Raw genomic sequence first — 109,098 nt, 5'->3', positions numbered from 1 at the left:
AGCCCTGCACTCAAATTCCTTTTAGAGTGTGAAAAGATTAAAATGCTCAGTATGTGGCATGCACTGACAGGATGCTTGAAAGCTTGAAGTAAATTATTTGGCAGGTAGTCACAGAGGAATTGTTGTCTGAGTCCAGGCAGTTCACAGGGAGATCAAACCCCATACTTTACAACAATGGAACAGCCGTTGAGAAGTTGCACAAACAGCTTGGTTTATGTGTGTGTGTGTGTGTGTGTGTGCGTGAATGTGTGTGTGTTACTTGTCAGGGTGCGAGCAACAGCCTGGAAATGATGATGTCATTTTAGTGTGCAGAGCTGACCTGCCTCCGCCCTGATGTCATCATCGCCACATCCCATCTGGATGTAAGACTCTGTCCTGAACCCTCTCCCTCCCAGTGAGATCATCTCCCTCATCTCCCCCTCTTTCCTTCTCCCTCTTTCTGGTCTCCCTGGTCTCTCTGGTGGATGTGGGAGGGAGGGAGGGAGGGAGGGAGGGAGGGAGGGAGGGAGGGAGCGAGAGAGAGAGAGAGAGAGAGAGAGAGAGAGAGAGAGAGAGAGAGAGAGAGAGAGAGACAGAGAGAGAGACAGAGAGAGACAGAGACAGAGACAGAGACAGAGAGGAACAATTAAAGGAAGAAAGAGAGAGGAAGAGAGAGAAAGAGATATATTGGCACACAGACAAGCATATTGTAAACAAGACTACATAACAATACAATCATAATAAGCTAATGACTAAAGCTAAGTCAGGCTTTCTGGTGGACAGCTCCACCCAAACATGTTATCTATACAGAATGTGCAGACAGCAGGTCCTAATTGCTTGTAGCACAGCAGAGGATGAAAGGCCAATCAAATATAACACAATAAGCCAGACAGGGCGAGATGAAAGGGAATCCATGCGAAAAATAAGTCAGACCACAGACTGACCAGAAACACATGCACAAACACATACACACAATTACATATACTTTTACATAGACCCACTGACAGGACTGCTAATAAAAGGCGAACCACACACTGAAGTGTGACTCTGAAAGCTCCAACACTGACAGTGACATTATATGTGGCATTGTGGACAGACTCCTGACTTCATATCAGCCTCCCAGGTCTCCACCATCAAATGAGCTGTTTATGTTCCCCTAAATCGTCTCAGATGGTGTTAAAGCATAGTGCTAGAGAAACAACACTTTCTTTGTGAAGCACTGCAAAAGTTATGTTAGAACTTTATGATGTTGTGAGCGGTTTACCGTTCTACTAAGTAGAGACTGCCATCTAGTGGTAGACTAGGATAACTGCTGGTCGTTCACAGACTGTCACTGCTGTGGAAGGTCTGCTTATCTGCTGGAAATGCTTTTGTATTTTGAAATTTGATGTATACATTTTATTTTTTACTCAACAGTGAGCCATCACATCTGCATGGAAGGGGTAGCTAAATGACATAATTCCCTTATAAATTCGACCCCAAGAAGATACTGACTTAGAGGCATGCATGAGTGTTAACAAACAACAGTTCTATAAAGTTTGGTAGGTTTAGGGACACTGTTAGACTAGAAGATTCCTCCAGTAGCAGGTTTGAAACAGGGCACCTTGTACTCACATCTCCCGAACCATATCTGCAGGGCCCTGGATTTGGCCAATCACAGTGCCCTTGTTTGTGTTCTTCACCCAACCACAAAGGCCCAGTCTAAGCCCCTCCTTCTCTGTGTACTGGTGGGGGGGGGGGGGGGGGGGGAAGAGAGAGGGATAAGAGACATCCACTTAGGGGGAGAGAAAAAGAGGGAGAGAGGGAGAGGTGATACAGCAATCCTCTAGCTATATGGATACAGTAAGCAACATAGGATCACAAGAGAAATACCTTACCATTCTGAAACAGACCCCTGAGGAAAGAAATGGCAAGAAAAACATTAAAACTAATCATAATGTCATGTTTAGCCGACATTGGGTTCTAACCGTGGCAACTATTCACTATACTAATCCAGTAGAGGCTCAGACTCTTGGAGGATCCCAAAAGAGTCTGAAATATGCACTGATTTTATTGGATGAACGGACAGGAAAAAGTTAATTTGCACCAAAAGTTTCATTATGGTTAAAAAGGCCAAATTACATACAAATAACTAGAGAGGATACAATTTCTGGGGAAATTGTAGGGTGTGCTTGCTTGCGTCGGTTGCACAGGGGTCTGTAAATTTTACATTTACATTTACATTTAGTCATTTAGCAGACGCTCTTATCCAGAGCGACTTACAGTAAGTACAGGGACATTCCCCCGAGGCAAGTAGGGTGAAGTGCCTTGCCCAAGGACACAACGTCAGTTGGCATGACCGGGAATCGAACTGGCAACCTTCGGATTACTAGTCCGACTCCCTCACCACTCAGCCACCTGACTTTTATATAAAAATGCATCGGGCCTACTTATTATTTATAAAGATTACATAGATTTAAAAGCATATTTTTGTTGCTGCTCATTTACAACTCAAAATACGAGTGAAGTGTAGAATGAAATATGATGTCTTCTCATTTCCCCTGCAAGAGGCAGCTGACAGGCTGAATCAAAACGAATACATTTGGCAGACCAGTGTTAAAATGGACCTAATCTCTATGACTTAAACGTCCTTTTAAGTTGTCCCTTCTCGTGATATTTTCAGGCATTTAGCCTACTCATATTGCATTCATTCATTAATAAAGAACCCCCTTTGAAGATTATTCTACGACTTTACCGGCAGAAGATAGAATCGCGATTCAAACAGTACCATCTGCTAACTGAAAATATGCCCCCAAAAACGTAAATAAGCTTGACATTTATTTAGTAGAAAATCGCTCATTCATAAAAAGCTCACTGGTAGCGATCATTGTCAGTAACAACGCAAAATGCGATACAGCCCTGTGTGGAGAAGCTGCCCAGGTAAATTCTACTACTACAGTACCATACAGCTGATATTTCTGTATATTTTATATAAAAATGCATACTTATTATTTATAAAGATTACATAGATTTAAAAGCATTTTTTTTTTGCTGCTCATTTACAACTGAAAATACGAGTTAAGTGTAGAATGAAATAGGTGTGTTCTCATTTCCCCTGCAAGAGGCTGCCTCATCGTTGAATCAAAACGAATAAATTTGGCAGACCGGTGTAAAAATTGACCTAATCTCTATGATTTAAACGTCATTTTAAGTTTTTCCCTTCTTGTGATATTTTCAGGCATTTAGCCTACTCATTGCATTCATTCATTAATAAAGAACCCCCTTTGAAGATTATTCTACGACTTTACCGGCAGAAGATAGAATCGCGATTCAAACAGTCCCATCTGCTAACTGAAAATATGCCCCCCAAAACGTAAATAAGCTTGACATTTATTTAGTGGAAAATCGCTTATTCATAAAAAGCTCACTGGTAGCGATCATTGTCAGTAACAACGCAAAATGCGATATAGCCCTGTGTGGAAAAGCTGCCCCGGTAAATTGTACTACTACGGTACAGTACTAGACTACTGCTGTGTTCGTCTTGGCAGCGATTGCGTTGGTTGAATTCGATTTAATGTTCCGTTGTACGGTTTAGGCTGAAATTAATTATTTTCATGAACAGATTGGCAATGTTTAGGCTGTGGCAATGAAGTTCAGGTTAGTAGTTAGATAGACTTTTGATTAAGTAAGGGGAGTGCCGAACATGTTCTGTCGCCGTTTGACTTCCTACAGCTGTGTAGATGTTTTTGTAGTGTCTCGCGTAGGCTACAGAATTGCAGTGAGCAACACTGGTTTGAAACCACAGGTAATGATAATTTCACCCACAAATCGTTTACTTGTAATGTAATGTCATAATAAATCCTACAACGAAAATGTATTTGTGAGGAATGTTTATTTTAAAGATTGAAAACAGATGCATCATAGACCACTGTAGTATGTGTTGCCCGGGCAACAGAGGCTAATGTCATGATGCTAATGCTTCAGTGAAATAGTAGACTACCGTTTCCAAAAGTAGATGTGGGCCTACTTCCTTAATAATATCAGCTAATATTGTACATTACATTTCATAATTGTGTTTCACATCACAAAGTAAAATGAGTAAATAGTTATCACCCTGGCCTCTTTGCTTGTGGCGTTCCTGCAGCTGCCTTGCAGTAAGCTATAGTTAGCCTAGCTATCCCCCAAGTTAAGAGATGTGAAACGAATGTTCTGCTACAGGTAGTCACGCGTGTTTTCGTGACGTTAGTGACGTAGTGACGTTAGTAACGTCAGTGACTGTGGCTAGCAAATTAGCCACCATTAGCTTCACTTTTCACCACAAAAACGCAATTTCTACTTAAACCATGCAACTGAACGTAAATAAAAATACAACCAACGCAATCGCTACCAAGACGAACCTTTTGACACCGCCGTTGTGTATGTAGTCCAAATATTGACTGATCCTTAGGGGGGCGAAAATAAATAATAAATAAATAAATATATATGTGAGAGAACAAAGGTTGTGCTCTCGCCGAAGGCTTGAGCGCACCCAATTAGGCACCCAAACACAGGGAACTGTGAGTTTACTAGCCATACAGACTTCCTCACAGTCTCACATACACAGATTGAACTGACTGCTTCTTCCTAAATTAAGAAACGCAGATCACTTTACAGCCATGGCCACCGCTGCAGCCTGGACAGTGGAGAACAGACGTGACTTCAGCAAGAGGAAAACACACAAACCTTGGACGTGTCCAGATATCTCAAAATCGACGGAGCATAACTTGTCTCCAGCTGTGTCGTTAGACATTCTTGCAGAATCAGCAGTTGTTTGGAACAGTGAGGAACTGGCATTGACAGCCTAACACACAAGCAGTCACAGAGAGGACACCCTGCCATGTGTCTCACCGCTCACCGCTCTGTATCAGATTACTACCCATCCAAATTTGGTCTGTAGGGGTTTAGATGCTTTGAATATGGTGCAGTGTATTTCGCGATACGTTTATTCCAGCAGTCCTGAGATGAAAACGTTAGACCTGCAGTACCCAAAATAGTCCCCTAGAAGGCAGACAAAGCCTTTGAAGGTAAAGGTGGTCGGCTCTGCTGATGTTGTCCTAGAGACACAGTGAGCAATACAGATTCACTCAGGCTCTGATGAGTCAAGTTGTTATGTTACCATAACGCACTCACACACACAAACACACACACTCACACACACACACTCTTAACCATGTATAAAAGAACGCAAAGACACCGTCTGTCTCACACGCATGCACAAACATAACCCACACACACACAGATACACTCCACTTCCATTCTTATAAATATATTTGGGCTTGTTGTGATGTTTGCTAGACCAAATATTTAAATGAAGTAGGATTTGATTGAGTGGACTTAATTAATTGAGAGTGACAGGAGCTAACATTTATTGAGTAAGGCGGCGTTTGCAGAAAATCTAGGAAAATACCCTGCGCTCGGTCAGTGATGTCGCCTCTAAGCTGCTAATGCCCATGCAGGACACAATAATCTCCAGAGTAAATATCCACACAGAAAAACCCTCCTGGTGCACACACACACACGCACACGCACACATAGACACAAACAAATAAATAATCACTCACAAAGACTATGCTGGCAGGTCACCAATTTCCCCTGACCTATTGCTTTATAATATACACACATCATAAATGTTTACAGATAGAATCTGTATATGGATAAACCACTATACATGACTAGCAGATACTATACACAATGAAAATCACTACCCTAATACTAATGTTTTCCCACCTACTCTCACAAACACACACACAAACAAACACACACACACACAGACACACACACAGTTTTGGCAATCAGGCCCACAGGCAAAACACCAAAAGCACATGTGACCCTAATGATTTCTGGCTTCAATACACACACATGATCTAAACTGTTTTTGTGGAATTAGCTGGACAGTTCAGTCAATAATGGAAAAGCCTCAAGTCAATAAAGATTTCTGTTCATTTTCATCTAAAAACAAAAACACATTGAAAAAGAATAGATGGTTTAATTAAAAAGTCCTCAGCTGATGTCCTATATTTCCATAGTTTTTTCTTCCTTTAGACAAGTCAACCGAGTCAACCTCCAGTGGAGGTTCAATAAGGTTAGACTAGAGAATGAATAGACGTACGCAGAATTACTGTACCTTTTTGGACATGAGATGTGTCTTATTGGTTACTGCTCTCGTATATTTGAGCTGTGTGAACTGACAGCAGGAGGGTATGCTGTTGATGCTACAGGCAAGGACCAATCAGCAAAGCCCAGTTTAGCTCAATGATCTAAGTGAGCAAGGAGGTCAGAAACACACACACAGGCAGGCAGGCAGGCTAGCACAACCATGCACACACACACACACACCAACACACCAGGCAAACAGGAAGGCAGGCAGGGAGGCTGGCAAAACCACACACACACACTCACACACCAGGCAGGCAGGCAGAAACACACACACACACATTTGGCATTCAGGCCCCCAGGTGAGAGCCAGCAGGTGCTTCAGGTAGTCAGGTTGGGTAGCAGAGCTCGTTCAGCTGCAGGTGAGGATGGAGCTCAAGGTTACGTTGAGTAAAGTCCCACGGGGAGGAACTATGAACATCAAACACATTACTAATACGACATTAACCTCATTTGCTTGTTCAAACAACAATTTTCTGTGAGCACAAACAGCTATTTTTGTACAAACAGCGATTGTTGTGTGTGTGTTTTGTCTCAATGTCCAGACAAAGCCTCCCTGATCAACAAGGGCACAAAATGAATGAGAGTGGAATGTCCTGTGTGGATGCCAGAGGCACATACGTGCACATGCACATATGTAGACGCACACACACGCACGCACGCATGCATGCACACATGCAGTCACACACTTGTAAACGTGCACACACACACACGCACGTATGCACAAATGCAGACATACACAAACAGGCATGCGCTCACACACACGTGCGCACACACACACACAAAGGACACTAAAGGGCAGAGGAGTTGACAGTTGTGTGCCCTGACATGAAGCGATGGTGATTTGTCCTATGGAAATATTTACCCAAGTGTACCGTAACAACTCCCCCTCCCCCTCTCCCATCGCCGCTCTCCCCTCCCCCTCCCCAGCTCCCCCCCTCCCCCTCCTGCTGCTCTCCATTCCCCTGCGGCACCCTCATTATCTAATTTCACCAACTATGTTAGCAACTTGCTACGTTAGGAATGAATCAAAATAGCCAAAAAGGAAAAAGAGAGAAAAGAAGAGAAAAAAAGGGCAAAATAAATCGTAAAAGGTCTTTCTGTGTTTTTGTGTGTGTGTTTGTGTGTGTGTTTGTGTGTGTGTGTGTGTGTGTGTGGGTGATATAATCTAATTTCCAACAGTTTGTTCACACATGGCTGGCTCTTCTGTTTGGAATGCAGGCTTCTCTGTGAGCCGGGTTTTTAGGTCGCCGTGTTCTTTTGCGGCGGGCAGCAACAGCGTCTGTGAAAGATGTCGAGGGCTGTCGGGCGCTCCCCGCCCCACGCTGCAGTTCACACGGGTGCAGACTGGCGGCTCTCCCTGAGGTCTTGTCAGATACAGGGGCGCAGAGCCGAATGGAGAGGAGAGGAAAGGGGGGGGGGACAAGGAGAGAGAGAGAGAGAGAGAGAGAGAGAGAGAGAGAGAGAGAGAGAGAGAGAGAGAGAGAGAGGAGAAAGAAGGAGAGGGGAGAGGGTGAAAGAGGGGGAAGGGTTACAAAACATGTCTGCTGTGTAACATGTCAGCTCCTTTTAGTTGTATCGTCCAACACACCCCTGGTCTGTGTCCACACATACACAACAAACATATAAATGAACACATAAATATGCCCTGCTGGACAGCCCCCCCCACCCCCCACCTCCACACACACACAAACACAGTGGACTGTAACAAAAGGGTCTGCAGTTGGTTCTCCATTAGACATATTACAATTTCCCCAGGTCGACTCCAAGCCTGCCAGCCTGTCTGAATCCATATCTCTAACCAGAACCCGCTTTTGAACCCTAATCCTGTTCTCGCCCATTGGAAGGCTGGGACTGGGAGTGAGGAATTAGGCTGGTTTCGTTAGGGAAACAGACTGAGAGTGACCAAGCAGACTATCAGATTGACCTTTGTAAAGGACGCAAGAGCAGTGCTTGAACTGTTATCGTACACAGAGACCCCAGGGCCAGGAGAAAATGAGGACACTCGCACACACATGCACATACCCACACACACACACGCACACACACACACACGCACACACACACACACACACAATACTCAGACTTGTCAGACAACACCTGCAGCAGTTCAGTTGTCCTGTGCTCCTCTGAAACCCCCCTCCAGACACCACACATATTCCCATATAAACAAACAGTGTGGGTAAACTCTTTAAAATGATTGCTGTAGCAAAATCTGCAATTTTCGTTATTTCTTGGCAGTCTCATCTGTAATTCTAGATTTTTCTTACATTCAACTCTACATAAGCCTCCAGCTGAGTGGCATGTGTGAGTGATGTTTTATTCAAAACTGTAACCTAATCTATATTTTAGAAGTCTGCTTCTACGAATGTGTTTAAGTTAGAAAGGGGACTGATTGCTTTTCCATGCATTGTGTGCTTGAATGAATAAAACTGGACACAGACTCAAACCGTGTGTTTCTACACATGATGAAATATACATTACGCAAGCCAGGATGTCACCATGACAGACTTTGGCATGTTGGTTGTAGGCATGTAAGCGTTCTATTATTAGACTCTTCAGTTGTCATTTACCAATGTTCTATTTTGATCTGGGTCGATCGGCTATGGAGCTGAGTGGTGTGTAATGTGTCTAATGTGCTACATCAGACAACAAGAGGGCATTACAGTTCAGAGCTTGACACACACAGAAACACACAGAGACACACAGAGACACACAGAGACGTACAGACACACAGTTTAAATCAAACAAATCATAGAGGATTTCCAAAGAGTTTTTACCCTTCGTCACCCTTGAATCAGAAGCTCAAAGGCATTCTGCAATGCATCACCACGTAGAGAGTAGCATAACAGTGGTGAAGTACAGCTTTGAACTTCTGTCAGGCCACATCTGTCTGGCAACATTTCTTTTTTGACTCTTGAACTTACACATTGACAGAGCAATACAGGAAGGTCGAGAGAAATAGACATCATCTATGATTAGATATGTGTATTTTACATGTCATTAAATTAGCAGATTATTTTATACAATCCGACATTCAAATGCATCTAATACGCACAGTAGATGATAAAGGAAGTGCAGAGTTCAAACAGTATTTCAGTGGTTCATGTCAAAGAACAGTCTGTATTTGTACAAAAATAACATCTACAATTTTACATAATTTTGTTATGAGTAGTTAGTTAGTTCATCAGTTACACAGTTGGTTAATTTGTTAGTTAACCCGTCAATGGTTAGTTGAATAATTTCTCTTCCTAACCTCACCATCATGTAGTGCTATCCTTAGTTGCCTGTACTGTTGAACTTATTTTGAACTTTTGGAAAACTGCCACATTTTTCTAATCTGCCCCTTTAATCCACTTCAGGTGTGGTTTCAGCCCACCCATGACACTGCTATGGGGACACAAGCTAATCAGTGACACAAACACGGACATGACAACAAACTCATACGCTAGATGCAAGAATTATAGACTAAGTACTGCAACACTAATAATAAGAAGAAAAAAAGGTAATCCATCAAATCAGATTAATGGTCCATATGTTGTTGTGGCACTGTGTCAGCACCAAAGCTATCTCTAATGATTTGACATTTGTCTCTGAACAGGAATGGCAGATGTGAACACTGTAGCCCACTGTGGACCCTCCTCAGACCATTAACCCAGGAACTAAGCCTCCCTCCAGGCAATGATCACATTACCCAATACAGCATGGTCAGCCTAGCTCTGTTTGGGTTTGTTTGGTTCCAAATTGATGTACACAGACACACACACAGATATGCACACCAAATCCCACACCCTAGTGTTTCCACACAAGTGCAATTCAGGCCCTGCTCTCTCCTCTCTCTCTCTCTCTCTCTCTCTCTCTCTCTCTCTCTCTCTCTCTCTCTCTCACACACACACACACACACACACACACACACTCAAGAGATTAAACGCTGCCCCTTATTTCCTGTATTTATATTTGTATGGTGTTACACCCCAGCCCTACACACATACAAACACACACAGGATTTAGACAAGCAGGAACGCTTCTCATTTGTGTGCTTTACAACCCCTGTGAGAACATTTCATGTAGTTACTGAAATTTTCAGTCTCCCACCTGACAGCTAGGTTAATCAGCTCTGTTTCTACAGCAACAGTGGTAACGGGGCAGTGTATGTGTGTGTGTGTGCCCTAGAAATGAAGGGGGAGGTCTGTATTTCAGTGCTATAAATAGTTCAACTCAGAATGACCCTAAAGCTGCTGCATAACGATTCAGATTTAGAGTTTCCAGGTTCAACCACACTTTCTTGTAGTTTCTGCTATTAGTCCCTAGGGGGAGCTCTGGTATATGAATGCTCTGTTCAACCTTCGAACTTCTGCAATAGCCTTATGTTTTGACATTTTCTCATGTTTTTCTGGTTGTATTGTCAATCAAGACTTTCTTTGTACTCTGGTGGAACTGAGTGGTTAAACTTTGAACTTCCTCAGACAGTCTGTGTCAACCTCTATCTGTCTCTTGGTGCCGAATGTGACATTGTTTGCCAGGCCACTGTCATATTCACTTCATAGTTTGATGGGTGACAGGTTTGTGAAGTCACCTGAAAAGGTGGAGTTTGGCTTTTCACAAGCGTTTGCTTAAAACTAGGGAATCAAAACGCCTTTTTAAAACTACAATAGTAGAACAATTGTAAAATGCATGAGTTGTGAAATGCAGAGTTTATATTTTTTGCACCAAAAATTCCTTCACGCAACTTTCCTCCTGTGAACGCATGACAGAAGTAGACTGAAGGATGTCAGCCAAGTTCATGTTTAGTGAAACCAAGATAATCATAATCTTGCACTTAAAACTAGCTCATAAATAGTTAAGGGTATGTATTTTGGCAACATGGTTTTAATCTGTGCAGCTGTGAGTTGCTGGTAAATCACTAGGCTGAATGACATTCTATCATGTGATAATTTTACCCTAAGTATAACACACACCAAGCCATGTAAGGTTTGGTCAATTTCATCAGGCAAAATACATTGTGCATTTGTACCCACAACTGATTTCCCCCTGAGCGATATAAATAAAGATGGAGTCAGAATATAGAAATGTCCTCATGTCTATTTAATGCCATTGGAGATGAGCTAAATGGAAATGTTGGCCCATACGTCTCCATGTTGTGAGTGCTGCGTTCCTGTCTCCAGAGCTGCTCTGTCAGTTATTGGCTGGGAAGGAGGGGGCAGTCACCGAACAGTGCTCGGACCCAGGAGGCCTAGCCTCCAGTTGGCCTGGAGCCTGCAGGGGAAACAAACCATTACCATGTTTCTATCTGTATATCTACTGTGTTTATATATAACACACAGTATTTACGCGCACAGCAGGACTGTGGTGCACTGTTTCCCTCAAGTAAAGATTGTTTTAACCTGGGTCGGACCAAGAAATCGGTATCTCTCTGTTTCCCTATACATTTTAGTTGGCACACAAAACATTCAGGGAAGCATATGCAGTAACCTTCACCAGCTGCTGTTATGGCTAGCAAACCAGCACATGGGGGGTTAATACTGCATTTCATCCTCAACCTATCACCCCAGATTGGATGGACAATGTGTGTGTGTGTTGGCAATTGTATAATGCCTGGATCTTATCTTAGATATCATACAAACAAGTCTGTAAAGAAGAAAAACAAACAGGTATCATAATTCCTAGTTTAAATGGGACTGCTGCCATTTCTCTTGCATAAAGTAGACTTCTAGGAATAAAATAGGCCTGCACATATTATAATTGAATTCACTACATGCAGCCATCAACAGGACTACATAATCCATTCAATGCATGCATTATACTGTAGTCTAGTTTATGTTACTGAGTACTGTGTTGTTTTTGATGATTGACAATTTATAAAATTTTTATAATTTAACATTGGTATTTTCTTTTTTACATTGTGAAGAATGTTTTATTCCTCCTTGTTTATATTTCATAGACGTTAATTTATGTTACAAATGTTTGTATAATTATTGTATAAGTATTGTTATATAGGCATCCCATTGTGTACATAGAAAAATAAAAATAATAATTGGGCTGCATTTCTTTCATTCATTTGTGTCAGTGACACTTCTGTTTGATTTAATTTAAACTATTGCCATCACTCTGCTGATCAATCAAACTAGTTGTCCATGGTGTTATTTACCTTTTATACTTGCAAAATAATTATTAATGGCTTGATGTGAATATCTTAATATAATAAAATGGTATGTTGTTTTATAGTTAAATGTTACTAACTTATTTTCAGTTCATGTCATATATATATATTTTCAGTTCATGTCATATATATATATATATATATATATATATATATATATATATATATATATATGAACTGAAAATAAATATATTTGACATGAACTGAAAATAAGTTCATGTCAGAATAATAAATAAATAATAAATATATATATTCTGACATGAACTTATTTTCAGTTCATGTCATATATATATATATATATATGACATGAACTGAAAATAATATAGTTACATTAAATTATAAAATAACACAATTTGATTGTATATATATATACATAGATATAGATATATAGATACAGATAATATAATATCTGTATGTGTGTGTGTGTGTGTGGGGGGGGGGGGGGGGGGGGGGGGCATTTTTCTTTTAGATTATTGGGATAGGTTAAATGTTGCAGGCATAAATCCCTCACATTTTAGGTCTTAAAATAACTGCTAACCATAATACAACATTTCGTTTACAGCCATAGCCAACATGAATCACACAACAGGCCGCAAGTCTACTCACACGTAACACATCATAAAACAAATAAAACAAAATAAAAACATATGAATTGTTTCATTAAAATGTCTATAATAATGTTGATAAATATTATCATCAAAAGCCATTAATATTAGTCTACTACTATTATAACACATCATGAACACTGTTTTGACCACCTCTTAACATGAATGTGCGCAAACTGCAATATCGCGCTTAAGTTAGTAAGTAAAAGTATTATTTAGTCTTGCCTATAACCTAAATAAACCTATATACTAAATAATATTTTATTTAGGCCTATATGCCAACAATTTGCAATCAATGGTCAAATCACACGTAGTCAGGAGTCTTCGTTTCTTTGTTGCAGCACTGCGTACCACACAGTGGAGGCGCTCAAGTAACGGTGTTCGACTGGTTAGGTACAGCTAGGCTACCGTTTTGTGTTCTGTAGGCTACACAAAGGTTATTAGACAATAAAAGCGCTTTATATGCTAGTGTCCGTTTGTGAACATTGTTTGCTTACATACATTCAATTTGAAATGTTCCCCAATAAACGCAGTAGGCTACTTTCTGCAGCTGTCGCCTAATAGTTTTACGCACATATACCCTATCCACATACGCACGCACATGCCAGTGGCCACAAACTGCGCATTCGCGCGCGCACTAACAAATACGGGTCTGCATTTCTATGTTCACTCAACTTCAAGAATTGCGAAGGAAAGGTTACAAAAAAGAAAATTACAAAATCACGTTGTAACAATCACGTTTTGTTAACAGAAAAAAACAGTAAGTTGAGCTACAGGCTCCTCCCCTTTGGTGATGCAGTGATAAGACTGAACCTCCTTAATTACTAATTTCTCCATCCCAGACCCGTCCCGCTCTCTGTCCTACGAGTTCCTTCATGCATGCAATGTCCTGATTCCAACGGTGTCTGATCTATTCGTTTGAAAACGGCCAACCTACGTTCATCGCTAGATTACGGCATGGAGAATCTGAAAGAGCCGCCGATGGTGCACAGGTCTACGTCGTTCAGCATTAAGAGTCTATTGCTTCCGTCGAAATGTGACAAACAGGACTCCGCGATCTCCGAAAAGAACACTCCATCACCGGGTTCTGATTCCGAAAAATCCTTGGACCCTACTGAGATGGAACCAGCACATTTGGATCCAGACAAAACGAAAGAAGAGGAGGAGAGCAGCACCGAAAAGGCGACAGAGCCGGGGAAAAACGGGAAATATGATAAACCACCTTTCAGCTACAATGCCTTGATTATGATGGCTATCAGGCAGAGTCCTGAAAAGAGGCTGACGCTCAACGGTATCTACGAGTTCATCATGAAGAACTTTCCTTATTATAGGGAGCACAAGCAAGGTTGGCAAAACTCCATCCGACACAATCTCAGCCTCAATAAATGTTTTGTAAAAGTCCCGAGGCATTACGACGACCCAGGAAAGGGAAACTACTGGATGCTAGACCCATCGAGTGACGACGTGTTTATTGGTGGAACTACAGGGAAACTTCGGAGACGCTCGGCCACCTCGAGAGGGAAGCTAGCGATGAAACGAGGTCTGCGCTTTGCTCCTCTCGGTTTGGGAATAAACGACAGGGCAAACAACCCTTTATACTGGCAGATCTCGCCGTTTTTATCTTTGCATCACCCCCATTACAATGGCTCATCGCCGGGATTTCTAAACCAAGGTCACGCGTATGGGTCCTTACTCCCCGGGGTGGAGCAGCTCAGTAACGGGGACCTTACGCGTCCTATTCTCGGTGGATCAGCCGGGGCTCTGGGCTTAAACAGTTACGGCATGAGCACGTCTCCTGTAGGGCTGCTCTCTGGACAGAGCGGCTACTTTGTCTCAGGGAGTCAGCACCCTCCGTCGCACCTCCAGCAGAGCGCGCCAGGCTTTGGTGTGCAGGCCAGCTCAGCACAGACTCTCCTCTCAGACACACTCAGAACATCCTTACCGCCTTTCTCCCCGGGAGTGTCGAGTGGGTTTCCTGGAGTTTTGTCCCACCAAAAGAGGGTTGCTCCGAATGCATTTTTAAACTGATATTATCACTGCAGAAATTAAGGATGCACACAATAAAAGGGCAGATAAATATAATTGATCGTCAAGTAAATCGACTATTCCTTAAAGAAATGGCCATATGTACCCCTGAAGTGCAATGGTTTATTATGTTGCGCTATTTGAAAGGGACATACCCATGTTACTCGCGGGTTGTAAACTTACTAGACTTGCCAAAGGCAACGATATATTTCGAGCTATTTATATCTTGTACAAAGACTTCAATACTTTCTTTAAGTCGTTTATTTATGTTTTATATTTATTGTACAATGTATTTAATTTTTGTTGTCAATGAACTCATCAGTATTGAGGATAAAACGTAGCATTATAAATTATTTATGTGTGTATTCATTTTGAATTAATTTAGGGGACAGCGCCTTAAATGAATCAGGGTAAAAGTCACACAAGAGACAATGAAAGCCTACAACTCTTCTCTTCTCAGGTTTCAGGTCTATAGACTCAAATGTATAGGCTACTGATGTATCTTATAGGCAAATGTTATGCAACACGTTAATAGAGAAGGGTAGAGTTGAGCATATAATTTTTTATAATAGCCTAATATCGTCCTTGTTTTGTCAGATGGGCCGTTTATTGGCGCATGTAGACTAGCCTATATGACACTACGTGCATGACAGTAGGGGCAGTAGGCCTCCATCTTGATGCTAGAGCATGCCCAGTGACTGACCCTATTTACCGTATATTTCCATCTTTCATATAAAGCACTTGAGGTATTCAACTTCCTGGAAAAATCCTGTTGTCATGACCCTTTGACCTTCTATCTTTTCATAATTGCCCCACCTAACAGACCACAAAACAATATCCTTTTAAAGATAGATAAATTAATGAAAATTAGATTGACAAGGCTGGCTAACCAGTCAATGCAATGTGGACGGCATCTAGCTTACTTCATTGTTTTATATATATATATATTTGTCAAATGGCGCTGAATTAGGGCATACACTACCTATACTTTAATACAAGAATTCCTCATAGAATCACACCATAGAGGGGATATGTATTCAAAAATAGGAACAGGTTGATTCCTCAAACATTATGCAACCAGAGTTTCCGTGTTCACCAGGCTACTATATACAGAGAGGAACCGAGCTACAAAGGCATAGGCCTAACAATTGACTAATTTTCATTTATTTAGGCTATAGGTGGGCCAGGTTTATTTATTTCAAGGCATTTCATTTTCGATGTTGAATATTTTTTTGTACAATTTATTTTGAACGTTTGCACTTTTGTTGTAGACTTGTACGAAGTATGTATTGTCTGTTTTTGTTATTGTATATTTTCGAAAAACTAACTTGATTAAAGTATAAAACATTTGTGCAATACGTAGCCTATGTGTAGCATATATTAACACATTACTTCACTCTTTGAATTATCTTTCTATTTTGCTTGATTGTTTCCATCAGTGTGGCAGAGTCCAAATGATGTGTTGAAACAACAACGTGCAATGTAGTCCATCCTGTGTACAAGGAGTATCAGACCCATAGCCTATAGACCTATGATTACAAAATGCAAGTATAGGCTATTAAAAGTAACAGCTATGTAACATAGTCTTAAGATTTACAAACTAAAACACCTCTGTGGACTATCTATTTAAGATATGCAAAGGGTTCAAGTTAGACGTAAGTAGAATATGACTACTTAAATAACCGAGCTCTTAGAGTGCACCATGGTTTAAATTAATTTAAACCCCTATTTCAGGTCGAATAGGCTTGTGTAAAATTATAGGCTATTGTAGCCTTTTACAAAATATACGATTGCAATAAGAATAATGAGATCTACCCACTTCTTTTTCAACGCCATTAAAAAAAAAAAAAGCGAACAACTACATCGTTTCATTTTACGTTCAAAACACGCCATATTGAAATAAAGATAACACTGCAGCGGCCAATTTTTGTTTGGACCTAAACGCCTCGATTTATTTGTTAGTTCTAAATAGCCAGCGTAGCCTATGCAAGCTTGGTCAAACACAACACGTGTTAGGCTACAAATTTCAATAGTTTAAGAAACATTTGCTGTAAGGCTACCTGCTCCCCAATTTTGTTGCTTCTCTTTGGTTTGCTGGTAAGAGATTGACGTTGGCTATCCCAGTTTGCTGGAAGACATCGATCAGTCCGTGCAGGTTTGGGGCATGGGAAAGGGATATATAGTCTAGGTTCATTCATTTTCTGTTAATTATTGTGTGTCGCTAATTAGCCTACTACAAGCGAGTGTTTCTTGACAGATCTCAATAAACAAGGTACAGCAGTTAGACCAATGTAGTGCGTAACGAGAGCAGAGCGTGCTCTGAAAAAACAGAAACCGCTGGAAAAATTACAAACAGACAGAAAGTAAATACAATACAAATACACACAATCAATTCCGATCAAAATTATTGAGGGAAAAAACTTTGTACATTCAGTGAGCTTTATTGTGTGATAGCTTAATGCTCATAAAACTATAGCTATATTCATATTTACGAACCATCACTTTCTGATAGGCCAGTAGCTCTTGTGCACGTGCCTGAACCATAAACTGTCTGAGGAAAATAATGCCTGACCTAATGCATAACCTTCTAATTTCAATTAACCTTAACTTCACTGTAGGCCCTATCCGAAATCTATCTGGGGAAGCAATCCTACCCCGAAGAAAATCGCGTTTATAAAAAAAATGTATGTACAACACAGTGTAGCTGCCTGTTGCCAAGTGCCTGGTCGACCTATATTTCCCATGGAGGTTGGATAGGAAAATACTACTAGTCACATGTGTTTCGTCATGAAAGCTTGGAATGTATTTCTTTAACTTGGTGGCCTCCTATACACTGAGCTAACGTTGCGGTCGTCGAGGGCCGATTAATTTGTCGATAAAACGAATACCGGTTGACCATATAGGTCAAGGTATTAGCCTTCAGACTGTTATAAAAAAAAGTTGAATATGCCATTGCCATTCTATAAAGTAGGTTTGTATGAGCCTAATTAGACAAAGGCTTAATCGTCATGTTTCGTCTCAGTTAGGCTACTTCTTAGGCCAACATTTAAAAGTGAGTGAAGTTTTCCTTTCACTGCTGTTTTTAATGTCACTCAACACTATTCATGTAAATTCTCCAGTGATCCGATAGGAGAGGGGTGGCAACTCGATAGGCTGAGGAACAGAAGAACACCGGCATAATAGGCCTACTCCTTCCTTTTAGAATGGGCTCAACAATCGCGTTAAAATTCGCAGAACATTGTTTACAGAGGACACGTCCACTGATGTTGAGCTTAAACAGAAATGTGAAATAAAATAATTAAGCATACGGAATTACACATTGAACAGACGTGATGAAGAAATCCACATTTAAGGTAGGCTACGCTGAAAAATTAATTAAATTACAGGATAACTATTATATTAAAATACTTAATTTGACATTTCTGTTATAAGTCAATATTACCAACTCACCTTAATATGCCTGTTTTGACAGTGGACGTATAGGCCTAGTTGCTTAGAATCTAAGCCTTAGATGACACAAAGGAACACATTTCAGCCTATATGTACGTATGTGAATATAAGATACAAACCATTTTGATGAGTCATTGCATAGCCTGTTGACAGATGGGACAGTCGTTCTATAAGTTATTACATAGTTTTATTATTTATTTATCTGTTTATTCCCATCATGGAAAACACTTAAGTCATCGATCAAGGCTTTAGATTATTGTCAAAGAAACATTTTTGTTTCTTATCCAACAAATAGCCACATTTATTTAATTTGCCTAGTTCTAATAAATATGCTTTACATCAGCATTATAAAGAGCAATATCAGTTTACCTTATTGATTTCGTTATCTTCCTTTTGAAATAAATGATATGTAGGCTATCTGCAACAATATCTTTTTCTACCTAACCTACAGAATAGACAGAAAATGCAATAGGCTATTAGACGTCCCGCCTGGGCATCTAAAGTTACCGGTGGGACCAGGTGGAATTTAAAAAAATAAGGGCACGTCGACACTAGTTTCCTGTCATGAAGCATTGAAGGAGTGATAAGGCTTCTAATGTACCTATTACACCTGAATGCATGAAAAGGCTCCTTAGACATTTGGGGTGATGCTAGGCCTTTTGTAATGGGGGGGGAAATCAAAAAAAATCTAGAAACATGAGGTAGGCCTAAACTTGTAATGTTACAAGCTACTTGTCGTCTCCACAATATAAAAAGTACAATATAATAGACTAGAGCATTGATGCTTGGTGGTAATACGCTATCAGTGGATCATTATAATTACCCATTTATCAATCCATCTTGCTTTATGCTGTGGGTATCGTGACATCGTTTGACCTTGCGAGTTATGGCGCGTAGGCTATTGCTTGTTTGAGCTCTGTTGACCTAAAGTTGTGAAAATCTTTGGACCGAATGCATTAAACCGCTCTATATCCTCTTAGACGCCAGAACGAATAAGTAGCCTATATGCAATCTGAGGAAACGAATAGGCTACCAATCACGTGAAACAAAATATTGATAATTTGGAAGTAGAGCTTGAAGTAATAAAAATTATTTATTTATTATGATTTATTGAGAGCTACAGCACTAATCTAGAGTTGGATACAAAGTGATTTCAATCCCACGCTCATCTGTCCTCCCTCACTTCAAATTTTCCCTGTCTTCTCTCAGGTTGCCTCGTTCTTCAAACCACATTAACGGTGGCATCAAATATACTCAACTTAACCTGAAAACTATTAAATGGAAGGTGGCAGAACACAGTGGGATTCAAAACGAAATATTTATAACAGCCTACTGTGTCCACAGATCCTCCGAGTGGATCACTTTCAAAAAGTTTGACGGTGTATAATTATAATGCTCCTACTCCTCTTTCAAATCAGGTCACCATAAAAACAGCTGGAACCACAAAAAATAAGGATTGCAGGGCCTACTACAATGAGTAGCCTCCATCCTACATTTCCAGAACAATATATTGTTTTCACAAATCATAAGGCATTATATTCATTACAATCTTATTTAATCTCCAGACAGAATAAACTATAAAACAGCATTTTACCAAGATTGCTTAGCACCCCTTAATCAATTTCATTCGGCTTTGTCTATCATCATGTGCTTACATTCCCACTCAAAATCAGTTTGATAGAGATTGTTTTAAATATCAAAACATAGGCTATGTCTTCAGGCCTATGTTGGAAGCTTCCATAGCACTCAATAATTTTCACTTGACAGATCAGGATGCCTAAGGAGACATTTTAGATCAATGGAACACCACAAAAAGATAATAAAAATTATATAAAATATGAAATACATTTGATAAAAGTATAAAATCCTACAACACCCATTTTTTTGGGAGGGGATGTGTATCAAATTGTGCAGCAGTAGCACTTAGGTGCTCTAAACCTCTCTAAAACATGTGGACAAGGAACTTGCTATATTCTTATTCCATGCCATATTCTCCATTCATTCTGTACGATGACATTCTGTTCTCGTACATTGGGGAAAATATTAGTGGCACGCGAACAATAAGTTAACTTCAAAAGTATACCTTGTTTTTCTGTTATATCCTGACAGTTTTAAACATTCACAGCCTTAAATGCATTGAAGCCTGGCAACGAGCACAGCCAATGGGTGTTCAAATGCCCTAATACAATGCATGTTCTTCCTCGCTCTCTTATACACATACAGGTGTGAGAGGGTCAAGACAGACTGGGATGTCTGGTTATGTTAAAGATCATTCTGGTCAGTGGACACTAAAGATACCTCTAAGTGGCACCTAATCTCCTATAGACTGTTTAAAGGGTAATTGGAAGTGTCCTGACCCCTACGCAACACAGCTTCCTGTGCTCACTATTAGCGAAGAACAGTTTCACTAATCCTAAAATTCAAAGGTTGACTCTAAAGACATTTCTAAAATAAGAAACACCATGACAGTTGCATGTGTGGCCATGTACTTTCAGGACAGGGCTTGGTTTATGGCTTTACAAAGTTAGTTAGATACAAAGTCAGACATTTACGATGTATCTCGTAGAAATTATTGGAAGCTGCCGAAAGGCAATCTCTGCTGTCTTTACACTGAGACACTGATTTAAAAAGAAGATTGCTGATTAACTGTATACATATCAATAAAATATACAGTTACTTTACAGTTAGGGCTTCACAATGGTGTTGGGCAAGGATTGGGACTAGAAGTAGGTCAAAGAAAAATAATGGCTGAGCTTTTTGTTTACATACAGTTTGCCACAACAATAAATTGACAGTAAATGAAGGAAGATTGTTTTAAGAAATATATTTTAACACATATTTAAGAAAACAAGAGACAAGTTTATCATTTTAAATGGCAGAAACTACACCAAACAACTCTGTGGTAATAAAATGTTGAAAAAAACATTGTAACATGCTTCAAATACAATCAAACACTTTTGTCCTTCAAAATGCATTGTATTTGAAGCGTGTCACTGAAATGTCTGATTGAGTAACAACAAAAACAATGCAGACATTTGTGACCGTTATTTTTGGGATGGAAAATCCTTAGATTAGATTAGTTACTTATATAAGTAACTAAATGTCTTATGATCCTTACTGTGCAATCTTTACACCACAACGAAACAAGTGTTGGGATGTCAGAATTAAGAAGAAAAAAACACCCCGCAGTTGGTTAAAGGGTGCTAACAACTTGTCCTCATGGTCATAATTCGGACTACCGTAGAAAAAATACAACTGAGAATTCTAAACTACAAATCAGAGATAATCATTTGACAAACGTACACATCAGCGTGTACTTACACACCAGCTCTCACACATTCGAGATGCTTTTTATCGCCTATATACCACCACCATTTACCACACTATTCACAAAATAATAATGTAGTAAGTGTATCGACATTGTGTCAGGCAAATTGTTCATGCTAATTACGTGAATATTTTCCATTCTAGTCTGATTTGATCCCATTGCAGTGGTTTATTATTGTGTTAAAGCTCAGATGTGATTGAAACACAGTTGGGAGGCTATGGTGCAATACAAAAAGTCTGAGATTCACACATGAACTTCACATGAAGTTGACTTTGGACCTAAGTTTGCAGTTCTGAAAAGAGTTGGAGCCACATAATGGTAGGGGTCTTATTCAATCTTAATTTTACTATATGTGTTACGTCCATTTTCAAAAATCTACCAACTGTGGAGGTTGGATAGACCAAAAGTTATCCAGCATATTTGGTTGTAAACGTTATGACGAATACTTTGTTTACATAATGTCATCACAGTAAATTGTTTTTCATTTGTGATCAGTGTTCAAAACATTGCACAGATACAAAGTTGTATGATTTACAGAACTATTAAAATACAGATTTAACATTGAAGCAATGCTTACACTTTACATCAAGCATAACCCTAAATCAAAGAGTATTTAGTTAAACTGTCAAAATGGTTGACCACCTCTTCAGGAATAAACTTGCTTATCATTTGTCTATCAGTATTTATTATAGGTAGATATCTCTTGAGTTGTTTGTTATTTTTATCAGACAAAAAAACAATTTAAAAACATGCATTTTTATTTTCAGAATTGTACATGATCTTACCTCTTTATCAATGAGTACTGTACATCGTTTGTAATATCATTCAAGCCATCAGTAGAAATTGTAATGGTTTAGGTCTTTATTCAAGATTTTCATTAACTTTTATCTACTCAAGAAAATACTGATATGGTCAAAACAGTTCTTATTACAACGCAATAATAAATCTGAAAATAGTGCTGGTAAAAAATAATGTAAAACACTGATTAAACACTTTAATATTTCTTTTATTATAGAATTCTGCAAACTATCATACTGTTTTTGCATCTTCAACTTTCAGCACACCAAAATATAAAACATTTCAAATTCCATAAAAAGATACTTAATTTGATTAAGTGACAGATTAAAGTAAGGATCAGCGTAATTTATTTTTGTAATTACTAAACAGTTAATAGCTAAAGCTACTAAATCCGTAGATTTACATAAAAATAATTAAGACATATACCACAGTTTTTTTTCATATGTAAAATAATAGGTTATTACCAGAACTTGCCAGGAATGCAAGGGGAATCCGATGATTTTTTCAAAATGTATTCTAAGAATAAGAAGTAGTAAACATACAGCCTAAATCTGAATGTCATCAAGTTATTTTTTTGAAAATAAATCCAACAATTCCTTTACTTTGAGCGGCATCGACTTTGTTGCCCAAAAATCTCATAATAAATACAACCAATAATGTTTCAAGAACATTTTCAGAAAAGTGTGATGTCAGAAGTCTTCATAATGAGGACGGTGATCCGCCATATTAGAAAAACCTCAATGCACCTTGGCTAAAGACAACATTTTGAACCCGCACTCTGCACAAACAACTTCCCGTGCAAACAACTTCAATGACCCAGCAACATTGGGTTTCGATTTTGTGGGGCATTTCTGCCTTATTTTCAAACAAACACACAGAAATCGAAGGGGCCTAAACCTCTACAAACAAATCTCCCCCGCCCCCCTGTTAGAATTGCGTGCAGAATTACAAAGTAGGGTTTGCTGTGGGAGCGTGTACACCCAGGCGAGATGACCTTCCCCAAACTGGCAGTGATGCAAGGGTAGAAAGGACCAGTGCGCATGCCCAGTAGCATCCGCAGCGTTTCGTGACAACACTAATAGTCGGCATGGATCACTGGCACGCAGAGTCACTTCTAATTAGAATTATCTACATCTTCTACAGGCTCTATTTTCAGAGCTCCATCTGAATGGTTTTCAGGGATGTCTACAATCCTTTGGCTCCACCCCTTCCCAACCTCCTTCTATCTCAATCCCTCCCCTGATGCGAAATGTCTTGGTTTAAGTTTTGACGTTTTCCCAGCACCAACAAAGGCAATGGCCGTGGACTCACAAGATGTCCGATTCTTTAAATAATTTCAAAGTTTATCATGTACACGTGCTTGAGATTGGCCTTTTTCTACAAATGTGCCATCTGCTTTGAAGTTGTTACGCAGTGATTAACACCAGATGTTCTGGAGATGTGCATTACAGCATCTTTTCAGTGTCCGCCATCTTCAGCTTCCAAGCTCTGCTCCATACTAAGAAGCAATGAAGTCTAGCTTTTATCAATGAATTACATGTTCTACCATTGAATCACAAACAATTTCAAAAAAGTCCCCCAAAACGAAGGTCTCTGTGTCGAATTCAGATTGCATGACAATGGCTTAGTCCAAATTGGGACCACAACATTTCATATTTTTAAGGCAACGAATATGTATTTTATCGTTGGTTTGATACCATTAAATAAAGTTGTAATATTTCAAATGTATAGAGTGGTAATAAGATCATTTAAGTAGCGAGCAGACATTATGGGATGAAAGAAGGCAGGGTGAGGGGAGGGTAGGGCAGAAGGATAGTACAGGTGGGGGATGGGAAGAAGGGATGGAGGTGGGGCGTGGGTAAGAAGACGGGTTACTGGGGATAGATGACGGTTGGTGGAGTTTGGGTTCTCACGAAGGCCATGTCCTGAGGAGTGCTGGGTCTCAGCATAGGGGTGAGTGGCAGCTGAAACCCCAGCCACCACATGGCATCATGTGACCCCTGACGCCTCAGGAACAACAGCGATGAGAGCCCAGTAGAAAAAGTGCTGATACACTTCTGCCGTTGAAATGATACTAACACCACATTAAAAGTGATTGTTTAGCTCTTTTTTTGTGCACATTTATCAAATATTTGCTCTGTTTGCAACTCGGCGTATTTGCTGAACGTTTTATGAAACGTTCAAAGTGCTGCTGTTAATGAAGCAGGCATCAGATAACTGTCCAGCCTCAATTGCTGTAAGTTGTCTACACTTACCTAATTATTACATTTAGCAACTTTAACTAAACAAATAAATGTATGTTCTTGTGCCTCATTCTACAGAGATTTCTATAAATTAACATAACTGTATTTTTAAAAGAAAATAAATATCACGCCGTATATTACTTTTGAATCATTCAAATTGTATTTTTTTTATTATGATTGTTGATACTGCTACCATAGTTATCATCATCTTACCTGTCCATATTACTATTGTGATGACTATTGCAATTCTTTAATAAGACCAGCAATACTTTAACTTAAAACTACTTATTTTTAAGACAGACTATATATTTCCTGCATACATTGACAACAAATGTCCAGTGTAATTAGACAATACGGCCAGCAGATCAACAAACATCCTTTGTAATGATTCAAACAGGAATCTTTTTTATTAGATCTGCAAAAGCGTATTTTCTATTTAATGAATTCAATTGTTCACAGTTACAGCTATTTTTTTCTATGAATGATGGCTAGTTCACTGCACATTCATTTGGTAATAATAAAATACATGCTACACTTTTATGGGAACCAATTGCATTTTTTTTATTATTAACGGGGCTAAGTAACAATATGCTACTTTTTAGTTAATTTCATAATGAAAAACATAACATTTAAATTAAATTATACAAAGCACTGACGGCACTGTATAAAATGCAGCAGCAGTAGAACTTTATATGTCCCCAGAGGGCAATTGGATGTGCATCAGTAAAAAAAACTAACAAAACAATAACACACAAAATCATACAATATAAAAAGAGAAGTCAAAATGAAATAGGAATACACAAGTATTCTATGTTTTAAAACTACCAAAACTGAAACAATAGTTACCAAGCGTGGTTGGGTGGTTGTGCTGATATAAACTTTTACTATTGGAGTTTACAAGTAAAATGGCTGAGCGTATAAAGAAGTGTTTGTATCTGTGTTGGCTAGTTAGTATTTGAAGCGGGAACCCAATGAAAATGTCTGCAACTCTAGGTGCGGTGGGTGGGTGCTGTCAGACAGGGTGGATTCTGATACCTTGTATAATAACTGTTTGTTATTAAATTCAGATAGAGTTTTCAGTTGAATACTTCTGATACAACTGTACTAGGGGCCTTGGTTGATGCATTTTTCAGTGAAGATTGAGAGAAGAATACCAACAGAAAATAAGATGGACTCAATAAAAGATCTGAACCAAGTCATCGACAATAAGTCGTTTCTGTTTGATGCTGAAAGAAAACATGATTATTAAAAACGTTGAAAAGATTTCCCAGCATGCATGTAAAGAATCTTGACAATGTTTTGTGTGTGTCTTGTGCAAATTGTGGTAAACCAACTATTTTCTTTGGACTGCCACTGATATGGACCACGGTACATGCACATAACAGAAAATTAGATACCAACTATACATTATTTTATAGAAACCTTTTAGTAGGCCGACTTGATCTGTTAGCTTTGCTCCTACAGCCTTGATTGCTGTTAAACAGTCTTGTGATAGTGGCCGGGAAGTCCCTCTGTTGAAAGAGCTCCAGACTTTACTGCTCTAGAAACCAAAGCAGCCTAGCAGGGTTGGGTACCAAAGTATTACATGTGTTTTTCACCCACTAATTCCTAAATACTCCAAATTCCTAGTTGTTCTGTCCTGCAATTGATTCAAATTCAAAAGAGAGGGCATAAATACAATTGTTAATATGGAGGTGTGAATAAAAAACAAGTTTGTATGATTTTTTCCAGTATATATGTCCTAGTTACAGTAAAAACGATCCCTTTAGAATTAAATAAAGCGAATGTTGACTCAAAATTTGAGGCATCAAGTAAAATGTGTTAAAACAGTAGAAGTTAATGGTAAATTTATTTTCTATTAATATCATGCGTCTCATCACATTTTAACCACCTAAATAAAAACTTTTGAAGAGTTCTCAACTTGGATTTTTGTTCATTAAATTACATCAACCTCACAAAATATTTTCTCCACATTTCATTTGACCATTAACGTTCAGCTATGTTAATACTTTATTTTAGGGACATTGTCATTGTATTAATCATTTTAAAATAAACTTGTATCTTAATGTATACAGTGTATCATTATATTCTTGTGACCACTTTCTCCTGAAAAAATCAATCATTCAATAGACAGATCAAAGATTTCAGATTTTCTTGCCCCATTAAGCCATATCCACATCGGGACAATTTAATAATAGCTCATATCTTGATGTAAATATGGCTCACTCAAGTAATAACTCAGTATGGTTTTGCTCAAAAAATATAAAAGGACTACCATATTTACAGGATCTTCTTACTGCCGTTTCGACCAAAATGTATAACTTCATTGAAGCTGTGAATTTAGAGAAACACTAGCTAAAACTGTGTTTTAATGTTTCTCTGCATCAGAAATCTTTCCTTCTAAAAAAAGTTCTTCAACCTAGAAAAACAGTTTGGTATTTCTCATAGCCCTTGGCTCTTTTTGGTTGAGCTTTATCCATGTAATACGAAAATGTTTAAGGCTGTCGTAGTTATTCAATTGACTGTTTACAGTACACTCTGTTGAGCAAATCATTAACCTCCAATGATACCTTGTGCCAATCCAGGGATTTACAGGTCACTAATGTTAGGGCCTTGCCAGGGGATAATGCTTGGAGATAACAGGACGCTTTAATTCTGGGGGGATAATCCAGAGTGCCAACACTAAAGACTGCCCCTGGACACATACCATAGTCCACATACCAGCAGCAGAAAGCCAATACAGGCTTATGGGAAGGACATGGTTCGGACCAAATCTGGTACTGGATGATATAGATGGTTAAAGCGGTAAACACAATGAATAACTGTGAAATGTAAAGCTACCGTGACATGTTTGATGTCATTTGCATAAACAGTTATTCAGACAGGATGAGTATTTGCATAAATTGAACAAGTAGACATATCTTTTCTAAACATCACCAATCAACCCACTGTACATGCAAGTTTTGTCTCTCACAAAGCTTGTGGCCCTGACAGATGAACTGGCAATTACAAAACTCCTTTAGCTGATATACTCAAGCATGTTGCATAGGTACAAATCGTAACCCATTGACACGCTTTCCTGTAAACACATTCTCACTGACACTCAAAACATGTTCCTAGGGTGCATATCTTTCACAGGGTCCATCCCTCCCACACTCTCTCAATCCTGGGGGAGCAAGAAATAGACAAAACTCCCAGACAAGATCCCTGGTGTGCTTGACGACTTGTGTTCTAATTGTGGTAACGACAGGGGCGGGTGTGCAGTGTGGGCTACCTTGACCTCCAACAATGGGGTAGGCGAGCAGGTTAAGCAAACAACCCCGGGCTACAACAATAATCCTGCTGCTTTGCAAGAGCTGTGGGTGTCAGGGTATATCCAGGATGCTATTCATCAGCACTTAGGGAACCACCATTCACGGTAGCCCATCTAAAATTCATCAGTGAATAACTGTTGGTTTAAAAAAGCGGAACTTCCATTTGCCCTTCTTAGTATATAGGTCGATTGAACTGGCCTTTAGTTGCATCTTAAACCAAGATCAGACAAGTTTGAATATACCTTTGTAAGTAAATAGTCGCTTCCATATGGCTTTAATCCATACAACTTTTACATTTACTGTGGTTGCAAGTAAAGGAGCAGTCAGTGACATTTTAGACTTTTTCAAGGTCTAAAATGTTCTGAATAGGCTGAAAAGTATTCAAATTATGGTTAGTTTAACTAGTGGCAGATATTTATTTATCATTTATAAAAACACACCTTAAGAGGAGGACCAGACAAAACAAATCAAATTAGCAGTGAATGAGGGGAATGATGTAAACTCTTGAAATGTTTGTTTATACCTCAACTGGAGAATGATTGCACTGTAAAGCGTTACAGATGATTTATGACTACAGACACATTTGTTTGGCGTAAACACCACTTTAAAATGTATATTCGTACAACTTGCACATGTTTTGACATGTAGCAAAGCCGCCTTAAAGTTAGTGATGGAACCTCAGACGAAACAGCTTTGCAATCTTACAGGATCCGATTAGATGCCCCGTGCTTTTAGACTCTTCCAGGACAAACCCAATGCTCATAAAAAGGTCGACCAGTGCCTGGGTCGAAACCATGCATGTTTTCAATAGAAACTTCAAATTTATAAAAACAAAACTAGCCACAGACCATCACATCAGTATTATACACATAAACAGCCGGAGGCCTGTTATTGGTTTGCAATTTTTTTTTCTTTCTTTTGATTTGAATGGGGACATTACCCTCTCTGCCTCAAACTACCCCATGCATTCAAAGAGATTTCCATAAAAGTGACCTCACATTTAACAGTTGGTTGATGGTCTGTTAGAGAGAGATTGTTTAAGACTATCAGGATCTTCAGTTGTTTTGTTTGGAACTGTGGAAGATCCTGAGATCAATGTAACATTGCTGGTTTGTCCGGTTTTCCCATTTGCCTGCAATGATGATAATCAGCGTGATACATATTCAGTTTAACAATCATAACCATACAAAAAAGTAACCCAACCAGAACAGTAGATCTTTTACAAAGAAAAACCTTTTTACCAACATCAATTGGCTTTTTACCAATCAATCTGTTTCCTCAAATCAGCAATGCTCAACAAGCTATGAGGTCAAAATTCAAAGAGACAAAAAATCTAAAACCCATCTTAATTGCTTTATCTTTCTTAAACATCCTTGCTACCATTGTCAACTGACCTATTAAAACAATCAACTTTTATGATTATTTGTGTCATGTTGGATAAATTGCCAAACGTAATAATAATAATAATATTTAAAAAACGATCAACTTTTCTCAATTCAAATACACTTTGAAACAAACTCATATACTCAACTACACACTATACCTATACCTAGGCTGTTTATTTTCAGGCACACAAAAAAAAATCTGATTAACAATTTGGTTTTAACTCAGTAATTATTTAAGGTGATTTAAATGCATCATGAAACATACTATAATAATAGAACAAAGCAGATTTAAGTGGAAAAAATGACATTAATGCAAAGTGAGGACACTGACACTGCAGTTTTTTTAGGGACACAATATTATGACCAGAGACACTCTTTTACAACCCTCTGTGGCCAAAGAACACAATGCTCTGGCATCAAGCCAGTGAACCCAGAGGTTCCAGTATCTATAATCCACATGCAGTTTTCATGGGGGCAGCTTGCCTATGCTTCTTACTTCTTCTTCACTACCTCTAACACATACATTATATGATCAGTTGACCCTAAGGTTCAATCTCACAGCATATCGCACAAGGCTTATCTGTGGAAGTAAGAAAAACAATTCACTCTGTGTATGTTAGCTCTGACGCAAACCCTGCAAGCATGGAGATTGATCTCTGCAATGCTGGTGTATCCATACAAATACATAGGTATGATTCCCATTAGAAATGAATGATGTCCTGTCCAGTGTCTTAAAGTGGGTCTCTAAATATATCTCAAGATATCTTGACAATGCAATCCAAAACATTTTTCTGGTTCATGTATGGTCTTTTTAGACTGAAGTGATATAGAATCCCTTGAGAGAAACACAACCTTCAAATTGCACAATTACCATGAAATCACATGACCTGGGGCTTGTGGTTCACCGGATAGTGTGAGTACCACATAACCCAAGGCCTTACAGCAGGGATCTGGGTTCAATTCTTGCCTGGGCCATTTCCTGCATGTCCTCCCTTCTTTCTCCCTCTGCTTTACTTTTTCTCTGTAACTGTCTATATAAAAAAAAAGAAGAAGAACAAAAACAAAAACATAAAAAATATCTTAGGAATACAAGGATAAGACCTCATCAGACTTCAGTATACGGGGACATCTGCAACCTATGACAATCAGAGGATAGAAATACCTCAATCAATGTAGGGGAACACAGAACCTAAACAGAGGCAACTTCATATCCTAATCAGTGGCCTGTACTGTGTGCGATCAGTCAAACCTGCATCACAGTTTGGAAGCAGCAGATCATTTGCCAGTTGTGAAATAGACCTTTGAGGACTAGGAAAAACTGCCAATGCTTAAAGGTAGACTTTTCATAGATAAAACATATCTATAGAGGTATGTTGTACAACCAAATTCTGGCGCACCAAAATCTTTTGGCCAATTTCCTATAATAAACATCAGACCAAAGGTTACAAGTTAACATTTGCACACTGGGTGACTATGACACACACACACAGTGTGTTACAATGGGATACCTTTAAAAACATCCACAGTATGCATACATGACTATACTGCATTATCAGTATAGAGTATAGATTATTAGAGTTTTTATATTTGCTGTACCTGCTACCTTAGCTGAGGCTCCTCGATTGCAATGTCGTGTTGGATTTCTGAGATGGTGGTCATTCTGTAGAGCCGAATTCAACAGACATATTGTGGTTGGTTTAATGTTGTCACAAATACACATAACTCTTGGCGCTACCACTGTGTCTCATCACCTGCACCAAGCAGGCTGGCACTGCCACCCTCCTGTTCTGCCAGCGTGGTAGCACATTAATGATCAGGCTTGGCTACCGCCAACGGTCAAGTAACTAAATCCCACCAGGCCGTGACAAAAGCTCCAGAAGCCCCCTGTGTCTATCACTTAACGGTCTGATGCCTAATGAGCATAACGCTGCTTGTTGTGACATACTGTGCAAGGGTGACAGTGCATTTTTCAAGAGGGAGAGAGGAGGAGGGCGTATACAAGAATGTGTAAAACATGTTAACTAACGGCACAAACTCCAACGACAACTGGAGGAGAAATGGACACCTTCCTTGTAAAAATGTTTTTAAAAATTCTGTCACCATAAAACATTGTTGATAATAACATGTAATGTGTTTTATGCCACTCATCTGGCTACGAAAAAGATAATTGGTCACTGCAGGAAATACTATGGTTTAGTTTAAATGCCTCCAATCCACTAACATGTATTAGTAGTCTAGATCTTTTCACTTTTCGTCAGCATGCATTATCTCTCATTTGCTCAGTTTACAGATCAAATTTGATTGTTTTGTAATGTAGCACATTTCTGGATTCAGTTCTGTCCAATGAACAGCAGACACATGGCCATGCACATACTAACACTGTACTGTACACACACAACACTTACAATGTACTAAGGCTATAATCCCAATGACAAAACCAAAAAGCAGGATTTCATCTGCCCTATTGACATCATGAAACACAAGCAGCTGGAACAATGTAAAAGGGAACATTACATCAATTCGGGGCATCGATTACACGATTCTCAACATATATTTGGAAGATAACAGAATTGGGTGAAAGTGGGACAGTTCCATGCAAGATGTAATGACCACAGACATGATTTGGATGATCGGATCCTGTTGTTATCAGTACAATGGAGTGGATTCAGGTCTGCTAAGACTACGTCTCAATCATCTCGTGGACACAGTGAGGCAGGGCGGGACAATCCTCAGTGCATGTTTCTCATCAGACCAACACAACACACATCCTTTAATCACGTAGAAACGAAGCTCAGGACAATAATGGAACAAACAAGTGTCCTGCTAAATATTATTCCTAAAAAGATGTAACTTGCATTGTCATTTGTGTACAGTCCTCTATTTTCACTCAAATTACATTTTCACTCAGCGGTCACAGTATTCCAAGCAAACGCCAAACCTACAGAACCTACATGCCCAGGAAGAGGTAGAGCTACTCATTTGGCCATAAAAGGGAGAAGGGCACCACTAGAGGAGGCATAGGGGACTGCAAGGTAGAACAAGGCAGCATCCTCATCCCATCCCTCATCCCAGGATCATGAGGCAGCTCACAGTAGGTGCTGTGAGGCAACTCAGCCATGAATAATTCCATCTATAAGAAGGTCACCTATTGGCTACTCGTGGGATTGGATTATGCCAGCCTATCAGAAAGGCTTATAAGGGCAGGTGATCACTTTTGGGAGAGGTTGTAATATGGTTGCAAAGCTTTACAACAGTTTGCGATGAGACTTATAACAGTAATAAGATAAGTAGAAGAGAAATGTTAGACAGTGGTGTTGCTATCGTGCTCTGACACCCACCCAAGCAAACCACCTCCGTCTGAGTCTAGCAGACATGTTTATCCTCATAGAGCGGGTGTAGGTCTGTTAAGCAGACATTCTTAAAGGCTCATATCTTGTTGGAACACTTAACCAGCGTGAAATACAATATCTAACAGAAGTCTTAAACTCAGTCCGTTTCTGTGAGTGTCAGTTGAGAACAGGGACAACATGGGTTGTCTGAGTGGAGCTTTGTGGCAGAGATGCACATCACACCTTCACACTCTTAGGGTCCCCTTGCTCAAGAGGTTAATCCATCCTGTGTCCTAGTAATCGTCACCTAGAGTGGCTTACGCACACACACACACACACACACACACGTTTCCCAACACACTTTTAAATCCCAACTAAGGTGTTAACTGACAGCACAGCAAACAGGGAGGCATTCCCCTGGTTGTTATTTAGGGGATATGATTTAAGTCTTATATCTACAGTGTTTGCACTTACAGATTTGCTGACTAATCCCTAAAGATATGTGCACAGCCGCACCTCTGACAGCCATTCTGTGGAAGCAGTCTGTTATCTACCAACAGGAGGACTAAGGGGCCCTTCAGAGCATTAAACTGACAAGACCTGAAAGATGACAACATTCATAGCCATGCATGGCATGCAGTGAAGAGAACAATCCATGAGATACATATATCTGCATTACATACCAGTCATCATGGCACGATCTTAGCCAAACAGGTGAGGCTCTCCATTTGATTCCTTTCCATGATCAGGCCTGCACCAGCCCCATGGGGGGTAGAGCCCCATCCTTTCCCCAGTGCTAGTCTAGAACAAGTGAACCCCTGTGGGGAAGCTTTAGGTTTTCATGTCATCATCAGAGATTCCCCACTATAGACTACGGAAGCGGCTTTGCACAATGCTAGATTGTAATTGGGAGGGTCTCCATCCGAGAGGACAAGATCTGGAGTGGGTGGGTGGGTGGGTGGGTGGCTGCTTGATGAAAGGGGGCACATCCACAGCCTCAGCCTGGTGAGGAAGCTGTTTGGCAGGAAGCCAGAGATGACTTGGGTCCTCTGACGTCCAAGAGTTTGACCTGGTGGCCCAGGGGCTCCAATGTGACGCTTAGCATCAGTGTTGCATGGTCAACCGAGCAGAAAAACACAGGACACAAGGAGGCAATGTTGAGGCCCAGCTTCAATACTTAAAACCTGTTTCCTTGTTTCTTTCCTCCCCCCTATGGTTAAGGTTTCATGTTTCCTACAGCACATTATGTGCTAAGCAGAGCCACCATGGATTTCAACTCAGATGATCTATTACTACAAGTATGTCACATGGTGTCAAGATCAAACTTTGCCTTTACCCAACCAGCTCATCAATGACAGAGCAGATGAACATGTTCTCTTTTTCATTGAATCGTAATCTGAGTTAAGTAAAGTGTCAGGTTGTACCTAAGCTAATCTCTCCCGCAACAGACACACTGATCTAAATGTTCGTATGCAGAGTACACTTATATTTTTAGCTTGCCAACCGGGCTAATCCCTGTGATGCAATTTCTACAACTCGGAGGGAAGTAGACATGGGAAATAGCTGCGCTCCGCTAGCCTTATATGACCATGTAACCTTACAGATGAGCATTACAACCACCTGACGTTCTAGAACCCCCAGAGATGATCAATGTACTGTACCATCAAGCTGCTGGCGTACCATTACATAAGAAGGATACATTTTTTTCGCTTTTAAGATTCCTATGGAGATATGTTTTGGATCTATACTTTGAGATATATAAAATTGCTTTGGATTTTCTCCTGGCAGAAAAGTTCTTAAATGTTCAAAAACAAATGCAGCACTATAAATATAAGTTCACCAGGGAGGATGCAATGAAGTACAGTAGAAGGGAGCTATTTTGAGGTTAAGATGGTGGGGAACCGTGGCTCCTCTGTGACTAAGTTAATGGATGTGGGGTTGTACAAACTTAGGGATGGAACACCGGCATTCCAGACAGCCAGGGTTCTGCTCCAGTGGGCAGCTGCATGGCGGCAGGCACCCTGACCTGAGCACATCCCAAAGGTCATTAGAGGCAAAAGGGGAACAGACACTCTGTCTCTGGCTCACCATGGGGAGGAGGGCAGCTTGCATTGTCTGGGAGAGAAACAAAGCACGGATTGAAAAAGACAGTATGTTCAGCATCTCAGCGACTGGGGTGCTGAATAGAGAACATAGGGATAAGAGTGGCACAGGGGAGAGAGCTGCTCAAGTAGAGGTTACGGCCGAGGCTGGTGAATGGCAGGGAGAGGGGGACTGGGGTAAAGGGAGGCTTGGTTTAGGGATGGGGGTTGAGATTATAGTGGAGCCAGTGAACTGGGGGCTTGACTCAGGGTCTCGGTTATAGATGTGGGCTTTTAGTGCCCTGCGCTGGTTCAGGGTGAGAGGATGTTCCCCTGGCAGAAAGCTGAGTCTTTAGGCTCCATCGACAACTTACAGAGACACTCCCCTCCTGTCACATTCCAGAACCATGGCTGGGCTCCATTCTAGACTGCTACAACCTTCAGAAATCTGAGGTGAGTGAACAAGGATGGATACTTATTATTTTGTAGGTCAGGAAATCCCTTTTCAGTCTTTCAACTGTCTGCTGAAGCAGAAAAACTAGTGAACAGAAGAGAACAGATACTATTTCATGTGTTTCACTGTCAGGCCCACACACTGGTGATCAGTCTTCCAGAACGGTTTCTAACCAACCTCCCACACACCCCTCCTCTTCCATGTTGTAATACCTACAGGTCCCGGGGTAAACAGCAGGTCCATTGAGAACCATGAGAGCATACAATGTGGGCTTAGCTACTAAGAACAGGTGATGCCCTAAGAACCACCTTAGCAGTGACAGTGTGTGCTCGCACCATGGACAAATCTACTATTAAGCCACGTTTCATGTTTCTTGTACTGGCCAGAACCACTTTCCAAGGAACTTGAAGGTTCCTTAAGCCCATTGTTAAGCTGTACTTCCACGGCAGGAACTTTCCCAGACGATTAGGCATAAAAGTCAGCTGACATATACACTATAGGCCATGCAAAAGCGACGGACAGGCAACAGGTCACATAATTAAATAACAATTTATGGGGTATTCTGGCATAAAGATGAAACATTTAAGAATGTTTCGTGGATGTGCATTTCTGCAATGTCCAACCACATTTGGGTGAATAAGTGGAAAAAATTGCCCAACTCCCCTGGAATGTTTTTTAGGGCTCCGTTTTCCTTCATGCGATGTGACAGGTTTTCATTGGATCTCTGAGGGTAAAGGGTGCGTGGAGGGTTAGCACCAGTTTTATTACCAGCTGTGCCCCTTTTAACACCCTACCAAGAGCCTCTTTCACCACTTGTTATTGCTCCTCTGCTATGGACACATGAACGGAAGCCTTGTTTCAACAATACTTGGTTGAAAAAATAAACAATAGATATTAATTTAGGTCACCCTAAAATCTGAATTGAGTAGGCTGACAGATCTAGTCAAAACAAAAATAGACACTGATCATATATAATTAGAGGCATTTTATGAGAGAAAAATACTTGCAAATGTCCATCGTTCAAGCCATGTTTCAGCTATGAATTATATTAACGTTGACCTATTGTTAGATAAACGAATTATTTTAATTCACACACAAACATTGGTCTCTGCCAAAATAACCACAGGCTAAATTTAGGGATAAGCTAATTATAAGTAATTATTTCTTCGAAAGAAAAGTTACATTATGTAAAAGAAATTCAGTCTGTTCCCTTGATTAAAAGGTGTCCTGTGTAAAACAAATTAAATAAAAAGATCCATAATGATCTAGAAGGACAATTTCTTATTACGTTCAAATTAATTCCCATAGTGCATCGTCTAGTCCTAAACGAATAATGGATTTAGACAAATTGGCTTTTGGGTACCCGAAATCGGAACAGTAAATTCTGGCACATTAATTAGCCAATGTGGTTGCAAGCTTAACTTGATCCAACAAAAGGAAAGAAATCACATTCTCTCCACACCCATCAATATTCCCCAAAACCCTGAAGATATCTGAACCATTGTATAAACAAATATGCTTTACACAGAACTTTTCATTTGAATTTTTACAAAATAAACTTAAAATAACCTTTAACGCAATCATAAAATAGTTCGCCGAGAACAAATGTGAATTAAAATCGCTCAACTAGGCGGGTAGGTCTATTTGATGTAGGCTGTTGTAATGGTAAACCAATTAAAGGCCAAATTACGATGATGATAAAAGCCGACAATAAATTAGCCTACGTATAAACGTTAACGGCAAAATGTGACAAGCAGAAATGGTTAAATAGGCCATACTTCTCACCAGGGCGAGTGTCTTCGTACTTCGGCAACACAAACATGCTGTAAGGACATCCTGGTCACTATGGTTACAAAGTTACTGCCAAAACCAACGTCCAAATCAATTGCTGGGTGTCAGAAGAAAAACGGGTTGCTTCTATACCTCAAAAAAATGGTGTCCTCTTTAAATAGGCTAAAGGATAAATGAATTAACATAAAACACACCAGCTATGGCCATTTGCAGTGTAATTTGAGGCGCAATTGTGATATTCTCTTTTAACCGGGGTGTACAGACCAACGTGTTTCTAGGTCTAATGCCTATCCTGAACCACATGTAGCCTACAGTAGTCGTAGGAAATGGTGTGAATGTTCAAATGGACCTAGACAACGCACAATATTGCAGTACGCCTAACTTGAGATTGAAACCAGATAATTGGACGTCTGTCGATCATCAGGCACAAAAGGATAAAAATATACAAAAACACATATAAGCTGTAGCCTACCACATAACCATTAACACGGTTAGAATGGACCATTGGTACAGGCTAGGGCTACCATTATTTAATAAATGACGAATCATTTTTTGTGTTGATGATTTGACAGTAAAAACTTATCGTTATTGGACTAATACGCTTGGGGCTAATTAAACAAAGCTAGGGTTTATAAATGCCATATAAGTGCACATACAGCAAATAATGGTAGCCTATAAATAGACTCCCTTAAAAAACTTCAAATGCAGTCGCCTTCTTTTAATAACATTGATGTTTTCCAAAGCCCACAGCTGGTGAGCAAAACAACGTTAGAATACAGGTCATGTTATTTGTGTATCGATAATGTCCGTTTTTGTAGGGCGCCAAAACAAAGCCGAAAGATACAACTGGTAACATTGTCTTACGGACAATTAAAGAAATGTGCACGATGATGTTAACCCTTTAATGCTTAAAAGGCAAATAGTAGAAATAATGCTCAACAGGAATCATTGGAGTATCCATAAAACATGGTTGTTTGCTTCATTATTATTGTTATGATGCTGGTCAAATAGCAGTATTCAGCAGGACTGTGCTGCCAGTGGTAACCGTTGACCAAGAGAAGAACAGTGAGTCTGGGGCTTTCCAGTCCAGGAGCACACATCAACTGAAATTAATTAGTATTGGTTGAAAGCAAACGTTTAGAATATCAGAGCCATACATATCCTACATGATCATCAAACAGCAACATTTCAATGGTATACAGCCTACTGGACATAGTCAATTGCCAACATGTCAGCCTTTCAATGAACAGTACCAAAAATATACAAAGATAGAAAATCCATCAAAGTTAGGAATGGACGTCTAGAATGGTCCCATTAAAATAAATACGATAATATATTCCTTTTCAAGCTCACCCTGAGTCCCCAGTGCAGTATATATTTATTATCATCAGGGTTTGTATTGGCTGTACTGTGAGGGGAGCAGGTTGGGGTTGGTTCCATAGCTGTGTGGTGCTGAACTTAAGGCAGTTCTGAAACTCTGCGATGAAGGCATCCCTGTTCCCATCCCCATCCCAAGGCCCATCCCAGTCCCTACACCCAGGCCCAGCCCCCCGCCCGGCCGGGTCAGGCCAGGGTTAAGCATGCTGGTGTAGGGGGAGGCTCCGTAATTGATGCCCAGGTTGTACCCGGGCCTAAGGTGCTGCTGTGCACCGGGGAGCACCACAGGCTGCACGTGCCTGCCAGGGGTGTCGAAGGAGAACTCAGGGGGGGGGCTGCTGGGTTTCGATGGAGTGGAGGTCAGGGGGTCCAATTCATCCTGGGGCCTGGTGGAGGAGGGGTGAGGAGGGGCGTAGCCAGCGGGGCCCCCGTACTCAGAGGGACCCAGTGCCGAGGTGGTGGGGAGAGCCCCGGTCACCAGGGAGGGGCGAATCCAGTCATCCTTAAAGATCTGAACCGTCAGCGTGGAGACCAGGGGGAGAAGGCGGTTCGTCACGTGGGCCAGCACCATCTGCTCGTTGGCATCGCGGCGGATTCGGACGTGAACCGAGCCGGCCTGCCAAAACACAAAAAAAGGAGGGAAGTTGCAGGGCTTTGCATTGTCATTCAAGCTCATCTTTTCGTCTTCCTTTTGTTTCCCCTGCCGCTCTCCGTTTCCATGTCTCTCTCCCTCCCTCTCTCTCCCCCACCCGAGTCTTTCTCTCCCCCATTCTCCATGTCTCTCTCCCTTCCTCTATCCACATTCTCTCTCCGATTCTCTTTCCATCTCTCACCCTCCCTCTCTCTCTCTGTCTGTCTCTCTCTCTCCCCCATTCTCTCTAAGTCTCTCTCACACCCTCTCTCCTGTCTGTCTGTCTGTCTCTCTCTCTCTCTCCTCTCTGCTGCCCTAACCCTAACCCCAGGCGATCTGAGGGAGTGTGTGACAACAGCCACAACTGTGTGACAACCACCACAACAGATGAACCTCAAATCTACACAGGAATTACCACGCCGCGCTAATAGGAGCTCAGACAGACAGAAACACAAGCCTTGATCCCCACATGACAACTCATATAGCTAGGCCTCCATGGTGACAGACAATATATTTATCTACGAAAAGCTCAAATAATGTAATTTCAATGGGAAATAATTCTGCAAAATTGTGAAATTCAACCATCTACGTTCCTAAACGTTTTACTTTAACATATTTTATAATGTACAGATAATCTCTCTAACCCCCCCTTCCACATCCCGCTGTGAGTACATCAGGTGTGAACTTGACATCTCCATCTGCTCTGTGGGACTCGTACTACATGGCATTGCTCCACCTAGAGGCAGAACAGGGGGACTGCACTGGCCCGGGGGAGCACGGAGGAATGGCGAAATCTGACAGGCGTCTCGGTTTACATACAATGAATAACACATATTATATTCACAGTCTCTTCCGAGGTCTGCTTGCAAACATATCACAGATGAAACAAGGGCAGGAGGGAATCTAAAATGTTGCGTGTGCCAGCTGCTCCAAGGAATAGCGTTCACATCCAAAGTCGCAGGCAGCAACGACTCTGAAGTTTTGAGGATAAAGCCTCAAATTCAAACAATGGGAGGGGACAGAGAGATTGGACGCATGAGCTGTTTGTTCCTCTTCTCATTTGAGTGAGCAAATCCGGCCAGATTGTCTACGAGGAGGCAGCCAGTAGATTCCGAGTGTAAATGGTACTCTCTTTGTTTCCCTGACATCTCATTTGAAGGGGGTGGGGGTAGCGGGGACAAACAGAGCGTGACGCAGGGGGTGGGGGTGCATGCAGCCGACTATGCTAGGTAGTAGCATAATTGAAGCTACTACAATGAAAATGTGACTTGGTGAGCCAGGAGCCAATGATGTAACTGGTGACACACACTAGTTTAGATAGGCCGCCAGAAAACTGCCACGGGAGCCGGACCAAAGAATTTAGAAACAAGAAAGTACCTCTACTTGTTAAAAATGTCAATAAACTTGAAATTTAAACTAGCCTTAGACACACTACTAAGCTACAGCCATGTGTGGAAGCATCAGATATACGGTCTGATGACAGAATAACATCAGAATAACAGATTCCCGAGACATTTGTTCTCTTCTGTCTGGTCTTTGATGTTTGTGACTGGGTGTTAGTGCAGCGTGAATACCGCACTGGGTGTTTGTGACTGTGGGTGTCAGTGCAGCGTGAATACCGCACTGGGTGTTTGTGACTGTGGGTGTCAGCGCAGCGTGAATACCGCACTGGGTGTTTGTGACTGTTGGTGTCAGTGCAGCGTGAATACTGCACTGGGTGTTTGTGACTGTTGGTGTCAGTGCAGCGTGAATACTGCACTGGGTGTTTGTGACTGTTGGTGTCAGTGCAGCGTGAATACTGCACTGGGTGTTTGTGACTGTGGGTGTCAGTGCAGCGTGAATACCGCACTGGGTGTTTGTGACTGTGGGTGTCAGTGCAGCGTGAATACTGCACTGGGTGTTTGTGACTGTGGGTGTCAGTGCAGCGTGAATACTGCACTGGGTGTTTGTGACTGTGGGTGTCAGTGCAGCGTGAATACTGAACTGGGTGTTTGAGTGAGAGGGGATGAGGCGTACCAGTGAGCCAAATCCCACGGTCCAGAAGTGCTCGTTCCTGACCTCCAGAACCCCATCCAGGGTGGACACCTGACACAACCCAAACAAGCACAGCGTTAACTTCCAACTTCCATACCTGGAATCATAGTATATATTTTATATATATATATTTATATACACGTTTCATATCTACCTGGGAAGCTCTCCATTAAGCCAGAATATTGAAAGTACATAACGATACGATAAAAAAAAGGCTTAATGTAGACTTAAATGATTTTAACGTACTTCTCTGAGAAGTTTGTCCAGCTGACCAATGACATGGGAGGGCGTGGTCTAGAGGGAGAAGAAACAGATCACAGAAACACATCCAAAAGAAAAGATTAGAAGAATATATACGTTCAATACATCTATGAATACACATATACATACATAGACACAAACAAAACAGTCGGTCTATCCTGTCTATTGAATGAATAGGTGCACGAAGACTCGGTCGAACAAAGACAGGGAGTCTACCTGCGGGAGTCCACCGAGGATGGCCGACGAGGCGGATCACCTCTTCTGATAAGCATCACCCTATTTGTATTCTAATCCACCTAGAACATATTCATAGCTAGCATGTGTTTCTTCAGCATTCCCGTTCATTACACTACTCGTAGACGTAGATATATCACAAAGTATATACGGTCAACTTCTAACCTTCACTACCTATCCAGATCTTCTCCACCTGCCCTCCACCGGGCATCACTGGCACCGCACTCCAGTGGATCTCATCCTACCTGTCGGGAAGATCCTACCAGGTTTCCTGGGGAGGCAAACTGTCAGGCCCTCGCCAGCTCTCCACTGGTGTCCCACAGGGCTCCGTCCTTGGACCCCTCCTCTTCTCTCTGTACACCACCTCACTTTCACCAATCATCACTCATGGCTTCTCCTACCACTGCTACGCTGACGACAGCTGTACCTGTCGTTCCCCCCGACCGATCCGGGGATCTCAGCTAGGATTGAGGCCTGCCTCACAGACATCTCCGCCTGGATGAACGAGCACCACCTCCAGCTGAACCTCGCCAAAACAGAACTTCTCATCATCCCGGCTAAACCCTCCATCTCCCACGATCTCTCAATCACCCTGGGATCTGCGACGGTGACCCCTTCATCCTCTGCCAGGAACCTTGGGGTTACCATGGACGACGAGCTCTCCCTCACAGCCCACATTGCTGCGGTCTCCCGGTCGTGTAGATTCACCCTCTACAACATCCGGAAGATCAGGAGATACCTGTCTGAGCACTCCACCCAGCTGCTAGTCCAAGCACTTGTCCTCTCCAAGTTGGACTATTGCAACTCGCTGCTCGCTGGTCTCCCAGCATGTGCAACCCGCCCTCTTCAGAGGATTCAGAACGCAGCGGCCCGCCTGGTCTACAATCTACCCAGACGCTCTCATGTTACCCCGCTCCTCATCTCTCTCCACTGGCTACCTATCATGGCCCGTATCAGATTCAAGACCCTGGTATTGACCTTCCCAGCAGTGAACGGGACTGCACCCGTCTACATCAAGTCTCTCCTGCAGCCTTACACACCCACCCGTCACCTACGGTCTTCTTCAGACAACCGCCTGGTGGTCCCACCGCTCAACACCGCCCGGTCCCAACACAAGCTCTTCTCCTGTCTGGCCCCCCAGTAGTGGAATCAACTCCCCACCTCCATCAGAGACACTGACTGTCTCTCCACCTTCAAGAAAAGGCTCAAGACGCACTTGTTCCAGGAGTACAACGGTACTTAGGAATGGTTCGCTTGACCCGATGTTAGTTTCCTCAAGGATCACAATGACTCTTGCTCAGAGACTTGTTGCTCTTGTGGTTAGTGGTAACTGTTTAAATTTTTTTGTACTTGCTGTGATATATTGTTTTTATTATTGTTGCTTGTTTTTTTTTCCACAGGTACACTTGCACTTATAGCGGTTCATGTTGTTTAATTGTAACTTGTTTAACTACATGCTCTTATGGTTCTTCCCTTTGGCACTTACTTTGGTTGTTCACAATGTGTGCTTCATGTTTTGGCTACTCGCAATGTTTTGTGGCTATCTTGTTGTTATGATCAGTGACCTATGCACTTTGTAAAGCTCTCTCTTGGAAGTCGCTTTGGATAAAAGCGTCTGCTAAATGAATAAATGTAAATGAATGGTAGCTGAGATATAGAAGGGTTATCATGGCTGATGTCTCACCTGCAGCAAAACCTTCCCACTGTAGACACTCATGGGGTACATGGTGCCAAAGGTCATGAGGGCGATGGCCACGGCTGACGCCGTGTCAACGGCATTGTAGTTACTATGGTAACAGAGAGACACGACCACAGTCAGAACGAGAGACGTAGTCCTTGCATTACAAATCCTCTCTAAACGACAGTACAGTTTATTTGTCACAGTGTTTCTTTTAAGAACAGATGACAGGCGATAATGAACTCATTATTTATAAATGATGTATGACTGTCTATATGTTGACATTTGTGTGTGTGTGTGTGTGTGTGTGTTAGCGAAACTTACTTAATCTCGATGAGCATGTAGGTGATGCAGAGGGACAGGGCTCCGGCCACATTGATCAGGACAAACGGGTTCATACGAGGCAAGAGGATACTGCTTAGACCTGGGATGACTCCACACAGGCTGAGAATCCCCACACACACACACACACACACACACACAACAAAATTAGCTGTTATGACAGCTGTTCCGTGTCCGACTTTTTCCCTGTTCTCCTAAGAATGATCTGTAGCCTGTTTGTATATCAGCAGTTTACTAAAACATTTAATTAAACATTCTATTTTCAGAACCCTCCTCCTCACAGTGATGTGAAAAACTCATAGATGTTGTTCGGTAGAGACAAAAAAAGAATCATCTTTACTAGAGAAGAATTGCAGATTGTGACAGGGATGACAAGAGACAATATGCTATCACCATCATCGCCTGCCTATTCATTTCTGACGGACTGAATGTGCAATTCAATCAGAAATGACACGGCAAGCCTATATCCTATAGCATATATCCTAGAGCATATCCTATATCCCAGGTTAAGGTTTAACCAGGAGAGTAGGGTAAACAGCAGACATTCTGTATATAATAGAAGAAACGACACTATCAACCCAAACAAGCAGGAGCTCTCTCATCACTCTTTCATTCAGGACTAGCAGAGACATTTGGAGTTGGAGGGAGGGGGGGGAGGGGAAACAGGATTTCAAATCCCGATAATCTCATAATCTCTCTGGTGCATTGATATAATTTGAGGACGGACACAATGGTGTGATTTAGTGAGCGTGTGTGTGTGTAATATGTAGAGAGAGAGGCAGACAGAGAAAATGTGTATTTGCGTAGTTTAAACGGTGTTTGTGTGTGTGTGTGTGTGTGTGTGTGCGCGCATCAATCCAGCTAGTGTTTAATCCCAGACTGTTGGGGACAGAATATGCAGGATTACGGAGAAACAAATAAACATTTGACCCAATGGCTGTCTCCAAGCAGCCTGGCCGAGTTTCCCCAACAGCAGTGTGGGCCAGAAGAAACACAAACCCAGGTGAGGACATAGATGTACTGAGAGGACGGCACTATGATATAATTAGAACCAGGGAGCAGAGAGAGAGAGCAGGGAGAGACCTAGGACATTGTGTTCACTGTGGCTCCTGACCAATCACAGCTTCGTTCCCTCACAGAATTTTAAGTGTCATAGCCTTGGATAACCTGCACACACAAGGCAATACGAAACATCCCTCACATTCACATTTTAAATACTTACAATGACATTTTACTTAAGATTGTCGTTTATGATGTTGATCACAATGCTGCATAAGGGTAAGGATCACAACCAGCACACGTGACACTACACTTGTCTGCTGGCGGCTAAGTAAAATGACTCTGGGATAGAGGCCTATCTTCCTTTGTCAGGTTCCTCTTTCGGAGTTACCAGGGTCTAGACCTGCAGGGGATGAAGTAGAAGCTGGAAGATGATCTCAGCCCTTCTGGCTGAAACTAAACCCCTCAAACATCTATTATTCACACCATACCAGTTAGCCTATTCATCATTCTGAAGATGTATTAGAGAGGCGAGGTGTGTGAGTATGCATGCGCCTACATGGGGATTAATCACACAAGCCCACTTAGGGTTTCCTGGGGAAAGGGGGTCAAGGGGCAGGGTGTGCCTGACCCACAACCTGGTCCTTTATCCACCAAAGACCCATTAGATGGTCTTAACCTGAGGGCGAGGGCAATACAGAACCCTTATGCTGGAGGTGAGACGAGATAACAGAAAGAGGATGAGCTTTAACCTCTGACCACCAAACCCAGGGTCGGCCCGAGGGGGGGAGGGGCACTGGACTCTGGGAATCGAAAACAGCCATGTTTTCCCATATTCATTTACGCTCGTTCTGAGAATCCCAAATCAATTCCCCCATCCCTTTGGTTGCGACGAGGGCCACTCCTAACAGGCATAGGCACACGCACGCACAGGCACACACACACAGGCACACACACACACACAGGCACGGTGTCCACCTCAGGGGCTGAGGGCAGAGGATCGATACAGCTGGATGACTCAGTGAAACAGAATCTTACCTTCGACTCAGGTCAGCAACATGCTCCTGGAGCCAACTGCTGCTGGCCGCTGTTGACAGAGGGACCAGGGAGGAAGAGGGGGAGGTAAGGAGAGGAAGGAGGAACATCGACATGAACAGTATGCGCCAGTCAAATGTACTGTTAAGTTGACTTAATAAGGCAGCAATTTGTTTTCAAAGTCTCAAGGTCAACCTCTCTTTGTCCTCGTTCCTCCTTGTGGGTGCCCCTCAGGCAGAGAGGATGGGGTTTAGGGAGTGAGGAGAGACTGTTTGAGGACATTAGAGCAGAGGGCCTTATTCATGATCTCCCTGTCTGGATCATCTCTGCGGGCAACTGTACCATCTGAAACTTGGGTTGCAAAAGTCTATTTGGACCTTATGCACTGACTGCTCATGTGTGTGTGTGTGTGTGTGTGAGTGTGTGTGTGTCTGTGTGTGGGGGGGGGGGGACTGGCTTACCTAGTACAGTCTAGTGCTCAAATGTTAAAGGATGTCAACTCATCCAAGTTCGAGGAAATAAGAGATGAGGGCCGGCGGGGGATCTTCCCATCCCCGGGCACACCCACACAGGAAGGAAGTGACAGAGCTCCAGGGTGCTGCCCGAGCCAATCAGAGCCCCCCTCTGTCTGTCACAGATTGTTGAGACGTACAGACAGACAGGGTAAGTCAATGATCCCTTCTTGAGGAGACCAGGCCTCCTTTGGCAGACTAAGCCCCTCTGAGGGCCAGGGTGGAAAGAACAGAAGCAGAGAATTCCTAATCTTACGTTGAACTCAACTAAGTCCTTAATGACATCAGACAGTAAAGCGCAGGGGAATCTCTTTGTCAAAGGTCAGAGGTCGGACAGGCTATCCAATAAGACCGCAGGGTTTAATGCGAAGGGCAGTGGTGGCTGCATTCCAGTAGGGACACATTGGGAGAAATTCTACAAACATACCCTTAGGGTGCTGAAAACATGGTTAACGTGCTGTAAAAATAAAACACACAAACAAACGGCCAACACAAACAAACAGAAAACGCCTGAGACGAGCTCTTAGAGGACGGCTAATCTCTCCCTGCGCTGGTTCCTCCTGCTCTGCTCGCCAGCTATACAAAGACGGACCAGAAATGGATCGTAATATATGAGATCAAGAATTTTCCCTCGTGACACATCTGATCATTACTTTCAGTTGCACAACAAGGAGACTAAAGACTTGGGGCAGCCTGCGGGGAGTTCGTTCACACTTGCTGTAAGGTCTGTGTGTGTGTGTGTCGTCTTTCATTAGAGGCAGCAGGAGGTTTAGTGACTTAATGAGTCTGGGCTCTGGATTTTCCCCATCCCGAGAGCAGAACTGTGTCAGTTAGGTTTTAGAGCCACAGGATCCCTTTCTGCAGCACACACAGCCTACTGGAACTTTCTAGCAGTGTGTCCACGCATTTTATCAACATAACGTACACCGTTAGGGAAAACGGCCGCATGTTGTTCATGAAAGACATTGCGCTGTGGCAGAGTCTCAGAGCTGAGCAACGTCAAGACGTTATTTTAGTCTTTATATATATATATATATTTAAAAAAAATATATATATATATATACACACACACAGTACAAGTAAAAAGTTTGGACACATTTTCCCATGCGTCCAAAGTTTTGACTGGTACTGTATATATATGTTTTCTGCTTTAATTCTTGGTAGGACAGTTGGAGAGACAGGAATGCAGGGAGAAAGAAGGCGGAAGACATACAGGAAATGGCCTGAGCAGGATTCGAACCCAGACCGCTGTGCATTAGCCTTGAGCCTTGAGTATATTTGACTCAAGGAACACATTGTGCTGCGGACCCAGTCGTTGTGAGACTGTAGTACCTTCAGAGACGTAGACAAAGGGCTTGTTCCTGACAGACAGCAGAGTCAGCAGGTTGAAGAAGAGAGCCACAAAAGTGCCCACCAACAGTCGGCCACTAGACAAAGAGAGAGAGAGAGATGGTTAAAGCAAATACTGCACACACGTGTAACACGCATGCCCATACTACATACACCATTCCTGTATAACATCTTTAAGAAATGACCATTTGCAAATTCTTTCGGTGTGAAATGTTTTTTCTCTTACTAAAAAAGGGCTTCTGTACAAACACACTGGCAGCTTCACAACACGTCAACAACCAAATCCAAACTTCCAGAAAATCCATCAACTGTTTTTTTACAAAATGATATTAATACCCGTCTAAACAATCAGTGGAGGTTTCTAAAGCCCACGGAGCGCTCCTCCAGTGATTGGGTGTGAGTGGATGTTCTCAGCCTAGGTCCAGATGTGTTGTAGTACCTGGGATCTTGTTGCGTCTCAGACACCTGCCGCGGCAGAGCGGCAGATAATCTGCGCATGGACTGTCTACATCCTAAACATTCAATTGTGATGTCCTGGCAGGGTTCAGGGTGTAATCTTGTCACAGTTCACAGGTTTAGGCCAGTAATGTTTTGGTATTAAAAAATGGACTAATCTGTGTTTTATGATTGAGAGTAAAGTGTGTGTCTGTGTGTGTGTGTGGGGGGGGGGGGGGGCGTGATTAGCTGACAATCCAGTTAGGTGGAGTTTAGAGGGATGGGGGGTAGACAATGGAGTTGGTCTGTGTGTGTCTGTCTATGTCTGTCTGGCCCCAAAACAAACCCAGATGTTTGGGCTGCTGTGTGGTTCGTCCCTGGAGCTTGGAGGTGTGTGTGTGTGTGTGTTTAGGGAGGCAGACGGGATAGGGGAATACTTACGTGTGCACCTCCGGCTGCTCCACAAAGCGCTCCACACTGGGACCCCACGAAAACAAGAGGAAACGTTGTTGATAAAACAAACACAACACACAAAGCCAACAAGAAGTGAGTGTTGGGGGAAAGCCGAGAGCAGGGCCGCCCGTTGTGAGGACCGAGGTTGGGATACATTTGACAAATATCGCAAACCAACGAGGTGAAACATCTCATTTACGAGATGAACAAGCTGAAGGATGTATGTGTGCCAATGCCGCGCCAACATCTCTCCTCTCCCCGGGCTGCAGGAAGCGAGGTGTCGCAGAACGAGCCTCGAGGACGAGACGTATGACGACGCGCAGTGCTGTCAGCCTAACCCTTTCCAGCGCATTCTAGCCCACAGATGATGAGTTTGAAAGAAAGAGTGTGTTGGGGGGAGATGACCTGCATGTACAGTAACAACACATGCAAACATGCAGGGCTCATTAGCTCATAGACCACTAAGCCTATTCTTCCCTTCCCTCATTAGCTCCTTAGTGGCCTAGCCCTGCTTAAACAGTCACGTGCTGGCCAGGGCTTTGGGTGCTGCACAGGACTGGTTGGCAGGACGGTGATGTGTGTGTGAAAACATGCTTATAACTTAGAACTCGATTAGCTGATTGAGCGTACAGTCAAGAGCACTAACCTTTGGACAAACCGCTTCAGGAAAAAGGTGGATACACACACACACACACTGCAGGGTAGAACACCCAACATGCAGCATAGGCTACGATTAAACATATACAGACGGCATTTCACCGTAATCCCTCTCCTTTAAGATTCTCCTTTTTCTTAGCTCATCTCCTCCCCTTTCTTTCTCGTTTTAGCTTTTGTTAAAGACCACAGGGAGAAAACACACACACACTGAGCTCGGTGACTGTACACAGCATACATTGGACAAACGGTACCGTGTACAAGCTGCCCACAGAAACACTACACACACACACACACACACACACCACGGGGCTTAGTTCTTTGTTGGCAGCCAGGCCAGTTGGAGAGACACTGTGTTGTCACCACTCCACCCCCTCTCCCTCTTCCCCCCTCCCCTCTTTGAGAATGACCGTTAAATCAACCCTGCTCAATGTGCCTTGAGCCAACATGGGAGCAGAGTGTGGTTGCAGGACAGCAGAGGTAGGCACTGCAGATCAACACACGTGTGTGTGTGTGTGTGTGTGTGTGTGTGTGTGTGCGTGCGATTGTGTTTCCAGCGGAAAACAGTACCTACCTCTCCTTTAGGATGAACAGAGCTCCCAGCTGCACCAGCACGGTCGAGGCAAACACTGCCACTACCTCCAAACGCTCAAATCTACACACACACACACACACAGGGCATAAAAGTCAACACCTACAGACATGTACACAAACAAACAGATGCTACTCAAACTGCTAATTAGGGACATTTCAGATTTGTGGTCCTGCAGGCCTGTGCCATAAACAACACAGCAAGATCCATTATCATCTGGAAAAGACAGATGTCAGAGAAACTGGCTCCAGGCTCCGACACACTCCATGATCTCATTCATCTTGAAGCATTATGTACGAATAGTGTTGGAACTCAAAACAGAGAGATCCTATAAACATGTCATATTGGTCAAACAAATACTGCGTCAGGAAAAGGTGTCACCAGGTTTGGAGAAGTCTAGGTGACCACCTAAGTAAAGGAATTTTGAGAATATCAAAGAAAAGGTTAGTATAACGTCCCGCGGTTCGCTGGAGGAAAAAACACAGAAACAAAAGAAATACAGTATCCATCCCCCAGCTGCCCATTCTTTGGAAACCTAGTCCATGTTTAATCACATACATCAGAGGCCCCTGTGCCAACACATCAGGGCTGTAGCAGTGCTGTACATTAGTTTATACTGTGTTGGGCAACTCTGGGCTGTCCTCAGTTGATGAAGCTGAAGCTACATGCGGTTGCCGTCTCATTCTCCCCTCTTTACCCCCCCCCCCCCCCCGTCCTGGTGCTGCCGCGGGCTGAATGGCTCTGTTGTTGGAACCAGGAGGGCTGTTTGGCCAACAGGGAGCTTCGTCCTTTTCAATTTGTCCGTTAAGCTCACACCCTGTGGTCAAAAGGTTGCATAGTGTTTAGCAGCACCGCCCACCGCAAAGCTGGGTCCTGGACTAGCCCGGGTCTGTCGGTCGGTCAGACACACACACACACACACCTATTCATCCAGACAGACGCGCACTCACGCCCACACAGCGGCTTAACAATGCCTCCCATCCACTTAAAGTATTACAATCTAAAAGACGTTGATTGTACTAGGTAATCCTCAGATGCCAATGACAAATTGGTGCATTACAAATCTTTAATTTGGTGCACTGCAAAGATTTTGTCGACATAACTCATCCTCTCAGCAGTTTATCATGTAACTACTGCTCATTTTTGGAGGACAGGTTTCTATTGGTCAGACAACCATCGAACGTGTCCGTAACACTTTGAATAAGAGGACTGGACCTTAAAACGAAAAGTTGGAAAAGCGGGCAGGGGTGTGCCTGACACAGGGGTCTGTGTTGGGGTTTGAGGTGGAGCCGGGCATGATGGTTGGAGACGGGGGGACGGAGGGGGAGGCTGTGCTGTGGCTAACCCATTGTGCTAGCCCAGTGGGCACATTAAGGCCAAGTGGAGCTGAAAAGCAGCTTTCCGTACAATCACCACTACTTCACACCACAAGGTCAAAGGTCTGGCGAAAACAGAGGCCCCTATAGCCTCAACGAGACAACTATGCCATCAACACACACTCGCTGTGGGACAACAAAGGTTGTGTGTGTGTTTGTGTATTGGTGACAGGGGAGGTTCATCAAATAAACAAATATAGTAGGATAGGATTGTATAGCAGATGCCAGCATGCATATTGACCTCAATGACAAACTGAGTGTGTGTTTGTGTGCCCACCATGTAGCTCTTATAATAACTTTACATAAGCACCCAAACTATTTCACAAGCAGATCCCTTGCTACTACAGCCTCTACCATTAAGCAGATGGTGTCCTACTTACTTAACCATTATGCTCACCGCCACTGGTGTAAATAAGATAAATAACATAAGACCAGTTTTTTTTATAAAAGAGCAAGCTATAGACCTGTTTTATAGAAAAGGTAACCTTAAATTACTTATTTTGTGATCGGGCGCTATATGTATATATATATATATATATAATTTTATTTTTATTTTCTTTACTTGACCTTCCAGGTGGGGGTCGGGGGTTGCCGTTGGGAGGGCGGGGCGCCCCCCTAATATAATGGTAGGGGAAACACTGCTATTCGCTGCTGAGGTTGCTGTACTCACCCAAACGAATACAGCTGGCTGGGCTTCTTCATGCTCACCCAGGAGCTGGTTAAACATGTGATCAGACTGGTGGTTTCAGAGAGAGATGGAGGGAAGACAGGTGAGATGGGGGGGGGGGGGGGGGGGGGGGGGGGGGGGGGGCAGAGGGTAGGTGGATGAAGGGATGGGGTAAAAGAAGTCTGATAAGTTAGTCACAACTGATACTGTACTCGCGCGCGCGCTCACACACACCGGATAAGGTTTCAATACAATTGTACTACTTCTACACGTCAACAGTAGTATCAGGACTGGAACTGTACTCACCTGAACAGGTCAAAGATGGTGAGATATGTGTATGCAGTTAAGGCTGGAATGAAAGAAAGGGAATCTGTCAAATGGGCCTCCATTAAAACAAGCTGAAATTGACAGACACACAATCATCCTTAGTTTATTTGTTCGGAAATATAAACAAAACACTAGAGTTAATTCCTTTGTAGAAAGACAATGCATTTTCTCACACACACACACCTAAACGTCTGTGATATATTGTTTTTATTACTGTTGCTTGCTTTTTTCCACAGGTACACTTGCACTTATAGCGGTTCATGTTGTGTAATTGTAACTTGTTTAACTACATGCTCCTATGGTTCTTCCCTTTGGCACTTACTTTGGTTGTTCACAATGTGTGCTTCATGTTTTGGCTACTCGCGATGTTTTTTTGGCTATCTTGTTGTTATGATCAGTGACCTATGCACTTTGTAAAGCTCTCTCTTGGAAGTCGCTTTGGATAAAAGCGTCTGCTAAATGAATAAATGTAAATGTAAATGAATGTAAACCCAGCACTGCCTCATGTCATACTCCCCCACAACCCCAGGGGGCGCTGACGAACAGGCCAGAGAGAGGAAGAAGAAAGGAAGACTCAATCAGTGGGATCGGCTCGCCCTGTGAACCGGCTTTATGTAAGCTGGATATGATGGAAGTCAGATTAGGGGAGATTTGTATGGAGAGGAACATTTTGTTTCCACACTTGCCGGCACCGTGTTGGCCAAACTACTGTGATGTAATCCTGCGAGGCCAGCTGAATGAGCCGAGGGGATTGGACAGCTCAGAGCGGACGGACAGACATGATGGTTCAACGCTGCCGACTCAAAAGGAACACAGTGTCTCTGGACGAGAACGCTCAACTGTGGGGAGAAATAGATATAGATATATCTATCTATATTTATATATCTATATATATATGGTTTCATTACGTTTCATCACATGCAGTGTGGTTCAACGCTCTCTTCAGCTTTTGTGTAGAATTATGGTAGCAGGGCTCATGTGAACATCCTTCTAGAGTAGGGTCCAGGGGTGTCGCACTACATCTCCAAAGCCTCTGCTTCTCTTAGCGGAACGATTAACAGAATGACCTGATTCGTGGAGAATTAACTAAGCCCTGTGTGCAGATAAGAACGTTTTGGATTTTCATATTTACGCTCTTCAGATTAAGTTACCGCGACGATGACTCCACTTCCTGTTCCTCAGATGAACACACTGACATTCATAGAGCAGAGGTCTGCTATCAGCCCAGACAAGCTGCATGTTAGTCAGAACCAGCCAGACAGAGCAGCTCTGCTTCCCAGAGGGCTCTGAACCCAATACTTGTAGCACACTGACAGGAGATTAAGGTCGCTTGTGTATGTTTGCAGACCTAATCGATGGAGAGAAGCGAGGGATGAAGGGAAGTGAAGGAATACAACCCGGGTACTGAATATTTAATGCCGTCTGCAAGACAGCAGCCCAAACACATCTGATTGGTTGTTCCTCCAACCCACCTTCGTGGCACCTCCTTCCCTCCCTCACACACACACACACACACACTTATTCAAATGCACACTCGCTCAAAAACACACTCATATTTTGTTCAAATACACACTAATTAGTTCAGATACACACAGACATTCGCACATGCACTCGCCAAGGGAATAAAGCCCATTAGTGGCATTAAGTGCTGCCTGGTTATTAGAAGAGGTAAGCAGAAGTTCAGGAGCCTGGGGAACAAGGGTGTGGATCACCTTTCACCAAGCAGGCAGTGCCCCCAACAGAACTGCTGTGGTTGGTTGGCACACACCAAGTAAACACACACACAGGCTAGGCCTATACAAGTACACACACACACACACACACACACAGACAAACACACACAATGCGGTATTAAATCACAAGCACACACTGCAGTATTAAGTCACACACAAAATGAAGTATTAGATCACGAGGACGGAAAGCAACGCTCACTTCAGTCCGTCTCAGAGGGGGCTGACTTGCGTGCTGCAGCCGTGCTGCGTGTCATTGCTGGGAGAAACAAGCATCGACCGGGGGGGCTCGGGTGTCTGTCCACGTGGCACATTAAAACAACAAACGATCGCTCCATATGTAAACTAAAAGCTTTATTGACTGGGGGTCCAGAAACACCTGGCGGGGGAAATGGGAGCCGGGTGCAGGAAGAGCCTGGGAAGGCTGCTCTGGGGCCCAGGGGAGGCTGCTCTGGGGCCCCGGGGAGGCTGCTCTGGGGCCCCGGGGAGGCTGCTCTGGGGCCCCGGGAAGGCTGCTCTGGGGCCCCGGGAAGGCTGCTCTGGGGCCCCGGGGAGGCTGCTCTGGGGCCCAGGGGAGGCTGCTCTGGGGCCCCGGGGAGGCTGCTCTGGGGCCCCGGGGAGGCTGCTCTGGGGCCCCGGGGAGGCTGCTCTGGGGCCCCGGGGAGGCTGCTCTGGGGCCCAGGGGAGGCTGCTCTGGGGCCCAGGGGAGGCTGCTCTGGGGCCCCCGGGGAGGCTGCTCTGGGGCCCCCGGGGAGGCTGCTCTGGGGCCCCCGGGGAGGCTGCTCTGGGGCCCCGGGGAGGCTGCTCTGGGGCCCCGGGGAGGCTGCTCTGGGGCCCCGGGGAGGCTGCTCTGGGGCCCCGGGGAGGCTGCTCTGGGGCCCCGGGGAGGCTGCTCTGGGGCCCCGGGGCCCCTGCTGACAGCGGCCACAAGGGAGGACGGGAGACCGCGACACACACAGGGGAAATGCACACTGAATATGCCCACGCAGAGAACGTGCGTGTACTTTGTGTACGCATGAACAGAATGCATACCTGGTATACACACGCAAAATATTTGACACACAAAAAGGCAGTATGCGTACACAAACTACACACACCCAGAATGAATACCTATAGTACACACAAAATATACAACACAAATATGAGGTGTGCATGTGTACACAAAGCAAAAACACACACACAAAAACACACACACACACACAATTAGGTGGCATACCATCCAAGTCAATACCATGTGTGTGTGTGAATGGAACCCCACACTCAGGTCACACTGAACGCAGTATCAGCAACCTTAGTGCCTGAGGTCCTTACTGACAACCATGTAGATACAGTGTCCTCAAGCAGCGCTCCCTGTCATCACACATAGAACCTCTCCTAAGCACCCTTTAACATGACCATCCATTCTCAGGTATTCAGAGTGCCTTGATATTTGCTTCAAAGGAAAGACAAGGGGGAAAAAAGTGAGGATTTCTTTTCAGCCAGAGGTGTAGCTTTCGTTTGTTCCTTCTGTGGCAGTGGTGACAGACTACACTGGATCCTGATGGATGAGGCTCGACACAGTGGTCTGGGTGTGGCAGCAAAGAGCGGCGAGGGCTTGGGTGTGGAAGCTAAAGGTTGAGAGGGCGAGGGGGAGGGGGGGTATGGAGGTTGAGGGAGTGGCTTCAGGGGGAGGGGGAGGGAGGGATAAGGGAGAAGGGGAGTAAGATGGGAGGTGGAGCGAGGGGATAGGTGAGGGCAAGCAGGGAGGCGAAGGGGAGGGGGGGGAGGTTCAGAGGGTGCTCATAATAATAAACAGGAGTGGTGTAACAGCGGAACACCAGGCCACAGATGGAGGCCGGGAACCGGAGACGTCAAGTACTTTGTCAGAAATGAATAGGAGGAGTTGGACAGGCCCCAGAGGAGAACCAGGGAGAGCGCATGCAAACACACACACACACACACATCTCAAAGTCACCCTGCCACCCCAAACTAGTTTGTCCTATCTTGGCTCCCTGACCTTACAACCAGCTCTGACCCAGTTTCAGCCTGTGCTTAATAACTTTGTTTCCCTACAGACCTCCTTTCCTGAACACCATGGTCAATCCCACAAGCCAACTACTGACTACTCTCAACTGAAGATAAAACACAAAATACCTTGATGTGGAGGAGCTACAGACAACACAAACATCTCTAAATCTCTCCAAGATCTTAAGTGCTTCGTGTGGCCTATATAGTCAAGAGGTTACACACCAAACCTAGAAATACCAATGTCCCTTATTGTCAAACAATAACATAACACTACATAAGAGCGTTCAAATATGTCTAGCCAGGACCATATTGAGCAGCAGGCAGATGTGGTGGCTGTCCTGGGAGTAAACAGAGACAAAAAGTCTGTCGCGAGGCTGAGGCTGGAGCAGACATCTGAGTAGATGAGCCCATTCCCCATCCTCCTCCTCCTCCTCCTCCTGCTCCTCTCCTCCTGTCCCAGAGGGCCGGACGGAGCCTCACCAGCTGGGCTCCCACACAGCCGAGCCCCAGAGGCCGGGGGTACACACCTAGTGTGTCTCAACACTCACACACACAGTTACAACACACTCATCCTGATAAACAAATATAGAAATGGACCTGGTTAAATAAAGACATGCCTGACACACACACACACACACACAAACACACACCCAAACACAACGGTTCCATGTAAATACGTTAAAGAAAGGGGGCGGAAAAGTTCCATTTGGGACTTTGGTTTCTTGGTTCGAATTTGGATTTGAAAACGAACCCCTTGATCGTTCCTGGGACAGGTCACGATGACACCAATAAGACAATATATGAGACCAGAACCATCACACTCACACTGTCTCTCTTTCTCACCATCTCCATCTCCCCTCTTTCACACACTATCAAGGGAAGGTGTGGAGCGAGCCAGAGCAGGTCCCCCCCTGCGTCTCCTGAGCCCTGCACAGACTCTGGGGTGGTCAGACAGGGTAAAGCCCTCCATTCAGGAGGAAGGATGGAAGGTTGGGGGGGAGGAGGAGGCAGAGGAAGAGGGGTGTTTGTAAGCCTGCAGAACAGGCACTTGACCTCCTTTCGCATGGCTGCCCCCAGCTGTAGATCGGCAGTGAGGAGGGAACACACTGTCTCTGGGACTAGTGTGGAGGAGAGAGGCCAGATGCTGCTGCTGCACGCGCGCGCGCACACACACACACTCACTCACGCACGCACGCACGCACACACACACGCCGCACAAACACAACACCAACAAACAGCTAGCTGCAACTGCGTCCATTAAATAAACGAGCACGGACAACATTGAATTGACTAATAGCTTTCAGAAACACAACGTGGAGATTGTCCATGTGCATCAAAGTCAGTTCCATAGGCTGAAGCTTCTTCTAGGAACACCAGAAAAACAACTAGTATGCAAACCCACCATGTTCCAAAAATACAATAGAACATAAAGCTTAGTTTAAGTCAGCAAGCCGATATGATAAATCACCCGTGTATCACCTAATCCTGGATTGGGCTAAACGACCGTCTGGTAAACAAACAGAATATGAGAAGTGCAGTTACAGACCCGAGAGGCTGACAGATGAAACAATGAGGGTTGACAAACTACAAAACATACACATGTATGATTTCCTCTGCTTAACAAAGAGCATAATGTACAAAAGGTGAAGGGGACCCGCCAACTCCAACTGGACAATTACTCTGCCTGAATTAGCGAGTGTTGGTCTGTTGTGACCTCCACTCACAAAGCGGACACAAGAGATCGATCCCGCTAAAAGAAGTGTTGACAAAAGAAGAATGTGCAGATCTAGTGAAAGCCGGGCCATTTCTCTCCAGCGCGCCTCTGAAACCCTGTCTAGTGTTTCGGTGGCAGAATTTGATCTGGACAAGCTGACAACACCAAACAGCGTCCTCGAGCATCATCCATTTTAGTCCAGAGAAGCGGCGCTTTAGGATCGGTTACCTTTACGCAAGGCCCACGCGCACACACGGACACACACAGACACAGACACACACACGGACACACAGACACACACACGGACACACACACGGACACACACAGACACACAGACACACACACGGACACACACACGGACACACACACAGACACACACACAGACACACAGACACACAGACACACACACGGACACACACAGACACACACACGGACACACACACGGACACACAGACACACACACGGACACACAGACACACACACGGACACACACGGACACACACACAGACACACACACGGACACACACACGGACACACACACGGACACACACACGGACACACACACGGACACACACACGCCCAAATGAGATCCTTGCCATTGTCATGTTAAGGTCATGTTCTCAATGAGCGGCAAATGCTTGAAGAGAGGAATCTAAGTGAGTCCGAGTAAACAGACCTCACAGTCAGAACAGAGGGGGGCCTGCAGAGCCCTAAGCCCCTGCTCCCTTAAGCGTTGCTGGATTGGAAAAGCACTATGACAATGAGATCAAAGTGGGTAATGTGGGAGTTCCTCTGCGACTCCCGAGCTCCGCACTCGAACTTTGCGGGTCAGTGACGGGGCGACTTCCCTCAACTGACTCGGTTTCTACATTGTTCCAGGCTGGGGGGTGGGGGTGGGGGGGGGGACCCTCCGCTAGAATGCAGGTTTGGAATACAAAGGAGGCAGTCAAAGGGAACCATCTACTGTGACATAAAACATTTATTTGTTTTATTTAGTGGCAGTTGGGGCTCACAGTAAACAAACAGTTTAACTGGGACACATTTAGACGCACTCACAAACATACACATATCTTTTACCTCTTACTAGTAACCCACACTCAAACACGAGTATCTTACCAGTCTCCAGTTTACTCAGCATGACAAGTGTTGCCAGCGACTGAGTAAACTGTGCTCTGATTAGTCTGGGCCCACAGTTCTGTGAGTGTGATGTCATCGTGTCTAGCCCTGAGGACATACTCAGATCAAACTCCATGACCACCAGTCTCTTCCTGGTCCAAGAGCACCTACTATAGAGCCCTGGCTATAAGTGTTGGTGCTATGTGGAAATCTTAGAATGGTTTATTATAGATGTGGAGGAAAGAGAGGGGAGAAGGGGGGGAGGGAGGGAGGGAACACGAGGGAAGAAAAACCTAATGAGGGTAGAAGAGGATGAGGTTTGAAAAGAGAGGGGGGAGGAGAACACTAAGGGATCAGGACTCTGGAGAAAAGGGGAGGGGTTTGAGTGTGCGTTGAGGGCCCCAGGCCTAATGAACCGGAAGACAAACGTGCAGCACTGTATTAAGGTCTTTACGCAATGACTGGAAAACACCCAGAGATGTGGAAGAGATCTAATTTGCCCTTCTGCCTCACAAGCTCACTACAATAACTGTCCCCCTGCCCACAAATGTGCACATACCACTTCCTTTACATCCACGCATCCGCATCAATCTCTTGCACACACACAAACGCATCACCCATGCCCCTCCACCCCCGCCACAAGACCGAGAATACACAGAAAAGCCTTCACGTGAATGCAAACACACACAAACAAACACACACACACAACCAGATGTAGCAAGACAGACAGATGTCAATCATTGCCACTAGATAGCCGTATCATTGCAGATGTTACCTTTGTGCTTTACCTAAAAATAATCAAAACACATCTGCACAGCAACTTGAGATCAGCTGTTGGATTGTGCGAGTGGATTCAAAAAATGAATCCATAGAATGGATAGATTGAAGGGAGGGAAAGGCAGCCTCTCTCCATTTCCCCCATGTTGCTCTCCACGGATCTTCAATATTAGCACAGCGCCACCGCCGTGTGGACAAACACCACCGCGCCAGTTTACCAACATGGCGTCCTGTCTTGGAGGGATATCTACTGCCATGTCTGTCTGTGGCCGAGTCTGGGGACGGCACTGGGGCCTGAGGCTCCGACTGCCACGCTCCTGGGGGGGAGGGGGGGGATATCGACGTTGGTGCTGCCTTGCGTTCGGACGCTCGATATCTGAGCGTCCTCCGTTTCCTGCCTCTGCTGTCTCTCTGACACCCAACACTGGTGGGGTGGGGTGGGGGGGAGGGGGGGGGGAGGGGGGGTCAAACCCAAGGAGGCTACAGTCGCCCGCTTGTTTCTTTCATGGCTTCTCAAAAGGATTAAGTCATCATAATGGGCTTTCACACCGAGCTTGTTGTGATGATTGCTGAAATAATACGTCCGCGCGCACACACACAAACGGCGACAGACAGACCGAGCTGTCGGCTCACTCCTGATCAAAATACAATGTCATGAAAAAAAGGACAAACACTACAGTTGTCCAGCTGTGTGTGTGTGTGCGCGCGCGCGTGTGCGGCGTATCAGCTATTTTTGTTTGTGTTCCCTTCTTCCTAAACTGGCAGCCATCCGTAACCAACATAACAAACAGAAGCGAGGATATTCTTGAGAATAATCAGTATAATGGCAACTACTGCTTCGATGTAAACTGCAACTTTCCTACTGGGAAAACTTTGCGAGGACAAGATAAGACAGTACATGCCTTTCTAATCAACCTCTCCTAAAGTTGTTTTGTATTTAATGGAGCAGAGGTGCTCTATTCTGCTGAAGGTCTTTAGAATAGTTTGGAGTGTGGTATGGAAGTATACTACTCTAATGTGTACAATTGTAGTATGCTAGGTGTAGTATTTGTGTACCGTGTGCACAACTTACCCATACTGTTTGTAGAGCTGCACCACACCAGAAGGCAGCCGGTACACAACACATTTAGGACCCCAAACAGCAGGATCCGCCAAGACTACAACAAACAAACAAATACAGTTAGAAACCCTGATAAGAACTGGAGATTTCCCAACTCCAACTTGGGTGCATCCGCTACCACAACAGAATCATTGGATGGGCTTCTCCTAAAAAAAAAAAACAGGTTAGTGTCCTAACTGCGGGCCTGTCACTTCATGTACCAGTCAGAGGCCATCCTTGGAGTGCTGTGAAATCTACAATTACTGTGGTGCGCAGTGTTATGACAGGGCTGGGGCGTCTTGTGACAGCCACGACCAAGGACAGAGATGGGAGCTGAAGTGAGTGTGTGTGGTAGGGAATGTTACTGCCACAGGGCTATGCTGTGCACTGCGCCCCGTGTGTGTGTGCAAACAGAACGACAGCGCGCTGGCCAACACGTCCCCCTCTCCCGACACACACACAAACAAACTTGGACACACTGGCCCCTGAGGGAGAGGAGAGGTGGGAGGGTAGGTGATGCACTGCCACCCTGTGGTGGATGACAGCATTGCGGGTACAAACCCAGCTCGATTCTTCTTCCTGAGGCTTCAGCTGACAACGCAAGGATTTTTGCAGCTAACATTGGGATGACACAGCCCTGAATGCCCTGATGCACCTCACCCTGTGTGGCACTCACTGTGGCACTTGTGGGAATCCTCAGGATACTGTCAACGTCAAGCCTTGTGACTGCTTTGTGTCATCGAACAGGGTCCAGCGATGACTCGGCTATATCCTCAGTCTGTGCCCCCCCCCCCCCTCCCACATCATAGGTGGGTCACGCATATCCTCTTTATCAAACAGTCCCCCCTGCCCCTTCACATGAACTAACCCCTTTTTTCCTTCTACCAACTCCAACCTTTTCCTCCCTTCACTCTCCACAGTCTACTGTCTTTCTTGAGCCCTTTCCCTGGTCTTCCCAGTGACATCTCTCTCCATCTCTATAGTCTCTCCCCGGTCTTCCCAGTGACATCTCTCTCCATCTCTATACTCTCTCCCTGGTCTTCCCAGTGACATCTCTCTCCATCTCTATACTCTCTACCTGGTCTTCCCAGTGACATCTCTCTCCATCTCTCTCCATCTCTATACTCTCTCCCCGGTCTTCCCAGTGACATCTCTCTCCATCTCTATACTCTCTCCCTCGCCAACCAGGGCCTTGTCCACTGGCAGATGGAACACTTTTGGTCCAAAGCAGCTTATCCCAGAGATCAGAGGTCAAACAAGCCAGCCCTTCCAGTGGCTTCTATGTGGCTCCTGGCTAGTACGTGAGGCAGACCGGGAGGCAGACCAGGGCAGGGCACATATCAGGCAAAAACCAGCAGATGGATACCATCCAGATAATTCCTAAAGATGGGATTGAACCCTGTATACACTCACTCCACAGTACAACTGTATCTCGCTGTCGCAAATCGTCACTGTGGACACAGGACATCCTAACCAGCAGCAAGGGACACTTTCCTATAAAGCACACAAAGACAGTGGGCAAGCTGTAATCTAAAGGTTTGCTTTTAAGTAAGCTTCTGATGCCTCGATACATGGCGTTAAATGATCTCATCCCCCGTATTTATAATGGCAGGACTGTTGGACGATGCGAGGTGATGTGCGGGGAACGTGTTGCCCGCAGACGGATTACACTACACGGCATGTCTGAATGTATAGGATGTCTCCTAGCTTTTGGACAAGCCTATTGTCAAAGGAATCAAGTAATGGACTTGACTCAAGAGAGATTGGCATGAAGTGTCTGGCTACTAAACTTCATGTGATGTCTAAACGTCTTAATCCCAATGGGATAACAAAGTCAGCACTTAAGATTATGCAATACAATACATATAATGTTTAAAAGGAATAATGCTGTCTTTAATGTTGCAAGTGCACACAAACTCACCCTTCTGTCTGAAGTCACCAATCGGAATTCTTGCAAGAGTTTACCAAACAAGGATCTGTGAGTCTTCCGGAATGGGTGAATAGTGCCCTTTGGTAGACCAAAAACAACATTGTTAATAAAACATAAGATTGTACTGCAAAATGAATGCAGCGTCCTCCATCTACTACTGTGGAAGGATGTTGTGGGGGAGGGACAATTAAATTATCCAACATCGCCACCTAGTGGCTTTCTACTGTAAAGAAGTGATGCTGAAGTACGTTCACGTGCCAGGAAATGGGGAGTAATATTTGGTGTATTCCATATGTCTATGTTGGAAATAATATGCGAGTGTACTTCCATGTTCAAGAACTTACCAAAACATAGGTGTCATGTTCTTGCTTTTTCCTGTGCAATGGAATATCTGCCAAAGACAAATCAAGTCGTTTTGAAAAGGCCACTGCATTGCGTTTACAAGCCACAGTTAGTTACAAATCGTTGCGAATTTGGCTGACTAGAAAGGGCTAAAAGCACCATTCTCACCAAACGCCTACTATTCAAACCTTATTTAAAAGGGACTGAGTCTGTTAAATAGGCCATCAAGCTTGCTAGCTAGCTAGCCATGTTATAATGGCTGGTGTTGTGGCTCGTTTATAGCAAGTAGTAGTAGCTTGTTAGTAGTGCATGGTGAGATGAGTAGCAGTAATTAAGTTATGTCACTGGAAATTCTAAAACGTCAAAAGTTTACAGTAATATAGTACTAGCTAATAGCCTAATGTTACTAAGTAGCTAGGCTAGCTAACTAACCTCCTGTGGTAGCAGCCGAGACATCACAAGCTACCTAGCTAGCTAATAGCGGCTGGACGCTGTCAACAAACCTGAATCCTTGATGTTAATGACGTCCACCGCAACCATGTCAGGTTTATCGAGTGGGCCAACTTTCCTCTCCGTAATACCGGACGGTACCACGTCCGGCTTGGTACCAAATTTTCTAGGGTAAAAATCCCCAGCATACGAAACTCCGGATTGAGACGTGGACAACCCGTCCATCGCCATTTTCAACTCCAGAGTAGGAATTTCCCCTCGATGAACTCAATGCGCAGCATGCAAAAATTCACAGATCTACAAATCATCAAGTTATTCGTATTTTACGTTCATCACCAAGCAGATGGTTTATTGTATTATAAGTCTGAGCATCCACAGCATCGTACAGAAAAGGCGAAGGGACAAATTTCATGAATGTAAAAGCAAACTTGTGATGCGTTAACCCTGTAAGACCCGACTTGAAATTTCAACATCACCTTTAGCTCTCCAAAAAATACATTTGCAAATAAGATTTTTTTGGAACGACTACATTTACATAACCAATGGGTCCTATTGTCTTGCCTTGCAATGCTATTGGATACAGTTGGTCTTTAAAAAAAAAGAAATTATCAATTAAAGAGCTAAAGGTGACGTTATTTTACAACAAGGGGTCTTACAGGGTTAAAACGTAACGTAGCCTACATAACTCAACTAAAATTGCATTTCTTTAAGTTGTTTTTCATTTTGCTCTTTTGAGAATATCACTTAAACAGAGAATTACCACATAAACAGAGAATCTTCAGCTGAAATCTAAAATTGAATTTATGTTTAAAGATTATTCATACCACCTTTATAAAGTTTCAAATGTAGTTTATGGCCAGTTGTACAGGTACAGATATATTGGAATTATTTGGTCCTGCTCTTCTTGCGGCTGATCTGAAGTCATGACCGAGTGGACTTATTGTCTATGTATTATTTTCTTAGAGAAAATGTAATAATACTGAATTCCACCTAACAACTCAGAATTACCTACAATTAACATAATTGACAGTTTCATTCTGCCAGATACACTCTCAAATCCTTTCTATGTACTACTTTAAAACACACAGCTCAATTTGATCTCAAATATGTAGAGAATTCCATGCTGCTTTCATCAAGTTAACAATCCAGCCTGTCAAGGAACGTTTGACAACCATCTGTTATCTGTTAAACATTCCTGCTTCCTCCATCCTTGTATTGCTGTTATTATACAAATGTGGCCAGCTGTCAAGTTGAGATACATTATAGAATATTGCAGCACGGTCAGAATTGCAATGTTACGGGTGAACCACATAATCTGTATCAGTGTGCATGTCAATAGTTTTTACGGTAACTGTCCATAGTATTTATTCCAACCACTGACTTGGCTCTCTTCACCCCCTATTGACCAAACAGATTGATCCTAAATGAAACAAGTCTGTTCACCATGAGGGAAAGGTGGGGCTCTTGCACTAAAATGAAACAGATTTGCTACAGGCCTAGTCTATCTTGAAAAACCATACTGAACCAGTCTGGGTAAGTTGATCCATGTCAGTCCATCTTGCTATTTTATAGAACGTTCATGTCCCATAACACACAGGACATGAATAAAAACAACTGCTCCTTTGACACCCTATTTTTTGTCTGTCCATAGTACTGTGGTTGTGGCTGTGGGTGGTGATTTGCCAAAATCCTCCACAAAAAGGCATCTGCCCTTTTAATGTGATTCAGGGATACAAAAGGTTTAGTCATAACACATCACATTATGTCTACATCTCCTCCAGTGCACACTTTCACAGTTAAGCCATGTTACATTTAGTCATTTAGCAGACGCTCTTATCCAGAGCGTTCCACATGAAGCTATGCCAACAAGCTGAAGGACTGTCCTGGAGAAGCTGTCACTCACAACAGCTTCTCTGCTCTGGACTTTCCCTTGTGATCTAACAAGCTTTTCCAAAAGGTTTGTTCAGAAACGATTAACTGCCATAAAGTGTGTGGGACTGGAAATGGATGGGAAGTGTAATGGTGAGCTTGGAAATTATATCGGTTGGTGGCTTCCTCCTTCCACTCCCTCCGGCTTCCATACTGGAAGCCGTAGAGGAGTTTTATTTATTTACCTATTTCTATGGTTGTGAATAGTCACATTGTTCAGAAACTGTTAATCAAGTGACACTGGGATGTGTATATGAATGAGGTGGTGTCCTGGGATTGGCTTCTTTACTGGTTGAAACTAGTCGCTGGAGTCCCCACTCCACTTGGTTGGACATTTCATCTGGGATATTTCAGAAACACTCCACATTCACAAAATGACTGACAGACGTCTAGCAGTTTACTGTGCGTACTAAATACATTCAGTAAGTTAGGTTGTGTGAGAAAGAAAAGAAACAAATGGCCAATCTACTTTCATGCATCATTGAAGAGGACACGGTTAGACATGGAATACTGTTTTGAGAGATTATGACCAGTCCTGTATTACCTCACCAAAAGAGAGCAATCCTCCCCCAACCCCCCGTCTTATTTTGGAAGAGGCTCCAGTGAGGGAAGGCATTGCAGCTACAAAGAAAAAAAGACAGAGTGGTCCCTCCCATCTGGTTAGCATTGCAGAAGCATCACCCAATCGATCACTGCCCACGATAGAAACTCCACAGGCTCCAACTGAAACCAGGAAACTCCCACTTCTCATGAAAGCATTATCTGAAGAGGCGGGCCCAGCTCCTCCTCTTCCTTCTCCTCCTCCTCTAGTATACTACTATACACTCACACCCACAACTATAAAGTCACACTCACAGAGCCCCACTCCCTCACACAGAGAGTAGAGTGCATGGACTTCCAGCTGCACAAATAGAGACTTGTCCATTGAATCTGAAAGTGAGATTTTCTGGAGAACTTTTCTATTTGACACTAGATTTGATCAATATGAGTTCCATGTTCCCAGCCAAAATTCAGTCCAAGATGGAGCTGGCAAAGGGCATGAAGGAGGAGGAAAAGTTGTACATGTATAATGGAGTGCTGTATCCTGTCATTATGTGCCCGGAGGAGAACCTGAAGGCTTTACAAGAACTGGAAGCCAGGGAAGATGATATCATGCTAGTTGCCTACCCCAAATGTGGTGAGTAAAAACTACTTGCCTACAGTAGTTCAGTAAAAAGTGAATGTGAAACATTTTTCTCTTGTTGGTTACAAAACATCCTTGTAATTAAAGACTGTACGTTTTCTATGATATAACCATCTTTGTATTTGTCTTCACCGTCAAGAAAATGTTTTCAGATTCTAGTGAAATTCCTTGTTCTAAAACAAGGGCCATAAAGTTTCTCCTACATTAGATTCTAATAAATGTTCTAAAAAAACCTGTGACTGGAGTATACCCTAAACTCAAAGGCTAGAGATAGTTATGGTACTTAACTAAACATTGTCTCCTTATTTGTAAGAGGCTATTTTAATGTTGTTATCGAAAAAAGCACAGTGGTTATGAACACTTTATGGGGGGATTTGTGTTTTGTATGTATCATGTGATTGATGAAGATAGGAGACTGCAACATCTCCAAAATAATCTGCCAGCTAATTTAAGTGGGCCAATTCACAGCAGCAGCTCTATACTTTTATTTCGCAGTGCTGGTAAACAGCAGTGTACTGTGTGAGCGTGGAGGTTACAAACAAAGACAAAACCCACAGTCTTTAGCAGCCAAACGTCTTTTCATGAGGGAAAGGCGGAGCATTGAACTGTGTACAGCGCAGTCAAGGGACACAGAAATGGTGTGTGTTTGGGAAATGTTATGTGTGTATTTTAGTACCGAGCCTCCGCTCACTGCAAAAAGTAGCATGAAAAAGGAGTCATCCCTGGGGAAAACATACATGCCTCGCCCCATGCCACAGACGGATGGGCCCCACAGTGTGGGGTTCTGTAAAGGGAGAGTGTCTGCTGCCTCCCCCACCATCTGTAGACTATTTGGAACGCAAACTCTCCATTTAATTTCCCTCCCTCCCCCTCCCTCCCTCCCTCCCTCCCTCCCTCCCTCCCTCCCTCCCTCCCTCCCTCCCTCCCTCCCTCCCTCCCTCCCTCCCTCTCCCTCCCTCCCTCCCTCCCTCCCTCCCTCCCTCTCCCTCCCTCCCTCCCTCCCTCCCTCTCCCTCTCCCTCTCCCTCCCTCCCTCCCTCCCTCCCTCTCTCTCCCTCCCTCCCTCCCTCCCTCCCTCCCTCCCTCCCTCCCTCCCTCCCTCCCTCCCTCCCTCCCTCCCCTCTCTCTCTCTCTCTATCTATATTTTGTAAAACAGGCAGTTACACATTAGTTTTCTGTCCTGGAATAAAAAGTTGATTTAGGCAATGTATCACATAGGACATTCAGCTAGTCTCTAACAAGCAAAATCCCAAGTGTGTGACTTTGGCAATGTATTTGGAATTTTCCAATATAGGTTCAGAGTCCGATACAGAGTCCTATCTTAATTAGCAAGTTTACAATCCTTAACATGCACAAAAAAGATCATTCTGTGCATGTTGAAAACTGAAAGTAGATAAAAGATACAGGCACACATTTACAACTAAATGCTCTCTGTGAGGAAAATGTACGGCTATCTACTGTAATGTTGTAATCTCCTTGTTTCCTGCAGGTTTCAACTGGGCAGTGGCAGTGCTTCGGAAAATCATAACTGCTTCTTCTGGAGAGAAAACTGAGAACAAGATCCCTCCACTCATGGAGTTCTTTGGGCCCGAAATGCTGCAGGTGTGTTCCTGTGTGTGTGTGTGTGTGTGAGTGTGTGTGTGTGTGTGTGTGTGTGTGTGTGTGTGTGTGTGTGAGTGTGTGCGTGCGTGCGTGCGTGTGTGTGTGTGTGTGTGTGATACTTATATATATCAACTGTCAATGTTGGAATGTTCCATCTGCCAGTTTCCCAAATTGGAATGTTTCACTAGTACTTGAAAATCCCTGTAACTGGACAAATACACTATGAAATTATGCTGGCACTGTCAGGCCAAATAGTGTCCTAGGGCCAAATAGTGTGCTACCTGACGTCACAATGCCGTTCCGATGCAAGGACGCGCCCGTCGCTATGCCGACCTTAAATTCCTGAGATATCTACGCGTGCTAGCAGGAAACTGTCATGGTTGCTATACTGGGTACTAGGTACGAAGTTTTGTATTTAGGCTTATTTAAACCAGTTTATTCTACTCTACGATTTAAAGTTTTCACTCCTAGCACGACAGTTTCCTGCTAGCATGCGTAGATATCTCAGGAATTTAAGGTCGGCATAGCGACGGACGCGTCCTTGCATCGGAACTGCATTGTGACGTCAGGTAGGACACTATTTGGCCCTAGGACACTATTTGGCCTGACAGCACCCCTAACTCAAGCCCCTAGACTTCATCTCAGGAGTGTAAACCTAAATGAGCAGTGTCAAACAAGGTCACTCATCACCCAAGTGAAGCCTGGTCTCTCACTCACTCTCTTGACTCCAACAAGTCGAGAAGGTCTCCTAGTGTGTTATAGTCAGAGTCAAGCTTGAACTCTCTAGACTAGTATTTTGTGCTCCCTATGTAAATAATAAAATAAGGCCTCTCATTATGTAAACATTCCAAGAATGAGAATCACCATACAGGCACTGTGCATGTAACATGATTCAGTGTACTTTCCTTTTAGGCCTCTTTTTGTGAATGTTCAATTAGGAACACACGTTTGGAATGTGACAGAGAACACCATATGTGTTCAGTAGTTATTTATGTGCTACCAGGCCACCCTGGCTTAACTGGAAACTCTAACACAAACTGCTCAAATGCAAAACCAGTAATGGACAAACCTTGAGGAATTCACTTCTATGAACCAGTGAAACCACATTTTCTTGAATGTATGCAACTCTGGGGCTGGAGAAGTTCTGTGGGTGGCAATACTACTCAAGCGGTCTCTGTATCAACAGCTGAGTCAGCAGGGAATGGTTTGTTCACTTTTCTTAACTGTGACTAAATCTATCTACTGTTTATATCATGCCATGATTCATGCTGTGTGCAAAGAGATGGTCTTATAGTATGTCTCAGACATCACAGACAATGTTTACGGTGACCATTAAAAAGTTAATTTACATTTATTTCCAAGATGAAAAGTCAGAAATGATTTTTCCTGACAGGTCATTGGTCAAGCACCATCTCCAAGGTTCTTGGGGACACACATGCATCCAGATAACATCCCTGCATCTTTCAACGCAAAGAAAACAAAGGTCAGCAAAATTATCAGAATTTGACTCTGCAATCTTTGTATTGCAGACTCACCGCTGTCTACAATATTGTGATTTCAAATGTTGCAAAATAACCAACTTGAATTTTTTTTGTTTTGTTTTTCTGATCACTAAATGGGGCCCACTCTTTAATGGGATGTATATAAAAAGTGGTGTGTGATTTTTGTACAGTACATACAGCGTTTCTTTCATTCTAAACTTTTAGTTCTGACTATGCATGTGGAGTCTAATGGTCTGCACTTCCTTTTTTGATTGCAGAAAATTCCATTGTAAAAGAAGCAATCATTCCAATGTTATGATGTAACCAGCGACCTCTAACATCCGGTTGCTGTAGGAGGATTGAGTGCTCTTCTATAGAAGCCATGCTAAAAAAAAAACCATACTGTATAGTCATGCAGTATAGTGCCTACAACACAAATCAGCACTGAGCACTATTAATTGAACAACAATGTTGTTCAATTAATTAATTAACAACAATGTTGCTCAATTAATGGAGAGGAGAGGGTTTCCACCTTCTCATCACACTTGATACTAGACCATTTGTCGAGCAGAGGACACACTGTGTCTTTAAATTCTTCCCAAAAAATTCCCTTGGGATCTAAAGCATGTCCAGAGAAACATGTCTGAGAATAGTCTGTCTCACACTGGCCTGTAATTCAGCTATGCATTGCCCTAAGGGGACTAGTACAGCCAAATTGAATTGAGATTAATCCATCTGTGTTGATTGCAAACAGATGCTGGTCATTTTCAGGAACCCTAAAGACACACTGGTCTCCTTCTACCACTTTTCAAACAAGAACCCTGTTCTCCCCACCGCCGAGTCCTGGGACAACTTCTACTCACAGTTCATGAGCGGGGAAGGTACTTTGCAGTGTTTCTCTTCGTGTGCACTCACACATGCTGTGGGCACAAGCACCAGAGCAACCTAAGAAGTCTCACAAATAAATACACTTTCATTTTCACTTTCAGCAAAAAAGGTATTGTTTATTGATTACCGATTAAATGCATTTAATATGGACGAAGAGGGTAGGGCAACTGTGTCAACTGCAACTCTGTTCTCTAGTCACTGTCTTGTACCACTTTGAGACACATCTGGACGTGATCATCTTCTCATATCATTCTGTAGGTTTTACTGCTGCATGTTTTGTCAAACTAAGTCTGTCTTGTCAGTGAGATCATAAAAAACAAATCCTAGCCTCTGATCCATATGTTTACCTGCTCCTAGTTCCATGGGGTTCGTACTTTGATCATGCACTGGCCTGGGAGAAAAAGATGGATGACCCCAATGTGATGATAGTGACTTTTGAAGAGCTAAAACAGGTCATGTTTACCTCCATCTGCTTCATATAGATATAAACAGACGTAGTATTATTAGTATTATATTACATATCACAGTATTTATTTTCATTGGTTAATGTTGCTGTATGCTACATGATATACCCTGAAGTTGATTTAGAGAGATTGATGTTGATGTTTCATTTTGTCTCCCCCAGGACCTCAATAAAGGTGTGCGTCAAGTGGCCGATTTCTTTGGCTTCAACCTGACTGATTCTCAAGTCCAGGCTATCACTCAGGAGAGCACCTTCAATGCAATGAAAGAGAGCTCCAAGGACTCCCATGGACAGATGGGCAACATCTTCTTCAGGAAAGGTGTGTGTGTGTGTGTGTGCGTGTGTGTGTGTGTGCGTGTGTGTGTGTGTGTGTGTGTGTGTGTGTGTGTGTGTGTGTGTGTGTGTGTGTGTGTGTGTGTGTGTGTGTGTGTGTGTGTGTGTGTGTGGGTGGGTTTTTGGGTGTTCTTGCAAATGAACATGCACTCCTGTATATATCGTGGAATGCGTGTCTGAGCATGCTGTATGTTCGTGAGAGCAGTATACCTATGTTTTGTTTGTTTAGAAACAGACAGTGTGTTTAGAATTCAATGCACAAGAATCAAGCCCAGTCCTGTGTGAGGGAACCTTGTTCTTAAGATGTCCTTAAATACAACCTCCTACGCCTTATCTCCGAGTTGAATGCATTACTTATTTGTTGCATAACTCTGTATTCAGCAAACCATTTTTGTTCCATGCATACTTTTTACTGCTCATAATGGGCTTTTCATGTCATGGTTGTATGAAACTGTAAGTTTCATTAGCTCAATTTTTTCTTCTTTCATATTTTAAACCTAAATTTGTTCAATTCTCTTCCTAAAACCCACTAGAGGAAACTATTTAAAAGGATATTTTCAAACATTTCTTCTGGGGGAACATGCCCCCAGACCCCCCTAGTTTTGCTGGGTCACAGGAAAAATAATAGGTTTTATCTGGGGGCTTAGCCCCCCCCAAAAATGGGAACCTAGATTCGCCCCTGTTCCATAACCTTAGAAAACCTCTCATAAACACAGACTAATGTACTCTACTGGATTGTATGTGTTGCCTTGGCAGTTTAATATAGGGTGTATCTTTTAACAGGACTACATTGTGGCAACATAAGTCATGCTGCCACCTCAAAAGTCACATGCATGCTATATGCATGGCTTATAGGTGAAACATACAGCATAGTGTATTTAAACAAACCACGTGGACATGTACAAGAGGTGGGACAGATGATTTTCTGTTATGTTTTCCTTATCTCTGATTTGAAGTGAAAATCATTCTATCAGCTAATGTATCACTCTGCCCTGCAAACAACAGATGGAAGGAGTCATGAACACAGTTCAATGGTTTCAACAGTTTTTATCACATCATTTTTTCTTCAAATTGGTTTATCATCCCTGTCCCCAGGGGAGGTAGGGGACTGGAAGAATCACTTCAGCCCAGCCCAGAGTCAAGAGATGGATGCTGCCTTCCAGAAGCACCTAGCAGGCACCAAACTAGGAGCCAAATTGAACTACGACCTGCACTGCAAGTAGGCCGTGTTTTCAACGGGAAAAGCACAAGCAGACACCCTACCTGCACATGAATGACAAGTGTCAAACAGCAAGTGAATAGAACAAGTGTCGTTCTATCACGCAATCTGAGCTTTTGCTCAAACCAAGCTACAGTGCCAGAAAGATGCCATTTGTTTTAATTGTTTTAATTGTTCCAGGCAGATTCAACCACGCAGATAACGTACTTAAGATGATTGATATCGTGTTTATCATAGGACTGATCTCCGTCAGAACAACAGAGGTCAGGACAAGGGATACCAAGGCAGGGAGGGGGGATCGTGCACAATAGGACACAAAAGAGAAGAACTTGCCAATTATACATCACTGGACAAAACATCCATACAATACTACACTGTAGCCACTCAAGGATATATACTCTTCGTGAAACTGTGACTTTGGAAAATACATAGTAAAAGATAAACCTCTAGATTTTATATACAACTTGTACAATTTGTTTTTATATCACTGAACTTGAATAAAAAGTGTTTTCACAGACTGATATTCTTGCGTGTTTATTACTTACACACAGTAGATTTTGCTCGATTCAGCATCAAATTACTTTCTCCCAGTCAATATGGAGTTTAGTCCTAAATTTTTTTCATTTAATATAATAAGATGCTGGGCAATAGCTTTGGGCTAGGGCGTATTCTTGCTATTTCGTCTGTAGCCTGTGACAGTTCTCAATTGAAAACTCTTCTTTTGGAATCACCTTATAAAAGCCGCACACACTAGTATATATGTAATATAGCCGCTATATAGCGGCTATATTACAAAGTAGATATGATTGTGTTCTATTCTTTTACCTACGCGCTTCAATTTGACAGATTAAAGGGAACTGAATGTACCGTGCGAATTCTTTCCGCACAATGTGTCCAACACAGATGCACAACATCAATGAGTGACATCATCCAGACATACGGAAGTTGAATGGGTAGAGTACATTTGTTCTGATATCAAGCAGCAATCCATTGAGCAAAATGGATATTTCACCGCAAACTGGAATGTATGAAACTCCGATTCCCATCAAAACCCCTCCAAGCAGCCTTGCAAGATATCTTGATGGGGAATTTTGGGAAACCAAAGATTCCATAAGGAATGCAATATCTCAATGCGAACTGTTTAAAACGAGCAGGTTTGTTTTCGCTGGATGCAACCTAATGTCAATGTTGTAGTCCACTATACAACTTCTAGCATCAAGATGCATATCTTAGGGTAGAATATATTTACTCACTTATATTCATTCCACAGTTATGATCTAAATTTGGATCAGAACCGAGAACTCACCGTTGATAGACTGCAATTCATTTTACAGCTGCCAGCTGTGCAACGCCAACTCAAAGATCAGGTACGATTATCAAATTAAATATCTAATACGATGTAGGTAACGTTGTGTAACACGTGCATTCTCCGCATTTCTAGGTAAAGGACAAACAGAAAGAATTTTTAGCTAAGAGCTTGGTTATAACCGAACTGGTCTGCTCTGCAGATATGTCCACAGGAGTTAAGGTAAAACTTGTGTAACACAATATTCTACGTGGCTTACCACCCTACATCATTTTTTATTGCAGGGCACACATGCTGTATATTATTCAGAATTATATTGCATTTGAGCTTAAGAACAAGTCCGAAGATAGATTCTCAATTGTTGTCCATAGTTAGGGGTGGTATGTGGACTGTTTGGAGGTGCTGTCACCAACCTGGGTTGTCTTGAGCAGAAGACCAAGTGGTACCTCCCTGTTACGGTGCGTATAGATACCCCTCCCAGTCTCTCTAAGTGGTTCTTTCTCTGCTCCTAGTGATACAAAAGTCAGTGTACCCAACTATGTTCTTTGGTGGTGTGTGTATGTTTTGCAGGAACTGGAGTTCACAGGGATGTTTGCCATGACAGAGAGAGGACATGGGAGTAATGTGAGAGGAATCCTGACGGAGGCTCGCTATGACCCTTCTACACAGGTCAGCCCAGTCATTTGGATAAATAGCTGTAAAATACATTATGGAAAACCATATTTACATACACTCACAGTTGTATCTACAGTATTTTCCATTTGCCATCTATCATCATCATCATCATCATGTCACATCAAACAACTTAGCTTCCCTTTCTCTCTCTCTCTCTCTCTCTCTCTCTCTCTCTCTCTCTCTCTCTCTCTCTCTCTCTCTCTCTCTCTCTCTCTTTCTCTCTCTTTCTCTCTCTCTCCAGGAGTTTATCATCCACACCCCCTGTGAAGATGCCCAGAAGATGTACATAGGGAACTCAATGAAGGGACACTACGCTTCTGTCTTCGCCCAGCTCATCATCCACGGAGAAGTCCAAGGTGGGCTTCCACCCTGTCTGTTGCTTCTATTCCTTTCTGTCTTTTGTTTCTGTGATATGTCCCATTTCTGTGGTGGTGGTGGTCAGCAGAGAGAGAGAGAGACCTGAGCTGTGGTGGTCAGCAGAGAGAGAGAGAGACCTGAGCTGTGGTGGTCAGCAGAGAGAGAGAGACCTGAGCTGTGGTGGTCAGCAGAGAGAGAGAGAGACCTGAGCTGTGGTGGTCAGCAGAGAGAGAGAGACCTGAGCTGTGGTGGTCAGCAGAGAGAGAGAGACCTGAGCTGTGGTGGTCAGCAGAGAGTGTGAGAGAGAGAGAGACCTGAGCTGTGGTGGTCAGCAGAGAGAGAGAGAGAGACCTGAGCTGTGGTGGTCAGCAGAGAGAGAGAGAGAGAGAGAGAGAGAGAGAGAGAGAGAGAGAGAGAGAGAGAGAGAGAGAGAGAGAGAGAGAGAGAGAGAGAGAGAGACCTGAGCTGTGCATCTCTCCCGTCTGTGCAGGTCCTCACTGTTTCATCGTGCCGATCCGAGACAAGCACAATGTTATGTACACGGGAGTAACCGCCATCGACATGAAGCACAAAGAAGGTAGGCAGCATGGCCAGCTCTCCATGATGATGAACACCGCAATCTGAGTGTTTTGTATTTATTTTTCGCATTGTTCTCTGTGTACTTCTTTCTCAGGGCTGCATGGGGTTGACAACGGGATCCTGATCTTTGACAATGTGAGGATTCCCAGAGAGAATCTGCTCAGCAAGTAAGTCAACTGGCTTGCTGACACTGATCTGTTTCAAGAAACATACAAACAAATATGCAAAATTAGTTTAACGTCTGTAACTGGAATCCTGACAAAAGTATAAAGATATGATTTATTAGACAGTGATAGTTACATATGACAGGAAAGGCAATGGAGAGAGGGGAAGACATGCAGCTTAGGGCCCAGGACAGATTTGAACACTGCGGTAAGGCCCAAGGGCCACCAACCTTTGCATATATGCGTGTGTGTGTCTAGGTTTGGCAGTGTGTCAGCAGACGGCCAGTACTCCTCTCCCATTCAGAACAAGAGTCGGCGTTTTAACGCCATGTTGGCTGCCCTGACCCCTACCAGGCTGGGGCTCACGGTCCAGGCCATGACTGCCATGAAGGTGAGACCAAACTGCAAGAAAACAGCAGAAGTACTTATGTCTGTGCGGATGTGATAAGAGTTTGAGTAAGACTATTTGTCTCCGACCCGTGCGGTCTGTGACAAATGAAACCACGTTCTGTAAGTCTCAAGGGACAGGAGAGGAGGGCGAAAGGAAAGGAGGTTTCATCAAGATGCAAGAAAGGGAGGAGGCCCGCGAGAGAAGCACAGACATGTTAGACAACAAGCCAAACAGGTTCGCAACTGCAGGTTCTGAGCAAATATTCTTAAGGTTTTATATATACCATAAGTACAGCATCTGATGAACCGTGTTATGATCATAGTATACAGTTATTTATCTTTAACCTTAGGCAATGCATCAAATAAGAAGACGTTTATTTTTAGAGGTATATTGCAGGGTCAATCTGGTCATTCTTCAAAAGATTTTAATGTTTTTCTATTTCTAGGTAGCAGCTAGGGGGCAGTCCTGTCTCATTCTCTATATCCCCCATCATCAACAATACATAGTTATACTGCACATTAATCACTGCACTGGGATCTCCTAGGTACAGTGTACCAGTGTAGGATTGACTAGGTTTGTCCATTCAGTATTGGAAACTCACTGCTGACAGTCAGGGCTATGGTATGTTAGTTTGCCAGTCTAAGGGGGGGTCAGATGCTTGAGCGGTTAGGGAATCGGGCTAGTAATCAGAAGGTTGCCGGTTCGCTGAAAATTACTTTGTGTCCTTTGGCAAGGCACTTCACCCTACTTGCCTCGGGGAATGTCCCTGTACTTACTGTAAGTCGCTCTGGATAAAAGCATCTTCTAAATGACAAAAAAAAATGTAATTGTGTAGTAAGTGACTGACCTGGATCCAAGCAGGACTTAGTCATTGAGTAGTCTGCTGTCCGACTGAAGAAACAAAAAAAGAGTGTCATAATCTTCGGGGATGAATGTAGTTGAGTCATGATGAGCTGTCACCAAGGAAAGACCCATGAAAACATGACTGGATTGAGGATATGGTTAATGTTTGCTGTACATGCACCTGGTTTGGTTTATCTGTGTTGCCTCTCAGTTCAAGCGTGTTATCTTGTTATACCCTGCACACAGTGGTGCAACATAGCCTTTGGACGAGGGTAAAGATCCAGTAGCACTAGTTCTACCATCTGTAGCGGAGCCAAGGGAAATCAGGGAAGGGCAACCTTACAGCAGTTGATGTCCCCTGTTGACTTAATCGCTGTGAACCCTCCCTCTGTTTTTCTTTGTACCCACATACCCTCTCTGCCCACTCCCTTCCTTCCTTCCACAGCTGGGTCTCGTCATAGCAGTCCGATACAGCCACAGGTACATTGCAGCCTCACCTCTTCCACACAAAGACATGTACTCCACAATGTGCCTCCATGTCCATGCGCTGGTATCTACATAGATCACATAATCTTTTAAGGATCCCCGTCCTACAGTGTTCGGGCGACATCCCTTAGAAATCTTTATGAGGGTTTCTAGAGAGATTCGGTCTTTCCACCCAGACGTGACATGTGTTGTTTGACTTGACAACACCCCCCCCCCTCCCTCCATTTCTCCCTCTCCCCCACACTCGCTCAGAGGGAGTTTCTTGTTGTTCGACCGCATCTGCTCTGTTCCTGTGTACATCCTTTCGTGTGTGTTTGTGTGTTCCGCTGAAGTTTCCATTGCGGGGGCGAGAGCGTAGGAGGGGGGAGAGCCAGAGGGGGAGGAAGGATGGGTTCTCTCTGTGGTTGGCATCCCCGAGCAGAATCACCCCAGAGAGAGATGCAAAGATGGAGGGAGAGATCATACCTTCTGCTCAGTGGCCTGATTCCTGTCCTCTGTAAAGAATGAGCCCTGTCTACAGGGGTCATTCTGTACATCACACTTGAGCAAACTTTCACTGAGTAGTGGGCAATATTTTCCAACCCATCTACCCCTGACACACACACATCTACCCCTGACACACACACACACACACACTGATACACACACACACACCAGGCACCTGTGTTTCTGGTTAGATCCACTCACAGATAGCGTTTGTAGTGCTTCCACAGCAGCAGGTGCACTGCGCACATGTTTGTGACCACATCAGCGCAGAGATGCTGAAGTACAATACACACCCGAACATACTGTACACACACACACACACGTGTTCCCGCTCTCGTGCTTACACAAACACATGTCTTCTCTTCTACCATGTTTGCTCTTTTATACCCCCGCAGTCGTCGTCAGTTTGGGCCTAAGGACAAGGACGAGGTGAAGATCATTGAACATCAGACCCAGTACGTTCGTCTGATGCCTCACCTGGCAGCTGCTCTGGCACTCACCTTCACCACCAGGTAACTCAGCCTGTACAGGGGAATTCAGCCTCTACAGGGGAATACAGCCTCCACAGGGGAATACAGCCTCTACAGGGTAATACAGCCTCTACAGGGTAATACAGCCTCTACAGGGTAATACAGCCTCTACAGGGGAATACAGCCTCCACAGGGGAATACAGCCCACAGGGGAATACAGCCTCCACAGGGTAACTCAGCCTCTACAGGGGAATACAGCCTCTACAGGGTAACACAGCCTCTACTGGGGAATACAGCCTCCACGGGGTAACACAGCTTCTACAGCCTCCACAGGGCGACACAGTCTCTACAGGGTAACACAGTCTCCACCAGGTATTACAGCCTCTACAGGGTAATACAGCCACTACAGCCTCCACATGGTAACACAGTCTCTACAGGGTAACACAGTCTCCACATGGTAACACAGTCTCTACAGGGTAACACAGTCTCCACATGGTAACACAGTCTCTACAGGGTAACACAGTCTCCACATGGTAACACAGTCTCTACAGGGTAACACAGTCTCTACATGGTAACACAGTCTCTACAGGGTAACACTTGGTCTCGACGTGGTAACACATACAGCTGTAGCAGGGGACATCTTTTCTGCACAAGAAAAGCAAACCCTGTAACAGCCCCCTGTGTCTCATCACCAGGGTGGGCCATGTCACGCGTCTTGCTCTCCACTAGAGGGTGGTGTCTCCTTAATGCACCTGTTCAAGAGAATGTGCGCGTGTGTCTTTCTCAGGTATGCCGCGAGGATGATGGACCAGGCGCTGTGTGAGGGAGAGGATCTGGAGAGCAGACGCTCCCTTCAGGCCCTGGTAGCTGGACTCAAGGCCTACAGCACCTGGGGGAACCTGGCCTGCCTGCAGGAGTGCCGCGAGTGTACCGGGGGCATGGTGTGTGTGTGTGTGTGTGTGTGTGTGTGTATTTGTGAGTGATAGGGAGATGAGTTTATATACGGTACCGAGTTTATATACGGTGTGCCGAAAACCCATCCCTCCAGAACATAGTTATTTGTAAATAGCTAAATATGTGTATTCAGGTGCGGGTGATGCAAGCCTATGTCTGGAAACTACAGCACAGTACCTCTGTACTTGTATGTGTGTGTGTGTGTGTGTCAGAGCTTTCAGTCTGCACGTGTTGCTGTTAGTAAGCCCTGACATTTGCCTGTTGGTCTCTTTGCTGAAAGAAAGCAAGTGTACTAGTGGAGGCTCGCGTCACAGACTTTGTACAAGTGTAACAAGATAGATGTTTTAAGGAAATGTGGAGTTACCTGGTGGCTCACTGGCTCACTGGGTAGAGCACCTACCACTGAGGCTAAGGCCATAAGGCAGGGGCTGGGGTTTGATTCGGGCCTGGGCCATTTCCTGCATGTCTTCTCTTTCTCACCCTGATTTCTAGTCTCTTTTCAACAAGCTCTGGATATGTTTTTTTTAAGGAAATGTTAACGTAGAGACAACTTAGAGACCATGGACTGCAGGCCGTATCGTTGTGTCCTAAGGCTGTGTGTTCTCCTCCGTGCAGGGCTTCATGATGGAGAACCGGATCCCGGGTCTGAAATGTGACTCGGACGTGTTTGTCACTTTCGAAGGGGACAACGTTGTCATGCTGCAGGTGCGCCAGCCAGTCCACAGTAGACCCTTATCCTACAACATGAACTGCACTGTGTTGGGCTTTTTAAAGCAGGATATCTGTGACTCATCTTGACATGGCTGTCTTTGTTTGTCATTCAACTTTTAAAAGCCACTTTGGTCAAACCGTGACCCATAGGGAACAGACAGTGGCTCGGGGCCAAACCAGACTCTCAGACTTGGCTCTTCTGCATCGAAACGGATCGAAATGACCCGCAAAATGTTTGGAAAGATTAAGATCAGAATGCAATTCTATAGTGAAAGAGCGTCTTTAGTTTGAGAAGGGGCTTGTGTATGCACAGAAGGAACCGTCTCCATTAGATTACGCGCAACTTGTTTTTCTCTCAGAGCTGGAGATGGAGTAACACCCCCTAATTGGGATGTACTGTAGTGGGAAAATTCCCCTCTTTTGGATGTGCTGTTGTGTGCCAACCATACAATATGTCAGGATCTTCAAATTCAGTTTGACATCTAATCTGAAGTGAACCCTGACACGTCTGAGGCGTACCTATATGGGAGTCAGGTGGCTGAGCGGTGAGGGAGTCGGGCTAGTAATCAGAAGGTTGCCAGTTCGATTCCCGGCTGTGCCAAATGACGTTGTGTCCTTGGGCAAGGCACTTCACCCTACTTGCCTCGGGGGGAATGTCCCTGTACTTACTGTAAGTCTCTCTGGATAAGAGCGTCTGCTAAATGACTAAATGTAAATGTACCTGTTACCTATGACCTCAGGCCTGTGCCGTGTGTGTGTGCGCAGGTGGTTGTGCGGGAGCTGATGTCCCAGTACACCAGACAGATGTCGGGCAACATGCTGGGCAGGCTCATCAGTACCTGGTCCGGCTCAGTCTCCGACAGCCTCAGAACCAGGTAACCAGCCAAGCACCTGGTTAGGTGGATCAAGCGATGGTAAAATGCCAATCTCATTCTAGACCCCCCTCCAAAGACCCTCCACCCACACCTAGTTAGCAGCACTATTGAAGCAGATTCACTACGTTTTAAAGTATATCTTGTGAAGCCCCCCCGGATCCAGAGAATGCCCCTCCCAGTATCCAGGCTGTGCGTGTCTTTCACTAACTGATTACCTTGACATGTCGCTCTGCTTCCCAGATGTCCATAAATAAACCGTCTGCACACAAATCCCTCTCATTGTCTGTCCCATGAACCCAAAGACGCCCAATCACGCCTCATGTCTCGCACACCAGAGCATTCATTATATTCCGAGATTCTATATTTAGATTATATTTAGATATTGTCTGCCGTTTTTTTTCCATTAATCACATGTAGCATGGACATCAAGTCATCTGAGTGGTCCCAGTCTCCCTGAATAGACCAGTGTGACATTACACCTTTAGGCTTTCACATGATTTCTCTATATGTGCTGTATGTGTATAGCTTGTCTGAGCATGCGAGTGCCAGCCCTGTCTGTGTGTATTGTGTGATGGTTGTTCACCCTGCCTCTCTTCAGCATCCTGGCGTTCAGTGTGGACAAGGTGAGCGACCTGAGCTTCCTGCTCAAGGCTCTGGAGTACAGGCAGAGGGTCCTGCAGCGCAGCCTGGCCGCCAGACTCTACACCAAGGTCAGGCCGAGTGTATACAAGTCCACAGGTTGGAAAGGTGTCCAACCTCTCAAAGTCTTTATATAGTCCAATAAGTCTTTATAGATTCTAATAAGATAGTAATGAGGTTTAATTATGTCTAATAACGTTTTTATGGATTCTGATAAGGCCTTTTATTCGTTTTTTTATTACGTTTTTAGTAGGTGTTTATGGAGTCTTTTGTTTATAAAGCTCTCCCTCGCCGTTGTTCCATTCAGGTGGAAAGAAACAAAGAGCCCTTTTTCGACGCTTGGAACTCCTGCCTGCACCATGTGACCTGCCTGGCTATGGCTCATATACACAGAGGTGGGTGGATCTAAATATTGATGGCCCCTCCCCCTCATCCTGACCCTTAATGTAGGAGCTGCAAAGGTTGACTTACGTCAGATGAAAAACTGCTGAGTTAAAATCTTGAGCACCCCTTGTTTGGTCATGGTTTGACACAATGCTTCATGTCCACCTCAACATTAGGACATATCGAGATCATTCGTGTCTGCGGATTTGTTGAGATGTAACCCTCACCTTGAGCAATCAGCTTGTTAGAATCCTGATGCCTGACCTTAGGAAGAACACCTAACTCAGTTATGCTGCATGGTTCCCTATGTGCAGCCCTCTGTGCAGCAGGTACATGGTTCCCTGTGTGCAGCAGCTACATGTTTCCCTCTGTGCAGCAGGTACATGTTTCCCTGTGTGCAGCAGGTGCATGTTTCCCTGTGTGCAGCAGCTACATGTTTCCCTCTGTGCAGCAGGTACATGTTTCCCTCTGTGCAGCAGGTACATGTTTCCCTCTGTGCAGCAGGTACATGTTTCCCTGTGTGCAGCAGGTACATGGTTCCCTGTGTGCAGCAGCTACATGTTTCCCTCTGTGCAGCAGCTACATGTTTCCCTGTGTGCAGCAGGTACATGGTTCCCTGTGTGCAGCAGGTACATGTTTCCCTCTGTGCAGCAGGTACATGTTTCCCTCTGTGCAGCAGGTACATGTTTCCCTCTGTGCAGCAGCTACATGTTTCCCTCTGTGCAGCAGGTACATGGTTCCCTGTGTGCAGCAGCTACATGTTTCCCTGTGTGCAGCAGGTACATGGTTCCCTGTGTGCAGCAGGTACATGTTTCCCTGTGTGCAGCAGGTACATGGTTCCCTGTGTGCAGCAGGTACATGGTTCCCTGTGTGCAGCAGGTACATGTTTCCCTCTGTGCAGCAGGTACATGTTTCCCTGTGTGCAGCAGGTACATGGTTCCCTGTGTGCAGCAGGTACATGGTTCCCTGTGTGCAGCAGGTACATGTTTCCCTCTGTGCAGCAGGTACATGGTTCCCTGTGTGCAGCAGGTACATGTTTCCCTCTGTGCAGCAGGTACATGTTTCCCTGTGTGCAGCAGGTACATGGTTCCCTGTGTGCAGCAGGTACACGGTTCCCTGTGTGCAGCAGGTACATGTTTCCCTCTGTGCAGCAGGTACATGTTTCCCTCTGTGCAGCAGGTACATGTTTCCCTGTGTGCAGCAGGTACATGGTTCCCTGTGTGCAGCAGGTACACGGTTCCCTGTGTGCAGCAGGTACATGTTTCCCTGTGTGCAGCAGGTACACGGTTCCCTGTGTGCAGCAGGTACATGTTTCCCTCTGTGCAGCAGGTACATGTTTCCCTGTGTGCAGCAGGTACATGGTTCCCTGTGTGCAGCAGGTACACGGTTCCCTGTGTGCAGCAGGTACACGGTTCCCTGTGTGCAGCAGGTACATGGTTCCCTGTGTGCAGCAGGTACACGGTTCCCTGTGTGCAGCAGGTACATGGTTCCCTGTGTGCAGCAGGTACATGTTTCCCTGTGTGCAGCAGGTACATGGTTCCCTGTGTGCAGCAGGTACACGGTTCCCTGTGTGCAGCAGGTACATGTTTCCCTCTGTGCAGCAGGTACATGTTTCCCTCTGTGCAGCAGGTACATGTTTCCCTGTGTGCAGCAGGTACATGGTTCCCTGTGTGCAGCAGGTACACGGTTCCCTGTGTGCAGCAGGTACATGTTTCCCTGTGTGCAGCAGGTACATGGTTCCCTGTGTGCAGCAGGTACATGGTTCCCTCTGTGCAGCAGGTACATGTTTCCCTCTGTGCAGCAGGTACATGTTTCCCTCTGTGCAGCAGGTACATGTTTCCCTGTGTGCAGCAGGTACATGGTTCCCTGTGTGCAGCAGGTACACGGTTCCCTGTGTGCAGCAGGTACATGTTTCCCTCTGTGCAGCAGGTACATGTTTCCCTGTGTGCAGCAGGTACATGGTTCCCTGTGTGCAGCAGGTACACGGTTCCCTGTGTGCAGCAGGTACACGGTTCCCTGTGTGCAGCAGGTACATGGTTCCCTGTGTGCAGCAGGTACACGGTTCCCTGTGTGCAGCAGGTACATGGTTCCCTGTGTGCAGCAGGTACATGTTTCCCTGTGTGCAGCAGGTACATGGTTCCCTGTGTGCAGCAGGTACACGGTTCCCTGTGTGCAGCAGGTACACGGTTCCCTGTTTGCTGGCTGCAGTCTCCTAGTCACTGTGGCATGAGCTCTGCAAGCTCCCACCCACACTCTGCTGCACATGTGGCTTGACATTTGTACCTTTTCTTAACTTTTATCTAAGTTTAGAGCACTCATATATATATCAATTTAAACTTTTACATTTGGTGTGCATTGTTAATTCGCAAAAACGAACTGTGTTAGTGTTTTGCTTTTGGTGTTATATGATTTGTGTTAAGAGACCAGTGGGGCAATGTAAAGACGCTCCTCAAGAAGACCATAACCTTTCAATTTTCTCACTTGACTCCCACATATGCTAACACACACTCATAGACACACACACAGACATAGACTTTAACCAGCCCTAAAGTACCCTAGAACACCAGGGCCTGTGATGTTTGTCAGATAAGAGAGTGACTGGGCGCGGACTAACACTTTGAGGCTGCCACAGCGTGAAAAACTGTAGTTGAAATAGTCAAACCTCAAACCCATTGTGTGTAAATCCATTTTGACTTTTTGATTTTGTCCAGCAGTCATTTCTCTTTAAGGTGCTGATTGAAAGACTAGAACTGTCTTACACATTTTTGTAATCTGTTGAATAATTGTATTTAAATGTGTTTATTGAATGCGTAATGTTAAAAAATATATAGTTTTAATGACACTCTGTTTGGAGGTGGAGAGTGGGAGGTGGTTGCAGTATAGCTGTTAGTGTGGTGCCCTGTTACATTGACTGCTGATAACAACTTTGTTTTTCAGCTACTGTGTTTTTCTCTTTTTTTGATGTTCTTAGTAACCTTGGAGCAGTTTGCACTGGCCATTCAAGAGTGCCCAGTTGAGGAGGACCGCACCCTGTTAACGAAGGTGCGTGTGCGTGCGTGTGTGTCTGTGTGTGTGTGTGTGTATGTTAAAAACAAGTTTTCCACTCTTCTACTATCTCTCACCCCTGAATAGGAAACCATCACTGTCTCATTTTGAGTCATCAGCCAAGCTCCTATGGAAAGTTCTCAGAATCTGAGACAAAGTGAAGCATTGTGATCTTTTTAAGCTCGGGGGAGCCCGAGTGAACATTCTTTGAAGACACTTTTTAACAAGATATCGTCACCTCTTATTAGAGAGGCTAACTTAGTGGCGGGTTAAGAAATAGCATCAAAGAAGCCGTGGAGACCAAACACTGTGGTGAATATTACATCATTTTAATGGAGCTGCATCATCAATGTGAGCCATGTAATGGCTGTGCCATGTGTCCTATCCACCTGTGGCTGCCCATGTCTCTGCCTAGGTCCTCCTTCCTACTGACACCCCACCACCCACCAGCCCATATCTGCCCTGCCTGTCTGGGCCCCAGCCTGTTCTGTTGTGCAGACTCAGACAGCCAGCCTGTGTATGTGTCCCCAATCAGGGTATGCACCCCCTCTACCTCCCCTCATCTATCTGGAGAAAAGGCTGATGGGTAACAAATAACTCATTACCCTTCCATCGAGGGGGAAACACCTTCTGTTCATGGGACTGCGTTTCCCTTTCCTGTCATCTACTGTACCGCGTCTTAAAATAATCACTGTGCATGCGGCATGCGAGCAGTGCTCGGTTTCATGTTAGGTTTCAACGTTTTGTACGTGAGCCAGTCGTTACGGATTCGAAACGGGCGTTTTGTGACTGCTACCGTACAGTTAGTCCACGCGTGTGAAGAATTCCAGTCATCCTTCTGACATGACTGACGAATTTCGATGCTGGGGATCCATCCAATCCCATGTCAGATCCTCTCTCACATGGCGTGTGATAGGCAGAGCTGTAACCCAGGCCAAACCTATAAAAAGAGTCTCCTGCCAGGATGGTAGAATCTGATAAGAGTCTTAATAACCTGGTGTGGATCAGGGTCTATTCTTACCTCTAGCTCATCCCCACATTAGCCACTTTGCATAAGAGGAACAGAGAGGGAGTAGACTTCCGGGTTCTAGGCAGACAACCAGCAGAGTCAGCAGGATGGGTCAAAAGCCACCGCCATGTTTGACCAGAAAGAACATAACACTTGAGCACACACACACACTCTCACACGGATGAGCACTTGCGTAAACACAGCACCACACACTTTGCCAGTGCTGTAGGTGCATTTACTCTCACACAAACAAGCACAATCACAGTGCACACACACCTTGTCAGAAGTCATGTTGTTTGTCTCCCAGTGGAGACCTGCGAGGCCCCTCTCTCTATTTTCCACAACACTCTTTTCTTTGATCTCCTGTGACAGTTATTTGTCAGACACATTGATGTATACACACACATACACACGCACACGCACACTATCACCTCTGAAGAAACCATGTATTAGACCACCGGTCTATAATTTTCCATTTCCTTTGTGTTCTTTAGTCTACACACTCAGTTATGACCTGACAACAGCAACCATGTTGTTCAAACACATTTACCAGGTCCTGTTCCGATAGCAAGCCTTTTCACTTGGTGAACTGTTGTAATGTAAATCATGGAGAAGGATTCATGTAAATCATGTAGAACCACAGGTAAAACAAACTGCCACTGTTTTGTTACAAAACAACTATCCTACACTGTCTCTTCCTTACAATGAGGACCATAGGTTTCTGTTCTCTTCCACCTGATTTCTATGGCGATGTTTGATAGAGTTTGTGTTTCTGTGTGTGTTTGTGTATGTGTGTGTGTTACTAGTTCTGTCTGCTTCACGGGACAAGCCTGGTGTTCCAGGAGAGAGCCTGGTACCTGGAGCACCACTACCTAACCCCTGCCACCAGCCGACAGATACGCAGCCAGGTAGGACACACAAACACACACAAGTACGTGAATGCACAGTGAAATATTTAGAAATTCAATCTCCACTACATCGACGTGTAGTCTGTTACGTTCTGTTCTGAAATAGATTTCCTAAACGGCTGTTCCATGTTACTGTGAAGATTACATTATTTGACATGATTCATTATATTGATATTTTCTACCCCACAATTGACCACAAAAAAGACTTGTAAAACAGTCCTGGATTTCTAATGGACATCTGTATTGATCATGTAGCCATCACGGATTGAGTTATAATAAATCTTCAATAAATACTTGTTATTCTCGCCTTATGATGAACACTGTGCCAGTGTAATACCAAGTTGTACCAAAAGTGTTGGTCTTGTGATTTGCCTAGGGACAGTTGTGTTTACCAGACAAGGCTGAACATCAGTGTCCAACATTTCAGCTTTGCGGTCTTAAAAGAGCAGGAGAGGGTGGGGAAGAGAGGACAGGAGGAGGAGTGGGAGAGACAGAGTAGAGAGAGTTGGTTAAAAAACAGGAGCAGGATTTTGCTTATCGCCACACGCGTGGCCCGATCTCAGTAGTGTGATCAGGCCATGCAAATCACGTTTGGCCCATCAAGAGACAGAGAGGGAAAGAGACTAGCCTAGACTGAAACTGCAGGACAGTCTCACCTGATACCGTACTGTAATATATACATATGTCTCTATTACCACACGCAAATCGACTCCATTACTTGCAAGACTATTGTCATTGTAATAATTGAGTTGGTAAATTGTGGTTTTGTTATTTCTGTGAAAGTGGTGTGTGTAAGTAATCTTGTTCTCCATGAGGGGGCAGTGAGGGCAGGGGGCAGTGAGGGCAGGGGGCAGCTGTTGAGGGGATGGACAGGGAGACAGAGCTGTCATGTGGGGGAGTCAGGGTGGCTGAGCGGTGAGGGTGTCGGGCTAGTAATCTGAAGGTTGCCAGCTCGATTCCCGGCCGTGCAAAATGACGTTGTGTCCTTGGGCAAGGCACTTCACCCTACTTTCCTCGGGGAGAATGTCCCCGTACTTAATGTAAGTCGCTCTGGATAAGAGCGTCTGTTAAAGGACTAAATGTAAATGTGTGTGTGAACCTCCCAGCAGGGATCCTCGTTTCCAGAGTCACAGTGCAGCTGTGGACACAGGCTCTCGTTCCCCAGGTCAATATTGGCCCACTGGGGGAGGCATGGTCCACTGCATGGGAATCTGGACAATGGGCATTTGCCATCAATGGCCAGTTGTCAGTAACTGTCACATGGATATTGACGCATGCGTTCAGGAAGCAAGCTCACGCACACACACACACACACACACATACACACGAGTGAGTTGGTGAGATTTGTTCTGATTCTTATATTAGGGAAGAGAGTTTTTAGACACCGGGATATCTCGGTATATCGGGTTTCTGGTGTATTCTGGGCTTACAGCCTGCATTGGGTCAACAAAGTAACAACTGATGGAGGTGTCAGAGCTTCAATACAGCCCTTCCAAACCTTGCTGCTTCCACAGACTTGTAGTTCAGCCATTGTGAAAATGAATTCAGGAGTGATTGATGCAGAAGCCAAACTGTTAAAGTAGGTTGAATGGAGAATTAAGAACATTTTTATTTCTATTTGGAGGATAACCCCTTGAGATGCAGCATCTCGTTTTCGAGGGGGTCCTCTAATAATACAGTTCAGATATTAACATAACCTTCCACAAATGTACTCAGATTCTGTCTTTCCACCCACCAAGGTGTGAGCTCTTCCTCCACCATGGGATGTGCAAAATGTTAAAATATAAAACTTACAGAAAATGGCAGTATAATGGAGTTGTATTATTGACCCCTATCAATAACTAATATTTATAGCAGAGTAGTTATAGCGAGAGAGAAGAAAACGCCCTGTTCTGAAAGTTATTGAATTTGTCACAATCAGCTGCTGATATGGAAACTGTAGTTCTCCTCAGGGTCCAGCAGATGGCATCTTATTGGAGTCCCACCTGGACTATAAGCATATTTACACCGCATTTGTTTGTTAACATTCAGACTGTGGTCAGTAGGATTTGGCAGCATTACTCATTGTTTCCAGACCTTTGGTTTTAATGGGCATCTTAAAATCACAGGAGGGTTCAGAATGCCCTGTCTGTAAACTGTGACTGTGATATCATTAACCCTCCCCAGAGTGGTAGAGTGGGACTAGAGTTCCTGCAGGAGCTTGTTAGATTAAATTACAACACATAAAACTGACTCATCAATTGTATGGGGCTGAGGGTCAACTGAGAACGGGCATGTTTCTCAACATCAATCTGTCAGTGTGAGGGAGAAAGACCTCAAAATACAATTTATTTTTAAAAGGATAGAAAGGCTGGCTATACCATTAGAACACAGACTATTTAAAATATGGGAATTCCCAATAAGTCATGTTTTGTTCTAAGTACTTTGTATTTTACAATCCTTCCAGCAGCCAGATATTTCCCACGCTTGTCTTTATTGTTGCATATTGATTTGGTATAAGTGTTATTGATTAGCACCCTAATGTGCGCCTGCGCAATTGCTTCCTCCCCCAGCTGCTGGACCTATGCAGGCTGGTGAAGGACGAGGCCCTGAAGGTGGTGTCTGACTTCAACATCCCCTCCTCCTGCATCCAGGCTCCCATTGCCGGGGTGGCGAATCCCAGAGCCCCATGGGCCTTCTACTCTCAGCCCCCCGACCCCAGCACAGCCCACTCTGCTGGGCCACACTGCACATCCAAGCACAAGACTGTCTCCAAGTTGTGAAGGTCACCAAAGCACATTTGATTTATAGAACCTCCAAATTCAACCAGAACCCCACCTGCTAAAATCAATAACCCGAGTATAGAAATGAAGTTTAAATCTATTGGGTGTAATATTGTTGTTGACCCAGCTCTAGACCACTGGAGCTTTAACACTCACAACACTCAATGTTGATTCAGCCAGCCTCAAGTTATAGATGAGATATACTTATACTACCCAGGTGTAGTACAGTTTGTGTTCATTTCCAGATGCATTCAGCATGTCATTTGTGCCAATATATCTTACATTCAAAGTGTTTGCCTTTGAACATCTAGAATGTTGATAGACACCACCACAGTGGCTTAAAAAATATCTGTATACAGGCAGTGACACCGGGGATCTGACTCAATGTTTGTAATAGTCCTGGGGTTTTTCATGGGAGTTTCGCCTCATAAAATTGAGGGTTTTAGGTTGGTTTAGGTGTATGTCAGTGTAGTTCTACAGGATCTGTGAAATCCTCATTGACATTTGAATAGCCCTAGCAATACATTTCTGTGCTAACATGACCTATAAACAGGACCATTTACTGTATAGCCAGACTGAGACATTGTGTAGTGTGAGTAGCCACTCAAATGACCGAGATTTGCAGATTCCCTGGATTTCATACTTCTTGTGCAATAAGTGAGCTAAACGTGGGTTAAAAGATCCTGAATAAGTGCTGCCATAGAAACAAAAACTGGAAGCCTCATTGTCTGTGTGACTTCAGACACCTGGTTAGAAACAGACTGGGGGTGGATGGTAACAGCCGACAAACCAGACGCTTGACTAGCATGTGGGCTGAGACTTGCAGACTCTCACCGCTGTACTGTAGGTTGATACCTGAAGGATGATGTATTTGGCCTGCTTGATTCTTTAGTGGTCAGTATTTGCATGTTGACAGAAATGTGTTTCATCTGAACTACAACTAGAACCATATTCAGATATGGATCTCTGCTGTGTCCTTATCACACTGATGTGTGTGTAAGCTAAAACACATACACACACATACACAGATGCACAGACAAGCCTTATAAAAATATATATATTTTACAATAAGCTACCCCCTGCCAACAACTTTATCTGTTTGTTGAAAACCAAATAGATCTTGAACGATGTTTGATTAAGAAAGTTAATGACACTTTATATTTATAATATATTGTATAGGCATATTTTATCAATTATACTGCTCTTCGTTCAAAACATTATTTGTGCCAATATGGACATATCTGGGCTTAACTAGTTTTGATTCCAATAATGGAATATTGACTGACTCCTTTGATAAGAAAATGCCTCTACTTCTTTACTGTATTTCCTTTCTCTACTAACTTTAGCTTGTTTAGTCATTTCAAAAGTAATTTCAAAAATCTGTTTTTCAATCATGGCAAAATCAGAAGTCTTAGTTTTGTTTGCCATATTGCTAAACAACTGTAATTGTGTACTGTTCTTAATAAATTCTTTTTTGGTAGCCTGTGATTTATAATGCCATCCATGTCTCATAGTTTGTTCAAATGATTGCTGCTGATGTTATTGCAGGATATTTCTTTATTAGAGGCCAGTGACTTTTATAGGCATGAGCAGAATAGTTAAATGATTAGCAGAAGACAATGAAAGAGTGTTTTAAACGGCTGAATGTGTGGGTTGAAGTGTGAACATTGTGTCTGCTATGTCAGTGGTTCAATAGGCTGTATGTAGATTGATCTTTACAGTGTGTGTTTTCTACCAGAGGTGTGAATTTGACCACATTTTCTCATTCATCTTGGTGTTTTTTTTAAGGATCCCACACATTAAGTGAACCTGTTACGCCTTTAACACGTTGGGAAATGCAGTAGGACTTTGTTCATGATGTTTATTATGTAAGGTTTGTCATTTATTATAATATTTAGATGTAGTTATGCTGTGAAGTTTTTACATCTGAGAGAAATTCTCTTAAATTGTCTCTAAGAGGAAAGTTCAAACCCTTGCGCGAGGATGCTGTTGAGTGATACCCCACCCCAGACAGTAGATAGGCGGGGTCACCTCTGACAGGGGCGGAGGCTGGTCGCGTCATCCCAAGACTCAAGCCTGGCGCTTTAACGTTTTCTACCAGAGACGCAAGCGGGTGAAGGCAAGGAAGTTCCTCCGTTGTAATCTAGCGATTCGCAAGAGACAAAAGACTCGGAACACTTTCTTACCCGTCGACTACGTTTTGAGGCGGATTTCTTTTCACTGACTACCAAGTTTATTCTTTCGATCTCGGCCGTAAAGTTTAGCCAACTTATAAAAATATGATTTTGGCTAATTGACTCTATTTTTGTGGAACATTTTCTAGCGGGTTTGCAGTTGTTCGATCACTATTGTCATTTTTAGCACTGTTATGTCCCACAACTGAGGCCGCTTAAGACATGTCCGATTCGTCCAGGTGAGTGCGCAATGAGCCTTAGCAAAAACTGCTTCAAATCTAACGCAGTGTTGGTCTATTTGTAAAACTATCTATAAATATGTTTGTCAATATTGCTTATTTATATAAAAAAAAAGCTTTAGCCTATTTATTTTGGTAATCTTGTTCCGTCGCACAAATGTTTATCTGTTAAATGATCGAGCGGATCTACAGTGGCAGTATCTATCTCCAATTCCCAGCACGCGATAGCGGCTGCAGGAGAAAGTTATTGCCCGTGGAAAAACAGCCCTTCGTCCTCAAAATGCGCACTCGGGATCGGCTTATTGCAACAGCAATCTACTATTGGATATTAAAAATACATTTAAATACAAGAATGTTCGTGTTTTGCTTGGTTAAACTGTTAAATAAAATACGGTAAAGTGCATGCTTTACACATAATTGTACGGGCTACAACGCAACATTGCAGTGTTCGCTGTATGACGACTTGCTACCACTGAAGATGGGAGAGGGACGGCACCTGTGTATTGAACTCAATAATGGCATCATCCATCACTCCCACAACAGGCCTGTGCGTTGATTAAAAGACTAAATCAAGGGGGGGAAACTCTTTAAATAGCTAAACAATTATGAGTCAAGTAACAAACAACCGAGAGCGACCCACCTGTGGGTGGCGATAATGGACCAGTTGCCTAGCCTATAGGAGTTTTGGATGCATTTCATTTGGCTTAACGCCTGCCAGTCAGACCATTTGCAGCCCAATAGCGCGCTACATGGCCCATATTCTGAACATTGTAAGACTTCTCATAACAGATTGGTGTAGCCTATACACGCAAACCGTCCACAACCTACTTTTAGTAGGCTACTTTATAATCGTAGTTATGCTCCAAAATCGTCGTTTGGGTTAATATGGCATTTGGACTCATGTTGTTTTGGCTCTTACTGCATGTTCAGAGTAGGTATTAGTATTGGGGACTTATGCACTGAAGCACAACAGTTTTATAGGTAATGTGCTTAAGACCATGGACATTTGATGTGCCAGTGGATGTTTTGGACACCGTTTGATCCTTCCCAGTAATAACCTAGTTTAGACCTAGGATAAACTAGCTTAAAGATAGTTTCAGGTTGTTAGCATATAATAGTTACATTTAAATAGGCTATATTGTGTTCATGAAAAAGCATAGGCTTCATTCGTAAAATTAAGAACAATTTATTCATTCGGAATAATTTAGGCTCACCTGAGAAGTTGTTCTGGAATAGGTTTTAGATGGAGAATTAGGAAGTTAGCTTGGCTATGTGTTTGCCTGTGACGCAGTTATTACGACTTCTAACTTCATGCCAAGTTTTCTATGCTCAGACTGCTGTAATCAGCACTTCTGTCAAACAATGGAGGCGTGTAGACGGGCGGGCGTATTTAGCTTCTATGGAGTTCTCAATGTGCGCGTAAAATTCAGGTCCTCTCAATTTAGGTCAACCATTTAACATGATCATTTGAATAGACTACAGAAGCTGACTATACAACTTTTTAAATTACTTAGCAGTAGCCTAATAGTGACACTGTATTTGTCCTACAGACCACGAAATTGGTCAGACGACTCGACCAACCTAAATGAGAGGGAGAAAAGCGGAGAATCTCATCCTGGTGGCAGACGAGCCTTCCGTTCCGAGACATCTGACAACCCCCAGTCCTACGGCGAAGGCGAACCGTCACGGGGAGGAATTACGATGCCGAATAGTCTACTTGGTTTTCATTCGAGGTCACCGATGTTCAGACCTTTGTCCCGGTCCTCCAGCGGATATTTCTCGTTCGACTCTGATTCTCTGCCCAGTTCCCCGCTGCTGAAACATAACAAGTCAACGCAGACCCCAAGTCCGTCTAGTCAAGTTATCACCCACGCGCTGCAGTGCATGTCTAATGCATCAGATACCGGTCGAGATTATGGTAAGCAAGCATGCAACCATTCTGTGCAGCAATTTAAACGTCCTGTGATAGGTTGTCAAAAAGAGAGGGGGGTGGGTGTAGACAAGAGGAATGCGCGTGTAAAGAGCATCAGCATTGTTACTGTATGAAAAATAGCGGAATCATAATTCTTTCTCAGAGTAATAACCTTCAAGTTAGAAAACGGAACCAGGACCCTACAAGGGAAAATGATATAATGTAACATACCCAGACATAAGACTAAGTAGGCTAACTAGGCAAAACAGAAAACCATACAGCGAACATTTACGGTGAAATGTCTATAAGTCAAACTCCCAATATCCCTTCCAAAAATCGAGTATACGCAAACAGGCCGTTGGGTTGATCCACCCTGTAAAGAACGTTTCCTCAGATCTTTATCGACCCACTGTTTACCATCGTGTATCATAACAAGCCACCAAAGATCAATTTGTACAGCGCAGCATATTGCGTGCGCGTACGCATATGCCCTTATGCGTGTGCTTTTGAACGGCACTTTGCGTGTTTTCAGTCTTACCCTCACCCTCAACAACATTCCCTCCTTAACAAAACAAGTGTGACCATTGAACACAATCAAGAGGAAATACTGTGTCTGGGACTGGGACAAACAGGTAGAGGAGTTTGTCCCGAGTTGGCTCATAATAGCGGTGATTGAGCGTTCTGATTCTCTTGTGTCTCCTTTATTTGCGTTCACTGTTGCAGAGGCCACAGGCAGCCAGTTGATGTAGCGGCCAGTCAAAATAATTCCCTGGGTCTTTTGTACACAAGCAGACAGGGATTCTCCACTTCTACTGCTCGAGGCGGCAGAGATAGGGTAGAGAGATAGACCTCTATTTTCTAGTGTTCCATACAAATCTTTAATCCGGAAGAGGCTGCTGTTAATGCGCTCACAAACAAAAACTAGTACCGTCATTATCTCATCTTGAACAATTTATCATGGAGCTTGTCTCGTCCCCAGTCATAGAAACTCTTTTAGTGTGGCGTGGCATGTGTGTGTATATACACAGTAGATTCATCTAAATCCAAAGGGTGTTTGATGTTTATGACGGGCCCAACCAATATTGCAGGCCTTCAATATTGACGGATATGAGCGATATTAAGCACACTTAAACAAAGTTTCACAACGCACGTGAGTCATAGCAAGAGGTCTAACACATTCATATACTCACAACTCAACCACACTTAGAACCACTGTACATATCTGAACTGTCTCACTCTGGACTTTGTGTCTCTTGAATTCACTCATTTTGAGTTATCTGGAACCACATTGCGTTTTCCAGCGCTGAAGGGAGTATGTAGTAGTCGTGGTTCAACGACTGCAGTCTGCATGATCCTTGACCTGAACCCAGACCTCAAGACAGGTGTGAGCTCACAGGGCCAACAGCAAACCTTTAGCTCCACTGACTAACACAGAGCTTTTGGACACGTGGCCACTACGGTGGGTCTATATGTCTGTAGTCTCCAACAAACATGCTTTGGTGTGTGGTTGCTGTTGTGACGACTCAGACATACATGTTTGTTCTTTGCCCTTCCTCACCCCAGAGAGGTGGCCCAGCCCCGCCCGCCCCTATAGACCACACCCAGCACCACCGGAGGGGGACATGCAGGGACGTGCTGATGAGGAGAGACGCATCGGTCAAGAGCTTCAGCGCATCGGAGACGACTTCATGCTCATCATGCTGGGGGTGAGTTCCTGTCAGTCTGAACCACCCGAGATGAAACCCGACCCCCTTATGAATTCAAAGGACCAATGAAAAGGGATAAGGGTTGCTGCGAGCAACCACAACAGGATGTCCGGTCAAAACACAAGGAAGCAGTAATTCCAGTTTAAAGGTTTAATGAAGATCCACACACAACATAGCTCTGTCTGATTCTACATTTAGTCATTTTTCTAATTGTAGTTGTTCAGCTGCATGCACAATAACATCATAAAGAAAAGCTATTTTTTCCAAGTATGTGAAATAAGCAGGAGACAAAAACAGTTTGATCATCAGAATGAAAATTAGGGCCTGAGGCTCTCCGTGGTCAGGTATTATGTATCATTAAGTCCCGGGAAACAAGGCTGCTGATACTACTACTATTAAACCACACATTTCACTATGAATACCAGTTTTCCTTTCTGTATTTTAAAAATGAATGATTCCGTAAGACAGTGGAAATTGCAAGTGAAATATTGGCAGTTGGTAATTGAACTATTGTATGAGCCAGCTGCTGGAATGGAACAGTAACCCACAACCACACCCTTGTGAAGCTTGCATCATGTTAACATAGGTAAGGAGAGGCAAAGTAAACCCTAGAAAATATTCTAAAGAAAAAGGGACACATAAAAGAAAAAAGTAATAGGCTGTCGCTAATGCAGGAGATGCAAACACAGAATAAATATGACATGCCGACACACTCCTCTGTTTTGACTGCTGCTCCATACGCGGCAGTGCATTGGCTCTTTCTGGAGGTTGCATCACCTTATTTACTGTCTGCATCAAGGGCCTCGCTGACTGGATCAAATACAGCTGATAAGTTGCCTGTCTGGCTCAACATGAGCCTCTCCACACTAGTTCATGCTCCAGTGCTCCCTTTGTGTCCTTGACCTAGCTAATAGCTAGCTCCCCCTTCTTACAATGCTAGTTCTGCCTGTGGATACTCTATGGCCTGTCAAACAGTGCACAATAGCTCCTGTATGTGTATGTGTGTGTGTGTGTGTGTGTGTGTTTGTGTGAATGTGTAGTAACAGCCTGAGGGGTCAGAGCATAAAGCATCTACTCTCCTCGAAGGTGAGACTATGACTCAGTCTTAAGTCACATTATTCTAGAACAGGGGTGTGTGTGTGAGGGAGAAAGAGCAAAAGAGAAAAAAGCATTGAGTGTGTAGGTTGCGAATGTGTGCACGTTGCTAACATGTGTTGTGCTGTTTGTATCTCTCTTGGCTATTGGGTGTTGTGTATTTTGAGAACAATGAAAAAAGCGGAACATGGGGAGTTGTGTGTCTTCCGTATTATGTTCTCAGGTGTTAGAGGGACAACAGTGACCAGTGAGCCCTGCACACTGACTGGTGACTGGTGCCAATACATTTTTCACACTGCACCACTATGTGACTTCAGCAGTTTGATGGCCGCCATGATGAAGGAGCTCTCATGTGAAATATGCAACTTTTCTTCTCTTGTTTTTTTCCCCCTCAACCAAATAGCTACATGTTGTAGTTAGTGAATAAAAGAGAGTGAGTGAGTGATATAATGTGTGTGTGTGTGCCCATTTAGCTGGGCAGGTCCAGAGCAGGGTAGTACGTGACAGAGCAGCTTCATTATGGTCTAGTCTGTGGTTAGTGCTCTCAGAGAACCTCACTGGGCTCTAATTATCCCCTGCTCCACTGTCTGTCACACGCACACACACACACACACACCCTACACAGACCTGCTGGTCTTCATCAGTAACTTTACAACACACAAAAAATAGCGCCAAAGTTACTATAGTTTTCATCGCAACTTCAGAAAAATCCATGTCTTAGTAAACAGTCTAGTACACAATCAGTGGTCATTAGAATAGCATTTGAGGGGCAAAAGGCAGATACTAGTTTTCTTAGGATAAGTTTATGTGGTTACACATCTGCTTTGCATTAGTTCTGTGCTTGTCCATTATGCCGCACTAGTGTCTGTCTCACAGTACTATCCACACATGCACACAGACACTGTCTCACATACACACAGTCCCTTTTATTGTGTATCTCCTATTTTCTGTCCTGCCTATCTTTCTCACCTCTCTACCCCTACATCCATCTCTGATTCTTTCTCTTTTGTTTCTCCTCAAGATAGACTGTGTGTTCAGACAGACAGACAGACTGGCAGACAGGCAAGCAGGCAGGCAGGCAGGCAGGCAGGCAAGCAAGCAAGCATGCAGACATCTGTGTATGTATTAGCCAGTCACTAATTGCATGTCTTCTACTCCAGATTGTGGCTACTCTCCCAGTTTGGGTCAAATTGTTTTTCAGCTTTTTATCCTGGCCCTGATCATTTTGTATTTTGTATTTTTCTTTCACGTGCTGTTTCAGACCTCACTCTGTTCTCTCTCACACACCAGATCAGTTGTCAGTCAGGGTGGAAGGTGGGGAGGGAAGTGTGGCTCGGGGGAGGGGCATGTGGGAAGGGAAACAGAAAGAGAGACTTGGAATAAAAGAGAGAGAGAGCTGAGAGAGAGGGAGGGAGGGAGGGAGGCAGGGTTTGTTAAAAAGACACAGCTGGGTCAAAGTCAGATCAGAGGGCAGAATTCTATACAAGGCTGGTCAATATTATGTTGTATTGTAATAATGATGACCACTTCATTTCCCCTTTTATTTTTAGTCACCGACTTTAGCTGAATTTTCATCCATAGAAATGTTTTTCACATTCACAGGTCACATTCACTTTCACATTCTGGCAAAAACGTTTCGAAACACTGAGTCACAACCATCCTTATCCTTAATCGTCTGTCATTTTGTGCCTCTGTGTTATGTGTCGGGAGGTGGTGGGAGGTGTCGCAAGGCTGAAAGTCCTGTTCTGAGAAATCAGAGCTGTCGATCCACTTCCTTATCACCTGTTTCCTCTGAGCACGCTCACAACCTCCGGCCACTGTGGTTCTTGGCATGCCTCCGGTACAGCATAAAAACCTGCATGACTATTCCCTGTTGGTCTCCTTTAAAGATCCTTGTTTCCACAATGCCCAGAGACCAAGGCTTACTACTGCCATTTGTTGTGTCTCTCCCAGTCAAACCTCTTTAGTCCACACAGCTAAGAGTTCTGTGCTTTCCACTGCAGTGTCTTTAAACAACCAGAGCACTATGGGATAGAATCTCAAAAAGAACCCCAAATCACTGTTAATTTTTCTTGATAGTCAAAGAAAATCTGGGAAAATATTGTGTTTCAGTACCTTAAACCACTTGGTAGATGTGAGTGAATTCAGGCCGTTTTGTTTCTGTGATTTATTTGATAGCAGAAGCTAGTATTTATTAAAAGGGTTTACTCTGCGAGCCAGGAGATTCTCAGGGGAAACGCACGGCTCATGTGCCCAGTCTGCTCTTATCTGTACCCTGCTGCTGCCAGAGCAGTCAGCGAGGCCAGCAGCACAGAGAGACACAGCACTGTGCCAAGACACACACCTGTTACTGCACCACTCCTGCCAAGTCTGTAGAGGTGATTGTCGGGGAGGAGACACACAAGAACGCACACAAACACACACACGCGCGAGCACAGTCTTTCTCCCTCCCACATACACACACAAAAGCCAAAGCCAAGTGCATCTGGAACAATCTAGCTTAGTGTGGTAAATTGGTTCAGCCCCTAATACCATAAATCTCTCCATTCATTTCTTCATCTCTATTCACCAGTCTAAAATGTTTATTTCATCAAGAGCCTGTCTTGTAGTAGCTGACCTAACACAATAGTGCTTCTTTCACCCCACTGTTCTGCTCTCCAAGTTAAAGCAATGTGACTCATGCTGTAAACTTGGTATGTGAGAGAGTCGGAGTCCAGTCCGCAGGCTGCTGTGTAATTACAGTTAGCAGACCGGGATTTGTCCATAAGTTTGACAGATAAAAAAAGGTAAGTGAGTGTCCAGGGTGTATAATAGAACATATAATAATATATATAATAACAATGTATATCTTGGCACAAAACATCGCAACGCAACCTACTCTGCACACGCGTGCAGTCACTGCATTCACAGAAATCGCCTGAACTGAGTCAACTCAGTTGTATGTACAACAAAGAAAGTTATTGACAATTTTTCATGTTTTGGAAATAAATCTATGAATAGAATTTCAGTTTCATTTTTCATTTTGTTCAAAATATCGTGATATACGTATTTTATCGTGAACCCAATATCGTGATGTGTATCGAATCGTGAGCTGAATGCCAAATAGGATACAGGAAAACCTCACTCTCAGTGAAATACAAACTCTCGCTCACCTGGTTATCTTTCCTGCTCTAGCTGACGGTGGGTTGGGAAACTAAAGGTTCTGGGTTAGTAACACCTGCAAATGGTCAAAGGTTTACAGCGTGGGTTCAGACAGGATGTTAGGAACTGTGCTGACCACTTCCTGTATTTTGCATGTGTGTGTAACATGTCACTTGTTTGTCCTTTGCAGCGCGTAACAGACAGGAATAGGCGGGTTGCGCAACCAAACTTGCCGATGGACCAAGAACCTGCCTTTCTGCAGTGGATGACACTCCTGATTGGACAACTATTACAGATGCTTTTCCGGAGGAGATGATGGAAAGACACTAGGACCAATCATCAAGTCCAGTCCTATGCAATCCCCAGTAGACATGTAGCATCTGAGTCAGATGTTTTTATTGACCCTGTGCATATGTAAATATGTTGACATTCTTGTGGATCACTTGGACCTATCATTTCTAGAATTTTCTTTTTTATTCTTGGTGGGTGTACTCCCCCTCTCCCCCCTGATTTCCGTCTGGGAAAGGGAATTTGGACATTCTTGGGAATATTTTCTATTGGGAATCGCAATTTCTGCCAAACCTGTGTTTGTATTAGTTGTGCACCTGTGTTGTCTTTGCATATTCGGAATGCTAAACCCCAAACAAGCACCAAAGATGTAGATGTGGCAGCGCTGATGAGCATGCCTGCCTTGTCCAGAGATCAGTTCCATGGACGATCACCATTTGTCGATGACCACGTTAACGATGTGTGGAGCTTCAGACGTGCCTTGTATAGCTTTCTGTTTTTACTTTGTTGCCGTTTGGTTCTCTCCACTTTTGTTGCAGCTACTTATGTTTTGTAAAATAGCATCCTCCTTTTTTTGTTTGTGTTTCAGTCGATTGTGTACGCCTGCATGGCTTCCACTTCCACTCTTGTCTTTATCATGGCACCTCACCACTGACAGACTCCATCCTCCTCAACATACTTATTCTCCCTCTGCTCTTCAACGTTCCCGTCCCCCACCATATCCTTCTTCTTGTCCTCCTACTACACACTCCTCACGTGCTTCTCCCTCATTCCTCTCCTCTCCCAATCTCCTACCCCTCAGGTCAATTTTCTCTACCCTCCTCTTGCCTCTACTCCATCCCTTTTATACCTTGATCGTTCACCATCCTCTCCCAATGCAGGTGATGGAACCTTTACATTGGGTTGTGTTTGTTCTCAGTCCTCCTCCATCCTCCTCTCTCTGACCCTTCTCCCTGTATCACTGACTAAAGCCAGTCAGTTCACTGCCCTTTTAATGATGAAATGGTATTAGGGGTTACTGTACCCCCTACCAGAGCCAGAGTGGAGGAAAACAGGTACTGTGAAGGATACCCTTTTATCCAAACAAGAGAACAATTTTCAGTTACTGTAAGCAAGTTGTGCAAGTTGGTACTGATCTTTTATAATTGACATGCACACCATCTTAACTATTCTCACCCAGATCACATAAGTATTAGTCGATTGAACAACAGTTCAATAGAGTAAACAGAAGCAGAGGAAAACATACAATTATTCTGATCATGAAAAGGGATTGAATTATATTTTTTACTGGAAGTGAACTGAATCTGGACCAGAAGAGGGTAATTGTATCCTATGGAGTATAAATCTTTGTGTTCCTCTGCACCTAAATATACCAATACAGGTGTAATGCAGTCAAATATATTCCACACCTATTTTATTTCACTTAAAATCCATGAAATAGTTTGCTTTAGTACTTACAATGCTTCAGCACTTGCATGTTTTATCCCCGTAAAGAACATTTGATTTGTGAAATTTGTAACCAGAAATATATGGTTGATTACTGTGCAGATTGAGTAAGTGTATGTCATTTCATTATCAGGTTTATTTTGATTGGAACCGAGGGTCACACTTACCAGTGTACACTTATCAGTGTAAACAGCCATATCATTTTCTAAGTTTAGTCTAGCCATTGGTTCTTATTGGTGTTGGCAACTTTAAACCAAAGATGTAATAATTTAGTACTGTATATATATATGGTGTTAAGAGCTTCTGAATACTGTAGGCTCAGGGTCAACACACAGGAAGCAGGAAAGTAGAAGCAAAATCACCACTTGCTCAGACTGAGATGTAAAGTTGGTAATATTATTTTAGTTTAATTTCCGTTCCATCAAACACAAGTACTTTCATGCAGTCTGCTCCATAATAAGTGTCAGGATCATGCCATATTGGTAGGAGAAAATAAATACAATTCTAAGATGCAATAAAAATAAACCCACAATTTATTCCCTGAGAGGAGCCGTGAGTTTCAGGCCGTACCATCTTGGTGTACCTTGTAGTGCAGGGGGTCACTTCCACTACAGAAAAAAACTACTGTACCCAGAATTCTGTCTGTTAGGGGCCGTTTTGCACTGAGCGCGAACAGACTTTTCTGAGGCACAGGACCCAGTACATTTGTAGCAAAAATGTCGTTTTTTTATCATTTCTATTTTGCACTGATGTTGCAATGTAAGGATTTTAATTGTGCAATGCTGTTGTAAATAAAGCTTTTTTGCTACTTTTAAAGGAAAGTCTCCGGAATGTTCTTTATCAGCCGTATGTAAACTGACACCTTGAAGTGAAAGTCATTTTCTGAGAAACCCACAGGGCAAAACACTGGAGGATTTGTGGTTTACAGTAAAAATATACGTAAAAATAAAAATACGATTTAGTCACAGCTTTTATTGCATATCAACATTTCGAAACTTAAGAAAATGTGGAGGGAAAATAGAGCTACCCCCATCCAACACACCAACCATGTGAAGATAGAGAGAGAATGAGATATTATCTCAGCTAATCAGGAGAAGATGGAAAGTACGGTAACTTCCACAACCTGGAACAAACAGGCTTAGATAATTACACACCCCTCACTGACACACAGCCAGTCCCTGCTACAACTCTCATGTGACTCAGTCCAGAATAGGATGGCTTCCTGCTTCAGCGGCACTGTTTAATGTTAACCCCTTCACTGCTTTACATGACAATATGTAAGAATCATGTCAAGATGACTGTGAGAACCACCAGTCACATTTTCTTTTCATGCAAAACACATTGCATGTAAACTTTAGGTTTGCATTATTCTTAAACTCATAGTCTAACTCTACTGTAACCTACTGTACTCCAGCCAAAAGGCAGCTCTGTCAGGATACTGTGGTCATACACCCCTGTCTGATCTCTTCCTCTATTGAGTGCAGGGAGTCCTTTCATACTCCGCTCTGTTCCCCACCACACACACAGACTCAAGCAAACACAGAAAAAGACATGTTGACAGAGCCACGCAAATTTCCGTACCAAACTTGCACAACCTTGTAGGTCAGAAATGAGGAAGCCTAAAGACACTCCTGAAGAGCGTTTCCCTCCTCTTCCCCTTCAGGGCCTCTTCTTCAGGCGTCTACACTGGTTCTCACCCGTCACCCACCCAGGCTCCTCAGGTGACTAAGACACCCAGGCCAGTTGTAAATCATGTTGTCAGCAGACATCCAGTCACTGTAGCACACGTTTGAAACGGATGTTGGTGTGGGTTTGGATGTGTGGGGTGGGGAGGTGTGGGGAGGTCCAGCTGTACAGAAGCACATAGTGTTGGGTTGCTGGTAAGCCAGACTAGAAGCTGCACTCTTTGTGGGGTATGCTTTGGGGGAATGTAGGGCTTATGGATCATAGCATGACACTGATTTAATTGAATGATTATATGAACACAAAACTGCTTAGCAGACCACTATTTATGGTCCTTTCAATAGTTAAGACCATCAGCAAGTGGGAGGTTTTGGATGTTTTGAGAAGAGCATGACCTTTTTGTATCTGTTTGCAATGTAGTGTAACCACACAAAAATACAAACTATATACCCCTATATGACCGAGCGAATGTGGACACCTGACCCTCACACACATGAGCTTGTTGGCATTCATGTGTAGTTTCCCTCCTGACCGCCCCTCCCCCCACCTCTATTCTGCAAGCCAGGTCTAATCACCCCACATCAGTCCCCAACCACCCTGATACTCTTGTGGCTGAATTTAAATAAATCCTGCATTAATTTCCCAACGTCTATTTGAAAGCCTTCCCAGAAAATGAAGGCAGTTATACAAACAAAGCGGGAAGCAACTTCATATTAATGCCCATGATTTTGGAATGAGAGGTTCAACAAACAGGTGTGCTTTTACTGAGCGTTGTCCACATACTATTTGTCATATCGTTTATAACTGTGCAGTATCTATGGAGTAAGGTGAAATAGGAAGTTCTGACGTCAACACAGTAGAAGTACGTCAGAAAAAGGCAAACCATAGCAACCACTGTCTAACAGTTCAATCCGCAACTTTACCATAACATTAATCCCTTTCCAAATTATTACATGAAGATTAAGGTTTAATATTCAGCCAGTCTGTCAAACTGAAAAGTACTACTGTAGGTAGCCTATAGCTAAATATAACCAGCATTGCAAATTCACATGGTGCAACGAGAAGTAGACCTACGGTTTAAAACGGCAGTTAACTGCAGGCCTTCACTGGACGCCAAGATATCATGAAAAGCTGATCCAAAGAAGCGTGGCCACTATTATAATTAGATGCATGCTCTTAAACACTTTTTCTCAAGAATTTCAAAATGTAGTCCGTTGTTGCGCAAGGTTGCACGACTTATTTCCATGAATGAAACTGGAGAAACACAATTTTTGTTGTTGTCGCATAATCACATAATATAGATGATAGATGTAGATAATGTAAAATATTATATGCGGTATTATTAGTGATTTTCCACATACAACGTAAAGTGCTCATGGACCTCTAAATATTTACTCTTAAGTCTACACGCCACCATCAAACCCTGTCTGTGCAGTTTCCTAGATATTTGTAGCCTCTATTCCCAGTGTAGTTGATAAAACAAGATGAAAACACTTTTCCTCCTTAGAAGATGGTGACCTTCTGACAGGGGATCTGGCATGTATGTGTGCGCATCACCGCTGCTTCTCCAGCCTGCATCCTGGCTCTGGCTTACAGATGCTTGCTTCATGGCTGCATCAGCTTCAAGCAGTAAAAGAGGGTTTGATGAAGAGTAAATGGGGTTGTCTATTCGGACAGTTCATTCAGAATACACTGCAGTCCACCTATTCACATCATGAATTACAGTAAACCATATTTGACATGATAATATGGACGTGACAAGGTTGACTGAGTAGAACATGCAAGCCTTATTTTTGAGGTAAGGAAAGCACTGGGGCAATAGCCAGAGAAGACTAGCTGTTGCATTTAAACTCCAAATGTAATAAACATTCTCACTGAAATAACAATGCAATAAACTCAACATCAAAATAGAATTGTGCTTAAACTTTTATTTGACCAGAAAGTAAATCTACAGTAAAAACACAATTAAAACCATCCTGGCAGTAAGCTCTATGTGCTATTAACTACTAGCAGTATTAAACAATCAATATTTTCTTTCATTGACAAAAGAAATGGTTGTGGTTTAGGATCCCTCCCTATTTTACTGTGACCAGTGATCTTGTCAGTAGCACAGTATTTCTCATTTCAATGTATTTCACCAGAGCTTTAATCATGTAAAACAAGTATTGAAATACATAGATAATCTTCACAAGGCACATAAAAGACCTGAGATTATGACCTCTGTGGTTATTGCAGTAACTTCCACCCTGGATTTGAGAATCAAAGCACATCTTCAAAACAAACAAATGAAATGTTGTTTTACTGTACCTCCTAAGGCAACTGTTGGCAACCTTAAGCTCCAGACAAAGTGCCCTTGAACTTTTTTGTCTCATACAACATGAAGGGGTTATGTGAGAAAGAACTGCACACTATCAAAAAAAAAACTAAAATAGGCAAGACTGAACTAAAATGATCTGCACATTTTTTTTCACGATACAGTGAATTGCTTTTTTAATCCTACGTGCAATCACACTGTCGTTGGCGTTGTTAACGTTTCTTAAATGTGGTGTGCTGCATGAGAGATATACAATTGTCAACTCTTGAGTCACCAGGGCAGAGTAATGTCCTCACAGTACAGGGACCAGTGCTGAAGTGTCGTCCCTTTTCAACAGAACGATAACTTGATCTTTTTAACCAGGTCTAGTGACAACAGCACTTGACTGGACTTTATTGGAAAATATGTGTGTCTGTTATAGAGGGGAGGAGTACCCCCCCCCCCCCCCCTCCCGCCTTCCTCTTCAAACCTTGGGTACTTTCCTCTAACAGCATAGACCACTCCCTATTTCACCAACTCACCAATCATTTAAGTCCATTTGGGATCAGGTGAAGCTCCAGTCCCATAATTGGGCAGTGTACTGAACATACATTACTGTAACAGACATGAGTAATGCTCCTACATGCTCCTCCTCCATTTGTTCTGCCGCTTTTGTACCTTGTGAGAGTGATGATGTCGATGAGGATGATGATGTGAGCCAGTAAAAGTGTTGGTATTTCCATTGTTCATAAGAAGGATCCAGTTTCCGATAAAAACTCATGTAAACATCATAAACGGAAAAAAATAGGAACCTAAAACACCCCAAAACTTCAGTTCCTATTGTTATATTATTCACAGAGGTTGATATTATATGACTGAGTGTGACTCAGCATTTTCTAATTTTAAGATGGCTGCCATCTGCACAGGAAACACTGTCTTCCCACGAATCCTCACATCCGCCCGGGCCAGTAATGATTCACAGATTCTTCTTTCTCCTGTTCCCTCCCCATCTTCAACATTCAATTCTTTTTTTACCACTACTTAACCCTTTTCATACCAGAACATATGTTTCCATTGAGCTGACAAGAATACGGAAGGGAATGACATTTGTAATTAATTAAAATAGAAAAGAAAATAACTGGATGTAATTGAGAGAACATTCAATATTTCCAGTGTTATTCCTCAGAATGCAGACCATCAGGCCTTGGCAAACTGCTATCTGACCTGCACTTACTACCGTGTTGTCCCTGCCAACACATCCAGGCGTGTGTGTCTGCGTGTGCCACTCAACCATTCCGCAAATCAGCACAGTAATCACTGTTTGGTCCCAAGTTCAGAGATAAAACCCTCTGTGTGACATTGCCACTGTAAAGCACCATTACTTGTTGTCAAGCTTCATATCAGGAAACAATATCTGAACACTGCGTGTTCTAACTATGGGTGGCTGATAATGACTCAGGGATGAAGTAGAGGTCACGTTTACAGTTTTTACACCTATTGGAGACTGCTGGTACATAGTCTAAGTGTGTGTGTGGGGGGGGGGGGGGGGGGGGGGGGGAGCTGAATGCTTGGTTCTTTAACAGGGTTATCAGAGCCAGGCAGTTCCCTCAGACTGTACAGCAAAACTGTGTTTATGTTACTGGACAGAGCAATAAACCGGGGGGGAGGTGTGTGTGTGTGTGTGTGCGTGCTGCTTAACATGTCTGGGCGTATTCTTGACTGTCTGTACACTGTTGAGCCAGAGGTCGCCCTGCGGCACTGGCTGACTGAGCTTGCTCACTGAAAGGAAGACAGTTTCAATATTCTCTCCCTCTCTCTTATCTATCTCTTCCTCTCTCTTTCTCTGTCTACTGAAACTGTAGCCTGTGCGGACATGAAGCAACTATAGACAGTCTGCCGCATCGGACTGATGACCTCACCATGGAACTAGGACAGGGCAGAGAGGGATTGTGTTTATTAAGGGGCTCTGAGACTAAGGACTGTGTGACTGGCTGGCTGTCAGATACTCAGTTCCCATTTTGGGCACGTGAAGTAACATTGATTTGAGTGGTTTCTGTGCTGGTTTTTGTACGATCTATGATCCTAGCAAAACACTAACCAACACTCAAAGATGGTTAAAAGCCCAGTTCTCTGTAAGGGCATATTGAATATGAGCGTACGTGTTGTTTTTAACCTGATGGGCAAACACAAAAGAGGAGTGCCCCATACGCACCCTCCACACACACCTAAACAATCACTAAAATAATGTATTTGGAACACGTTTTCTGAAAACCATGGGTGCATCAGCTGTAGACCGCATAGCCATGGTTCTGTTGGTTGAACCTGAGCATGGGTTCATATAGGGAAGGCAGAACCACAGACTGTCTCCCATGGCCGTGACTCACTCCAGCCTTTGTGTTGCAGCTTTCAGTAGCGTGTAAACAGATACTCATCACAACAGGCTTCACGTGTGCTCTGGCTCCTACACGTCTGTGTGTCTGTGTACTAAAGAGAGGGAGAGTGAACGTATGAGTGTGTGTTTGCGTGTGTGTCAGTGTGTGCGTGCGTGTAAGTGTGTTTACATGTCACCTATCTCTTGACCTTGGCACACTACAATCATTGTATAACATTGACACATTTCTCCATTATAACTCAACTAGCAATGTAAAACATAATATTTAAACAACAAACAACTGTTACAGGAAAGGGATACTTTGATGTGTCTATCTCAGATTGGTTTCACTTCATGTCACTAAGTTCATTTGATATCATTTGATGACATATTGTAAGTAGCTTTTTTGAGATAATGTATTTATAGTTTGGAATAGATAATATAACTGCAGCCAGCTGTGTGTGTGTGTGTGTGTGTGTGTGTGTGTGTGTGTGTGTGTGTGAGTGTGTGTGTGTGTGTGTGAGTGTGTGTGTGTGTGTGTGTGTGTGTGTGTGTGTGTGTGAGTGTGTGTGTGTGTGTGTGTGTGAGTGTGTGTGTGTGAGTGTGTATTTGTGTGTGTGTGTGTGTGAAGCATGTACATGTGCATGTCCTTAAGGAGGCAGTAGCTGGATGTCAATTGGGCAGTATAGAGCACACAGACAACTAACGACTGAAGACAAAACATCTTCCCATATTTCTGCTGAGTCACACGAGTTGTGAAAGGGAGTACTCATACACAAATCACTTCTGTGTTTGTCTTCAGTCGTTATATACTGGAAAATAATAACCGCTGGCTTGCCATTGTGACTCAGCGGCCATAGACCTAACTGAGTGTGTAACGGACCACAGTAAAATGGACCATCGGACATTGGATAGAAAGCACTAGTGGTATGATGGAACAATTTGAGCTAAAAGTAGACCTCATTGGTTTAACATACACAGACTAAAAACACAGAGCTTGTCTCTCTCAGGTGACCTTGCTGTTCTCTTTCCTTCTCACTCTCAATATACTGCCTCTAACCTGCTCCACCAGAGATAAAGCCTTTAAATAGCCTGGAATAGACAGATAACTGCAGCCAGCTGTGGGAGTGTGTGTTTGTGTGTGTCTGTGTGAAGCATACGTGCGTACGTGTTTTCATGTCTGATAACTAACCCTGTCAGTGTGTAGTTCGTGGCCCTGAGTGACATCGTAGAAAGGTCAGTAGATGACGTGCTTGAGCATCCATAAAGGTGACCCTGGATCACCTTGTGGTGACCTGACCTGAACTAACCTCCTGCTGTACACAAACGTATTCACCTTGAATCAGAACCAGAACCTTCATGACCAGAACTCTT

The 109,098-nt window shown here is 43.6% G+C and overlaps 6 protein-coding genes across 7 annotated transcripts; 4 read left to right on the top strand and 2 right to left on the bottom strand.

Annotated features, from left to right (window-relative positions):
- Positions 1-1,593: 1,593 nt before the first annotated feature.
- On the bottom strand, positions 1,594-4,837 carry LOC136943168 (acylphosphatase-2-like; the record flags this gene model as incomplete). Its single annotated transcript, XM_067236407.1, is given in 3 exon segments — positions 1,594-1,703; positions 1,857-1,873; positions 4,681-4,837. Coding segments are annotated over 3 exon segments (194 nt in total), but the record flags the coding sequence as incomplete, so codon positions are not given.
- A 9,035-nt stretch (positions 4,838-13,872) lies between these two features.
- foxg1d (forkhead box G1d) lies at positions 13,873-15,148 on the top strand. Its single transcript, XM_067236935.1, has one exon. The coding sequence runs from the start codon at positions 13,873-13,875 to the stop codon at positions 14,941-14,943; it is 1,071 nt and encodes a 356-aa protein (XP_067093036.1). The 3' UTR covers positions 14,944-15,148.
- Positions 15,149-38,001: 22,853 nt separating this feature from the next.
- Positions 38,002-63,466, bottom strand: slc30a6 (solute carrier family 30 member 6). 2 transcript variants are annotated; one of them, XM_067236759.1, is made up of 15 exons: positions 63,289-63,466; positions 62,788-62,834; positions 62,435-62,521; positions 60,487-60,571; positions 52,050-52,092; positions 51,747-51,812; positions 49,683-49,763; positions 48,443-48,478; positions 47,549-47,643; positions 45,708-45,756; positions 43,653-43,772; positions 43,335-43,437; positions 41,402-41,449; positions 41,138-41,206; positions 38,002-39,106 (listed from the first exon to the last, which is right to left on the bottom strand). In XM_067236759.1, the coding sequence occupies exons 1-15, from the start codon at positions 63,464-63,466 to the stop codon at positions 38,501-38,503; spliced, it is 1,713 nt and encodes a 570-aa protein (XP_067092860.1). In that variant the 3' UTR covers positions 38,002-38,500. The 2 variants fall into 2 exon arrangements, with proteins under 2 accessions (XP_067092860.1, XP_067092861.1); XM_067236760.1 differs by lacking the exons at positions 45,708-45,756; positions 47,549-47,643; positions 48,443-48,478 and having other exon boundaries at positions 63,289-63,456.
- A 2,596-nt stretch (positions 63,467-66,062) lies between these two features.
- On the top strand, positions 66,063-72,841 carry LOC136943288 (sulfotransferase 6B1-like). Its single transcript, XM_067236554.1, has 7 exons — positions 66,063-66,341; positions 67,836-67,948; positions 69,342-69,431; positions 70,184-70,310; positions 70,675-70,769; positions 70,943-71,099; positions 72,209-72,841. Exons 1-7 carry the CDS (start codon positions 66,149-66,151, stop codon positions 72,334-72,336), a joined length of 903 nt encoding a protein of 300 aa, XP_067092655.1. The 5' UTR covers positions 66,063-66,148; the 3' UTR covers positions 72,337-72,841.
- Positions 72,842-73,306: 465 nt separating this feature from the next.
- On the top strand, positions 73,307-90,864 carry acoxl (acyl-CoA oxidase-like). Its single transcript, XM_067236353.1, has 19 exons — positions 73,307-73,486; positions 73,603-73,699; positions 73,774-73,860; positions 74,010-74,096; positions 74,209-74,307; positions 74,555-74,669; positions 75,161-75,247; positions 75,344-75,416; positions 75,672-75,804; positions 77,093-77,127; positions 78,015-78,131; positions 78,877-79,030; positions 79,659-79,748; positions 80,520-80,629; positions 81,228-81,339; positions 81,576-81,663; positions 84,624-84,694; positions 86,513-86,614; positions 89,167-90,864. The coding sequence occupies exons 1-19, from the start codon at positions 73,332-73,334 to the stop codon at positions 89,374-89,376; spliced, it is 2,022 nt and encodes a 673-aa protein (XP_067092454.1). The 5' UTR covers positions 73,307-73,331; the 3' UTR covers positions 89,377-90,864.
- Positions 90,865-91,495: 631 nt separating this feature from the next.
- On the top strand, positions 91,496-102,178 carry bcl2l11 (BCL2 like 11). The gene is made up of 4 exons (XM_067236411.1): positions 91,496-91,789; positions 93,340-93,707; positions 95,265-95,407; positions 99,834-102,178. Exons 1-4 carry the CDS (start codon positions 91,773-91,775, stop codon positions 99,957-99,959), a joined length of 654 nt encoding a protein of 217 aa, XP_067092512.1. The 5' UTR covers positions 91,496-91,772; the 3' UTR covers positions 99,960-102,178.
- The last annotated feature ends 6,920 nt before the right edge of the window (positions 102,179-109,098 follow it).

This window comes from Osmerus mordax, chromosome 5, assembly GCF_038355195.1.
Source record: "Osmerus mordax isolate fOsmMor3 chromosome 5, fOsmMor3.pri, whole genome shotgun sequence".
In the NCBI taxonomy this organism is placed as follows: Eukaryota; Metazoa; Chordata; class Actinopteri; order Osmeriformes; family Osmeridae; genus Osmerus; species Osmerus mordax.
Note: the sequence above shows the minus strand (reverse complement) of the source record. Positions and strands in the feature narration are given on the sequence as shown.

Excerpts from the sequence above, each read along its gene's own strand:
- acoxl (XM_067236353.1), top strand. The coding sequence starts at position 73,332 with ATGGATATTTCACCGCAAACTGGAATGTATGAAACTCCGATTCCCATC. Across the intron at positions 81,664-84,623 it reads TATGGCTCATATACACAGAG|TAACCTTGGAGCAGTTTGCA; the intron begins GTGGGTGGATCT and ends TGATGTTCTTAG. Across the intron at positions 86,615-89,166 it reads GCCGACAGATACGCAGCCAG|CTGCTGGACCTATGCAGGCT; the intron begins GTAGGACACACA and ends TTCCTCCCCCAG.
- bcl2l11 (XM_067236411.1), top strand. Across the intron at positions 93,708-95,264 it reads AGATACCGGTCGAGATTATG|AGAGGTGGCCCAGCCCCGCC; the intron begins GTAAGCAAGCAT and ends TCCTCACCCCAG. Across the intron at positions 95,408-99,833 it reads TCATGCTCATCATGCTGGGG|CGCGTAACAGACAGGAATAG; the intron begins GTGAGTTCCTGT and ends TGTCCTTTGCAG.
- slc30a6 (XM_067236759.1), bottom strand. The coding sequence starts at position 63,466 with ATGGCGATGGACGGGTTGTCCACGTCTCAATCCGGAGTTTCGTATGCT. Across the intron at positions 43,773-45,707 it reads GTTGCTGACCTGAGTCGAAG|CCTGTGTGGAGTCATCCCAG; the intron begins GTAAGATTCTGT and ends GGGGATTCTCAG. Across the intron at positions 41,450-43,334 it reads GTGGGAAGGTTTTGCTGCAG|ACCACGCCCTCCCATGTCAT; the intron begins GTGAGACATCAG and ends TTCTCCCTCTAG.
- LOC136943288 (XM_067236554.1), top strand. The coding sequence starts at position 66,149 with ATGAGTTCCATGTTCCCAGCCAAAATTCAGTCCAAGATGGAGCTGGCA. Across the intron at positions 67,949-69,341 it reads TTGGGCCCGAAATGCTGCAG|GTCATTGGTCAAGCACCATC; the intron begins GTGTGTTCCTGT and ends TTTTCCTGACAG. Across the intron at positions 69,432-70,183 it reads TCAACGCAAAGAAAACAAAG|ATGCTGGTCATTTTCAGGAA; the intron begins GTCAGCAAAATT and ends GATTGCAAACAG.
- foxg1d (XM_067236935.1), top strand. The coding sequence starts at position 13,873 with ATGGAGAATCTGAAAGAGCCGCCGATGGTGCACAGGTCTACGTCGTTC.